Source organism: Teleopsis dalmanni, chromosome X, assembly GCF_002237135.1.
Source record: "Teleopsis dalmanni isolate 2A chromosome X, ASM223713v2, whole genome shotgun sequence".
In the NCBI taxonomy this organism is placed as follows: domain Eukaryota; kingdom Metazoa; phylum Arthropoda; class Insecta; order Diptera; family Diopsidae; genus Teleopsis; species Teleopsis dalmanni.
The window spans coordinates 32,397,109-32,515,215 of record NC_051848.1 but is presented as its reverse complement, the minus strand read 5'-3'; the positions used below and the strand labels follow the sequence as shown (position 1 = coordinate 32,515,215).

At 29.9% G+C, this 118,107-nt stretch overlaps 7 protein-coding genes across 11 annotated transcripts in view; 5 read left to right on the top strand and 2 right to left on the bottom strand.

Moving 5' to 3' along the window:
• Nucleotides 1-1,389: 1,389 nt before the first annotated feature.
• LOC119687152 (protein PET117 homolog, mitochondrial) lies at nucleotides 1,390-2,272 on the top strand. The gene is made up of 2 exons (XM_038101359.1): nucleotides 1,390-1,602; nucleotides 1,656-2,272. Exons 1-2 carry the CDS (start codon nucleotides 1,511-1,513, stop codon nucleotides 1,936-1,938), a joined length of 375 nt encoding a protein of 124 aa, XP_037957287.1. The 5' UTR covers nucleotides 1,390-1,510; the 3' UTR covers nucleotides 1,939-2,272.
• A 50-nt stretch (nucleotides 2,273-2,322) lies between these two features.
• Nucleotides 2,323-11,302, bottom strand: LOC119687151 (splicing factor U2af 38 kDa subunit). Of its 4 annotated transcripts, none has more exons than XM_038101354.1 (4): nucleotides 11,237-11,302; nucleotides 3,364-3,439; nucleotides 2,796-3,305; nucleotides 2,323-2,736 (listed from the first exon to the last, which is right to left on the bottom strand). In XM_038101354.1, exons 1-4 carry the CDS (start codon nucleotides 11,238-11,240, stop codon nucleotides 2,556-2,558), a joined length of 771 nt encoding a protein of 256 aa, XP_037957282.1. In that variant the 5' UTR covers nucleotides 11,241-11,302; the 3' UTR covers nucleotides 2,323-2,555. The 4 variants fall into 4 exon arrangements, with proteins under 4 accessions (XP_037957282.1, XP_037957284.1, XP_037957285.1 ...); XM_038101356.1 differs by lacking the exon at nucleotides 11,237-11,302 and adding an exon at nucleotides 3,721-3,838; XM_038101357.1 differs by lacking the exon at nucleotides 11,237-11,302 and adding an exon at nucleotides 3,739-3,838.
• Nucleotides 11,303-11,379: 77 nt separating this feature from the next.
• Nucleotides 11,380-15,975, top strand: LOC119687149 (stress-induced-phosphoprotein 1). Its single transcript, XM_038101353.1, has 5 exons — nucleotides 11,380-11,686; nucleotides 11,749-12,031; nucleotides 12,324-13,183; nucleotides 15,401-15,633; nucleotides 15,708-15,975. The coding sequence occupies exons 1-5, from the start codon at nucleotides 11,678-11,680 to the stop codon at nucleotides 15,778-15,780; spliced, it is 1,458 nt and encodes a 485-aa protein (XP_037957281.1). The 5' UTR covers nucleotides 11,380-11,677; the 3' UTR covers nucleotides 15,781-15,975.
• A 5,995-nt stretch (nucleotides 15,976-21,970) lies between these two features.
• Nucleotides 21,971-27,034, top strand: LOC119688122 (thioredoxin reductase-like selenoprotein T homolog CG3887). The gene is made up of 3 exons (XM_038102775.1): nucleotides 21,971-22,230; nucleotides 22,292-22,580; nucleotides 26,510-27,034. The coding sequence occupies exons 1-3, from the start codon at nucleotides 22,070-22,072 to the stop codon at nucleotides 26,669-26,671; spliced, it is 612 nt and encodes a 203-aa protein (XP_037958703.1). The 5' UTR covers nucleotides 21,971-22,069; the 3' UTR covers nucleotides 26,672-27,034.
• Nucleotides 27,035-29,014: 1,980 nt separating this feature from the next.
• Nucleotides 29,015-91,327, bottom strand: LOC119662686 (collagen alpha-1(IV) chain). Of its 2 annotated transcripts, XM_038072375.1 has the most exons (10): nucleotides 91,240-91,327; nucleotides 90,675-90,968; nucleotides 36,868-37,062; nucleotides 34,871-34,915; nucleotides 33,053-34,812; nucleotides 32,141-32,991; nucleotides 30,171-32,082; nucleotides 29,988-30,102; nucleotides 29,711-29,934; nucleotides 29,015-29,652 (listed from the first exon to the last, which is right to left on the bottom strand). In XM_038072375.1, exons 2-10 carry the CDS (start codon nucleotides 90,822-90,824, stop codon nucleotides 29,382-29,384), a joined length of 5,523 nt encoding a protein of 1,840 aa, XP_037928303.1. In that variant the 5' UTR covers nucleotides 90,825-90,968; nucleotides 91,240-91,327; the 3' UTR covers nucleotides 29,015-29,381. The 2 variants fall into 2 exon arrangements, with proteins under 2 accessions (XP_037928303.1, XP_037928304.1); XM_038072376.1 differs by lacking the exons at nucleotides 90,675-90,968; nucleotides 91,240-91,327 and adding an exon at nucleotides 37,232-37,607.
• Nucleotides 91,328-105,535: 14,208 nt separating this feature from the next.
• LOC119662753 (collagen alpha-1(IV) chain) lies at nucleotides 105,536-112,352 on the top strand. The gene is made up of 8 exons (XM_038072500.1): nucleotides 105,536-105,628; nucleotides 106,325-106,373; nucleotides 106,453-107,406; nucleotides 107,463-107,959; nucleotides 108,023-109,473; nucleotides 109,537-110,505; nucleotides 110,561-111,705; nucleotides 111,776-112,352. The coding sequence occupies exons 1-8, from the start codon at nucleotides 105,609-105,611 to the stop codon at nucleotides 112,031-112,033; spliced, it is 5,343 nt and encodes a 1,780-aa protein (XP_037928428.1). The 5' UTR covers nucleotides 105,536-105,608; the 3' UTR covers nucleotides 112,034-112,352.
• A 5,088-nt stretch (nucleotides 112,353-117,440) lies between these two features.
• Nucleotides 117,441-118,107, top strand: part of LOC119662341 (putative cyclin-dependent serine/threonine-protein kinase DDB_G0272797/DDB_G0274007) — a 1,082-nt gene continuing 415 nt past the window's right edge. The window contains exon 1 of the mRNA XM_038071941.1: nucleotides 117,441-118,107. This exon is cut by the window's right edge and continues 415 nt beyond it. Coding sequence (XP_037927869.1) covers nucleotides 117,591-118,107 — 517 coding nt within the window. The 5' untranslated portion in view covers nucleotides 117,441-117,590.

Genomic DNA, 118,107 nt, shown 5'->3' with positions numbered 1-118,107 from the left:
GTAAGTCGAACCTTGCCTTTGCAAAATGATATTTCAAATTATAAAAGTTTGACTATATAATTATTTGAAGTGCACATCAAGGGGAAATTGTTAGGAAATATTAAAAAACATTGTTAGTCAAGAAGTAAGAAAATAATGTTACGTTAAAGTTACTACATATCTAGACTGTAAGACAAAAACAACAAACTTGAGAAAAATAGTGAATATTATTGGAAACTTAAAGGAACAAAATGAAAAACACAAAGGAAAGCTAATTATAGAAATGTTATTGAACTGAACACAGATTCAAGATGACGATCGCTACTGAATATATAAAAGAATCAAAAGTTTAAGCTACGTCTTGTGCAGAGATTATAATAAAGATAAGACGTTCAAGATCTTCTTCTTATTTGACACTACAGTCCACCTGTGAACCTTGGCCTTCCTAACGTTCAATTATATAGTTTAATTTGGAACATATAATCTGTAACCAAAATAAAATAAAATATTTGATTGATTTTTGATAAACATTTGCTAAACAATATTGATGCAACTTTTAAATCTTAATTAAACTTGATTAAAAATAAACAAGTTTTAAATTAAAATTGGAACAAATTCTAGAGTATACCAAAATTTGTTATACTACATAGAACGCATATAGCTGTTAAATATAATACCACTCTATATAATGTTGCACACATTTGGATAGGAAAGTAGTGCAGATTTATTGGCTCAATTATCAGGAACTCTCTAGGGCTAAATGTTTGCACCACTGCCTTATAAGTAGAGGTTTTCGCTCTTAAGAAGTACACTCGTCTTTAGACTTCTCTTAATTTTTAATCCGGTTTATAGATAGTCAAACTTATATTATATATTACTCTCAATTATCAGGAACTCTCTAGGGTTAAATATTTGCACCACTGCCTTATAAGTAAATGTTTACGCTCTTAAGAAGTACACTCGTCTTTTGATTTCTCTAAACTTTTAAACAGAGGTTTATCGATAGTCAAACTTATATTGTATATTACTGTATAAGATGGTACAGAACAGATGCAACAGAATCTTTTTGCAGAAATATGATAATTTAAGTAAAATTTGGTAACTGCTAAATACCAAAAAATAATTTCTGCAGATGAAACTCCCATGCAATGAAATTAGTGAATCGTTTAAAGGATTTCGGTCAACTGTTCATGATAGAAATAATTAAATGATTGAAATAATTGTGCTGAATCAATAACTTCCTAAAATGAATATTTTTTTGTTACTTAATTTTTTGAAAGTACAGCAATAATATTAATGAAATTATAATTTATTAGTAAACAATTCAATGCAAAAATGCAATGCATAATACATTGTGTCCAATGACTTTCAAACAGTAAAAACAGCTGATTTTTATTATGAAAGCTATTCTTTATAAAATTGTTTATTGTTGAAGCAGACATATTTGCGGAAAGTAACAAATGAATACGTAACTTCTTAAAGGTTTTTTTAAATATTTGAAATCAATTGATATTACATAAAAACTACAAAAATGTCTTTTGCGTCTAAAATCACCTTGGGAGCAGCTCTTACCACCACAACTGCGATTATAGGTTATGTTCATTACAAGCAAACCACCGACCGGTAGTTTTACACAATTTTTAATAAAGAAAACTTTTTTGAGAATTTTTTTTTAGTGATAAACTGCATGAAGGTGTAATTCGTGATATTGAACGACAGCAACGTCGAAAACTTGAAAACACTTATTTATTACAAAAACAAATTGATCTAACAAAGCAACTAAAAGAGGCACAATCGCCCTTAGATAAAGATACCCACATTCAAAATGAAAACGCAGAAATACTTAAAGAGCCAAACAAAGTCAATGTACATAAAGAGAATGTAGAAGTCTTAAAAGAAGTCCAACCACATCAAAGAAAACGTCAAATTGAAGATGACAAACACTGGGAGAAAGCGTAAGTTCAGAACAATTTGCTGCACGCACCTTGATGACACTAATAATACAGTTGAAAATCGCGCTGGGTGCGAAATCAAATATGTCGTGTGCAAAAAAAATCAGCAAATAAAAAATATTATACAAAGACTTGAAATTAGCCTAACCTCTTCCATCTGCCAACAAAATTATCCCGAAAAAAAAAACAACTTTAAATGTGCTCAAAGCAAATTGATTTAACAAACGGGAATAAACCATGTAGCAAAAAAATACAATTCGCACGATAGTTGCTGTATTCGCAATCTTGTTTAACATAGTTTTGATGAGAAACATACAGTAATATTTTTATTTAAACACATAATTTACATTTTTATTTAAAATAGTGAATTTCTAAACTTTTTAGTACTTTTCTTTGTTGTCTTAATAATTTCTTACGGTTTTGAACTGTCATTATAGCTTAATTTATATTTTTATAAAATGTGTTCGTGAAATATATATGCTGCAATGAAAATAATTTTTTTAATTTATGTTAACAAAGTTGAAGAAGGATCATTTCCAATTTCAACTTCTACTCATCTGACAAAACGCTAGCTTAGTTTCAGTTGCAGGCAGTATTTTCCTACTGCCTTCAAAAAAATTGTACCTAGTAGCGTCCTTTTCGTTCGCTCGATCCATCACGACGTTCACGTGCGCCACGTCCATCCCGACCTTCTCGATTGTCGCGGTCACGGCTACGTGAACGACGGCGCTCACGTGAACGCGAACGTCGACGACGAGGAGATCGCGAACGAGACCGGGAACGGCGGCGCCGTGAGTATAAATATCTGCAAAAATTCGAGATCATGTAAATAATTTTTTAAGCATAAACAAAATTTATACGTACCGACGTAACTCCCGTGAAATTGGTTTCAAATGCATGAAATTACAAAAGCCTGATCGTGTGCATTCCCCCATTTCATATTGGCGGCAACAAGCTTCACGGAAGTCAGTAACTGGCGATAGTTCTGAATAAACAGGACGTCCACCAAACCAACGATTATTTAAATCATTCGCTGCCTTCTCGGCATCCTGCTCATTACGAAATTTTATGTATACATTACCAACAAGATGATCTCCTAAATTGTCGCACACATTCATTTCTTCAATTTCACCATATTTGTCTTCACATTCAACAAAAACATCTTCAAAAAAATTATCATAGTGCTCCTGCATTTCTTCATCGGAAACATTAGCCACCAAATGAGAACCATCTGCTGATTTCGCGGAATTTTGTGGATTGACGTAGAGATTTTGTAACAACACGGTTTGTGAAAATGTTGGTTTATTGTGTATTCGTGAACATCGATCGCCATGCCTGCAAGCGCCGATTTTAAAATAAAACGAACAATTTACTCTGTAAAATATAAGAATATTTATTTATGCAAAAACAAAAATAAACCTTTCGCACTTACTTATCTTTTTCAGTGCCAAAAATCGAAGCTAAATATTCCGCCATACTCAAAAATAGCCAGAACTTATATTTGAGCACTAGAAAATAATATTCTCTTAATAAATATTTACTTATATTAACTTCCTTAATATTTTTACATTCGTTTAAACAAAATCTACATAAAATGCTGTGCCTTTTCAACCAAGCTGCGGCTGCCAAACATGACGGCTGCAGCGTGGTGATGCCACTTAATTGAAACTAACAAACAATACACAACTAAATGGTAACATCAATAGCTGTAATTTTTTCTATCAAAGTATCAAAAAAAAATACTCGCAACTTGCAAAAAAAACATGTGAAGCAACAACATTTCTCTTACAATCTTCAATGTTTTTACGTTTTAAGTTTTAGTGTAGCCAAATTCTAAAATCAGTCTATTGTGAATTTTCACTGGAAATAGGTTTCAAAATTACAGTCATCCGTTAAAATCATATACGTATTTTATTTACTAATAAATTCAAATGTATAAATAAATTAATCAATTTAAATATATAAAATAAAAATGCTTACTATTGTTCTTCTAATATTTATTTTGTTTTTTATTTAAACTAATTTGTTTTTAGCATTTACAATTCTTATATATCATATTATATACAACACAACCAAAAAGAGTCAACAAAAAAGCATTCAACTCATTTTAAAAATGATGCCAACTTGGTTTAACCAGACCTAATATTCTTTTTACTTTGCATATTAATTTTTAGGCGGTACGTGTTTTATTGGAGCATTCATGTCAAAGAAATATACAAATATATATAAATTTTAATATGCATACATATTGTTATATATATTATATTACGTTATCTAGCATTTTCATACTATTATTCATTTAGTCTTATGGTTACAAAATATTAACAATCATGGTTCGTTTTTTTGTTATTCATATATCATGTATATAACAAAGTGAAACTAAAGAATTAATTCATAATTGTGATTGCCAAAACGAATAATAGCAAAGAATTTGTATCCATTTTTCCATTCCCTTAATAAATTCATCAAAAAAATTTATTATGCTTATATATCTTAATTTTATATTTTTTAGCAAATGTGTGGCATCATTTTTTTTTTTTGTGGTTCACTCGTGTTGTTAGTGAGATTTGACAACTGTAAGGGTAAACATCGTAAAAAATGCATACACAGCAAATAGTTACCAGAAATATTTTTATATATTTTAATTATTAATATAATTTGACTTTTTAATTAATTTAATTAAAAAAAAATCAAATGTTTAAAAAATCTTCTAAATATTGTAATTTATAAAAACTTTGACATTGTTTAAATTAAAACGCATATAAATATTTCTCCCAGTGCATTTAAAAAGAATTTTTTGACAGCACTAGCAAATATTTTTCTAGAAATAAAATAAACTGAGAGGAAGTAAGGAAAAATATAAATAAATTGGCAGCACTATCCTATTATCTATGGATATATGCGTTTTCGTTTATACAAAATCTTGCCATCTAGTGTGAAATGGTAGATACACGTTTTTAGGGATAGATATTAATACAACTACTACTCCAAAAATCAATGGCGTATTATACTTCAACTAAATAGCACTTTGACTTTTTTATAATATATCACATTTTTATTCGTTCTCCTTTGTTATTCACTAATTTAATTGGCTTAGTGTAACTATTTAATTTTAAATGCACAGAAATTAAAATGTAAACAAATTATTGCGGTTATCAAACAAAATCACACAAGTTGTAAATGAAATATAAATGAGTAAATCTACAATTAGCCATTAATTTTATTCAATAAATTCTGCAAATTAATAAACAAGTTAAGTTAATATAGTTAATATATAATATACATATGTCAAACAAAAAACCACTGATGGTGCCTACTTGGCAATACATGAAACAGTTTTTTGGTTAACAAAAAGTTCAATTCATTAAAAAATAATATTTTGTCTTAATTCAAATTGCTTCTGATTTCTTCTTTTATATTACTGTGCGATAAATAGAAAAAGTTGATTTATAAGCAGTTAAAACTCTTCCAATACGAAAATCTAAAATATTGTGAGAATAAAATATTATTATATGTAATATGATTATAGAAATCTTATAATATTCATCACGTTTATACGAGTCTTAAACGTTATTTTAAACATTTAAAAAATGTAAACATTTTCACAAAAATTCAATTAAAAATATTTTTAGCATGCTAAAAGCAGTTTAACATAAGTAAGTAAGAAATATTTCTTGAGTAAGAAATATTGCTTTTAAATATTGTGTAAACGCCTTAATAGTATGTTTAAACTCCAGTTTATTCAAAGCGGATAAGCAATTGTTGCTTAAGAAAAGTTAGGTCTTGTATTTACTTTAACTTTTAAACTCATTGTATAGTAAAACAAAACAAAATGCAAAATGGGTTTGTTTTTTGCGAAATCTGATAAAAATTCATTATGTATAACACTCCTCTTAAGGCACCTATGCTGCATGTACACCTTTGCCAGTCCCATACATCAAGCGTCGGTAGTGCTCCCCCAAATTGATCTCAAAGAGATATGATATTTCCCTACACCTTGTTCCATAACTATCACTTTAAACACCTTTTTCACTGGAGTAAGGTAATCCTTTCTCAAGAAATGACTTAGCCAGCACCACTAGATGTTAATTCAGTGAATGATGTCAATGTCGTGGTAAAGCTAGAACAGTTCGCGGTTTATATGACTGTAATAGTCGTCGTCAACTCGTAGAGCACTAAAGATCTTACGAAAAACTTTTTTTCAAGCATTTTCAGTATGGCTTCAGTATTGGATCAGTGACTTATAAACCCTAAGTTTTATTGGTTGAGAAAGAGAGAGAAAGCTTCACACACCAATTTCGTACTGAACACATTGTAGCACCAATTAGCAATGGTAATTCTTCTTCTAATCTCCAGGCTGAGATTATTCTTATTAGATGATCTATAGCAGATGGTAAATTTATCTGGTTAAAGTGTTTTTGAAGTAGTGTGTGCTTCGTTGACAAACATTTTCTTCCTAACTTTACACCAAATTTATTCTATAATTCGATATAATGTTAACAAATATTTAATTATAATTCAATTTCAACAAAAAATAATTTATTCAAAATATTTAACAAAATACATGCCTTCGTTTTCCATTTTATTAAAAAGTTAATATATACCGCCAGAAAAAATTTTAAACTATGCCCGTCAACAAACAAAAGAGTTTACCGTTTTTGTTTACCGAGTTTGTTGACATTACTCTCATTACTCACTCTCATAAACTCAATTTATTTTTATTTCAAAAGTTATTTTTACTTAATAAAAAACGCAATTAAAGTTATAAGATTAGCAACTTTTTCTTGCTTTTAGAAAAGTATATTTTTATATATCATTACAAAATAATTATAAGTTTAAATATTCTATATTAATCTTAAATATTGTTTGTCCCAATTTGTAGATGCATACCAGCCATAAGGAATGGCAGACAGAAACGATCTTTCGAATTTGTCAGCAATTTAAAAAATTAATAAACCCTTAAATAACCAATTAATAAAATAACTTTTATAAAACTACGCGTACCAGAGAAAGCAAACAATTTTAAATATAGTTTAACTTTAAAAATTTTTTTTAAGTTTAATAAACATGTGTTTGTAGATAAAAAAGTTATTGGCTTAAATAAACTGTTTCATTGGAAATATGTTTTCCAGCGTGTCATAAATAAAGGAATCTAAGAAATCAAGAAATAAAATGTATATGTATTGTGAAATATTAAAATAGCACTACGAAAAAAAGTTTTTATTAAAAACCGATTTAGTAAATGTATTGATATACATAGTTATTGTGCTGCATTTAAGTAAATTTTACAATATACATCAAATAATTGACTATGTTTAATAAACGTTCTATTATTATTTATTATAATATTATTATTAAGATAATATTATATTACATAAAATAAAAACAAAGCTAGTAATTAGACAATATAAAACATTGTCATAACATATATATAAATAGCTGTGTATCAGCAAACATCGATATGTGGCTCGTTTATATTACAACACTTTTGATGGAACCTCATTTGAAGTGAATATACAACTGCGGGATATTTTATTTTGATTTTATTCAAGTATATCTCATCTGCCAAATTGCTATCATTTAATATGAAATGAACTTATTCATTGAACTAAAGTTTTAAACATTTTTTTTTCATAATGCATATATATGTTTTTTTTTTAGACTTAAGGTCGTTTATTTTAAAAGTTTCAATAATATTAAAATTAGGAAATTAATCTTGCATATGTGTACATAATAAATAAATAAATAATTCTTATAAATTGAAAAGTAAAATGAATACATAATTAAAAAAAATGGTAAAAATGTTGAACATTTTAAAATAAAACACTGAAATTATTCTTTTTTCTCAATTTTCAAATTTATGAAATTTTTGAAAAAAATTTTAATTTTTGTACACGTATATAAATGGTTTTATTTGTATTTAAAATTAAACTAAGTGTTTTATTATTTCAATATCACGTAAAATTTGTAAAAAAAATCTGATGCCCGGGAAAAAACAAAGTATTAATTAATTCGTAATATTAGCCGTAATTTTTCTTCACAGAGTTGTAAAAAAACCACATTAGCTTAAGTTAAAAAAAGTTGGCATCACTTTTAAAATGTGTTGAATACTTTTTTTTGACATATGTTTTTGATTGTGTTGTTTATAATATGATATATAACATTTATAAACACTAAAAATTAATTAATTTAAATAAAATAAAATAAAATGAATATTAGAATGGCAATGGTAAACATTTTTATCTTATATATTTCTAAATTAATTAATTTATTTATACATTTGAATTTATTAGTAAAAAATACTTATATGATTTTAATAGCTGCTGGAATTTTGAAGTAAAAAATTACGGCTATTAAAAAAAATCTTTAATGTGATGCTTTTTTAATCATGTATTGAAAAAATTAAATCATAAAATCAATATGAACGTATGGTATACTAATGTGGGAACGTGCCAGTAAAACTTGCGTTGATGCAACTCAATTATTTTAAAATAAAGTATTGTGAACTATTCACCATTTTGTATTCGAAATTGTGATCTTCATCGTAATTTTGCTATGTTTGGTAATGTTGTTATAAAATTGGCGTATGAATAGATGCCAATATCCATATATAGCGATCAACAGATTAAAGCTTCCGCTCTTCTAAATTATATATTAATATACTAGTTGTAGAAATTAAACGTTTTTGTCTAGCATTAAGACACATAAAAAAAAAACAATGGTGGTGATTTGTGATTTATGGCCGGCGCCATAGTTATTTTTTTGTAGTGTATGATTCTGTCAATTTTTAAATACATATGTCGATACTGTAAATAATATCGCACGAGATGTACGAGCTTTATCACAATATTGATATAATTCAGAGAATTAACATCCAGAAACTTCGGTCTATGATCAAGTAACGGGTTATTATGACCAAATAAGTATTATTATTATAGAAAGGGGATAACACACTGCAACTTAAAAAATCTATTATGTAATAATAGTCGGATTAGAGTGTTTCTTCAAGTCCGATTTCTTCAATGAAAGACAGTATAGAGCCTAGTTTTGAATTCCTATGTTCCATGAAACACTCTCCTAGGTGTTTTTTCTGCTTGTGCATCAGTGCTGCGAAACCCCCTCGTATATGGTATGCGGTTTCTTTCTCTTTTTTCTCTTCTTCTGCAGTCTGAGTTGGATTGGATTCCTAACTTTGTTAGGTGATTATTCATTCTACAGTGACCGGTTACTAATCCTGTAATAATTGCTAAGTTATTCTTTGTTTGTTCTATGCAATCCTTGAAGCGTTGTATTTTGTAAATCCCTAGAAGCATTTTAGATTGTGATAGTCTTAATGGCTCTTCCCAATAGAGTTATATTTTGTTTTCTTCTAAGCCGTTCGTAAGAAAGGACACAGTTCCTTTGTCTAGACTGCAGAAAGATTTTAGGCCTATCATTATTGAAGCCGCGCCTCTTGTGAGTTTATCTGCCATTTCATTGCCTTGGATTTCAGCATGCCCCGAAATCCATATTAAGTGCACGTGATTGTTCCAACCAACTATGTTCAGCTTGTCAATACACTTCATATCAGTTTGGATATTATAGCTGCCTGTCTGTTAGTCAGTATTACCATTCTACAGTTCTGATAGTTGCGTTCAAGTTGAAACTGGCGCATTTATCAATTGCGTATATTTCCGTTTGATGGATGGTTACATTTTTTCCTAGTGCTTCCGAGTATATTCTGCCAGGTCCAAATAAGTAAGCCAAAATGGAAAGAATCCGCCTGTTTGAGCGAAAACTTCTTCGGGATTGCACCAACTATAACCGCAAGCCTGACGGCAAGCACTTCTTCATCTCTATCCTTTACGATAATGCCAAGATCACTCGCATTGACAAGTACCTTTTGACACTCGCTCATAGGTACCTCACCCGGTTCCATAGAAGATCTTGTTATAGCTTTGCGCTTTAAAACTCGCCAATACCTGTCCCGCTACATCGATGAGTGGGATCGTTACCTCCACTCCATTGCCCTATATAACCTCGGCTTTCGTGACCACAGTAATAAAGTTTACCGCTAACCTTATCCCTGGTCATCTGCTCTGATCCCACCCTCTTCCCTATTACCGTTTCCCTCATGTACGCCCCTAATTTCTGGCTTAGAAATATCTAGCTCGTTAGGCACTTAATCTATTTTTTCTCTCTTTCCCCTGATTACTGAAATGAAGTTTTCACAATACTGTGGAAATCTTCTCCATTCATTCCTAAGAGGTGATTTATGGCATTGTTGGTCGTATAAAGAAAAATTGGTGATATATTCCCTCTTTGATGTTAACTTCGTTTTGAAATGAAATATTATTACTACATTTTTTTAAAGATCCATATGAAAATAAAGTTAAATATGTATAAAATATTTTCAAGAAATTTAAATTTGCAGTATATTATAATTGTAAAATTTATATAAAACATGGAATATCAATTAAAAACTTATTGAATTCTTAAAATATAAGCCAGAGTTATTCATATATTTTTAAATTTGACAAGTTTGTTTTATAAATAAGCAAAAGAACCTAATACTACGTTTACATTGTGAGATTAATAGAACCACATTGAGTTAATCTGCATTTATAATCTCCACCATTTATGTTATACATTGAAGATTAATTTTGACATTTTTCTTTTGGTTTGTTTCGTGTGTTTGATAAATTTCTGTAAGTCAGCATGTAATAAAAATTTTGTACAAAAAAATTTAATATAAATTTAATAAATAGTTTTATAACAAATTTTAGTTATAATTATCTACAAAACTATTATTAAACAAATTTATTAAAAATTTACTCACTTCGGCATTTTCAATGTTTGTTTTGAGATTTTTTCAATTCTTCTAAAATCGTAAAAAGAATCTACGATATTAAGCCATTTGCAGAGTTGCTCAGAAAAACAATTACCATTTCGAAGCAGTTTAAACATTAATGTTGACTAAATGGAGATTAATTTTGTATGGGAAATCTAAGATTTGTACTTTAATCTTGATTATTGCTTTAATCTACTTTTAATCTCACAATGTAAATGCCGTATGGAAGACTTTTACTTGTTTTATATTTAGCATGCTAAACTCTCGTTGATTTTTTAATATGTGAAACGAGTGCTAGTACTTTGTATGGACTGTCAAAATTTGATACTTTAGCAAATTAACATGTCACAGAAAAAAATAAAATTTCTTGCATTTTATATATTCAAATTCGCTTACTTTAATATATTTTGCGTATTTGAATGTAAAATGATGAAATTTAAATAATTTTTGTTATATATTTACCACAAGTACATACTCATTACATGACATGATGAGCAACAAATGCGAAATAATTTGACGTATGAACTAAAAACATTTTTTCAAATAATTTTTTTAATGAAATTTATTTCATTTTTAAATTTTTAGAACAGTAATAAATAAAAAATTTTTGAAAATATTTTTTATTGTATCTCAAATATTATTTTAGAGAATGAATTTGTATTCTGGTTATCCAACATTGTTGCCAACATAACAACATAAAAGAACAATCGAAAAGCAATTTTTGTTTCTGTTTTGCGCCATTCCTCACTTGTTTCTTCTAGAAAAATCTTAACAAAGTTGGCGTGATTTGATTAGGTGGAAAAACGCACGCTACAGTGTTCCATTCAAGTACTGCACAATTTGATTCATAACTCAATTTGTAACATTAAAAAAAGGACTAGATTTATAGAAATATAAAATATATCAACAGATAGCGATGGAAAAGGTAAGCCGATTATTTGCATAAAGCAGGGCGAAAAAAAAAATCGCATTTATTTTTTTGTGTAGGTAAACGAACTAAAGGAAAAAGGAAATCAAGCACTGAATGCCGAAAAATACGATGAAGCTATTAGTGCATATACAGAAGCCATTAATTTAGATGAAAAAAACCATGTTCTATACAGTAACCGCTCTGCTGCGTATGCGAAAGCCGAAAAATTTGCTCAAGCGCTGGAAGACGCTGAAAAGACAATCGCATTGAATCCATCGTGGCCAAAAGGTTACTCTCGTAAGGGTGTTGCTTTGGCAGGATTGAAAGATTACGTTAAAGCCTTTGAAGCCTACAATGAAGGTATTTAAATTCGTTTGTTTTAATTTTTTTTATTTGGTATATATATTTATAATTGTTTATTGATCTTAATTTTTGGATTATGTTATGAATTGCAAAGTGTCATACATAACCTATAAATATATATGTCGACCCGGTGTTTATACATGCAGTTCTAGAAATTTCGTTTTGATTGTTGTGCATTTTTAATTTTAATTTTATGATTGATTATTAGTAGTATGCAAGCATGAGTGTAATAATTTGATTTATATATCAAATTAATAAATTTATTTAAACTTTAATTTTTTTATGACAGGTTTAAAGCATGATCCTACCAATGCAATTCTTCAGCAAGGACGTAAAGAAATAACGTCCGCTGTGATGCAATTTGTGCAAAAACATGGTACTATGCCTATGGACACTGACCCTTCACCACAAACTAATGAAATGCCAAAATATAATGAATCAGCTAATGTACCGAAGGAACCTAATCCAGATGATATGAGTGAAGAGGAACGGAAAGCCTTCTTTGCTAAGAGAGAAAAAGAATTGGGGAATACTGCTTACAAAAAGAAAGATTTCGATACTGCACTTAAACATTACCATGCTGCCTTGGAATTCGTTCCTACTGATATAACCTTTTACAATAATATAGCCGCGGTTCATTTTGAACGTAAAAACTATGAAGATTGTATCAAACAATGTGAAAAGGGTATTGAAATCGGCCGTGAAAATCGTGCAGATTTTAAACTTATTGCTAAAGCGTTTACACGTATTGGTAACTCTTATAAAAAAATGGAAAATTATTGTCAGGCAAAGATTTATTATGAAAAGGCTATGTCCGAACATCGCACACCAGAGGTAAAGACTTTATTAAGTGAGGTTGAAAGTAAAATTAAAGAAGAAGAACGCCGTGCTTATATTGATCCAGCTAAAGCCGAAGAAGAAAAAGAAAGGGGCAATGAATTATTTAAAAAAGGTGATTATAGTGCGGCTGTAAAGTATTATTCCGAAGCAATCAAAAGAAATCCGAGTGATCCTAAGTTGTACAGTAATCGCGCTGCGTGTTATACAAAATTAACAGCTTTTGACTTAGGTCTAAAAGATTGTGAGACTTGCATTCAATTAGATGAAAAATTTATTAAGGGTTATATTCGCAAAGGAAAAATCCTACAGGTAAGTTGGCATGATAATTTTTAAAAATTATTAAACTGAAATAATATCAGTTTAATAATTATCATCTATCTATCAATTGTATATCATTTTCAACATCTTAATTAGAACTTATTCTTCCGCCAAAATAATATAATGTTACAAAAATTTAGTGATATTATATTTATTTTGAATTGATATTCAAATTTAGAAGTTATAATTTAATAACATCCAATTTTAATGAAAATCAAATATATTAATATGTGTGGTACAAATGTATTTAAAAAGGAGTATCGAGTTATTTTTATTATCAAGATGACACATAGCCTAAGGACAATGTAATGTTCAATAACGGCCGGGTCTACGTCCCTGAGCCACTTGTCGAAAACGAACAAGCGCCGTTTAACACCACCCAAACGGATTTCACAAGTAGATCCAAGCGGGTTACAACAATAACCATGTAATGTAGACTGTTTCGGGTATGGCATGCGTAAAATCTTTGTTGCTTTCACTGCAAATTATAAAATTGAGAGTGAAAGAGAAAACAATATGTCGGTTCGAATTCCTACACGAGAGCCGGCGTATATATACCTCGGCACTAAGGCCAAGCAGTGTCGTTTAGTAACAAATTTCAGAATTTGCGACTTTTAGGAGCAAATTAGTCAACGAACTTTACTAAAGTTGATTTAGCGTTTACATTATCATTTCGGGTTTTCATTTTGACAATTGTTACATTTCTTTTTATATATTTATGAGCAATCAGCTGAAAACGTTATTATAGAAACATGAATTGTTATTTATAAATAAACATTAGATCTCTGATGCGTATTTTTCAAATCATACAAAAAAAAAAGTTAACAAATATTGATTTTTTCAAAAAGTTTATTTTTAGAAAAATCTAGAAACATTACCAATTTGCACGCAAATACTCCTAATACAGAATTAATTAAGGCAATAAGAACTCTATGAGTTTTTTCTTGTGGGTTATTTTTGGTGACAAATTGAAAGTGAACATATCTACAATTTGCTTTTAGGAAATGCAGACACAACCAAAAAGTACGAAAACATTGTAAAAACACGAAATTGGCAATACTGATGTAATAGTCTATATAGTCCAATTTTGCCGTGTCACTTGTCTGCATAAACGACCAACTGCCGCTTATATGGCGTTTACACTAATTGCAAATGACTCATTTCAAATCAGTCATTTGAAAGTGTTTACATTCGTTGCTATTCATTTGTTTTCACTTCAAACATTAAAAATTGCTGTATAGTATATTTTAAGTTAATGAAACTAAATTTTAATTCAAAAATAACGACATACACAATATTAAATAAACTGGTCATATTATTGTTAAAAATGATTGTTATTGTTAAAAATAATAAATTCAGTCATTGGTATGAGCAGAAACTCTTAATCAGAATAACTTTTTTTATAATCGCAATTTTTTTTTAATTTTTATTTTGTTTCAAATAAATTAATTGTCATTTAAAACCACAAATAATTTAAATCTCTTAAATGACCAAATAAATGACTATTTATGCACCTAATGATAATTTATGCACTAGTCTGTCAATGATATTAGTCTTTATAGCCTTTAGAATGTGTTAATAAACATTGAAGTGTGATGTTAGAATATATATATATATTATATATATATATATATATATATATATATATATATATATATATATATATATATATATATATATAATCGGTGAATAATTGAGAGAGAATATTGAGAATATTACATATATATGAGTGCATAAGTGGGTGTATATGTAGAGATGTGGAAGTTCTACTTACAGAAATGTTAAATACCTCAGTCTAGGACCTCTTAACTATGACGAAAGTGAGATCACTCTGACAATGTCGATATCGAAAGTTTTAAAGTCAAAATACAGTATCTCGAAATACAGTATACCCCATGTCACATCGTTTTACATTTCGACAACGTATTGTTGTTGTAACCCGCTGGGACCTGCTTGTGAAGTCCTTTTGCGAGGAGTCGAAGGGCACTTTGTCGTTCCTGGCGGCGAGTAGTTCCGAGATATAGACCCGGTCGTTCTTGAAACCATGACAATACATTCGTTTTGTTCACTGTTTCAACACAAGATGTGACATATGTTAATATATGTATTTATTTATTTTAATTTTTTATCTTTTCATTGTTGTGTATATAACACTAAGTAATAAGAATATGAAATATTTTTAATTATTTTTAATATTAATTTTTGTAGGGTATGCAAAAAACGTCGAAAGCATCAGCTGCATATCAAAAAGCTTTAGAAATCGACCCCAATAATGCTGAAGCTTTAGATGGTTACCGCCAATGCTCAATGTCTTTCCAAAGAAATCCTCAAGAAATTTTAAAGAATGCTATGTCTGATCCGGAAATTCAGCAAATTCTTAAAGATCCTGCAATGCGAATCATACTGGAACAAATGCAAAGTGATCCTAAGGCAGTAAATGAGTAAGTGTACTTTTGTTGTTTATTTCTGTTTCTGCTTACACAAAATAAAAATAATTATTATAATTTTTTTCCAGGCATTTACAAAATCCAGCTATAGCCGATAAAATAATGAAACTGTTGGAATCGGGAATTATACAAATTCATTAAATATATTTTACTGATTTAAATTTAAATCCAGTAAACTAACTAACAACTTTAATAGCAAATGCTGCTTTTACTGCGATTTTTATAATTTTCAATTATTTAATTATCTATTTGTAATATAGTTTTGTATTACAAAATTATCCTATGTTTTTAACGGTTCAATTTAGGTGCATAATAAGTAGTTGTTGTAATAATATAATTTTTTTTTAATATATTAAAAAAAGCTGTTGTAAACTACAAAAAATCAAGAGCAGTACCATAGGTTAATTTATTTTAAAAGTTGGTAAGTTTTTTTAAATGGTATTTGTTCATATCTGCTCTATTTCCATAAAGTTTCAATTTATAAAATATTTAAAAAAAGAACTGAGCGATTGCGTAATAGATGAATAATATTTCTGTCTCAAGCTTGCTTTGGCATTAGGTTTAAGATATAAAATGTCATGAATTCCGGTCAACTATAATTTACATCGTTAAACGAATGCAAAAAGAAAAAAACAAGATATACTCATTAAAAATATTAAATTATAAAAGCATATATGAAAATACAACACGGAACGCCTTCTTAATTAAAAATTAACATATACTTATGAATTTGTATGTATAATTTACAAAATAAAAACCGTATTAATTATAAAAGTCAAAAATAAAAATTTTATTTTATTTAAATTATAATTTTCTATAAGAAAATATATATATTTCTATATAAGAAATGTTTTCAAAAATTTATATTGTATTGTGCAATACTAAAATATGGGTTCAAGAACTTTCTTTACCCATTTGTTGAAATTAAATGTTTTTGATAAGATACTGCGTAAAGAACATACAGAGTTTTTTCAACTATGTTAGGAGTACTTTTATATATATGATTTAAAATTTTAACTGTTCTCCCAATCTAATTAAAAAAAGGAGGATAAGAACATCATCAAATTCGGTAACATTAAAACAAGCTTTCCACGTTGTTTATTATAACTCTGTAGGTAACTACTGATATTACTACTACTACTACTACTAAATAAAAAAGTAGGACAAGTATATCATCAAATTCGGTAAGACTAAAACAAAACAATTAGAAATTTGTTTATGTAATTTCTTAGTGCTTGTCGATAAACATAGCTTTCCACGTTGTATATTATTACTCAGTTTACCTATTGGTATTGATAAAAATTTCTTATATACAGGTATGTACAGCCAATATGGCCCAAATGTGGATATATTCTAACCATGAGCCATCTCATAAACTGCTACAACAACCTAACCAACGACACCAGCCTTTTCAACCAGCCTCTTCAGGAATAGTGACTGCAATATAAAAAATCCATACCTAACCAAAGACATATCAAATAAAATTTAGATATATTTCTTAAAATGACTATAAGCACAGAGCGAAGAACTTAGTATTTCAGTAGTTCAATTTCCCTATGTACGCTTTTGCTTTCTGGCTTAGATAAATCTAGCTCGCTAGGTACTAAGTCCATTTTTTCTCCTCTCTCCCCTGATTACTGGAATGAAGTTTTCACAATGCTGTGGAAATCTTCCTCCATTCATTCCTAAGAGGTGGTTTAATGGGTTCAAGTCTCACACGGTGGCTTTCGATGCTTTCACCTACTGTCAAAAAAAAAAAGTAGTTCAGTTCCTTATTCTTAGTTAACTTTAAAATTAATTTTAGTGTTAATTTACAAATAAATAAATAAAATTATATTCATATTTATATCATAAGTGCATCAGAAGAAGGGTAGGGTTGTTATGTTACCATGTGTTGGTTTAAATTTTATATTAAATTAAATCATTTCCATATAGGTCAAAAACTAACTGAATAAAAAGAGCCTTTTATAGTATTTTCTTATTGATCAATAGACACTACTATAGACACAATATTTTGTTTTCAATGCAATATATTCAAATTCTCTATCATTCATCAATTGTTTGTCTCACTTCAAAAATAATATATAAAATTTATTATTTTTGGTTTCAGTAGGTGATTTTCTAATGAATAATTAAATGTAGTGGTTGCTTATACTCAAAAAAGACGATGATATTGGCACTAACCATTTTTAAAACTGCTTTAAAATACTTTAAACTTTACCTCTTACCGCAACAACCCGTTTTTTTTTCGTAGAATTACTTTATATGACGAGTTAATTGCTTTTTTTGCTCCATTTAGTTTTTTACTTCTTTAAATTCAATTCTTGTATTCATTGAAAATTTTTTTCTTTTGAGTATCTGTTGAACCATCTCAGTAGGTCAAGAGCTGACACAATGCACATTTTCTTGTTCCTGTCATATATTAATCGGTTATCTGAAACTATTATTTCGTGGAACTCCAACTTACCATGCACAGTCTTTTGAAAACGTGAAGTGGAGCTTCTTCTTCTCTTCTTCCTTTCTATAATAATTCTTTTGAGTTCTCTGCGATCTAGCTAGGTCTTGCTCTATCTTTCTTTAATAACTTTGACTTCCAACCTTTAGACTGACAAAAGTTGTTGCATCTTATTATTGAAACTATTCTCGGCTATTTGAACTTACTATAAGAAATATCAAGCACCTAAACAACTTCAGGCGATGGATGGATGATCCATTCAGATTTGGTGGTGTTCTTTTCATTTCGAGAGTTATGTATTTAAATGTAAATTAGAAATAACCAACAAAAACAATATAAGAACTGAATATGATGTGCGAATTTTATTACAACCAGAAAACTTTAACCAAGAAGTTTTACTTACCCCTGTTTTTAAGCGTTTTAGGTAAGAAACAAAAAAAAATTCAAATTTAAAAAACGCCACCAAAAATTGTATTATTTATTCTTGTAGTGTTGTCACAAACCAATAAATTTTATAAAATAAGTATAGTATACTTTTAAGCGCTCCTTTCTAGCTTAAATATATCTAGCTCGCTTGGTACTAAGTCTATTTATTTCTCTCTCCCCTGATTACTGGAATGAAGTTTTCACAATACTGTGGAAATGTTCTCCATTCATTCCTAAGAGGTGGTTCAGTGGATTCAAGTCTTAAATGGTAGCTTTCGATACTTAGACCTATTGTCAAAAAAAAAAAAAAAAATTAAGCGCTCCTGTTATAAATGAGTTAGTGGCACGACTCCAAAAGTACTTGTTTCTAATTTATTTTTTTTATCTTTTTTAATAATTATTGCTTAAGCTAAACCTTAGGAGAACAGTTCTTCTCATTTCATATTTTAGAATTGGATTTGCTCGCCATATGACTGATACATACGATATTACAGGTCTAACAAATGTAGCATAGATCCACAAAGTATTTTTAGGGGAAAGTCCATGCTTTGTCGAAAGCATTTAAATATACCCGAAAAGAAATTATAGAAAATCGTTTCAAAAATTACTTTTAAATATATAATTTTAGTGAATAAGACTGACAATTAATTTTCCTTTTTAAGTAAAAAGAACGATACAAAGAAAGTAAGTAGATTAGGCAAGTAATCTAACATCAAACACCAAAGTAAACGAGGCCTTCGATAAAAAAATAGTTTGTATCCGAAAGAATGCGCTACTGTCGCGACACTTCAGGTAGATCTGGTACGTTTTTACGTTCTCAGGATAACAAAGTTGAGATGGTTAGCAGGTTCTCTGAAGGGTCGTCATGGCTTGGCTTGCATTATCATCTTAATAGAATAAACATATATATATACACATGTGTATATATGTATAAATGTAATGTCCGAGTGTCTGTCCTTCGGCTGGGTGAATAAAGTTAACATCATATTTTTAATAGTCGGGAAAGGAATCCAAAAAAGCGTTAACCAATCATTAATCAAGGCGTAAGTGATTGTTGAATGTTCAATTATAAGAAATGACTATTTATCGTCAAGTAAACCGATTGAACAGTACTTGAAACCACTATTGCTGGGTATTTGTGTGTCAGGCTATACAATTGGAATCACTTATGCTTCGTCAAAATAAAGAAATCTTAGACTTTGAGTGCGTAATTGAAGGGTTAAATGTCGTGACTAATGACAGTCAATCGTACGCGTAGTATTTAATTTGATCTGTGCTCAGATTATTTAAGAAAGATAGCCTAAGCCTAAGTTTCACGTCGGAGTAGCTAAAGTAGAATGACACCTATTGCCGTATCAAAATCATCAGTGTTCAAGGCAATAGGGCACCGTAAAGTTGAACAATATAGATTGAACGAAATCTGTCTCACATACAAGGGATGCAATAATGTCTTCACAAGTTCACTTTTATTGTTTTTACGGTTTTACAAGCTGAGTACACGCATATACAGTTATTGCTGTTTATTAACTGCTGTTTATTATCATCTCTAAAAAATGGTATGGCATCTTTACGGATAAAATAAAAAAAAAGTGATTTTACACTCCTGCTACCTTACGTTCGAATGGTTTGAAATCATCAGCACTAATGAAATGTTCTTAAAACATTTCTTACACTTAGTCGAGTTAGCTGTCAAACCAGCTCTTCGCAGACGGTCAAATAGAACATGCAGATGTATTTAGTGTTCCTCTTAATCCCTAGAAGCAATAAGGATGTCGTCGATGTACCCAAACACAAAGTCTAGCCATGCACGGTCGCATACATTAACCATTAACAGTTAATCATTAAAATATCTGTGCTGCATTTCGTTAGCTTGATGTCATAAAGGTAAATTCGAACAAATCAAATGGAATAGTGATTAATGTCTTTGGTATATCGCAGGGTCAATGAGGATTTGGTTAAATGCAATCTAAAAATCCACGTTTAAGTAAACGTTTTTGTATAAAAAATAATTGTCACATTATGCAAGAAAGGAATCGAATATCGGTTCGGGTTTGTTTGCGACTTTTCACTTGGTAATTGCCATATGTTTGCTACGGGCGTTCGCTCTTCATAATCAAGTGCAATAGATTCGTGCAACATCTTTTTAATTGTTAATGAATTGTACTTAAACTCTTTCGTCAGTCAATTAAAACAATTTCTAGTATTATGAAGTTATACCTAAATGACCTTCTGTGACGGGTCACCAGTTTTCTAGTATTTTATTTAATTTATTTTCTGAAAATAATTCATACTCTTATTAAAAAACTGTTTAAATTCTAAGAAATAATAATAGGTGCTTTCAGTGGATCCCAAATGTGTCAAAAAACGGCATGCTGGCCTATAAGCGTTAAGCGAGACATTAGCATCACTGTTGAAATCTGTCAAAGATCATGTTTTGGCAAATAACATAGTATATCTTGCATATATACACATAGTGCAAGCAAACTGTATTTTACATAAAAATAAATAATTAATATAAACTTTAACATTAAAATGAATAATGAATTGAAAGCAAAGACAGCTGACTTTATTAAAACCGGAAAAATATAGTATATACGATATCCCGATGTTTCATATGTTATTTTTAAAATAAGCAGTTGTTCTTTTGTGATATGGTTATAACAATAAATGACTATTGTAGAAAACTTTTTATTATATTCAACTTTATCAATTTGCAGTGCCACGCAAATAAACAATACAAGAATTTAAATTCAAGCCAAAACAGCTGATTCATATATCACCACAAATTTTACTTGAAATAAAATGTATGAGTAAAGTCAGTGTAACATTTTTAAATTTCGACAGGGATGTTACGCTTTCTTAGATAAATCTCATATAATCGAAAATTTGTTGATGGAACGCATTTGTGTATACACAGCGTTACTTAAAGTTACTATGAGTAGTTCGTGGATCAGACCTATTATCATGAAAAATCGGCATATAATAGAGAGGTTCCGTTCTTATACCACTATTCTATGACACAAAATATCTGCATATATGACTTTTGTTTTTGTAGCCACTGTAAATAAATAAATTAATTAATATTAGTTTGAACAAATCACCAGAAGCAAACTTCAACCACCAAATTGATATTAGCAGCGGATTTAGTTATATAAAGCAATGAAAAGTTTTATATTATTTTTAGTAACTTTTCCCTAATAGACTTCTATAGTATTATAAATTTTTATTGATTATTGATATATATTTTCTTATTAATTATTATTATAGAATAAAAATGATAATTTTCTGTTTTCTCAAATACAGTATTGACTGGTTCATCATATATATATATATGATACATATTATTCCGCATTTTATTTTGAAAAGAATGCCACATAGTTGTCAACGTAAACGCAACTCTGTGGTTTGTAAGTACAAGTGGCTTAGTTGCTGTCACTTGCTGTACGTCTTTCAAACTGTCAGTGAAAAAAAAAATTGCTTTGGAGCATTGTTATCCGACTGCAAAAGGGTCGCTTTTTTAATTAATAAAGTTTTGATTAAACATAAAAAATGGCTTTTCTTCAATTTAAACATATATCAATTTGTATATGTATAACTTTCTGCTGTGTTATTTTTGTTAATAATAATCTTGGTGTTGTTGCGGAAAAAGAAATTCCTGACACAAAGTTTGGTCTAAATGTTGGCGGACCTGTGATGACATTTTCATATTGGTAATTATTTATTGAAATAAAATAAAATCACCTTATTTAAATGTATGTACAAATGCATTAGTTATTCATGCGGTTATCGGAAGGCATTCGAGGACTATTTAAATTTGTTATCAGAGAAATACCCGCAAATAACAGTGACCGGTTCACATTATGATCCTCCTGGCGTTAACATGTACATTACCAAAATTATTTTTGTATTAAAAATATTTTTCATCGTTGTGATTGTTTCATCGTACGATATATTTGGTGCCATGGGTCAACAACCACCGGCATGGTGGCGCCATTTGTTGGATAACAAAATGTTCGCTTGCCTTATGATATTTTTTGTTGGCAACATGTTGGAGAGCCAGGTAAGAAATATGCTAATTCAACAAATTAAAAAAAAAGATAAGACTGATCAAATGTTTAATATCTGCTTTAAATACTATTCGTAGAAATCTTATCATACTTAGTATATTTTATATGAACATGTGCATTAAAAAAATAGCAAGTCACAAATTATATATATATGTTTGTAATGCTAAATTAATTTATATGCATATAGATCTTCTCCGCTTAATAGCAACATTATTTCTATGTATTTGTGAAAGTTTTAAACAACTCATTTTATTTCCGTTTAAGAAATCAATTCAAGAATTTACACTGTAAATTCTTAGGAAACACACTGTATATATCTGATATACGATAAATTCGATTCGAAAAAATTCTATGTAATGTTAAATAATTTTAATATGAGATACTTATGTTCCTATATTTTTTTGATGTATTTAACGATAATGTTGTATGATGCCATTCCTTATTTATATATCATTTTAATTATTGCCTTTTCATATTTTAAATCTCTAACATATTAGGCTAACAGAAAATACGAAGTACTTTTTATAAATATGAACAAAAACAAAACTAAATTACTTCATTTAAAATAATCTCTTTCTTACCTAATACATCGTTTTGTACGGTTTAGAACCAGTCGATTGTCAGCTTCATATCGTTCGGCAGAATGTTCTTTAGTTTGTCGATACAAGCATTTTGGATGGCCTTTATATCCTGAAAATGCTTTTTGTTTATTTGTTAATCTATTTCCTAAATCAGATGAATATGGGCTCGTACTGACCCATTTCTTTGCCAATTTCTAATATAAAAAAGTTCATTTTATAATACAGCAGATAAAACTATACAGTTTTAAGCAAATATAATTCTAATATAATTAATATAAATGGTTATCCAATTTTTTTTATTTACAGATGTTTGTTATAGGTCCTTTGTTTTTATACGTAATAAATGCCAAATATTACTTTTCAATTATTTTTATATTAATTTGTTCATACTATACAAAATTTATTTAAAGAATTCCAAATACCAAAAGAATACCAAAATTTCTTAGTAAGAAAAGTCGACTTTCTAAGTTAAAAACTGACTATATATGTATTACTTTAACTGCATAGTAAAGTATAGGCCCGCAGCTTATACTCTTAAATATTTCTATTCGAAGATATTCTTTTAATTTCACTTCAGTCATTTGGTGATATCCGACGTCACCTTTCGATTCTACTTGATTCCAAATTTGAAATTAAAAAGAATGTTTTAATGGATTTGTGCTTTACAAAAGATATAACAGATATTTTGGCAGATCTATGTATTTTTAGGGATTCTCATACATAAATTACTTAGTTTGACACATACAGTAAAACCTTGCACAGACTGCCATAAGTTGATTTTCTATAATCCAATTCTTATTATTAAAATAAATTAATTTATAAAGTTTTTTTAATTTATTTATCGACTTGTTTTTTTATAATGGTTTTTATGTATTTTATAATCTATATCTGGATTAACAAATATATAAATTAATTTATAACATTTGCATAACGGATTAAAATATATATAACTATTGTGTAATAGTATATTACTGAGTTATTGTTATACACCGAGAAGTCCTATATTGCAGAGGACATTAAAGGAATTTAAAAATACTAATACATGTTTTAGAATATGAATTATATAGGGGGTAAGTGAGTCGAGGAAGGGTAATTTGCGATTGGAAATGAATGAAGGTTGGGTGGGATTTACTTGAGACTAGCCTTGGGGGAGAAACCTTACCCCTCGAGGACAAAGATTATGTCAGCAGATATCTGTTTGTTTGACAGTATTCAGTTGTCTAATAACAATGCAATTTTTACCGCAAAAAATTAATTGTGATAATATTAATTTTTTATTTTGAAATTAAATATCTATAAGGTATGTCTTAAATTACTTACCATATATGTGAGAAAAAATACTTTGTAAATGCAGAATTGAAATCAGGTATATATAAATAAAATATTAGTGCAAAACACAATGCAAACACTGCAGTTTAATACAATTGAACGTAGAATCTTATTGCAATATTTAGTATTACAAAGCTTATATGTTGCGTGTTTCTATATAAATATAGAATTTTGATATTAGTTGCAATATTCTCCAAGTCGATAGTATTCTACTATATGTTACTTCAATAACATAGAACCGTCTTTATGTTACTATTGAATACACGAAGTTTTGTTATAGTGGATATATAGCTGCATCTCGGTATACAGTGCTCGTTTGGTATTCGCGTCTAATTAAACACTAAAGCCCTCGCTGATTTTATTCATTTAAATATTTTAAGAAACTTAAAAATTTTAAGTTGCTTTTTTGGATGAACAGTTGAATCACGTAGTTCATATAGTGCTGCTGTTGGCTTATCATTTCCCAAAGCTCGCTCATTTTATGCATATGTTAATCGATGTTATAACCTCGTCTACTTTAATTTTGTTTTCTTTATGACCACTGTCATATGAATTTCTCCCTGCGGTGAAGGGGTTAAAATATTCCCTTGGTAGGCATGCTTGTCGTAAGAGGCGTCTATAATCCTGGCGCTATGCTCACACTTGTACAAGAAGTGTACATGGTAGTAGGTGTTGTCCCAGTCTGCGGCACTTGACCAAAGGTGCAAATCTGATATTATGGGTATCATTAGCCCGCAGCTTCGGTTGTGCTGACCAGTTGAGGTTGGACTTGTAGTGGCTTTGGTTAATACCCTAACTTACGCCGGAAAAATGATCAGGTATTTACAGGCACATATTTCTTCATTGTCACCGGTGGAAATTTCTTTTGAAATTCCAATGGGGCGTTTATCGGCGCAATATACTGATACGTATGTTAATGAGTACCGTGCTGTTAAACCATCATGACAGGTAATCACGTTAAATAATTCTGGATTCTGTTATGTGAATTCTCCGGCTCCATTTCTGATAATTCTATTTGGTCCTCATTACTTTCTACGGGAAATTTCTCTTGAATTCAATTTTTTATGTTTAACTCTGTAAAGTTATGTTTTGGACTAATCTCAGCTATATAAGTGACAATGGTTGAAAGTACCGTTTTCTTCTCGAATTTTAGTTTGTGAAATTATTTAAAGACATATTGTCTTCTTCGCTCCATTCATTATTGAATTTCAGCAAAACATTTCAAAATTTTTTAATATTTCGCGAGGTTATTTTGTCCTAGGACGTAGTTAGAGTCTGAATACCTGTTTTAAAATTGAAAGTATTCAGTTTTAACTGCAAATTTGTTACTTTCTCGTCCAGCAAATAGAGGAGTAGTTGTTTTTTGTAGTGTACTTTGATCAAGTTGAAAAACTTTTAATCTAACGGCTGAATAAGCACAGTGCAATGAATCTGTGTGTTTGGAGATTGTTGATGTAGTTGAAGAGTTGATTTTTGTTTTTGTTTAATAAGTTTTGTAATTACAAATTCTATCTTATAGATATATTATTATTATTCATAAATATTCACATCGAAAATGATGGTGCATTCGTTAATATTTGCTATTATTTTCGGAAATTTTGGTACAGAGTTGTAAATCCTAATGAAGTAGTTGTACGATGGTGGAACTATTTTCATAAATAACAGTATAGAAAATAGCATTTATACAGAGGATCAACTAACTAAGTTACGAAATATGTAAATACAATAAATAAAGAAAAACGAGTGCTCACAAAACACAGAACCACTTAAGAGTTTAGTTAAGTCGAAGTTATCAAATCTTATGCTTCTGGTGCAACATGAATCATAACTAATTTTTTGATTAGAGTCCCTACTCTAATTGATACCAAATAATTATTTTGATAGTTTTTAATTGGAGTACAATATTTTTTTTTTAATTCTATTAAAATTCTTTGTATATAAAATACGTATAACAAAAGATATAATTTGCTTTACTGTATTTAATTAATTATTTTTTTTTTACTCTTTTACAGCTTGTCGCATCTGGTGCCTTTGAAATAACACTTAATAATGTTCCTATTTGGTCAAAGTTGCAAACTGGACGCATTCCAGCACCACAAGAGCTTTTCCAAATAATTGATAATCAATTGTTATTTACAGACACTCCTCAAGATAATCCTGATTTTGTTAAATAATAGACAAGAAAAAAATGTAAAAAAACTCAAATTCTAATTAGTTGAAATCTTTGTAAAATTCTTTAAAGCGATTTTAATAAATAAAAGATATTCTACTTTGAGGGGTTATGGTACTACGATTTCTTGCATATTTGATTAAGTTGTTACCATACAATATGATTTTTAATGTACTTTCTTTTGTGTGTAAATGTTCGAATGTTTTTATAAATGGAACAAATTAGTTAAACAAATTTAATATAATATAAAGACTTAATACAATAGAAAATAATAACAGTAGCCAACATTTATAATGATTTTAAAAAGGGAAATATGAGTAAAAATAACTATGATATACATTAAATAAATTTAAAGTAAAGCCACGATAGATATGATGTCTTTTTTTCTGCCTTTTTTTTGTTGTGTTGACCGTAAGTATATTGATTAATTAATATAAAAATAATTAAAGTCGAGTCAATAAGAAGTTATTTAACAAGCCGACAATTAATCTATACAACAAAAAATTGATTAAAAACGGTACAAATAATGACTGGAGCAGCGCAAGGATCAATCTTGGTGCCTGAACTATGGAATATCACTTATGATGGTATTTTGCAAATAGAGATACTACATGATACTTTTCTAGTAGCTTATGCAGATGACATAGCAGCAATTATAACCGGCCGGTATACGTAATTATTGCAAAGAAAACTTGCACAAGTGATGTTACGAGTACAGCACTGGTTAATCACACATAGCTTATGGATAGCTGCTCACAAAACAGAGATATTGCTATTAACTCAAAGGTATATATATACGCATGTGGAGATGCGAGTAAAAAATGATGTTTTGAGAACCCAAACAACGATCAATTACCTTCAAATAAGACTATTTGGAAAACTTACGTTTTTGCCGTAAATAAATGAAGCATGATAAAGCAGTAAAGTTGACTCCTTCTTTGAGCAAATTAATGGCTAATAAGGGAGGACCTGTTACGGAAAAAATAATAGTTGTGCATGGAAGGGTGACTCTATGTATCACATCAGTGTATCGCACTGTCTCGGCGAAAGCAGTTTTTCTAATAGCAGGTATAATTCCTATTGATCTACAACTAAAAGAACGCCAGAGAGTACACAACAAGAAATAAACAACTATTATTGAGTATAATATAAAGCGCAAAGGGCGAAGATCAGAACAGCTACACTGATAACAAATATAATCACTTGACTCAAACGGATATCGGGAGACACAAATTACTATCTCACTCAGATGCTGACTGGACATGGATATTTTTGTAAATACAAGCACAGGTCTGCATGGAATGGGCGGATCTAGCCGATTACATTTATGGCGACGGAAACAATGACGACGCAGAATATGTCTTCTATTACTGTAATAGGTGGCTCATCATAAGAGAAGAGATAATAACCCAGATTAGACCAATAAATCCAGAAAATATTATGGAAAAGATGACAGCGAGCACAATGCAGAGGCAAACAATGCAGTCATATGTGATTCAAGTTCTTAAAGCGAAATAATTAGATTTAGAGAGGAGAAGCAGAAACTTGGCTAATAAATATTGCAGACGCTAAGAGAATGTGATGAGAAAGTAGATCCAAGATCAAAAGTACATGACTTAAAATGTTCTACTAAATGCGGTAGTATGTCCAAATTGAATTTAGTATTGTTTTATATTTCAATAATTTATTGTTAATCACCCATTTAGACTATCTATGTAGTAACTAATGTAAATGTTCTTATTCAGTTTTCATTGTATACTTTTTATTCCTTATACTATGGTATTTTTGTTTTTAGTACAGCAAGATCAGCCAGAAGAAGAGAGTAACTTTTACTGGCCGATCTGTCTGCGGTATACACTACCCAAATTTGACTAATTTGTCTTATGTCTTTTTTCACTATTCTTATGTCTTTTTTCACTATGTCATTTTAAATGACAATTATAATTGACTGGTATGTCAAATGCATTTTCATTACATGACAAGAATGCGAATATGACATCATATGACTACCCGTATTCCTTATACTGACAATATTTGACATTGAAAATGATATAGTGAACGATGCATTAGGAAGATACTCGTATCATCGCTAATTGAGTTCACGTCCTATTAACGTAATTTTGGTAAGCATCGCAATACTGCCGCCGCCAAGCACTCACCTTTGACTCGAGAAAACGATTTACCTGCAACTACTTTGCTAAACACCTTTTGAGAACTTTATTGGGTCTATTCAATTTTATTTTTTAGACTGCAATATCCGGGACTTCTTATCAACTATTTAAAAATTTAGTTAAACAAGTTCCTTATTAAATAAATTTTCTGTTTATTCTTAAAAATTTGTTTTTTGTATACATTAATTAAAAATTCTTTTTATCTGTATATTAATATTACAAAAAAAAAACAGTTAATGGTACGCTATTCTCCAGCAATTCGGTGTGTAAGAACAATTTGAATTCTTACCGAAAATTGGAGCAAGCCGATTCTCAATGGAGAATTTAGGTGTTCTAATAGTGCGAAGTGTTTGAATTTATCTTGAAGTTTCATATTTAATCACAAACCAACGACATTATTTTTAAATGTTATTCATTAAAGTAACTATAAGGGTATAAATTTAATTAAAGCATAGAAATGGCAGAAATTGTTTAAACTTTGGTTAAATCTTAAATTAATTTTAGTTTTTTTGTGGTGTTTAGTTTTCTTTATCAACAGCTGTTTTATGGTGCATAAGTGTCCTCACGTGGACGTCGAATTCGGTTCACACGGTTTTGTTCTCCATAGTTGTAGGCACCGTTTGGATTTGGACGTCTGTAATTGTTTTGGAAATTGTACTGCCGGTAATTAGGGTACTGATTTGAGCTTGGCACTGCTTCTGGACGGTGCACAGGAATAACTCTTTCAGGAGCTCGTCTTAATTCTTTTGCAACGCTGCCAGCATCCGGAAGGCGTGTAACAAATGAATCATTGCGACGGCGACAGACAGTACACCTAAATGTAAAAGAGATGTATGTAGATATTTTGCAATTTGTAAATATGTGATATTTACCTGCTAATCTTACTGGTGTGGTCTGCTTTTAGTGTTTGTGGTCTTGGTGCGCTCCACATTTCATTTTCATGTATAACAGCTAACCAGAAAGATGCTACAGGATCATAGTAACTGCAGCGGCCATGGCCATGACATTCAATAACAGGGTTGCTACGGAATTCTGTAAGACATGATCCAGGTGACACCAGATTTTGTCCAAAACCGCCAGTGTTGTCGGTTGTAGTCTAAATTATATTTATTTTTAAAAACATTAAAAAACAAAAAATATATAATGTACCATAAGATAACTATAACCAGTCCACATCTCTTCCCATCCATTTGGACAATCTGGTATAGACATACTTTGACTGTGAAGAGATATAACGCGTGTCGTTGTTTCGCACACAACACAACTAAAAGAGAAAGTATAATACATGTTCTTAGATGCAAATATCTTTTATATATATATAAAAATTCTTACCGAGATATATAATTACGCAAATCTTTTGATTGAATTGGCGTCATTTGCATGGGCATTGGTTCATCTGTTGCAAGCCACATACTGTCATCATTGTTCTGTGCGTAATTACATACATTGTTTACATCGCACATCATGTAGGGCATAGTGGTAAACTGCATTAAACATGAACCCGATGATCCCAAGTCTTGTCCAACTGTACGACTACTAGCAATATTTCCAGCCAATGAGTATCCTTCCCATAATTTACCTGTATTAGCTGGACAATCAGGAATTCGTACCGTTTGTGAGTGTCGCACAAATATAAAACCGCGACTTTTTGAACGGGGTGGTGGTGGCGCTGGATCGCCTACGGGGCCCTTAGGTCCTGCTGGTCCTGTTTGTCCAGCTAAACCAGGTTGACCAATCATACCTATGTCTCCCTGTGGTCCATCTCGCCCAGCTATACCCATCTGGCCTTGCTCACCTTGAAAACCTTTCATTCCACGTAGGCCTATTCTGCCAGCTATACCTTGAACACCCATGTCACCTATTTGGCCTTTAAAGCCTTCTAAGCCAGGTTCACCTCGGTCACCTTTACGAGCGTAGTCGAAGGGGAATGTTATACCAGGTTCACCTTTAAGCCCATCTAAGCCAGGAAGACCATCTATTCCACTCCAACCTTGATCTCCAGTGGCACCAAGCTGGCCACGTGGACCCATTAGACCATTTCTACCCGGTATCCCTCTTTCTCCCTGTTGACCTTTAATTCCATCATAACCACGAGCACCTTCGAAACCGTAATCACCAGCATCACCACGTCTACCTAATATTGCAAAACCAGGTTCACCACGTTGGCCCTGAATACCTGTATCACCACGTACACCTTTGGGACCTGCTCTTCCATTTAATCCACTTCTACCAGCTGGACCAGGATATCCAATATCACCAACTCCACCAACTGGACCCTGTAAGCTTGGGCCAGGTAAACCAATTAAGCCGGCATTTCCATTATCACCTTGCTCGCCAGGGGCACCTTTTTGCCCAGGTAATCCTGGTCGACCACCAAGCCCATCATAACCTGAATCACCTACCTCACCATTTTCGATGAAAGCAGCTATTGGACCTGGTAAACCAATCGAACCTTTGTCACCAACTCCGCCTTTAATGCCAATATATCCATCAATGCCAGTAACTCCGTCTAAACCAATTTCACCAATTTCTCCTTTTCTACCATCATAACCAGAATCACCAAGTGAACCTTGGTCACCCATTGGTCCCATCTGTCCCATTAATCCTTGTTCACCTTTGTCGCCTCGCTGAGCATACCCATCTAATGTTATACCTGGTCGTCCTTGTTCACCTATTTCACCACGTTCTCCTTTTGCGCCATCTGCACCAACTAAACCCATATCACCGTAATCACCTTTGATTCCTACGTTGCCAGCGAATCCTGTATCACCTATTTCACCTTGTGCGCCTTGAAGACCTTCTAAACCAATTGGCCCATCGCTGCCTTTTCTACCAGGAGCACCATTTCTACCATTTCTGCCTGGTAAACCAGGGAAACCGTTATCACCAATGTTTCCTGGAGCACCTGTATATCCATAGTCTCCTCTTTCACCCTTAACGCCTTTTAAACCATGTAGACCTATGCGGCCTGGTTCACCGGTTGGTCCCTTAAAGCCAACAAGCCCGTCATAAGCAATAGGTGTATCTCCCTCTGAACCTTTTTGTCCTTTTTGACCTTCAATTCCTGCGTAACCTTGAATACCAGTTGGCCCTGGTGTTCCCATTTGACCTTTAATACCACTTCGGGCAGATATTCCTTTGTTACCTCTTTGACCAATTAAACCTCTATCTCCCATTTGACCTTTTCTGCCGTGCCTACCATACGTACCAGCATGACCAACTGGTCCCGCATCTCCAGTTTGACCTTAAAATAAAAATAGGATTTTAAAAAGCAGAACAATATCAATTATTTAACACTTTACCTTTTGAACCTATGTTACCCATTTGGCCTCTTGAACCCATATCACCATATCTTCCATTTTGACCAATGTCACCTCTGTCGCCTTGGTTACCAGGTATACCACCCCAGCCTACAGGGCCAATCTGACCAGGTTGTCCAGGTAAACCCTGATCTCCAATTGAACCTCTTCGTCCTGGTAATCCGACTTTTCCTTTAACACCTTTAGCACCATTTGCACCTAGCGCGCCAATTTCACCTACATCACCTTTTATACCATGTGGCGCTGTACGACCGTCTCTTCCTGGAGCTCCCTCTAAGCCAGGGTAACCAACTATAACGTCTCCACGTGCGCCTTTGTTACCAGATAACCCTTGTAATCCCATTTGTCCATCATCACCCTTAAGACCTTTAACACCTTTTGTTCCTAGAACACCAGCACGTCCCGGATAACCAGGAAACCCGATGTCGCCAGTTATACCTCTCATACCCATATCACCATCAACGCCAATATCACCAGGCAATATATTGCGACCTGGATCTCCACGTACTCCCTTTATTCCTTTTACGCCTTCTGATCCAGCCAAACCATTCAACCCAGGACTACCTGGAGCACCGTGATTGCCAAAGTCACCAATAACACCCGACCAGCCTTTAAATCCCATAGGTCCCTCAATTGTTGGTCCAGGTAAACCTATATCACCACGAATGCCTGAAATGCCTGGCACTCCCATATCTCCTTGAAAACCTTTAGCACCTATTTGTCCCTCAAAGCCTTTGTCACCAGGTTCACCCTTATTGTCATATATTTGTCCAGGATTTGGTTCGCCTTTATCGCCCTTAGTGCCTTTATCACCAACTTCACCACGTGCACCTCTTCAAGAAAAATTTTACATATATTCATCTCAAACCTGTATATATGTATATATACACTTACCCGCTTCCATTGTAACCAGATTCACCAACTAAGAATTCTTTAGGAACTTGTGCATTTCTTCCAGGTAATCCGTTTCTGCCTCTTGCACCTTTATTACCATTAATACCTGGCCTTCCAGAATCACCATATTCGCCACGTAGGCCTGTTTCACCTTTTTCACCCCTCCATCCGTGTCTACCATCCTGTCCTCTATCGCCTTCCTGTCCTTGTTCACCACGTTCACCAATATCACCTTGGTCGCCTGGAATTTTTTGAGCAAGATTTTTAATAGGTATTACAATACCATGTCGACCAGGAGATCCTATTTGCCCACGGTCACCAGGAATTCCATTTGTACCAGCCTCTCCTTTGTAACCTTTTCGACCAGGTAAGCCAGATGAACCTTTTGGGCCACGTTGACCTGTTAAACCTTGTTGTCCTCTTCTTCCATGATCACCAGGACGACCAGCATCTCCTTGTAACCCTTTAGTGCCTTGAGGACCAGCCGGACATATTCCACAGTCATCACCACGAATACCTTTATCACCAGGATTGCCATCAAATCCTCGGTAACCATCATCTCCAGGTTGGCCACGAGGACCTGGTGGCCCTTCAAAACCAGGAGGTCCGACAACATTTACACCAACTCCAGGTAAACCTTTTTCACCTGGTAAACCAACTTCACCGCGATCACCACGGTATCCAAATGCACCAGGTATTCCATTTTGTCCAGCAAAACCTTTTTTACCTCTAATATTTAAACCAGGATTACCTCTTTGACCAACACGACCTTTAGGGCCAGGTCCACCTGTTGCACCTATTGGTCCAGGAAATCCAATTAAACCGTAGTCACCTTCATCACCTTTAACACTGACTCCACGACGACCTTGCAAACCATCTAGACCCGTATCACCCGGAGGACCGGCCGGACCCACAGGTCCACGACGCCCAGGTCTTCCTGGGATACCAGTTACGCCCGGATCACCTTGTTCTCCAATATCACCTTGAGGACCCTGTGGACCGGGATAAGCCTTATCCAGATAAGGGTCATATATACCAGGTGGGCCTACTGGACCTTGAACTCCTGGAGTTCCATCAAAACCATTTTCACCACGTATTCCAGGCAAACCATCTTCTCCACTATTTCCATTATATCCAGGCGCACCTTTAACTCCTTTTTCGCCGGAAAAACCTGGCTCACCAGGCTTACCTGGCTTTCCACGCTCACCACGTTCACCAATATCACCACGAGCACCTGGTAAGCCTTGTCGACCAAATTCACCAGTTTCGCCCTGTACTCCTGATACCCCATTTATTCCAGGAAAACCTCTTTCACCTTTGTAGCCTTTTATTACATCAGCGTATTTAAGTTCATTCTCTTCAGCATCACCAGGTTCACCTTTTTCACCATGAGCACCTTCAAGCATTAATTGTAGGTTGACTGGCTCCGCCATTTCACCTTTATAGCCCTTTAATCCTTCATCACCTTTCGCGCCTTCTATACCAGGATACCCAGTGGCACCCTTATAACCCTTTACACCAGACAGACCTTGCTGACCAGATAAACCATGCTCACCATGCTCACCACGACTTCCTTTCGTACCCTTTGAGTTTATACCACCTTCGCCAGCATCACCAACTACACCAGCAGAACCGGGTTTTCCAAGAGGACCACGAGAGCCATATCGGCCAGGTAAACCTGGTATTCCTTGCAAGCCTTCCTTACCGTCACAACCATCAATACCACGTGGACCTTGAGAACCGTCATCACCAGGTCGACCCTATTTTATTTTACAATGAATAATTAAAAATGTTATTTTAATATAGCATTCAGCTTACAGTTGGTCCATGCATTCCAGGTAAACCAGTCTCACCAGCGTCACCCTAAAATAAATAAGAGTTCACTTATATTAGTCTCGATTCATATAATTATGCAAGTATAAGCATTGAAATGTGATTATGCAATCTAAGAAGTTAATATTGTTAATAATAATAATATAATGTAATATTGTATTGGACTAAGAGCAAAGCGATTCCAAATGAGTGTGTAGAAACGAACATACTCGTAGATTATATACCACAGACAGACCAAGATCTGTACATTGGTTTTTCAAATGAATGAGACTCGCATGTAAATAAGCTTGAGAATATGGATAAATTATATTGTATTTTAGACGTTTATGACTATTATTCGAGTTCTACCGCGTGCTTTGCTATCTAGGCGGATAAGTTTATAAGATATATATCAAATGGTGCAGAAAAACTTATATTTTGTTAAGTAGGGTATAGAAATGAGCATTATATTCATTATAATCTTCGGATAGCAAGTTTAAAATTATGATTTTATATTGACTTATTTGATAGAACTATTTGTTTGGTTCAACTGATAATTTTGCTTTGCTTTATAACTATTTAATTGAGTATAGTTAAAATAGTTAAAATTTAAAATTATAATTTTATTAATTTAAATTTAATTAAATTTAAAATTATAATTTAAAAAATATTAAAATGAAAACGTAGTGATCGAAACAAAATTAAAATAATAACAGTCCTATGCATAGGCATAACACAATAGAATTATCATTAAACCCATACTTCTGCACCACATCCTCAAGCTTCTACATAATGTTATTATTATAACAATAATATGGAGCAGATAAGCAGAGAGCAGATTTAAAAGTCTAATATTGGCAAAGATAACTCAAAATTAACAACAACTCGCAGGATATGTAAAACCTATAATTTTTTTCCATCGAATCTGTTTCACATTTGGTCATATTAGTATCATATTTGGCGTTCGAAGAGAATACATATCTATTTGCTAACCCAATAATATAGTAAGAAACACTATACAGGTTTTATTAGTTCTTTTCTTAATAGAAAGTTATTCTTACAGCTTAGTTAGTAAGTACCGATTTAAAGCAGATATTTCCAAGCATTAAATAGATTAATAAAATATATCTTTAATTTGTTTATAGGCTCACTCAAAAAGAAACTCGAAATTGGATGTATATCCGCAACTACGCTTACAGAATAGGTATGTCCGTTTGTATTGGTTTACACCTAATATGTGGAACAAAAATTTGGCATGTATGAATCATGGTTGTCTCGTTTGTAAGACATACTCGCTAGTTATATTTTTGGGAAATCACACAAATGTAAAAAAAAACAAACGAACTGGAATTATGTTCATATACGAATTTAAAGGATTTTTGCTGGGATTTTGACTTTAAAAATATGTTTTCTCATGCACGATTAACACATCATGAAGAATAACCAGACTGTCTACAGCTAGTTTCGGTTTGGGATCGGTAACTTAAATTTAACTACTACCAAGTCCCATAACGCTATGTGGAGTGAATAAACATAACATTAACTGGGTTTACTAATTTGGAAAAGTTCTCTAACATTTCAAAAGGTTAGTTGATTCTAGATATGTGTAAAAATACTTAGCAATTTTACTTTAGAGAGGAGACTGTCTACAACTAGCTTCTTTTTGAGGTCGATAACTCTAATTTAACTACTACCGAGTCCCATTACGCCATGTGGAGTGAACAAATATAACAACTGAGTTTACTTATCTGGAAAAGTTCTCTAACATTTCAAAAGGATATTTGATTCTATCTATGTGTAAAAATACTAAGGAATTTTGTTTTAGATGGGAGATATGTTATGTATTTGCAAAATTACAGATATATTCTGATATTTTTACTTTCTTTTAAGCCGTTTTATGTATTGTGCAATGAAGCAAGGGAGATAGATTGTAAAAGAACTGCTAATTGTAATTCAGTGTACATCACTGAAAGTTAAATAATAATTTTATATATTAAACTTACGCGTTGTCCTTTTTCGCCTTGTTCTCCATATTCGCCAGCATCGCCGATTTCACCTGGTCGACCTGGTGGACCTGTTGGGCCCATATCTCCTGGAGAGCCTTCCTGACCAGGAAAACCTTTAGGACCCATAGAACCCTGATGTCCCTTAAGACCTTTACAGTCACAAATCGTTTGATTGCAGCTTTTATTAGTTTCCTGAAAAAAAAAAATCAAACAACAATCAGATTTTGCAATAAGGCAAAGAGTTCAGTTTAATATTCGCATGAAGTTTGAATTGACATATTGTATATACTTATGCTGATATAAATATATATATATTTACAGTGTCTTAAAACTAATGTGTTTCTGTCATAAATTAACTTACCACATTTGCGTACACAATTTTGGAAACTTTTCAATTAAAATTAATTTACAAGTTGAAGAGCTTGCGGCTGTCGTGAGCCAGAAGTAGTAAACTTCATATGTATTTAGATGTGTTTCAAGCAATGATGTGTGTAGTGCATATTCATATATATATAACACTAAAATACTATATAATCAATATAATAAATATCAGTAAGGAAAGATGGTGACGCGACAACAAAACACATTGTGAAGCCAGTTTCATTTAGTTTTGAGTGTGTAAGTGTGTATGGTTCAGTGTGTTTTCTTAATGAAATGGACTATATATACCAAATCCTTATATTTCAGATTATAGAGAGATAAAAATCTCTAGTTTTAATACTTGGCATATTCATAAATTTGATTTGAAATTACTGGTTTTTTGTATAATATGTTGAAACTTAAAACTAATAGTGGTTTTGTTTGGTAAATCTGGATTCAATCTAGATTTACTCTCGATCTGTCAAATTTTGTTGTCCAATCGAACATTTTTTTAGTTGTCTCAGTAAGCACTTATATTTTTCAGAAATTCATATATCGAATTAAATTACAGTTTATATCTGTCAAATTATATAAAACCACTGTTAATTTCAGGCTAATCTTGCTAATCTGGCAAAAAATCTAGAGTGTTATAAATTAATCTCGAGTATTATATATTTTGCCTCAAAATTATTAATCGAAAATGAAAATTGCACTTAAAGTGCATTAAAATAGTGACTCCATTGAAAAAATTTCTCCAGATTTATCAATCAAAAAAGCCATAAGTCAGTTTTAAAATAAACTATATCAATAATTTAAAATTTTTCTACACATCTAAAAATTATAGTAGGTACATGACAGATAAATCAAAACTTTATATACTAAAAATAATAATATGTATAAAGGACAATAGAGAAATTTACATCGCGTAAAAATAAGAATATTAAACACTAATGTTAAAGCCCCGATACTAAACTTGTACCGGTTCAGAATATGGCAACCAGCAATTACTATAAACATGCTTTATAAATATAAGAGGCTTAGTCTTGTTCTACGGACTAACCCTGTAACCAGTAAAAGGCAAGGACATACACGTAACATATTACAAAGACCCGACGATCTCTACCTTATGGGAAGAGACAAAATGCAGTTAAGTGATTGAAGGTAAACAGAGTTCAATGAAAATGATATGTTACGTCTCTATGTTTCCTGTAGAAATTCAAATAATTAATTATTTGCATAATACAATATGTATATTATATTGTAAAAACAAAGTTTGATTTAATCAATTTCTAAAGATATTGTATAAGTATGTCCATTCTTAAATATTTGTTGCGCTTCAGGCTGTTTTAATTGCAGATCAGTCTATATTTCTTAGGTAATGCTGTAGTATAAATGAAAAATTTATATAAGTATCTAAATGATGTATTATATAGTTTCACTAAAAAATAAAATTTAAGAATTCAAATTTCAGTAAAATAAGATCGCAAATTAATTTCTCTCTCAAAAAAATGTATTATATCAACTGTATTAGAAAATGTTTCTAGTACCCAATTAGTGACTTTATAATACACATATCTATTACAATGATAATATGAAGGAATTCTCATCGTGCAGCATTACTTTAAACGCCACAGTACTACTTTTTGAATATAATGAAATAGTTGGAAACAAATTTTTATTACTTGTACTATCCAGTTATCAAGTGTACACTCAATATTGATAATGTAGGCTTAATACTTAATACCTAAGTAATTAATTTCAACAGTATATACAATATATTTACATATATGTGCTATATATTCCATATTCATTTGCCTGTGAAAAAGATACTTTATAATTATTTGAATTCCACATTATGTGTTGTTCAGGTCGATTGATGTAGAGAAATTTTCTAGATATACATACAATGACGAAATATGGATCTATACATATGAACCTGAAATTGAAAAGCAGTCGACTGTTTAGATAGCGTTCGCTGGCATTTCGAAATAAATGGTAGTTTATTTTTTTTTTAAATAATATATTATGTGGTAACAATATCTTTAGAGAAATGTGTAACATAATATTGAAGGGACACTAACATTTGTTTGTCAGAAGTTTTTGGAGAAATTTTCTACATTTCGAATTGCATAAAATGGACAATGTATGGAATCATACATCTACTTAGATAAATTACTTCCGAACATACGGAATGCCCTAATCGAATTGATAAGTCATTAACCGTACAGGTTTATTCGGCATACCAATCATTTCTTGTCTGTGTTTTCGCACATCAAAGACAAGGTGCGTGAATAAATATAATCAAAGTCAGAAGAAGTCGTTGATGTGTTTAAGATCTATGGACAGGATGTTTCTTTAGCGGAATAGAGAAAATGCTATGAGAAATACTTGTAACTCATTCAAGACTGTATAAATCATTTAGATTAATAATTTTAAAAAATCAATAAATGAATTGTCAACCTCATATATAAGCATTTAAATCAAATCCATGTAATAAAAAAAGATATTTTGAGTTATAGTTATATTTTAGCAGCTAATTTCGTTTTTTTTTTTAATTTAAATTGATATTTAACGTTCGTTTTGACGATAGAAAATAAATTCTTAATATAACCATTTTTTTTTAAAAGAGAGATATTTCGAACAGTATTAAATCACAATTATAGAATTTTGTTATTTATTAATTAATTGAATTTTTGGCTGACCAAAATAGCTGTTTCGGGTATTGCCAAATACCCATTATCAGTGGTATTGGAATTATTTTTTAAATTTAATTATTTGTAAATAATTTTTTGAGGGTGCAAGTACTAAGCGTTAGACTCGTGCCCTGCCAAATTTGCAGCTCAGAGTTAGTGTTCATTAGCCAACTGACCCAAAACCATACTTGACTTGTATGTTCGCACTTTTTTCTGGAAATGAAGTGCTCATATGATTTTAACGAATGACTGCATAGAAGCAAATCAGAGATATCTAGGTAAATATCCGTCTTTACAGGGTACTAGACCACAGAACGACATAGAGCTAGACTTGGCCTGCCCTACGGTATCTTTTACATTACAGAAGCTCTCGAAGAAAAGACACCAGAACACCTGATGTGTGTATGTGCAGGTTTGGTCAAAACTAGGATAAGTTTCTGGGGGCCCTCTTCTTCAACACACTCAGTGATATCTCTAGTATAAGCGTTCGCTAGATTCTTGCCTTTATAAATGCCTCTGGCTGGTTCTAGTTTAATCTTCTCTCTACTACCCAATATTATGAGGTTTTGTGGATTTAAAACGGCTTTTTTAGCTAATTGAGGAAGACTCGTTCCTCCTTCTACTAGAACTAACTAACTAAATAGTGGATCACTGGAATTTTGCAACATATTTGCAGTAAACATTCACAATAGACTGATTTTTGAATTTGGCTGCACTAAAACTTAAAACGCTAACATTTCTGCGAGTAAAATTTAACTCTGAAGATTTTAAGAGCATTGCTGTTGCTTCACATATTTTCTTTTGTAAGTTGCGCGTATTTCTTTGCTACTCTGAAAGAAAAAATTACGGCTTATATTAAATTTAATTTTAAGACAAAATAAATGCGGATGTTTAATTAATCTGATAGTAACATTTCAGTGTCTTTAATACAATAATTGATTAAAAAAGCATATACGTGTTTTGCAAACAATTTTTGCACCGATTCAGCCGGTCATTACGAATTTCATCATATCGGCTGTTCTTCTTCAATACTAACCCAGAAAAACAAACATTTGCACCTAAATTTTTTGATGCGTATCGCATAAACAAAATTCCAAAGAATACCAATCTCAGATACAAAGGCGAGATAAGTGCATATTAATGAAGTAATGTAATTTTGGATAGAAATGAACGCATCTGGAAAACATCTTCAAATGTTTATGCAAATTAAATAAAAAATACTAAGTGAGAATTGCAACACAGTCACCGCCAGATAAAAAATGCCAAATTCTTAAAAGAAATGCACTGTGCTGGTTTTCTAAAAATATGTATGTACAATGTACATACTATATAGCCGCAAAACACCAATTTTACACATTATTATTTCGTTTACAATACATTTTTTTTTTTTTTTTTTTTGTTAAATTCGACGCTGGAATATCGCTGAACACCCAGCAGATATTGCATATTATTTTCACTTTCCTCATTTGATTTACTCACAATCCAATCAATGAAGACAAATCTTTGATTTGTATTAATAGAATTGACATAATTTTAATAAGAATTGCAAAGAAGAGTTATGCGTACAAAGGAAAAAAATTAAAAAAAATTAAAAAAAATTAAAAAAAATTTATAAATTTCATTAAATAAAAATCTTTTTGGTCGCGGCAAAAATGAAACAAAAATGAGACAAAAATATTGTATAGTTAAACAAAAGTAAGAGAAACACATCCACATCTGTGGAGCGTATGTTGACCATTTTTTTTTTTGTATCGGTCGATTTTATTCTTTATCATATTTTTTTTTTTTGTATTGTAAACATACACACAATATTCGCTTTGCACGATCTCCAAAATGTTGTATAATTCGCGTGTCTAGGTTAACATATGTATATACGTTTATAATATCGACGAATATTCCCTAGGAAATTATATATAAAACCTACAAGAAAACCAAATCTATCATATTTATTTTAACAGAAAGGACACAACATATTAGGAAAAAAGGACACTTAACTAGAGGGAACTTGAATTATTCATATATTACACCCACATTTTTAATTTACTTCTCCATAATTAAGCTTACCAACTAATAACAATTAACTTAGGTACTGTATATGGCAGCATCTTTTATTATTTTTTTTATTACAAACACAAATCAGAGGTATCTAGGTATCAGAAATATCAGAGGTATCTGTTTTTCAGGGCACTGGACCATAGGACGGCATGGAGCTACACTTGGGCTACCCTGTGGTATCTACTGCAATGAGTGTGTACGAGCTCGAGCTCTCGGAGAAAGGACACCAGAACACCTGATGTGTCTATGTTCAGGTTTGGCCAGAACTAAGCTTATGTTTCTGGGGGTCCCCTTCTTCAACACACTTGGCGATATCTCTAGCATTAGCATTGGCCAGATTCTGGCTGGTTTAAGCTTGACCCTCTCTCTACTATCCACTATTATGAATTTTCGTGGATTCATAACGGCTTTTTTAACTAATTGTGGAGGACTCTTAACTGGTTCCTCCCTCCACCACAATTAACTAACTAAGAAGTACAAATTTCAGGTAATAAAGAATAAATGCTAGAAATAAATACAAGAAATAAATGTTAGAAATAAATGTTAGAAATAAATGCTAGGAATATGTAAATAAATAGTTTTGCTTTGGATGATTTTTTCCATACTCCCTATATCTTTTTTTCAAAAACTGATTCTTCTTAAAATTAAGTTACGGTAAAAATACCGCTTTGAGAAATGTTTGAAAACCCGTTCTTATATCAATGAGAGGAATAATAAAAGACCTCTATTTAAAGAGATACCAACTTCAAGTTTTTTTTAAAGTTGCTGTGAATAAATAGATAAATAGTTTTCCTTTAGTATGTCTATCGGATTTGGAGATGATAAACTTATATTTGCAATGTAATGGCAAATAAACGACGCTATTTGTAATCATTCTAACGATTCTCTCAAGCTCAATCCTATAACTTTCTATTTTCGCTGAAGAACAAAAATTTGAAGAACATAGAATTTACATAAACTATTTGAAACGTTTAAGCTCGAATAAGCATTAAAAGGTTGAAAGCATTAAAAGATCGATAAAAGTCTGACATTCTCGATATTTCTGACAGCAGATAGACATGAACGGTTAATTAATATTTATACTCGGACCACTAATTTTTTTAATTGATTATACAAAATATGTAGTACATTGATTTTTATATCGGAAAGTAGAACAATAACTCCGTAAATTTATGTCAATCTTGGATCGCTTGATTATTGCAATATTTAATACTTAAATTATTCCATAAAATAATTATTGCGCAATACTACGCACCAATTAATCTGTTTGGGAACTGATACAAATATATATTTTCTAATAGTTTTAAAGGAAGCATTATTAGCATGTAAAAATGAGATATATTAATAGTTTTTGGTGACTGTAGTGGCAAAGGAGGCATCCACATCCACTTAATGAAAAAAAATGGAGGCAAGTAGTTTTTTTTAAAGGAAACATCAAATTAACTTATATTAGAAACACTATCTATTTATTCTGGTTGTTTGGTTAGTTGCAATTTTCGCCGTTTTGCTACCACATTTCTCGCAAGAACCTTAGCATAGAAGAATCAAGACTAAATCCATCCCACCGAATTTAGATAATTTAATGGGTCTTTTGTTTTCATCGATGAACGGTCTGATAATCAAAGAAGTATTTTCCTAAGAAACTATATCTTCTAGACGCCAAATCCGGGCATACACAGAAAAAATGTATTATGGTAGTATTTATTCTAAACACTAGATTTCTATACAAGCATATACATGTCGCAACCGCCAGATGGTAATACACACAACAACGTACGTTGACATCGTAGGCAAAAACTGGACGGAAAGCCCTAGAGAGATCGGTATGACAAATTGCGTTGATATATGTGAAATGATAAAAAAATAATAATATAAATAATAGTAACAAAAAGTGTAAAGCAACATATCAGGTATTAATATATTTACAATGATGGAAAAAAATTAGAAACATATACTTAATCAAGAGAATATGGTTTTAGATTAGGTTTTGAATAATCGAATAAATTTGTTGCAAAAAAAAGTTGTTATTTAACAACTTTTATTGATAGACATATTCCAATAAACAAAAAAATACACATATACAAATAAACATAGTTATTATCTATACATTTTCGATAATTTAAAGTCTATTTTATATTAAAAATTTGGTATTACAAGATGGAATTACTAATTGTTTTGTTGGTAAAAGCCCAATCAGAAAGAAAAATTGAGTACAATTGTGTAAAAATGCAATACCACCAGGAAATTTGAAAATTTCATTGCTTTGTACGATACGGTATACCTAAAATAGAAAATTTGGCCTATATTTTTTTTAATTTAGCATTCTTAAAAACTAACATTCTAGCAATTTGAATGAACTGTTTATACTCGAAGAAGTGCATACGTTTTTTATTCCAGCATATTCAGGCACAATAGTACCTTGTATTCTTCATTGAAAATGGTTTTCAAATTTTTGTGTTCTCACAATTTTTAAAAAATTCTATCAATATTTTTTTTGGCCATCTTTCGACTACTTATAGACATCTTCAAGTCTATACCATCTTAACATTTTGACCATCTATTAAATTAACATTAAGATATTTAACAGTTAGTAAGTCTTCATATACGTGTATGTGAAAACCAAAAATTTGTCAGACATTCTATTATGGTTCAAATAACTGGTTAATTTAACTGCTTCTCTTTACCGGACTTTTCATACTTTAAATCAATGATAGAAACCTATAACCGAAATCATTATAAGAATTATAATAAGTATTTTATGAAGACATTGTATTTGTCTTCTTAACTGAGAAGTGTTTTTAATGGGACCAGTAATATTCGTAAAGAGAGAAAGGAAAACCAAGAAGTTCGCACTTTCTTGTATGCCTTGTAGTAATGCTAGGCATTTAGGTGGAAAAAGCACTTTTATGATTATTTAACATAACACAATTTATTGTGATACTAGAACCTCAAAATTACTCTAAGTACACAAATATAACCCCATGGATTTTTAAGTTGCAGTGTTACATTTCTGATAATTATATGTAATAACTTATAACAGTAATAAATTATTCAATTGCTTGCATATTATTCCTAGTGTCCGGACCGTCAGATTGTGAGGGACGGCTTAAGCCGGTGCATTGTATAGCTTTGGAAACTAAATGCTTAGTCCTTACTTAGACTAAAAAAAATTATCTTATATGAAATCAATATTTGCTTTAGAAATCAAATATTTCTTTTATCGTTTTTGCAAAAAAAATAGATGGATGAAAGTAGTAGTTTATTATTACAACATGACATATAAAATTATGGTAATATCTTGTGCCAAAACCTTTATATCTGGTATCTTTGTTTAGAAAATAATTTTATATAAAATATATTAATTTTTAGGAGAAAACTATATATGTAGGGATTAAGAATTTTTAATAAATAAATTTAATGATTTCTAGAGTTAGAAAAATATTATATTTATGTGTATATGAAGAGTACTCATTCCAGAAGAATTTCGATTAAGTCTTTTATATTATCAACCTTTTAGATAGCGTGTAACTCCACAAAATATTTTCCTTTCATCGGTTATTTCAGTTTTTCAGAGAGGTTAAAATTGCTCAGTGCAAAGTCAGAACTATATGGGGACTGATTGATACGATTAACTGCTAATACCGGTTTTTGTACGAATATTTGTTTCTAGAAAGTCTTGTTAACTTTCAACATTTTTGATGATATTGTCAACCAATCCTATCCTATAAATCTTATAGGTACACTGCTATATTTGTTAGATTTCACTGACTTACAATGTGAATTATATTATATTGAAAAATAATCAATATAATATTAGAATGTATAGTAAAATCTTGCGATTGTCTATTTAATATAGCGATGTTATTTAAGGTTTGTAGATTTTTCGCCTTCTTAATTTAAACTTAAACTTACATTTCCCAAATTATCATTGCATTGTTATATTTCCAAAGAAAAGTATTTGAAAAGCTTGAATTTTATTAGAATAAAAAATTATTTTCGCTTTTTTTACCATACCAGAGCTACATATTGGGTCTCAAACCATTATCTTAGCCATGGTGTGAGAACGATAAGAGAGCACTCACACATTTTTAATAGAATCGATCGAGAACATTTTGACTTTATACCGAACATAAATAATTAGATTGCTTTGTATTAATGTATATAACAAAAGAGATGTATATGAATTTATACAGAAATGTAAATATATATGATTAAAAAAAAATAATTTGCATTCGAATTCAAATTCTGAGCAAAATTTAAGAATAATAAAAAAAGATTAAAATTACCAAGAATCAAATAAATTTGTTCAAAATTGTTTGTTGCTTGCCTGATCGGCACAGATGCAGATGCAGATCGGTTGGAGTGATTGCGAGATGGTATGTACACTTGACGTGGGTGGGAATATGCCTCATTAAACAACGCATAATTGACTTTGTAGTTTTATGATGCTTTTTCTTTGTTTTCATGAATCACTTTCCAGAGAAATATAAGATTTCTTTCAACCTCTCCAACATGTATACAAAACATAAAGACTCTATTGATGCATATTACAAAAATTTTATCCATATAAAAAAAGTATATACTCTTTTTATAAAAATTATAGAAGTTTAACACATGCATTATTACATTATTACTTTTTATAAAATTATTTATTTATATTATTATTTATTTATTATTTTATTATTATTATTTTATTATTATAATTTATTATTTTATATTTATTATTTATTTTTATTATTTATTTATATTATTATTTATTTATTATTTTATTATTTATTATTTTATTATTATTATTTAATATTTTATTATTATTATTTATTGTATTATTTATTTATATTATTATTTATTTATATAATTATTTATTTATATTATTATTTATTTATATTATTATTTATTTATATTTTTATTTATTTATATAATTAGTTATTGACATTATTTTTTTATTAATATTATTATTTATTTACTATATTATTTATTTATATTATTATGTGTTTATATTATTATTATATTATTATTATATTATTATAATATTATATATTACATATTATGTTATTATATTATTATTATTTATATTATATATTATTAAATATTTTATTACTGTTATTATTCATATTATTATTTTCTTATATTATTATTCATTTATATTATTATTCATTATATTATTATTCATTTATATTATTATTCATTATATTATTATTCATTAATATTATTATTTATTTATATTGTTATTTATTTACATTATTATTCATTTATATTATTATTTATTTATATTATTATTATTTATATTAACAACAAAAATGCTTATATATATATATTGTGTATTTTTTTTAAACAGGGATATCCATATTGTAGTTTCGAAAGTACTTAGTTAGTTAAGTCTTTCTATATTAATTCAAGTATATATTACACTTATATTAAATTTAAGAACACAATTTTATAAAAAAACGTAAGTCTATATCGAATGCAAACTAATATACTTATTCTTGACATTTCTATTTAATAATAATAAATAAATGAAATAAATAATAATCTAATAAATAAATACTTAAAACACTGTCTCCTATTAATTACAAATTTATTGCAACGACGCGGGATCAACCGGTGAGTTTACCCGAGCAAATAGAGATGAACAAAACGTGTCGTTACAATCTATATATTGTATATCAGTATATATGTTTCACTGCATGTGTATATATACATCAAATCCATGTATATCCATATATGTTTTTTGTTCATATAAAATGATTTTAAATCACTGTATCGACTCGTGTGATATCTATACTATGTAATTTTATTTCAAAAGATAACGTTATAGCCTATGTTAGGCATAGACTAAAACATTTCTACTTTAAGCCAATATTTGGTTTTATCACCATACAAAAAATATTGCAAAAAAACGATTTTTGTTTTAAACCTCTGAAGAAGTATATGAAAATATTTTTGTGTTAAAATTGTTGTACTTTTTGAATCGTCAAAATCTAAGTCCCTCTGACCAAAATGGTTTAACCATGGAACCATAGAGAAAGTAAATTGTATAATATATTAAAAAGAACATACGTTTAAGCATTAAGAATACTGCTCCATAGTATGTACTTATGGGTAGAGATGTACTTATGAGTGTCTTATTAATTATAAATTACTTACTACTAAAAAAAGCACTTACTGCCAGTGCTCGAGTCCTATATTTTAAACCTGTACTTCAATTTAACACATAAATCATATATTACTGTGACTTTGTCTATAAATACTGATGTTTTCTTAGGCAGTGTCTATGTGATTGTCAAAACTTCGTTTATAAAACAGGGAAGTAAAGAAATCCTTCTTCAATATGATACAATGTAATACAATAAGAATCACATTGTAGTTAGGGTTTGTCAAATGTACTTTTCAACAAATTTGAATTATATATCGAAATAATAGTTTAAATATATCTCAAAAAATTCTATTAATTGTAGTAAAAGTATTTTAATTTATCTTATTTCATTTCAATGTAATTTGAACAAGGTTTTCAGTAACGATTTTGGGAATCGTTGAAACAAGAACTCGCAGAAAAAACTCCTTCAATTATAAAATTTATATATTAAAATGACAATATCTTTCGATCTAGTTCTCACATATATATAGTATCTGTAGCCAAAATATATTCATTATAGTACTATTATGAAGCATTTGTTGCTTTGTTTTGGAATTGCAATGGAATTGCTTAGTATCGCATTAAAAAATTATAGAAATATCTTGACACTCACTAGAATACAAATATAAAGTTTGATTAGATATAATTTATTAAAGAAATATACAATGGACTGATTTTGTTTGAGTAGTGAATGGTTAATATAACCACGTAGTTGGTTAATATAATAAAAATTTTACTTAACGTACGGACGATAAGAGAGATGTTTATCAGATATTAACTTCAATAAAGAAATACCACTGTAACATATTTTTTTGTCCTGAATGAGTGCAATGTTGAAAAATGAATATGGAATATGGCAGTTAATTATTTCATTTATATTGACGTTGGAGAGGTAGAATCTTTACTTGTCCACTCTTTTTAGCGCTCGATCCAATTGAAATTTGTTTCCTTCGGGACATATTCTGAAACTTTTTAACATCATTTAAATATCCTTCACGGGATATTCTGCAGCACTACATCCTTTTGAGATAATTTTGATAGCCTGTTGGCACAAGGGTGGCAGCAACTCAAACATAATTTGAGTGATGTTTATTTGGAAATCATTTTCTTTTTTTAGATCATTTTCCTCTATATCTTTGAATTCATGTCAAAGAAAAAACTGGTTAACTTATGATTATAGAGATACAAATGGACGGTATGATCCTTCTACCTATGACCAATTGCTATACCTCACAGTGACTTTGTGATGCAATAGGCGCATTGGTATTTCGATGGATTCATTGGCTTAAACAGTTGAATTCTTGTGTTTGCTAAATTTGAAAATGAAGAAAAATTAAGATGGAAATCTGAATCTGAGTTACGTGATAATATGCCTTATAAAGAGCAACCTAAATTACTATTACTTACATTAACAGTGTGAAATATTTTTAGATAATTGTGTATTTCAATAATGCCTATACCCTAACATATCCATTTTATACTCAATATATTATCAAATATATAATTATTTCAACCATTATCTGCTCGAAAATTGAAAAGTATACTTACTTATAGAATCACTATTTCTGTAGTAAATTTTCATAATTTTAATACGTTCATCAGCTGTTAAACGGTCTGCACTGATTAATCAACAGCCAATCTCCTTTAATATCACGGTATAAAGTTCTCTAATACTAGAGTACAATTAAACTAATTTGATATGTGGTCTATAATTATTTGATAACATCTATTCAAAAAATCTTACAAATAACTTTATCAAAAAGACTAAGTGTATGAAATACTAAGCACTTTAGTATTCAGATTTTACCTATGTTTTATTTAATTTTATCCATAGTTATATGTGACTTCTCAACATTTTTTTTACTCGTCATAATAATAACTATGTGCCCTCGCGACAGAATCTTCTCAAAAATAACAAACCGACCATCCATAATTCAGTAGCAATTCTAATTTAATTTCGAAAACATTTTTTATTATATTCTCCAATTCTTTTTTAGCCCTGAACTGTTTGAGTGAGGTTCGTTGTTTACGTTTTATATATATTAAAGTAAATTTATAATTATTTATAGAGACTTACTTCTAATTATAAGAGATAATTATAGGAGAAGAATCAATAAAAAGAATAAAAGTATTGACTAAAAAATATATGTCAACTTGTAAGATAATGCAATACTAAGCCGTAACAGCATATTTTTAAAATATATACATAAATTAATGAGATCTATAAAAAAAAAATATAAATCTCATATGTAGGGGTATCTATAAAGTATAGATACTATATAAAAGTATAGTATCTATCGAAATTTTAATGTAGAAAGATTTCTAACGTAAGTCCCAATTATAAAATACTCAAAGGAGAATTTGCTCAGTTCGAACTTCATGTTAAAACAACATAAAGTTTCGATCAAACATTAGAATAGTCAATTCAGTCTAAAGGTAATATGACTTAGAACATCGAAACTAAAATCTGCTCGTATATATTCTCAAGCAGTCATATTTGTGTATAGAAATGCTAATGTTGCACATTTTTCATATTGAAGTTTTATTTGCAGATAAAAACATGCTTATTTTTAAGCTAAGCTTTCCGTCTGATTTAATAAAAGTCTTTTCGCTTCAGGAACTTGAAGCCTTATTGGCAACAGTGTGGAATATCACCAACTCTGAAATATTGTGAATACTTCACAGTGCTAAGTACACGTGTTGTAACTCAAACAGACATTCTTTTAAAATTTTTTTATATTTGAGACGTTATCATTACTTTATACTACAATTTGAAAAAATATTTATTTTTGTTATGAGAATATTTATTATAAAAAAATTTGACAGAATTATAATAATAGGACTAAAAGATTTTCTAGAGCTACAACTGGAAATCTCTTCTCTTCCCTCCCTTTTTTTTTATACACAACTTCTTTGTAACATAACATTCCGCAAAACACGAAGCTATGGAGTAAATTCATTTTACAGCATTATAAATAAAAGTTCTGCAACTGTGTATATATAACCAGTGCAGTAGCCAGGGGGATGCGAGAATCTATCATACCTGGACACGCTTACAGAAAGACACCTAATGGTGCCCAAAACAAGTAACATATATTTTAAATATTATAATATAATTCGTATTTTTTTTTTGCAGATTGCGTTAAACTACACCTAAGCTATATCCTGTGCAGCTGCCATGGTTATAACAACAGCATAGAACCGATCATTTACCGAAGCTTTATGATGGTAGCCCAAGAAAATTGATTAGCTTTGCGTCTACCTATATCGAATGGTGTTTTCGATTAGTAAATCTATATCACAAAATATCTAAAGTGTTATAAATTAATCTCAAGTGTTAAGCATTTCGCTCGAGATTTACCAATCGAATATAAAAATTGCACTAAAAGTAAATCTCGATCGTAAAAGTTACCCCAGATTTACCAATCGAAAACGGTATAAATATTTAGTATGTAAGCCGGTTCTGAGCTGAACTTTCAACTATTTATTGTAATTAAGATAAGACGAATCTCGAATCACTGATTCAGATCACAGTTACTTTATGAATAAATCGGTTTTTAAACAGCATCAATGGTACAGAGTATTGAATGATTTAAACGAGACACTGAAAAAATATATGCGGTTCACAGAACTGAAAAATATCATCCCCACAGATTATTCTAGAATTATTCGATTTGATTTTCAGTATAAGAACATAACATTTGTAGGGCCGTTATATATAACTTTAAATAGAAATTCTCATATTTCATTAGCGATATTTAGTATTAGTTCACTTCGATATTAATGATAATATATCAATAAATTAAATCATTTTTCCTATAAGAATATTTGTCTCAATTATGAGTTTATTAATTTATTCTCAAAGAAAAATCTTGGAAAATGAATTTGTGTTGAAACTGATATACAAATGAACTTATCTATATCGATTTATGTCATACAAGTGATCAAGTATATATATATATATATATTTATAATAATTTTTGATATCTTCTTAATTTTCTTCAGAAGAAAACATAAAATGGCCCTAAGAAAATTTGGATAAAGTGTACATCATTCACCTATCATCTATTATTAATAGATGTCGATACGCTATAAATTTTTGCAGAACCAGTCTCAGTCTCAGCAGTCTCATCATGTACAAGCTGTGAAACATTTAATATTTAATTTAGAAATTACAGCTAATGTCTTTAGATCTTAAAACCTACTAAAGACATAAATTTTCAATTACTTCTTTTTAAGTAAGCTAAGATTTCTCGACATTAAATCGGATAGACCGAAGTTAAAGTCAATATTATAATAACACATCCCATACATAACAATAAATGAACAAAAAAGAAATGTTAGTTCTACCGAAAAATTGGAAAACTTTCGTATAATTATTGTATTATTCCAGTATTTTTATTCAATTTTTCTCAAAAGAAAGTTAGCATTAAATAAATTCGGGAATCATCTATTCTTGCTGAACAATACTTTTTAGAACTGGTTACAGATATGCCTATACTTTAACCTATTGAAGTGGACAAGGATGTTGTCTCTTTGATACTCTTTAAGGTGCATCCACAATATGTGCAAGTAATCGTACGTACAAAAGTTCCTTCGTTCGCAAGCATTCCGTTTAGAGTGGATGTACCTTCACATTATGAAATACATATAGCTACGAACACACTTTTAGAGGGGGCAATGTCTCATATGCTTACTCTTCGCTACGCTCATGTTGTTTGGTACTATTATTTATTAATTAGTGGTTTGAAATGGTTGGATTTTTTTTAATATGATAAACATCGGAGGGTCACCGTCAATGGCGCTCACAACGAAAGCATGAATAATGATCTATTTCAATTTTATATGTAAAAACTGTAGATATAAATTGTAATATAACTATATATATATGTTATTTGTTTGAAAGAAATTAAAGCTTTGGTAAATCTAATTGCATCAAAAAAGGTTAAGGAGATTGTTTACGATTATAATTATTATGACACATTTTCAAGAATCTGTTATCTTAAGAAGATCAAACAAACCAGTCACATATATTTTGGTTCAGAAATCATGAGCAAATTAAAGCAGCATAAGAGATGAGCTTCTATTCGTAATGATAATTCGTGTCAATATCATTGTTTTTACAGTTGTTGCAAAAATTCTCATACAGAAATAGACAAAAAAAATCATCAACTGTCGCTTGCGTAGCGTTGATTATCGCGCTTTCTTAATTAGCGAATTGCATTGGCTTACTGTGTCAGTGATCAAAGTCATCACACTAAACTATTTCACGGATGTGTTACTGAGCTGTGCAAATTTGGAATAAACTCATATATGTGCAATAGAAATAAGTGGGTGTGATTGCTCACATGTGATCCAATTTATTCAATATTAGAACTCGAGCTGCATACAACTACCGACTTTACATATCATATGTATGACTATCATAGTTATACGTGCAACATCACCGCTTTTAATATATCTTTTTATACATATCATTAACATCATACATAGATCGTTCAGCTATGAACTCGTGCAAATATGTATGCACATATTTACCATTTTTTAAATATTGTTCCATTTTCTTATATCACTAGTGATATAAATGCACTTAAGTAGGAAAACACTTTGACCTCTAAAGATTAAAACAAATGATTATCTAAAATATTAGAACAATCTTTAGATATTTTATGTTTAATCTGGCAATTTTATTTAGTTTGTAGTAAAAGAGTTGAGTTGCTTTTAGTTAAATATGGTATATATACCACATTTAACATGTATATATTACAAATTTAACAAATATAATTCATTCATTTTTGATCTGTTTACAGCGATAACTGTTCAAATATTACAAATATTATAGCTAGAAGCCAACTTTACAGTATTACTTGCATTATGTTTGACTGAACTAACTTACACTACTGTAATCAGTATTTGTGTATAGAATATATAATAAATATATATTCACTACATATTGTACAACGTTTTTGTATACCTTATATATGTTATCTGCAATATAATATTTCTCAATTCTGAGTTTAGCATCCTTATATTTAGTTCCAGAAAACAATAATAATAGAATACACATTATACTATAGAATATTACAACAATATCGAAAAATGAAATATTATTTAGTTCTAGAAAAAAATAATATTAGAATATACAATATTATATAGAATACTATAGAATATCACTCCAATATTTAAAAATGACTAATGACTAAGTAATTCTCTCTTCATTAGGTGTAAGTATATTCATATATATATATATATATATATATATATATATATATATATATAATGTTATATATCGTACTAAAATTTCAATTTATAAAAAATCTATAAATTCAGAGTTGAAAATAAATTTGGATTAAAAAATTCTCATTACCAAAGAAAACTCGACATGAGGTATTGATTTAAAATATTTCGACGAAATAAACTCATTTGTAAATTATATTGTAAAGACTGTCTAACTAGCATTATCTTTCAAGTAATACTTACAGATAATTACAACTGATTGATTCTGAATGACACATTACATACAACAGAGGAACTATACAAAGTATTATTAACAGAATAAATTAATAAAATTTGCATGTAGGTATCAGGAATATGTTTAAGACTTAGATAACTCAATCTCAGTAATACAAAAGAACGAATCGAAAATAAAGTTATGGAAATAAAAAGAAAAAATTACGCAAAAGTTGAAAATTTATAGAAACACAAAGAAAAGCATAAAATGCAGGATAAAAACGTCTTTTAGACATAAATGATAATTATACAGCCTGAGAAATAAACTTCTAAAATAGGCTACCTAAATAATATTGTATGCTTTTGGATCGGTATATACACAGAAGCGTATGTAGCGATACTACTGGAGTGATCAACAACACCTTTTAGATTTCTAAATTCTAAGTAAATGATTTCTTGGTTGCCTTAAACCTCGACTGTTTTGTGTTCAAACCTACAAAAAATACATAATATATCCTGAGTTATCATGCAAATGATATATAGTAAGAAAATTGGTTTTTGAGGTGTTAAGGTTATTTGAAAGCAGAAAGCTAGAAAAAATTATGAGAACTCGCAGTCAGTTTTATATAGGCAGTTGAAGACTGTTGTAGGAAGGGACACGGATAGATATAAGAAAACGAAAGAGTATCCGATTATATTATATTAGTTCTGAAAGATTTTTACTAGCAATTGGGAGCAAAGAATTTTAAGTTTAAGACAAATGGAAAGATATGGATTCAGTGCGCAAAATGATAATAGTGTTCGAGCAATACACCTTTGAAGAATAAACGTTGAACTACCAATTTGAGTAGAAATATAATATACTATTAATAAGCTCAAGAATAATACTACAATATGCAGTTGTAAGTTGTATATAATTAAGTACAATTAAGTACATACTAAGCAATATTTTAAGATCAGTACTAACATTTATTGGGGGAAGGGAGGTAGAGAAAAAATTCTTCGGAAGATCTATGGTCCCTTACGCGTTGGCGACGAGTATTGAATTAGATGGAACGATGAGCTATATCGCGACATTGACAAAGTTAAGGGCATAAAAATTCAGCAGCTTCGCTGGTTATGTCGTACGAGTGGAACAAAGTACTCCGGGCAGAAAGGTACTTGATTCGGTACCCGTAGGTGTAAAACGCAGCACAGGATGTTCACATCTTCGGTGGAAGGACAAGGTGAACAATGATTTGGGAGCGCTCGGTATTACCAACTGGCGACAGAAAGCAATTAATCGGGCTGGCTGGAGGAGGCTACTCGACGTGGACGACTCACGTCTGTAATGGAAAACTAAGAAGTAGAAGAAGCATTAACATTCAGTATACACTAAAAATTGACATAAAACTCTATAAAAAAAATTTTCTACAATGTCAATATTTTTTGGTACTTTATTTCTATATTGAGTTCAAGTTATGTTATGTCAAGTTTTCGTGTGAATTGGATATCAGTACCAGGCTTTACATGTAAAAACTTATCACGAATTTGAGGCAGTCTGAGTGGCCACCATAAAAGTTGACTCTGATTAAATTTAGGTAAAAAAAGTCTAAAACAATGTATAATAAAGGCAGGAAAAAGGTTTTTGATCTGTGTGGAACATTATAGCTTTGATAGCCAATTATATAAGTTAGGAATATATGGTACATAATGAATATAAAGAAAACTTTCCTTGAAGAATTTTAATGGACTTACTTAAATAAAGCGTGTATATATGAATTTTTATTAGAAATACTCTACTGGCTCGCATTTGAATAAGTATACATTAGGTTTATTCCTTTTCCACATTTACCGATTGCAATATAACTTGAATATTCTTTATGAATGTAATTTTATACATATGTAAGTATGTAAGTACAATATTTCTACATATATATATTTGTTTATAGCTGCTAGCCCGATCCCTTGCTGTGTAAGCAGAAATAAAATGACATAAACGAACCAAGCGGCACTATTTTATGCTCGAATTGAAAAAGTATCGTAGATAGACGTAAGCGTTATTCCATGCTATGCAAAATATGCACATGACCCACAAAAAAAATCAGCACGTATTCTGTTCTGGTTGGACTTCTTTCAAATTAAATTTATTGCCACGATTTTGAAGAGTCAAGTTCAAGGAAATCGCAAAGTATGTTTTACAAACAAAAATTAATTTTTTTTATGAAATAAATATAAATAAATTTTTGAAAGTATTATAAGTGATCACACTTTGAATTATAATTCTATGCCATATGAAATAATTTTGTATATAAACTGTACTTAAATGAAATACATTGACTATACAAACTGATATAATGGACAATAGTACATTAATGACACTATATATTTCTTTAAAATAATAAATACATGATCAGTAGAAAAATACATCTGTATACGTCAAAGATCTTCTCAACATTATTTTTTATAATTGGTGACTTGGTGACACTCTCTAGTGTTATACTTTGTGTGACCACAACTACGAAAAAGTAAAGATCCTTATTGACATCAGTAGGAATATAAATAATTCTTCAAAGTATAATCTTCTATACTTGGTGGGACACTCTTTAGTGCCATACTTTAAGTAACCACAACTACGAAAAAGTAATGATGTTTATTGACATCAGTAGAAAGATACACAATTCTTCACAGTATAATCTTCTGTACTTGATGTGACACTCTTTAGTGCTATACCTAGAGCGACCATAACTACGAAAAAGTAAAGATCCTTATTGACATCAGTAGGAAGATACACAATTCTTCACAGTATAATCTTCTGTACTTGATGTGACACTCTTTAGTGCTATACCTAGAGCGACCATAGCTACGAAAAAGTAAAGATCCTTATTGACACATCAGTAGAAAGATACACAATTCTTCACAGTATAATCTTCTGTACTTGATGTGACACTCTTTAGTGCTATACCTAGAGCGACCATAACTACGAAAAAGTAAAGATCCTTATTGACATCAGTAGGAAGATACACAATTCTTCACAGTATAATCTTCTGTACTTGATGTGACACTCTTTAGTGCTATACCTAGAGCGACCATAGCTACGAAAAAGTAAAGATCCTTATTGACATCAGTAGGAAGATACACAATTCTTCACAGTATAATCTTCTGTACTTGATGTGACACTCTTTAGTGCTATACCTAGAGCGACCATAACTACGAAAAAGTAAAGATCCTTATTAGTACTATACGTTGAGTAACTGCAGTTGAAAAAGCTGCCTGTTGTGTTTTTTTCTCCAATTTCTCCAAAATCAAATCAATTTGGTGGTCTGACAAGAGTCTTTATCTAACCAAGCTTTTTTAGTTATTTCTATGTCTTTTAGGTTCACTCGCCAGCTTAGTCTTTTCAAGTGAGATATCAATATAACAGTAGTGAATTCCAGAGAGCAGCCTACCCGCTATGATATTTTGTATCAAACAAATTATATACGAACTATAAACTAATTAAATTCGATTATTTCCTAAGAAGATGAGTACTTGGCAATACTATGTTAGAAACAGAGTTGTGTGGTCAGCCAAATTTCAATAAATTAACTAAATTTTTGTGTTTGTCCTTTCTTTCTTTTTTTGCTATTCGAAAACCCTCTAAAAAGATAAAGATAATAATATAATAACAGTTTAATTGATTATTTATTTATTTTATTTATTTTAAAAGGAAATGTACGTGAGTATCTTTTTAATATATAATCAATAATGAATAAAACGCATTGTGTTCTACTTATAGTACTATATATATATGATAATATTAATAAAAGCCTGTCATTTTGAGCCAAAAAAATTAATGGTCTGGCTTTATATTTCATTTGATATGATAATATGAAGACGGCAGAATTATTTGATGCAGTTTTAAGACATGTGAAATAAGTGATGGAACATTTAACTCCATTGAAACAAAAAGTAATTTTGAATAAACAAAAAAATATGTTCAACAATAAAAGACCATAAAACACAATAAAAATCAAACAAGGAAGACTTTCTGACTTTCTTCTGTCTACCGCAGCGATAATTGAGTAGAGTTCCCTAGAAGATGGACTCTGCTAAACGAGTGTGTAACGCAAGCGCTTTGTGTGTTGTGTGTTGTGTGCGTTGTGTGAGTTGTGTATTATTTATAATATATATTATACATTGTTTGCTCTGATGATGACAATATTTTTCTTTAGGACAAAGAGCAGCATTAATTTCCTGTCTAATGTCTTCGATACATAAATTGTTTATTTACGGAAGACAGATAACCCATTTATAACCCGTTGCCATCATACAGCATACTCGTACATCACACATTCGTACATTCTCGATTTACATGCACAATTTGCGAAGGAATTTTTAATTTGTCAATTTTAAAAACAAATCAAATATGTGTTTCATATGAGCTTGTGCCAAGCCGTTTCTTTATGTATAGATTTTTCACAATATTTTAAACAGAAACCTCTATGGAATTTTCTTATCAGCTATGTTTTAATTATGTTTCCACTGATTTGGCTACTTTGATGTTGTCGTTGCTGTTGTTGATATAAAATTCTTTTCAGCGTTCTGACTAAATAATTTTTATTTAATTTGCATTTGTACTTGAAGATTGTCGGCATTGAGGTCGTTATGATAATAGCTGCCATTAAAGATGGCTTGCAATTCCTAAGTATTAGTGTTTAGAGCTGTATTTGTTCGTATTTGTACGAGTTGGAATGGAAGTTTTCAAACAATTTTTACATCCGGGACGATCACCACAGTAAATATTCTGCATGAATATATGAATTCAAGTATTTATTTTCGCCACATTAAATTCACTTTTTTTTTTTATTTATCGGTCCAAGCAAATCAATGAATCGAGCAGCAAATTATTAATATAAAACCAATGAGTTGTAAATTCAATTTTTAATTTAATTTTTTATAAAACAACCATATATATATATTATTTATATCATGTATGTTATATTCCGATAAGTGCACAATACACCCAACAGTGAAAAACGCATTTCTATTCTGCCCCTTTAACTTTAACAATTAAATAATTATTAATTATAGAAAGGATGTGCCAGAGTTAACGCTGCGTCTACGCTTAATAGATTTTTACATGATCTTTACATTAATGGCCAATATAATTTTTTTTTATAAAAACACATTTTTATTTACAGACATAATTCGAATATAAAAATCTTGCCAAAGTCTGTCCAGTGAAGGCGCAGACTTAATCCTGAAATTCTTTCTAAACTAAATGGTAATTTCGTATGACAGATGATCAATTTTTGCAATAATGATGTCATAATATAATAAAGACATATAATGCTGACCTACCTTATAGTTAATATGAATTGATATAATGTTTCTTCTACAGTCACGTTAAAAGCCACATTTTATACATACATACTTTTAACATAATATCCTTGAGATAATCTGGAGCAGGGCTGTTCAAAGCACGGTCCACGGGTCTAATGCGGTCGCGGCTTATCTTTGTGCGACGCGTGACATGTTTCTAATCTACCACAATTATAACAAATTTTTTTTGTTATATTTTGATAACTACATTATTTTATTTTTATGTTATCCCAAATAAATGAATTAAAGTGTTTTATAAATAATTTATTACACTTCACGTTAATTTACTTAATTGGCAAAGACTTTGGTATATATATCTTTGTACAAAAACTCGTATACAGTGCCGTAAGACATTACATTAAAAATGAGATATTTTTCGTATGGCAACAACTAATATTAATAGTTCTGATAGTGATCAAATTGTAAAAGATAAATTAATGAAGAATTAATAAGACTATATTCAACATTATCGTCGTAGTTTTACTTTTCTCCGGCAAGATTATGAACTTTTATATCTATTTTTGCGGGCCTCCAATCTATTCAATTACTTGAATTGGCCCACGATTTTAGCTGGTCTGGACAGCCCTGGTCTAGAGGAACAAGTTCAATGTATATTATTTATAATTAATTATCATTTGGATACATACAGGATGCTGAACTATATAACGATATGGAGGCTAGATCTACGGTGTCAAAACTCTTGTACATTGTCTTCATTGGCATAATCTTGATAGTAGAATAGTGTCGTTATTTGCAGTTTTGAAAATGGCATAATAATTATTAGTTTTTAATTTACTTTAAAGTAAAGAGAAGCATCTATAAAATATTAATCCTTTTGTGGATAAAAATCAATGGATGCATAACAAGGTTTATATATCAAATGGATATTCTAAACTTCGTGCCATCTTAGTAGAGCACAATTCGAAAAATGGGTTTCCGGATCTTGCAACTGTGAAGTGGATTTATATATGATATTTCCTCTTGTTTCCAACGGAAGTAATGTACATATTTATCAAAGTAATTTCTGTACTAATAATGCGAAATAATCGTTTGTTTAATACCTCTGATGGTGTTATCTGGTATTATATAAAATATTACTGAGAAATAAAGTAATTGAAACCCACTAATAAGTATTTTAATGTCACGATATTTTAATTTCAATATTAAATATATATTTTATGTGCTATTTTCGCAACATTTGCGATAACTAAAGGAGCATGACGTACTGCTGTTTTGTTCGTACATATGCAATTGATTACTGATAACCCAAATTTGAAAATATATTATATTCTAAAACGAAACAACTTTAAACATATTTTTTAAATGTATTTTCTTTAAAATATTGTAATTAAGTAGCATGTGAGCAATGATGGTTCACTATATACAGGGTAATGCAATTGAACAACCATCAACTTCAAACTTCGAGACGCATCGAACTGGTGGCAATACTGTATTCATATTTCGCTAAATAACGGTTGATATTTACATGAATGTGGAACTATTTTCATCACTTTGTTGAAAAAAATTATGTTCGTAATGGAATTTGAACATTATAAAGTGATTATGCTACATAAGCTATATATATATGATATATGCTAGAGCTCTTGTAGACCTCCATTCAATAAATCTTTGTGTGTTTTAAACTGAAACCCTATTTTAGTGAATCTGGCTGTATATCAAATGGTTATAGTAGAGGTCGGAAAAAAGTGTGTCTACGGCAGAGATGGTTCAGAAAGTTAACGCGTAAAAAGAACAAAGCCCACGAAGCTCTCGATAACATATATTACCTCTGCTAATTATATCAGTAAAAATAATAGAGCACATGCAAAAAGTAGTTGGGCTGGATACCGTAAAAGAATTATTAACTTTGAACAAACTTAGTCAGTTGTCAAATATCGTCATTTCTGATGGGAAGGATTTCCAAACTGGGTAATTTGTAAAGGAACAAAATTATTAAGTTCACTCTATACGACAAATTAGGTTATTTAGATGGACATAAGAAATGAAATACCATCGTATAAATATCAATTCAGAGAGGCGATGCCAATATGACCGTGTTTTTTTATCAGGATTAATGCAAACATCTACCGTAAAAATATTTTGAAACGTACTCTGATGAGAGTACGTAGAGTACTTAGAGTATCGATTCAATCAAATTTTAATATTAATTCTGAAAACTTGTAGTTCAATTAGGAAACCCTGTACATGCATATATAAATTACTTACAAAAACACATAAATAAAAACCTAATATATACGTATAGTTATTATCGGATTTGTACAAAGCATTTTTGAAATATAAATAAAAAATGCAACTTTGATTTCGTTCAAGCTTAAATATTGTATAAATCACACAGTGTTGTAAAGAATATACTTTGTTAGTATAGTAAGTATAGTTACTATAGTTAATTTCAGTATTCAAACATAAATCCATATGTGTGTGTTTATATTCAAATAAATTCAATAGTTTAAATTTCAAGACTACTAGAAATTCTTTCCTCAACTTAAATTTTTTTTCATTTCCTTAAATAACACTTCGTGAACCTGTTCAATATATAAGGTTTAACTTTCATATATTATTTACGCTAGTAAGAAATTGTATCTACGAACTTCTGAGCAAATTTAAAATATGAAAAAAAAAATAAAAAATAAAAGACTCCATTTCATAAAGCAACAGTCTGAAGAACGTGCTAGAGGCAAACGTTGCCAGGGAAAAATCCTGACAGAAGAGTTGATTGAAATTGAAAAAGAATATTCCGGAATGCAGATTATGGCAAATACTTTTATTGCAGATATATAAGAGACTAGTGCTGATGTGTTCATTTTGAAATAGAATTTCTCTCAATAAAATTATTGCTATTTTTATTTTTTTATTTTCTGTAGACGATATTTTATTCGGTATGAGTATAATATTCTTTGATAATATAAAATCCTAAACAGAATCTCTAACTCGAACTGTGAAAATCATAATGTGGATATGCTTATAGTTATATTATTTTTTTAATAAAACACAACATCCATATAACACTTGCATTTTGATCAATGTTATTATCGGGGTTACGTTGAGTTTAAGGGTTGAGTATTAAAAGCTAAATGCCGAAGTGCAGATTCAATTAAAAGTGAATTAATTAGTTGATATAATTAAATGAATATATAATAAATTACATTCCTAGCGAATAACTAGGTTCTTTCTTCGTATACTCTCTCATGTCACATTAAACTCAAAATCGTCAATATGAGCTTCAAGGAAAAAAAACCGTTCTTCAAATTCAAGATTTCGAAGGACATGAAAAATAGTCGCTAAAAGCTCTAAACATTAATCATTGATATTTTCAATATCAATTTCAATCACTTTTCCCTAAGAAACATTACTAACAGCGATTAACTTACTATAACCATATGTCAAATGGCGGAATTCGAGATCTGAAGCAGAACATGGCTACGGATAAGCGATACACTTCGTAGTGATGACTTCAACACAGTAGAAATATCTCTTCGATTAAAATTTTAAATGAAACCCTCAATGTCACCGTTGCATATGATTGCGATCTATTCATTGACAGTTTGACACATGATTGCTGAACGTCGGCAGTTTGGATCATAAAGGGAGATTCTTATCAAGAGCGGTGCACTAATCAAAAAAATAAAAAAATGAAATTTTCGTTAATTGTAAAACTAATTTTACATTTTAAACAAAATAAAATTACGACAAAATTAACAATATTAACATAATTATTTGAAGAATAAGAAATATGAAATACGCTACGAAAATGTTATCAATAACGAAGTATGCCCTTCACTTCGCTGAACTCTCTTATGTACAAATCAAAAAAAAACTAATTTTTAATTTTTTTTTAAATGCTTCCACAAATACATACAATGTATATATTGCTCCGATGATAGAGCAATAAACACTTGCTATAAGCAACACTATATATTATGAAAACAAAACATTAACAATAGTCAAAGTGCCAAAAGTTTAAATATGAAAGGCTGGAAAATAAAAATTAGAAACGACATTAATGGTAATGTCAAAAATTAAAGAAAGCAAAAACAATATAAAATAAGGTTAACAGATCTGATTAACAGATATTTCACTATAACGGTGATTACAGTGGACTAGTCACCAACAATGTAAGGTTGCTAGAACTCTATGATCTAGATTAATTAGCAGGAGGTGAATTTTGGAATCATTTAATTGAAGAGTTTAATTGAATTGAATATATTATTAATGTATAAGAAGAAAATAATTCTTAATAATGAAATTGTAGACCCAATATTTGAAATAATATTTCATATAATCAAGCATCAGGGTAATCTGATTTCGACAAATCTGCAGTTCGATTGTTTACCAGAGTATAACAAATGCAGTGCGCTATTATGGCGTTATGTCTTAACATTAGCGCATTTTAGAAACGTATTATGCGGGATTTGCCATGTTAAAAAAAAAGAGAAAACGGAACTATAGAAAGCGGTTCCATTGTCTAGGAAACCGTTGCTTTACAGAACGGTTAGAGTTAAACAAAATCAAAAATATAATGCATTTTTTGGAATGAAACTGAATATTTATATTTAATTTTTATTGATGTTTTAATAATTGAATTTCATTTAATTTCAATTATAACTTCAAATATTTTGTGATATTTGTATTTGCTTTCCATTTTTTCTTTGTGTAATTCTACGCTAATATAATTGCTATAGTGTAAACGCTTAAATTTAATTATTTATTTATTCTTTATTTTTAAGTTAATTAATGTGTTTTAAATTTTGCCGAGCTTTAGATCGTGTTTTTAAATTTATATTATTATATAACAACTTATATGAAAAACAAACTTAAGGTTATATAAAAATATCACAGTTTTTAACTTATGTAATATATTTTATAAAGAGATATTTCGGACCATCTACAGTATTATTACAATTATACAATTATTAGTTTAATTAATGTTAAATTTTAAAATAAAAATAAAACGTTTATATATTTCTTGTGATTATTTTTAAGAAGCTATACTTTTCTATAAAAAATTATCATAAACAGAGTTGTTTAATCATTCCGCTCTGTTAAAAAAATAAAAAAACTTCGAAATGTTGGCAACTTTATATAGAAAAAAACTATATAAATACAAATAACCACAGAAATGTAATAAATAATTTTTTATTTTTTATATTTTATATTTTTAATTTAAGAATTTACATCAATAGTCTTTAAAGAGGAAATAAATAATTAATTAATTAATTAATTTATTAATTAATTAATTATTAATCAATTTAATTTTAATAAAAATCTTTGACCTACGTTCGATAATTATGATACCTATAAAGTTTAAAATAAGTTTGAAAAATAAAAAATAGAAATGAAGAAAAATGATGAATATCATTTTATTATTAATCAACCCAATATGTAACCTCTAGTCCATCATTATAATATAATCATCATTATAAGAAATTTTCTGCTTTGCAATTCTTTTCGAAACGATGCTGACAGAGCAAATGAATTCAAATGAATTCATTATGCATTATGCATTATCAACACTTATTCTTATCACTTCAAGCACTTATATTGATAAAATATGGCAACTTCTCAATAGCTGTGGATCAAATGGAGCAGTCCTGCTAAGCTCGTGTTGTTGCTGTAAATAAGATTAATTACAAGCAAATAAGCTAATTGTATTTAATAAATGTGTTGAAAAAGATTCACTGAGCAATTAATCGTAATACATGACACAATACCATATATAGTCTCGTTTTAATATGTAATCGTAGAACTTTCAATTCTAATTAATAACAAAAAATATATAATTATGTCCATAGCTGCATATTGGTATATTCAGTATATTCTCGGAATTTGAAGGGATATTATTTAAAATTGAAATTCATATTTTAAAATAAATAAAAATGTTTCAGAAATGCAAAAATTTAATATCGTAACCACACATACACACACAGCCGCTTTGGCTTCGGCTTCGGCAGATATGCATTCAATCTTAACATTAATAAAGTTTGCAGTTTCTTGTGCTTCAAATATGGCTGATTTTATTACCCTTGCATGCTTGATACTTTTTATGTTCCGTTTAAAGATCGTTTTTGTTAAAATGATTTTTGTTTGTTGTTGATGTGCGAGTATTTTTAAGGCCAGTGGGTGTATTTGAAATCAGTGTCAAATTATACATTTTGTACTAAGAAAAAGTACAAAAAAAAAAACATAAAATAATGTTAGCACACCGAATAATAAACAAACAGCAAACACAAGTACATGTGTTTAGCCTGTGGATCGGTTTGTCAGTCTCGTTTGGTACGTACATACACACATATGTTACAGATATTAATTGTACTTTATGTGTGTGTGCATTCACATAAGTTTGAGAGGCTGGTATGATGTCATGTTTTCATACATCAAAATGTAGTCACTTCTAGTCGGCGATGTGCAAATCTCATACATTTTGTTGTTTTTTTATTATAACAACAACGTTGCAAATAAAAAAGATGATCACTCAAAACAACAACAACAATGCATATAAGAATTTGACTAAAATTATTGCATGCTTCCAAACATGTGCAGTTGATACAATATGCGTTTTTTTTTGCACTTGTTCTTATGTCATGTGTCCATTAATTATTCATTTTTAAGGATAATAAACATAAGGCATAAAAAAATAAAAATTTGAAGAAGTTGCTATCTCTCAGAAAATCTTTAAATATATGTCATATGTCATATATATTGCAACAGAATTTCTCTTATAGGTTAATCAGGTCTTGCTTCAAAACGATCTTGTCTCTACGACATCAAAACGCATGTGTGTAGATTTAATTTCTACAAATACTTTGTAATAATTGATTTCAATATATTGAAAAAAAAAATTATTTATATATTGAAATTGTATGAAATGTATTGAAATTATCATTAACATGTTATCTTAAATGATGATTTTAGATAACTCAAACTTCCAAACTTAATTTGTTAAAAATATTACTAGATATTTATGATAGTTGTAATATTAGTGAAATAATAAAAAAAAAAAAAATATATTAAATATTTTCAATAAATATTTTTTGAAATCAAATTAATTATGTCTTCTTTCAATAATTTCAAATGACTGGATAAATGTCATTCATATGTTAAGTTTATTAAAGCTGCATATTCTAAGATTTTGCAATTAGGTTAGGTTAGATTATACCGGCGATTCTAGGGGGATCCACTTTGGCTCTTTGTGCTACCGTATTATTAAAACCCATGGATTAAAACCATCTAGAACATTTGGCAAAGCTTATGATGCTATTTGTAAGGAGTTCCTGAAGATCGCCAAGATGTTTAAAGAAAAAAGCACCTCAAATGTTAAGGCGGCGCAGTGGATGTCCCAGACAGAAGCACAACAGGTGGTAAGCGCTTTCATCATTCTCACCACAACTGCGGCAAATATGATTAAAAGGAAGATTTAAAATCCTAATATTGTTACCTAGAATACAATGATCTGTAAGTAAACTTATTGCAAGACTTATATCTCTACGCGGGATCTTTATGAGAGAGTTCGATTTTCTTTTATTTATATGTTTCCAAATTGCATACTGATGCCTGCATATCGTAGAGTCTTCCCATCTTTTATTAAAAAGTTCAGCACAGGAAGAACTCAATACCAATTTGCATGAAAGATCTTGCAGTTACTCTGTCTACAAATCTTAGAGCCCTAATACTTGTCAGATAAATTCAAGTAAATTGTACATTGCAAAATATACACATTCTTTCTAAATAATTTAATAACATCACTCGTTCTCATCAGAATTTGCAGTCAGACCTCATTAGCAATAAGCAGGGTTATTAACCATTAGACTATTGAGACCACCCAAAGGATGATTATTACTACGTTTATGCGAAAAAGATAATTGAGAATTTCAACATACACGACCCTAGGCTGGAATAATGCTTTTTAAAGTGGAGTGTACGTCTCACAGAGTGTGATTTAATTGTAAAAAAAGTTGATTTTAAATTACACGTAAAGTGATATTGTTGACTTTGGAACAACGGTGACCAGGAAGCTTAGTAAATAGTGCACAAGCAAAGCCACAAGTGTCACGTAAAGTAAAGCCTACTGCTCAGAAAGGACAATTTGTTTGTTAAGAACTAAGTCGTTAATATACGATTGGTTTGTTTACCTTACCGAATACTATTTGTGAATGTTATGTAAGGGCAATGGTGGTAAGTCATTGAAATTTTTGAAGTCTTCAAGTTTTTCTTAAGTTTTAAGAAAATGTTGAGAAACACTACTAAATTAACAACTTAAACTTAAAACTTAATGATGATCATTTAACCCTGCGCCTATACGGACACTCACTTCTTTTCATTAAGGGATACAAATTTTCGTTTATTGAAGAAATTCGAATATAAAACGTGTCTGAATTTGACTATAAAAAATCGTGCCAAGGCTTAGTCAGTGTAAACGCCAAGTTATAAGAACTGGAATTTGAATATAAAAATCATGCCAAAGTCTAGTCAGTGTAAACACTTAATAAGGAAAAGCGTGATTTCATGTGTTTTGGTTTTCCCATCTTTGGAATAATCTTTAATGACTGACTGGAAACAAATTGTGCATACCATAATTTTGTATTTATATCTGGTAACACAAAATAAAATAAAAAAAGAGGGAAAAAGTAATGGATGATTTGTTCAATTCATAAATATATTTCGATCTCATAAACTAGTCGCTATTTTGTAAAAATGTTTGAAAATTGCTAGTTTTTTAATTTCATATTTTGCGCGTTGTATTTATAATAATCATAGAAATTATATATAATAATCCTAGAAATTATATATAATAATCATACTAACTAAAATTTATAAGTGGACATCGTTTATTTGAAGACTTGAAATTTCAGTTAACATAATTTTTAATGAACCAATATATCATCTTCTGAACATATCTGGATCTTTATTAACAGAGGACATATAAGTATTCATTTCATATCTTAATTTAGCATATAGACTTTAGTTATTTGAGGTCTTTTACCCTGACGTCACTTTACTAATAATTCTCGTAAAATAAAGTCTTATGGTCTAAATCTGTTAAATATAAAATTTTGGCACATTAAATTAAAAAACGTGTTGCAAAATTGTATAAACATATTATATTAAAATCAACACATTTGTCAGTATTTGAAACATTTTATTATCATAAAAAATTTGTATTAGATGTTACTATATTGCATAAATCGTATGTTTTTGATGTTTTAGTAGACATTCCAGAAAGAATATCTTGTTATATACTTTGATTTCTTTTGTATTGTTATATTATATAAATAATAAAATCAAACAACGAAAACTAAATTAGATCTAATTATATAATTAACTTCTAAATTCGGGTCTACAAAAACTATTTACATTTTTATTGTCATTTACTATAATAATTACTGGATTATTCAGAAGTTAATTTTCCAACAGAGAACTTAAATGTGGTCTTAAACTCTACACTTAAGCTGAATTGTTATTATATATTTTGACAACTTCTATAAGAAAATCTGTTAATGAAAGTTTGTATAATTTTGTGCAATAAGAGCAGTTTTTGTTTGGTATGATCAGTTTCTAATCATATATGAAATGTTAAGAGCACCAATCACGGCAAGTGTCATCAATGTGTATAGTGAAGACTCATATATATGGCTTTCAGCTCCATAAAACACTTTTTTCTTATCGCGACAGGTGCATTTTTCCGGAAAGGTAAATATTGCACGATACCGAAATTAGTTAACAATTATTATTAGATTTATGTCAAAAATCAAGCATAAGTATTAATTGATGAAATCAATTTGTGATTTTCAGTGACCAAACAAATGTGACCCAAATGTTGGGTCCAAATGATATAAAATTTTATTTTTGAGATGCTCTACTCTGATCCCATAATTGTTTTTTTATAAATATTTTTGAAACAAAATAAAAAAAAAATTATTTCATAAGTTTTAGGGTGGCGCAGAAGAGTTAATTAACTAATCTAATTTAATCTAATATTGTTTAAATTGTAAATAAATTTGTATTACGAGAGACTCTTATTCCCTCTACCGAGATTATATATATGCATTCCATGTACTATGCTAAATATATACTATATATATAATTCCATCTGATCATTTATAAATGTTAATACATGATTACATGATATTACATGATACATGATAATATAATAAAAAAAGCAACAATATTTTTCATTCGACATGTTCCACTTTAATTTTTCACATACAATCTACATTGGGCAGAAATATAAACCAATCCATCTTCTAATTTACCGAGTTATTGTTGTTATAATTTTCTGAGTGCATTCAGATCAATGTACGTTGAAATGTTTTAACTACCTAAAATCACCTCTTAGGGATGAATGGAGAAGATTATCACCGCTGATCCGGAGGACAGTGTGGGAAACTTTATTCCAGTAATTAGAGAAGAGAGTTGAGAGCATTCGTTTTTGGAAGTGTAGGTTTACCTAAGCCAGAAGTCATTTCTTGAAACGCTGCTAATTATAACTTGATTATACGAATAGTTCATGTCCTTTAGCTGGCATGTCCTTTAGATCTAGTCACAGTGACGAATACATGTTCAAAAACCCTCGAAACTAGTCAGCCGAAAAACGTTTATCTCAAATAAGAAAGTCATCGTCATATTATTTCCTGTAGTGTAAAACGACATTGAAGTTGTGTTACTAATATATGGATAGATGACTAAGGTCGTTTCTTGCCAAAAATAAATTGCTTTCGCCCACCTGTTAATTTTTAATATCCGAAACAAATGAATATATGGTCACAATAAAAGAAATCTTTACTTTAAACACGTCTATCCGAATTTAAATTTAGCAAGAATATTTTACTTATATGTATTTATTATATATTCAATTGTAATTAAAAAGCTTCATATATAATGAAGAAGAATTCCAATTGTTGAATAATGTATCCTTTACATTTACATGTGAAATATAAATATCAGTTTGATCAGTGAAAAGCGAAGTGAAAATTTTCAATTATTTTATAATACAGAGCAGATGAGATGAGTGAGGTGAATTCTGAAAGTTTCTCAGAAATTAGTCCAACAAATTCAAATTCCATGTAGCGGTTAAATGTTGAATGTTGTATGTTGATGCATTGTTGTTTTTCTTTGTACTAAATTAAAATGCCACATCTAAAATATACAAAGCACTTTACTTAAACATATTGCAAGCTGCCCATAACATCCGTACAAAAATCATAAAGCAGATATGAACACAAAAAATAAAAAAAAAACAACAAAAAAAAACATGAAGCAAATAGTATAAACAAAAAGATTATTCAAGAAGAAATGAGTAACCAAAACAATCTTGAAATAATAAACACAAGAACTCTAATTATAATTTCAAATGGAGCTAAACGTCAAAAACTCCGCCAAAGACCAGAAAAGCAACAGATGATTGCGTTAACACATGTGCATATGTGCATATCGATGTGAGCTTTGAAGAGTTCCTTAATTGGCCTCACAAAATGATATGGCGAACACCAATAGCTACAATAACAACAACAACAACAACAACAACACAATTAGTTTTATTAATAACAACAAATTAAGATTAAAGTTGCTCGATATGCATTTATTTATTCTAATGCATTTATGCAGTTATGCAGTTACGCAAAGAATGGAGTAGCTGTCATTAACGTTGACTGATCGATAGAAATTTCGCAATAAGCTAAAATCCACAATATACGAGTATGCATGAAGTGAGATTTTATGAATTAGATTTATTCCTCTTCTTAGTCATACCTTGGATCATGTGCAAAGACATATTGAATGGAATATATGCCAAACCATTATTATGGCCCGATCGTAAGAATGTAGAATACTTTTTGAGATTTTAAATAATATTATATGTTTGAGAAATTAGAAATTTTAACTACAATTTCAAAAAAAAAATATTAAGCAAAACATATTTTGATAATAATAAATGATAAATAACTCGTTTTTCGAACGTGAAGTCCTCAAAAAACAGCAGAAAAACATTTAACAATTTTTTTATTTAAAGTATATATGTATATAATATGTAATAATAATATTAATAAAAATAATAATATTAAAAAAAAAAATATTAAAAAAAATAATATTAATAATAAAATAAAATTAATATAATTTTATGATAAAATTATAAACACATTTTATTTTAAATTTAATAAATTGTTATTACGACCAATACTCAATTAGTTTTTTTTATTTGTTATTGGGTTTAGATCGTTAATTTAACACATAAATTTATAAAAATGTTTTTTTTAAATAAAATAAAAAATTCACACTTTTTAAACTGTGTTAAATATATAGTTATATTTTAATTTTTATGCAAAATTATTAATATTACAGACATTTCGGTCTACTTTATAGATCATCTTCAGTATACAATATTAATTAATAAAAAAAATAAAAAAAAAAACATACATGCGTGTTTGTTTTTAATAAACATATATACATATATACAAAACAGAATTTTTTTATTTTATTTAAAAAACCATTTTTATAGATTTATGTGTTTAATAAACGACCAGTAACAAATAAAAAACTAATTTCAAATTTAATTTAAAAGAATAAAAACAAACGTTTCGTTATATACATATATTATATATTACATGATTTAAATGTATTACAGTACATTTAAACTATCGCAATTAACTCGACAAATATACAGCGAAGAATGCAATTAGCCACACAAAATTAATATAAAATCTCTATCCTTACAAAATTATGTTATTGACATCAGTATTACGCTGCGTCTACATTGGCTAGACATTGGCAATATTTTTGCATACACTCTAGCTTTTTCACAAACACACATACTAGCAAAATTTGTTTGAAGTACCAAAATGTGTACTGGCTTATAGATTGGCAATAGTCAGACCACTAAATTTAAAGCAAAATGCTTACATACGTGTATGTGTCCATACCACAAGTTGATTGGTTGGAAAAATAATACAAATAAATGTAAAAAGGATCAAAATATACAGTCAAAAAAAGAAATTGTGGTCCTCTATTATTCACAATTTCTTACTAACTTGTTGCATGTATGTTACTAACACAAATACAAAACATATGCACACACACAATCATAAGTTTATACTCTTAAATTGTACTCTCTTATTAAATTTAAAATGAAAACTTAATTAATACTCTCTTGAAATGATTGTTGTTTAAGAGCAGCAAAATATTCTTACATTAAGTTTGAAATGAATACTTCAAAAAGTAAATATTGTCATAAAAAAATATGATATAATAAGCGCTGTAATTCAAATTAAATTGATTTTAATTTAAAAATACTGCAATAATTAAAGAATTCACTGCAATAAAAATATTGCCAATCACTTACTTAATAGTTGATTTTCAGTTCTTAATTTTTGAAATAGTGAACGATTATTTAATTTGGCAACTATATTCGGTGGAACTCCTTTTTCTGAAACATGTAACTAACATTTTTTTTGATTTTTTTTTAATAGATGGAATAAGAAGAATTCTAAATATACGCACAATAGGCAATAATAACCTGTAGAACTCTTTTCCGTGTAGCTAACGTTATATTTTTTGGATGGTATCCATTTATGAATGATTCTAAATAAATTATTATATTAACTATAAGCTACGGAACTCATTTTAGTGAAGAAATTAACTAATGTTGTTTTTTTTTTGATGGCATCCATTTATGAATAATTCTATATATTATTATAATATATAGTATATTAATTATAAACCTAAGGAACTCCTTTTACTGAAGCAAGTAACTAATATTCTTTTCTTCTTTTTTTTTAGTTAGTATCCAATTATAAATGATTCTAATATATTATTATAATATATAGTATATTAATTATAAACCTATGGAACTCGTTTTAGTGAATGAAACATGTAACAATTGTTGTTATTCTTTTTTTTTTTTTGATGGTATTCTTTTATGATATAATAAATGAAGCTCACACAGAAAAGTATATACATATTTGTATGAACTATATGCAATAATATTGAAAAAAATTCTTAAATTACATTTCATATCATTGTTACTGCATAAATGCTTTTTATTTTGTTAACGCAGCTAATTTTTAGTTCTCCACTTTAAAAATACTAAATTATAATTTTTAAAATTTCTCATATATACATACACATTTTACACATTTTAATTTAGTTAGCCTTTAATCATTTTATTTATTATAGTCACGTGTTTGACATTGTTACCGTATTAAGGTGACGTGAAATCTAGTCAGCACATGCATACATTTTTCTCAATAACTGGGTTTATTATATTTGTTTTGGTTTTATTTTCGTTAACTTTATATATTTATTCATATTCGCATATATATAAATATAAAAATATTACAGTTTCTTTTCAGTTTCACATTATACTGTACCCATATATGTAATCTGATCCTCTTTCGCACTCCGTAACGTGTGTTCCATTCTTCGCTACTTTAGAAATTTCCTTATTTCTTTCCCTTTTATGTTGACATTGCGGTCTAAAGTAAGTTAAACCGCAAGTACTGTTCCAAGAATATCCATAGAGTACCAACCATAGAGTTAAACGCAGTTAAAACATATGTTTGTTCTGCTGTAAGTAACTCTACTTCTTTTTTTAATTAATACTTTGCCATCTCAAATACACCAAAAATAAGTCGAAAGGTGTAAGCACAGTTGCATATCACATCACATTTAACAAATATTCTATCACAAGTACTATAGCGGCTATAAAGAGCACTACCATGGGCGAAGTTGGACAAGAGGGCGAAGACAATTTTTATAAAATTTATATTAAACAATTATAATATTAATTGAATAAAGTAAGCATAAGCTCTACAATGTCTATCATATTTAAACGCATGCATATGAATATATTTTCTAAATTATGATTGATGCATTAAAATCAATTACTGTCTAAGACTTCCTATACATACATATAGCCATACCTTTAATTTAATACGTTAAGCGGGGTATATATTAACTTATTTGCTTTATTTTTTATTTATGTGCTTTATTTTTATTACACATTTATGGGTATTCATATTGAACTACACTCATGGATGTTTTATATTAACTTTACGTTTCAAGAACTAAGTCGGTTGCATAGAGGATCGCTATATGTATGCCTATATATAGGTATAGCCATACTTTCTCATTTAATCTATCACATTTACGGGTAATCAAACTATACTATACACCCATTTATATTAATGGTTACCTAAGCTTAAAGAACACAGAGAGTCAGAGAGATTTTTATAAGTTTTAGTTATATTTTGTGGTAGAATATTTGAAGTAGGCTTTTAACTACTATTGGATATTTACATTCAATTTGTCACTTTATGCAATTGCACAACGATTTCTTAGCCATTTGAGATACAAGAAACAAAGGTGTAACTACAAGCATTTTACTTGGCTTAAGTAAAAATCTTATTAGTTATAATTAATAGTTATAATAATTATACTATTATTAATTAATAGTTATAATTTTTAATTTTGTTCATGTGTATATTATTCTCTGAATTGATCAAATTGAAAAATTAAAAATATTTTTAATATATTATTGTAGGTTGAAATATCACCTTAATAAACTTGGATATTACTCCAATGGAACTTGTAAGTTTTGTAGGGAAGAGAATGAGACCGGTATTAACACATTAAATAGAAAAATATCTATATAGACATCTTAAATTTGATGAATAAATATGATTCAATAAAGTAAGGACAATACTACAATTTTTCGACAAAATCTGACGCGGAGAAATACTCTGAATCTATTCTCCAAGTCCAATTTCATTTATATTACAATTGTTACTATTAAAACTGTTATTATTACTACCCGTACTTATGCTATTACCACTACACGGCTCTATAACTACTATTACCACGACAACTATTATCAATACTATTACTACAACTTTTAACCACTACCAAGACTAAGCGGTATCCGTATGTAACAGAATTCGTTTCGGAAATGCTTATATAAGTAACTAACATCAAAAATTTTAAATAGGTTATATCTCGCTGCTCGACTCGTTGCTTAACTCGCTGCTTAACTTGCTACAAGTGACACGTGCTGTATACTAGTACTAGTAGTAATGGAATCTACTTAATCATAGACAAATTCTTATTCATTTTAACTTTTTTATATACTTATATTTACATTATTTATTATATATTTTTCTAATAATCAATCTGCTGCTATTCCAAAATATTTCACTATAAACATCCTATACATATATATTATGTTATATAGTTTATATAATTATATATTATTATAAATATTACTATATATATATATTATATCTTCATATATTATTTCGATAATAAATCTGCTGTTACTCATATTCTAATATATTTCACACTAAATCTGTTAACTTATAAACTTATATAGATAGGTACTCATATTATGGGAGCTATATATTCGATTTAAGAACTTGAAAAAAATAATGTATAAAATTTTTGCTTACAAAAACAAAAAGGATTCAAATAATTATTTTAATTTCGAAAATTTACTTTCTTATCAATTTCTATAAGCAAAAGAGCATCATCGTAGACAATAATATATCATTAGCAGAAAGTGGCACATGTCACCACAAGTTTAATTTTTAGAAATGTGTTATTATTTTTAATTAAATCAAAAAGATTTTTATTTCATATCAGCTTTAAAATTTATATTAAAAAATTTGCATACAAACACACATATCGCCCATAGAGTTATCAGAAATAATATATTTAAAAAATAAATTCAATGAACATAATTCATACGAATATTGTTGATTGGCGACAATTTGAAGTTCATAAAAAATATTATAAACAATACTCGTATACAATAATTTAATTTTAAATTTTATTAGTTATGATTCTGAAATCTAAATAGGTTTTTTTTTTGCTTTTATGGCTGTGAAAAACATCTACGAATTCAACATTATGAAAAATGATTTTGATAAGCTTGACACAATTATGCGCAAGAAACTAATTATACAATGTTTTGTTGTTTATTTTTTTTAAATTATAGCATATATATTGAAAATAAGTAAATGACAGTGCTAGATATGGTAGTTTAAAAAATTCAAGAAAGAAATTTAACAGAGTATGCAAAAAATCCTATATTTCCTCTGAAATAAATCTTGCGTTGCGGTATCCAACAGGATGAGTAATAAACTAGTTTCCAGTAGAAGTCATCAGTGGTCATTTTGAAGGCCCCAATATTAGGGACCTAATCAGATTCATAGAATTGTCAGGTTGGTTTACGTTGCCTTTTTCGGCGTTGGCCGTATACTGGTCATCTTGTCTATGTACGAACCAACGCTAATCCTGTGGTATTATAACGGGCCATTTATTGAGCTGAAATGAGTTTTCTTGGTACACAATAATTTTATTAGTGAATGAGAGAAAAATAGCCTAACTGAATTTTAAAAAAGTCATTAGAATATGAGGGAAGCAGAAACACTTATCAACTGTGAACCTATTAAGGTAAAAACTATTTTAAATCTTAACGAAAAAGATGAAAAAATCTACACTGAACTAAGTTTCAATTACGATTAACTAAAACACCATCCAAAAAAATGGTTTAGATGTCTTAGTCATCAAGATCAAGCAACAGCAGAACACATATTAACAACTATCATCAATTTCATTAATTTTTTCATTTTAGCTTTTTATATAATAACACTTTTATATTTAATCTTATTATATTATTTTTATATCTTAATTTTTCAGATCTTCATTTTTTATTTATTTATTTATTAAGTGCTATTATTTTTATTAATGCGATTGATATCTGCTTGTTTTTAAATAATTATATTCAAAAATAATATCTATTTTTTCTATATTTTTATTTAAAATTAAATTAATATATTTAATTTCATTATTTTATATTTAATATCTTAATTTTTTAGATCCTCATTCAGTTTTTATTTATTAATTGCGATTATTTTTATTAAAAACGTTGATATTTGTTTATTTTTAAATAATTATATTCAATAATAATATCTATTTTTTCTACATTTTTATTTAAAATAAATTAATATATTAAATATTTTTATTTTTTTTTTGTAATATCTTAATTTTTTAGATCTTTATTTATTAATTGAGATTATTTTTATTAAAAACGTTGATATTTGTTTATTTTTAAATAATCACATTCAATAATAATATCTATTTTTTTTATATTTTTATTTAAAATAAATTAATATATTTAATTTCATTATTTTATTTTTAATATCTTAATTTTGTATATCCTCATTTAGTTTTTATTTATTACGTGCTATTGTTTTTATTAATAACATTGATATTTGTTTATTTTTAAATAAATAACTAAATAACTAGTTTTAATACATACATATTTTTTTTTTTTAAATTATATTTATGATTTATTCTAAATTTGAAAGAAGTTGTGCTGTGTAGAAGAAAAAAAATTTTGCTGGAAAATGTGAATTCCAAAAAAAAAAAACAATAACAATAATAATGAAAAAAAAAATAAAGAAAAATTGAAGATTCTCGAAGAATTTAATTAACTACTAATACAATATAGTAAATTATTGTAAATTAATATAAGCCTCCTAAATATGGTGTCATTAGTCATTGTTGTAAGGTTTTAGGTGTAAACATATGGTATATGAGGATCTTGTAGAATTAATAACCTGGCACTGATGCCTGGAATGAAAAAAATTCTTATATGGACTTTATAAATTCGATGAAGATATAAGACTCGATAAAGTAAATATATTACTACAATCTATTGAGAAAATTGAACAAAGAAATATATTCTGAATCAATGGATGATACACAATAGATCTCTATGTCACCGTGCAAAATCCAAACGCTTTATATTAATAATAACATTAAAATTAGTATTTATCGAAATAAAAAGAAATAATATTACTACTACTACTAAAGTGATTATCATATTTAAAATATAGTTCATAAATCGTTTAATGAATTTTAAACCCTGTTAGAAGTCATGTTAGTGATCATGATGATAGTATTTCTTTATCTTCCTTTGGAACACATGGGCTGCATAAAATACTTCAATTTTGTTCGAGGTTTTGCAAGTAATTTGATATCCTTCCAAGACTTGAAGACTTTGCAGATTCTTTAATTTGTTTCGGTGAACCATGCCTTCATATCAGTTTTGGTTGACTTTCTTTTGTGCGACCATGAGGGTTCCAGTCCAGTGCTTGCTTGCATAATTCTTAAGGGTTCTTGTGCAGTATGTGTCTAACTCATCATTGTATTAACTTTCAATTTTTTTTCAGCGTAATTGCTTTTCATTTTATTTTTATGGTGTATATTAATTAACAATTATATTTATATCGTATATTTGGCATTATTGTAAACATTTTTGTTATTAATTTTAAAAAAATTATTGTCTGTCCGTCCGATATATATTTTTTTATGTTTTTAAATTTTTAACTAGTTTTCTTTAAACATAGTTTGAAACCTAATTTTTAAAATATTTGGCAAATAAAAATCATCAATGATGTCATATCAGCTGAAATATGTAAGTTATAAAATATAATTATTTTCTACAATTTAAAAATTGATATAACTGTGTCATATTTTAGTTTAAGCTTATTTTAAAAATGATAAATTATATTACATAATATTATAAAATCCCTTAAAAATATTTTACTTCTTCATTAAGGATCATCTTTTAAAAAATTATTCACTGGAAAAACTATATACATATATTTAGTAAAGTATGTATAAAAATGGTTACCTAGTGCATACATGTATGTGTTTCCTAGACAGTAAAGAAATATTTGAGATATGATGGCTCAAGACTATAGGGATTGAATAACTGTGACAAATAACATACCAGACAAACAAACATTGATTAAGCAAGCATTGATCACGCACCTCAAAAATCATGTGACGATTCGGTGGTATGCCCGAGTACAGTTAACATGGAGAAGGATAATTTAAAAAGAAACTTACAAATCATTCGATAACTTAAATACGTTACAGATATAATTAAGAAAGTAATGTAAGTTAGTTTTACGAGTATAGATTATATAATAATATAATACAACGTCTTGTTGCCAAAAAAACTTTTGATAATAAAAAAAAAAGTTGACATCGCTACATATATTCTGTATATGGATTTTTTTTTATCTGCATTCAAATGTGTAAAATATATAAAGAAGTACAATACCAAACTTTAAATTAATTAATAGTAATAATATGTTTTATTTATAGTTTAACTTAATAGCGTTTAAAAGGCACAGTATATTTAATAGTTCAATAAAAATATAAGAAGTAGAAATATGGTCACATTTCGTATTTAATTACGAGGTATTACTTATATAAATAGATTTTAAGCCGTCTTGCGTGATCCGTAATTATGGGTTCCTTAAAATAAAGCGTTCCTATTTTTAAGAAAATATACGTGATGTGGACGATTAAAAATAAACAAATGAAAAATGTGCTATAGAATAAGGTCGAACCACACAAGCATTGTTTTTTTTCGTTTCTACAATATTTTGTTGGAAATAAAAAAATAACTAATATCTTAATAATATTAACTAAAAAAAAATATAACACTAAATAACTCTTGTCGCTTTCAAAAAGCTTAATTGTGAGACTATTGTCACATGGAAGTTCAGTGATTAAGCCGCTGATAAAAAGTCTTAAATTGTTAATGACATATAAATAAAAAATGTTTCTGTTACATAAAATAAAGAGCGAATGTACTCTTTAAAAAAATCTTTAATAAATAGTAGCTAGCTCTGTATTAGGAACACAGCTTAAAGCACTACTTAAATTTGCAAAAAAGCTTCCTTTCAAATCTAATTAGAGGCTTAACTCTAGCTGGTTTGGTTAGGGACCCAGTAGCTCTATGCTTGGGTATATATACCCTTCTATAGTTTCAACAGTTAAACAAAAATTTTTTGTTAATTTTTACACTTCGCCTACCGCGTTTTCCTTAGAATGAAGTGTCATATGAACTTATCAAACCATATATTAAAGAATTACTTATGAATTAAAGCTTAGCATAAGAGATCTACTACAATTACATTACTCTGCTCCATTTTGAATTCACTATCTGTTTTACACATAATGTTAATATTTTGTTATAAAATCATATTTTGTTAAAATAATTATAATTTTATAATAATATTTAATATTTAGCCATGTGTATAGCTAATTACGATTATATTTTTCCTATTCTCTCTAGCTATGCCCATGCCTTAATATTAATATTTAATATTTAGCCATGCGTATAGCTAGAGAGGATAAAAAAAATGAGTTGAAACTCACCAACTAAAAGTGTGTTCAAAGTACTGATAACATTTCATAATGAAAATAGTGCTCAGAGGATAATGATCGCTCTCAAAATACAATAGTTGATCACCATTGACGAACGTATAGGAATTTGTACTTTTAAGATAGTCTTATGCACCAATAACATGAATTTTTGTATGAAGCTTTTTAGAGAGGTTTCGAAAAGTAGTAAACTACAACAACAAAAATTCTTTTTATATTATTTTTATTAATTGAATTTTAGGCTGAACATACAACTCTTTCGAGTACTACCAAATATCCATAATCAGAGGTCCGTTTGGAAATATTTCTTATATATATTTATTCGTAAATAATTTTTTAAAACTGCAAGTACCAGGAATTAAACTCGTGATCAACCTAATTTGAAGATTTTTATTAAATTTTCTACTAAAATTGAAATCGTGACTGAATTTATTTAAAAAAAAAAAAAAGATCTGATATGAGTAGTACATTTTTAACTGTTTGTTGATTTATTCCTATTGCTGAATTGTACTTGATAGATATTAAGTAATACGTATGCGAGTTTACTGAACCAGTGTTCAGCTCCCATAGTGAATGATTGCATATTATATATTGAGACAAATTGAGTTAATTATTTTAGTGGAATGATTTTTTTTTATATTATTTAAGTTCTTTCAATGAATTAACAGAGCTTAATGTCATAAATTTATGTTTTTTATTATTGTTTATTTTGTATTTATTATTGTTGTCAACAAACTTTAAACTTTAAATACTTATATATGATATTATTTAAAAGATATATAAAATTATATAGAATACTACCTTTCAACTACTGATAATTGAGAATCTATTTAAAGCTTAAATCTATTTCTTTAGCTGAAAGTAACTTTATCAACCGAATCAAACGGAGGTCACTAAAATTCAGGCGAATCGCTGATAAAACCAACAAACTTAAATGAATTAAAAAAATTTAGCACATTTTAATTGAATTAAATATTTGTGGACATCAGCTATGGTTATATTTTTCTAAGAATTTACCCGGAAATAAAATAAAAAAAATATATATTAAATACTTCCTTCAATGTTTACAGGTTATCAATTGAGTTTTAACCTTTTATGTCCTGATAATTGCTAGGCAAAACTTTCTATACAAATACGCACACACATATCTATTATATGTCGTACATCTTCGTACATCGTACATATGTATGTATGCATGTAGGTATATGAGTTCTGCTTTAATATTGGTTAGTTTAAAATTTAAAATTTAAAACTTTTCATTATGAATCGCGCTTCTAAACAATTAATGAAACAATAAAATATTAATGTTGTATACTTGTATACATATATGTATATAAATATGTATATTGTTTGTTATTTACTTTTCTAGAATTTACTAGAGTGCATAAATTTGTATTATATTTGTATTATAAAAATTTATAATATTCATATATATGTATGTGTGTATGCCATATTATAAATGATAATGATGATGATGATGATGTCGCCTTGGTAGAATTTAATAAAATGTTCCTTTTTTTTTCTTTTATAAAATGCACATGTTATTTAATTAAAATATTTGACTTAATCTTTATTATTTTTTATCTAAAAGGAAGGCTGAATATATATGTATGTAGTATAAAACACAATGCAAAAGCCAAAAGTATTCCGGAAATATAATGTATGCGCCAGAATCAGAATGTCCAATACAAATGTTATATGCTATTGCAATCTTCGGTGTAATTAAATGCATTATGTGTGTTTTGTGCATGAGTGTGTGTACTGACACACGACACACATAACACAAAGTGTGTTGTTAGTGTATTCGCAGTTTATGTTGGAAAAAGTCTAATAAAGGAAAATATATATTGTAAATAAAACAAATAGTAAACTAAGAAACATAAAGCGAACTAACTGTAAATACAAAATCAAAAAGTAATAGCAAAACATAGTGCAGCTAGTCGTACTCGTAGTCGTAGTCTTGTAAGTGACCCAGTTTTTAAATTTTTCTTTACTCTCGTCACTGTTTTACTAATTTTTTTACATTATTTTATTTTTTTTTTTTTTTTTTTTTTTTTTTGTCTATACGACTGCAACAATGTTTTCTACGTAAGATAACAATTGGAGCACGATTAATTCTTTTAATCGCACTTAAACATATATTACTTTGTTCTTAAAAACACTAGTAGCAGCAGAGATATTTTTTTTATGAATGAATGTAATGCAATACAATTAAATATACATACATTTGTATGTATGTACGAATATGAATATTATATTTATTTGTTATTGTAAAAATAAAAAATCTTTCATTGATATATGAGCACAAGTAGAATGACTAACTGGGCAACGTTTTTATTGTTTTGTAATAGTTTGTTTGCCAGGAGAATATTCGTACTTATCTGAAACGTATCTGAAGTCATATATTGCATAAAATGGCTTTTAAGCTAAATACACCCACTTACACCTACCAGTACTCACATATGAGTTCGCATCCTGAGTGCTTAATAAAAAGCACTAGACCCCGTTTTTATTGTTTTCGAATAGTTTTCTAGTCAGGAGAATATTCGTATATATATGTGAAACGTATCTGAAGTCATATATTGCATAAAATGGCTTTTAAGCTAAATACACCCACTTATACCTACCAGTACTCACATATGAGTCCGCATCCTGAGCGCTTAATAAAAAGCACTAGACCCCGTTTTTATTGTTTTCGAATAGTTTTCTAGTCAGGAGAATATTCGTATATATATGTGAAACGTATCTGAAGTCATATATTGCATAAAATGGCTTTTAAGCTAAATACACCCACTTACACCTACCAGTACTCACATATGAGTCCGCATCCTGAGTGCTTAATAAAAAGCACTAGACCCCGTTTTTATTATTTTCGAATAGTTTTCTAGCCAAGAGAATATTCGTTCATATCTGAAACGTATCTGAAGTCATATATTGCATAAAATGGCTTCTAAGCTAAATACACCCACTTGCACCTACCAATACTCACATATGAGTCCGCGTCCTCAGTGCTTAATAAAACGGACTTAGATCATTTATTTGAGTTCAAAAGAAAAGTTCTATGCAAAATTATTGGCGACATATGTGAAGAAGGGCGATTCCGGAAACGCTATTACCATGAACTATATGCAATTAATTGCAATGCAGACACAATAACTAAAATGAAACTTATTGGAGTTTAGCGAACTCGGCTTGTAGCTCGTATAAGTTAAGACAAGTATGTACTGAAAGTCTTTTGTGTCAGTTTTATAATCTGCGACACAACCCTTTCAAAGTTGGAAGCATCATGTTTATCAAGACGCTCTTAACATAGAGATGCCAAATGGAATGACAACAGAACGCAATCAGGATTGATAAGAGACTTGGTCCAGACATTAGTTGTAGTGTCGAAGTCACAAAGTCTCAGAATAAAAAGTTACAAATCCAGAAGAGGATAAATATATGTTATTTTAATATCTAGGTATATGTCATAGTATTGTATAATTGATTTCTATATATATATATATATGTATATAATTCCTTATTCGATGTTAATGTATTTTGTAATCGTTTCTTTATGATATGTACTAAAATATTGTTACATTGTTTTAAAATTTTATAGTACCCTGATTATGACTATAGTTTATATTCGAAATATTAATTAAATTAAAATCTTTTAAAAACAAATTAAAAATTTTTTAAATAGCTTATTATTTAACTAATGACCAATTAATCCGTAAAAAACAAAATTATTATTAAAAATTTTTTTGTCGTTAAAACAATAAATTAATAAAAAGTTACGAAAAAATATAGTAATAAGTAGTACTACTCAAACTCCAATGAAGTAATGAAGTAACCAGAAGTTTTGGGAATTCTTTTAGAATTAAATTAATATAAATTATTTTTTAAGGTTGATATTAAAGATTAGTTATGTTTAAAATCTTATAAAATGAAACTAGAAGGAGAGAGAGAAAGTATAAAGTAATACTAAAAAAACCCCAGCGATCGTAGTAGTAATAATAGAGTAACTATATAAAGAATGAAGTAAAAGTGTTGGGTGTTACTAACTCCATAAACGAATTTACACACAACATTTATACAAAAAACATGGTTACAGTAGACGTGGACATATTAGAACCAGTTTGTTTTTGTTAAATAAAATAAATTTCTGAAATCTTGTAATTTTTAAAAGTTTTTCTGTCTCACGAAAAGTAAAAAATATACAAAATTAATTTAAAAATCTTATTTGTTATTTAAAGCTTTTTTATACAATAACAAATAATCATCGCTTTTTGTATAATAATCTGTATTACGTATTTATAGCTTTGAATAAGTTTTTTGTATTAATTTATTAATTACAGATAAAGAAATATTGAACACGGTGATTCCCCGTTTTCAGTTTTATTTACATAGTTTTGAGAAATGTATAGCAACAACTGCTTCAAAGTATATTTAACATTAGACATTAATAATAAAGTCTTGTATATACAAACTTTGTTTGCAAGAATGATGTATCAAGATGGATATATCGTATGAAGAGACTCAGTAAATGTGTATGTAATTCGATGCCTGTATGATATATAAATTGTAGTTTATTATAAACTAATAAAAATGAAAACTCTCGATAATTCGAATTACTAAAATATCCAGATACTGTAAACATAAGAATGTATATATACATATATATATTTATATAAGAATCGATACAATTGATAAACTTACTGCTGCAAAAATAGTCTTAATTTGAAATGAAACTTTACAGTTTGTTTTAAGTACCTCGTTAATTAAACCTTATTTTCGTCTATCTCACTCAATACTAAAAGAAGTTGATATATTTTATAAAAGTGAAAATTTATGGAATTACATCTAAAAGATATACCATAAAGTGAAAAGGTACGTTTTATCTGGAGACTGTACATGTAATTGATAACAATGTGAGAACTCTGCATTAAATGTCTTGGTATTTTGAAAATCTTATTTTAAAAATAATATAAAAGAATATTTATTAATACATAAAAAGAATATTTATTAATACAATAAATATAAATACAATTAACATTTTAAAAAATTATACAAAATAAAACTAAATAATTATACTAAAATATGTAGTTTTTTAAATTAACCAAATAATTGGATGAAATATTATGTTAAATAAAATATGTATGAAAGATCTTTTCTCCATCTTTAAATTATAATGAATTTAATTTATCTAATGATCTCGGAATAAAGGAATCACTAAAACAAGTATATGGTGACTATTTTATCTGCAAACGTTGTGCTGTGGCTTTCTAGATTGTATGGAATATATTTGTGGTATTTAGAATCATTGGTATATGCGAATAAGCTGATAACGATTTCAACGTCAGAAGTTGCAGAAAATTGCAGCTCTGTGATGGAGTCTTTAGAGTTTTATTTAAGCATGAATAAACCGAGAATTGTTTTAATCATTCAGGCCACAGAATTATATATCAAATAAAAAACATTTTCTTCATTTACATAAATTATGTTGATTTTCTTTCAATTTTTAATCTTACCCTTCTTAAATAAACTTCCTTTGTTTCAAATTTCTAAATTGATATTCTAATAACCTAATCAACTTTAGTCCCTCAGCGCCACTGTGTTGTTTGACCTATTTGTCAACAGAATACTCTTCATACTTAGCACTTAAGATCAAATGTTGTTAAATGCATTAACTGCTCTTGGTCTTATCAGAATAGTTGAATTTTCTAACTCTCTCACAGTTTTTTCACTAAGATATTAAATTAGTATTTATAGTTCCAGAACCTATTTCTTTTAAGCGACATGTAACTAAATAAAAAGACCCCATAAAACACGTCAGATGAATTTAATGCATGATAAGTATAGATAATATATTAATTGAAAAGGAAGATAAAAAGTTAAGAGAATAAATGTAACAAAATCATTGCAATTTTTGGTTACAATAATTATTACAAATTGTAATAATATTTATTGTTACGATGAATCTATAAATGTGCCTATAGATCTCTGCAAAATTTGGCAAATAACACCCTCACTGAAAAATGGTTACAAATACACGCAATAATTCCTGTTCTTCTAGACCCTGTCCATATGTGAGTTTTCTCGTTCTTTTGTATAAATAAATTATATAAAATATATGAATTATATACATATTCAGATAATTAAACCAATGAAATTTTTCTTTAATACAATAGAGCACTAAACACTCAAAAAGTGACAATATTAATACATTATTAAAATTATATATTTAGGTCTTTTTCTTTTAAATGTATTATTTTGATTTTAAATTTAAATATATACGTATTTAAAATATTTTTAACACGTATATATAGATTTTTCTTAGTTAAAGCAGAAGATTTGAAACATATTGTCACAAATTTTTACAAGAGTGTGCGTACGCCGGTGCCGTCAGTGTGGCTTTTTCTAACTTAAGCAATTTAATAGGTTTTATGGTAAATAAAAATAAGCATAATATACACATATATTCTATAAACACACAAATTTCCTAAATGATAAACGAAAATCACGCTCTATAAATCTCTTATTATGTCCATCCTACTTTATACTGCAGAAACTTGGACAGTAACCAAGAATAGACCAAGTTCAACCAACTAAGTACATATTTTTTTGTTTAAGTATTCAAAACATTATGTATGTAATATACATACTTCCATAATATAAAAATTAATAGAATAAATGGGATACTGGAGTACTGGAATACTACGACCACAGCTTATATTTTGTGCTACTAACCTGAACCTATCCTATCAGAAGCTATCCCACTTTTTAATAAAGACGGAAATGTCAATTGTTCAATATATCCTTATATCAGATAAAGATAGATCAAAGTCGTGCAAAAAATGTAAATAGAAGTTTTGTCTGCTATCAAGTCTGGGATAAGACCCTCCAGTTCTGTGATCATCAAACCAAGCAAAGGCGCCATTCTGTATGCAATTGACTAACTTTGTTCGTTAAATAAGACAACAGGAAAAAATAACTAATTTAAGTGAATTTAGTACAGAATGATTTTATTATATTTAGTAAAAATAATTTATTAATTATCCATAAACCTTACTGAAGAAGTAGTAGCGACTAGTATATCAATAGTTCAGTTATTATCTTTGAAATTCTTTGGTATTCTTTGGTAAATTTGTTTATATACATAGCAAAACTCTTAAAAGTCTTAACACTATATTCTTGTTTAGAAAATTTATTTTCTACTTTACTTTATTTTATATAAGAATCATGAATCACTTATTTGTTTCGATATATTAAACAGGAACTCTCTAAATATTGTCCATGTATAGTTTTGCCAACTTTTGATACAAAGTCTCTTTTGATGAGGGATTGTTTAAAAACTATTTCTAAGTTTATATGAGTATATTTAGTTGAAAAAATAAATTAAATTTAATAGCTGAATTATATTAGCGGTGGGCTTGAACCACAAATCCTCTCTATCCTCTATATAATCCTATGTACAAATAAAAAATGTCTAGCACGTGCTAAAACATTCGATAACTATACTAATCATTAATAAACAATCAAAATTGTTTCTTAGTCAATAATTATAATAATAATATGTAAGAACAAAGTGTATTAAATGAGCAGATTGAATCCGAAGTTTGTGAGAATCTACATGCACAGAAAACAGACTTCTTCTATTGTAATGTTCTAGTCAGTACCCGCATATATACAAACAAAAAAAAAGTCTTTTAAGAGTATAAATTATTCTTTCTATTTTGGAGCAAAACACACGTTAGGAGACTGGTAAAGATATATGTAAGGTTATTATTTACAAAGAAATAGTTATGCAGTTAGAAATGGCCTATAAAATTCCTGCACAGATAAACTTAAGGGATCTTCCAGAAGTGTTTTAAACATTACTTCCGAGTTGGAAGGAAGTAGCATAATTTATTTCAACTATTTATTATTATTGTTTTATTAGTTTATTATTACTAATTTATTATTTTTATTATTAAAACGAGCTAATTAGTGAAAAATTATACTTCATTCTCAACAATATTTCAATTATAGTTGTAATGTTGGTAAAAATAATATATAATTTTTAAAAATAATTCAAAAAGTTGTGTATTATTTGAACAATTCAGTAATTAGCTAGTTGAAAAGATAAATGTAATATATGTTTTATTAAATAATTATAAACAATTTTTCATTGTTCTGACAATCATTGTATTTTAATTGGTTTTCACACACTTTTTCGAATAGAGTTATTTAATAAATGGGATTTAAGAATGAATTGTCTTATCACATAGTTTTTTTACACACATACACACACACACACACACACACACACAGGCAATGTAAAACAGTTCATTCAGTTCTCATGTGATCTCAAGCAAGAGTAAAGATTGATTTAATTATTATATGTGAATTAATCTAGTATGTCCAGGTACACACTATACTAATTGATGAGGATTAATCTAGTTATTTTTGCGTAAGGATACATAAACGTACGAATAAAGAATTTTTGCTTGCATTGATTTAGTCATCTTTTCAATGGCTACAAAAGTAGTTAAATGTTTAATTCTAAAAATTGTAGTGTCAGGAAGGATTAAATCTAGTGTGTCCAGGCATAATGTGAAAAAAAAATTCTTGTAAGAATAAAAGAAATTTATTTGATGAGTAAATTATGAAATCTGTCAATTTGTGAAAATAACAGTTATTAATTTAACTTATAATTGGCATAATAGTGACTATATTTAACATATTTTTTTGGTTTACTTCCGCAACACAATAATTAGTAGTAATAGGCTTCACTATTTTATTTTTAGATATTTTGTATTAAAAAGCAACTTAATTATATATATAAAAGTATAATTATATATATAAAGCTTAGAGCTATGACAATTTAGTCACTTGCCGCAATACTAAGTATTATAATATATACCTTTTTTTTTCATTTTAATTATGTCCATCATTATTTGTAAAAATGGTTGATCTCATCTTAAGGACATTGCAAAAAAAATTTTTCAGTTTTTATTAGGACATTCGGTTTTTTTTTTATCAATATTGATAATAATTGTTAAGTACATTCAATTATGTAATAAATACATTAAGTGTAATTTACTTACATTTAGATTTCTGGTTGCATGCAGTTTGGCTTATATGGCCAAACGCTTAGTACAGACAGACGTCACTAATCAGTGGAGGTTATGTCATATGCCATATGATTTTCAATGCTAATACCTACCATATCAGCTCCACATTATTCGTCGTATAAAGGAGATAATCGTGTTATTTTTTATTTACCTTAATAAATTACACATTTACATCATTAGGCACTCGAAAGTATATATGTGACCAATCAGTAATTCCTTCTGATTAAAGGCTATTCGGTTGAATTAAGGACATATGCCTTTTGAGCGCTAAGATGCAAAAGTGTAACTATATTAAAGATGTACTTAAAATCAATTAAAGGATATTTTATATAAATATAATAATAAATATTATTTTATATGGAAATATAAAATACAATATCGTTTTGTAAGGTTGAGTTTAAGTTTAAAATATTTATTGCTTACCCTTGCTTCTACAAATGTTCCATGATTTTGTGTTATTGTAATTAAATATACGGCAAATATTATAGCCCACAAGTAAGTTAGAGTGACTCGTCTATGGGAACTTACTCCCGAGAGACCACTGTGGCCTCCGGGTGCACGCATTACAAACATGCGTCAATCAACCGCACAGCACAAATATAACGTCTTTAATTTTGCTTAAAAGCTTCGTTTCAACAAATGATTTTTAATTATTTTTCCTATTTGCAATTATCTTCAGCTAAATACATTTGTATAAAAGATTTAACGTTTCTTTAACTGTAAAATATGAGAAACAAAACAAAAAAATTGTAAATAAATTGAATAATTTTAGAACTAAAACGCACGTTTAGAAATGCACTTATTAGAAATCTATTTGCATATTAATATAAAAATTTTTAACTCTTTAATAAAATATAAAGAAATATTATAAATAATTATTCTGAAAAAATATTAAAGGAAAAAAATTTTATTTAATATTAAAAAATGTTGAAAAATTTTGAAAAATTTTGAAAAATTTAAAACATCTTATTTGTTATTTAAAACTAACGCGTCTCGACAACGTAGACGATCACAACAAAATGCTTTTTTCGGTGATCGATCGTCCTACACTCTCCCTACATGGAGATCGACAAACGTTCGAAGTATTACTAAAGACGAGGCAACTAAAAGATGTTCGTGCTACTCAGATTTGTTGGCTGCACAACAAATTGCTAATGCCATCAAACCAACCCATACATCGTCAGATACACAACACACAATGGAACTTAAGCACATCGAAAACCAAAACCAAAACCGAAACCGAAACCAACAACCAGAAAATGCTTAAATGCTTCAAACGACAATATTAGTCCAGCATAAAACATTTAAGCTAAATTGCAAGAGTGTTCGAACAGGCCTGAGATTGTATTTTTTTAACGTTCTGATGTGTTAGTAGAAGAGAGAGATTCAGTTGCGAGACCTAACTAGCTGCTTAAAAGATGATCGTTTGAATGTGTGAAGTTACCATAAAAAATAAAAAAAAATTCACCTAGTATTATCATCTAGTGAGAAATCGAATAATGGGGATATTGGATCGAGCGGAACTCGAGCTCGAGTTCCGTAATTTTGCCTTGAATGCAAAGATGATTTAAGTTCGTTAGTTTGAGATTTCATAATCAATTAGTTTACAAGACCAAAATTAATATGCCTAGCATTTTGAGATGCTGAAATCATCCATAAAACAGATAAACTATATAGTATCTACGCCACCCTTCTAATGCCCTTGCCACATGAGTAAATTGCTAGTACTTTTTACAGTTACAAAAGCAATAATATATTACATATATGTATACATATATATTTTAACATATGTATAAATATATATATATATATTATGCACAACATATATATATACATATATATATATATATATAAATATATAAACATCTATACATAAGTAAAAGATTAGCAGAAGGTTTGTTTCAGTTTATAAATTTTATTTATTATTAAAAATTCTGATTTCTTTACTTAAGAACTGATAAGGCGGATATTGCCTGCCGTTTCCGTTATTAAAAACAGAAAAAATGTTTATGTAATAAAAAATCTGAGCTCAAGTTTCTGTGGAATTGAGCCTTTAATTATTTCAGTCTAAAAGAATAAATTTTTTTTTGTTGTTCTTCATAATATTATATGTTCTAATTATACCATTTGAGGTCACTTTTTTCTTATGTAGTTTTTTGAAAGCTAGAAGATTTAAAGATTTCTATTTCAAAACATAATTTAACCCACTAAAAAGTTATCAGGTTAAATAATTCTATAATTCTACTAAAACAAGTTCCACATTTTTGTATATGAAATGTCATAGAAATATTTAATTCCGCGCTTTTTTTATAGTAGAAAATTTATGAGAACAAAGGCATGCCAAGGAAATCATGCACTCATAATAATAACTTTAAAAATTTTTTAAATATTGGTTTATCTTGCTGTTTTTTATAATTTACTCACCTAGATTCGAAATCGAATACATATATATATATATATATATATATATATATATATATATATATATATATATATATATATATATATACATCCGCGTATTTAAAATATAAATAAAAATTCCTTGACATTATCAAATAGGGATGAATATTTTAAATATGTCTGGAATATGTACGTAAAATGGTTGTCACTACGGTACTTTTAGACCACTATGATGCCACCGTATCTTAATTAAGAAAACTCTCAACGCGCCCTATATCTGGAAGTAGTGGTGGCTACAATACTCTGAGACGGCTTTTATAACAGTGAATATCAATGAAGGAACTTCTCAACACACTTCATATCTGATAGCACTCAATCTTAATGAAGAAATATCTTAACGCTCCCCATAATACCAACCACAAAGCCAATTTACTTTATTTTAAATCTTAAAATAATTACCCCCAGATAATTTAAGAACGGTTTGTCTAGCATACTCATATTAATTATGCTTAATAGAGGATAACTATAGCTATAGAGGACAAATTCAATCATCATCTTCTTCTCGTCGTCATAGGAGCTGCTTCAAAAATCATTTTACCAAACACAAAGCCTTGTATAGCATCAAAATTATATATTTTGTTTTTTAATCCTTTAACTTCTAGGACCGCTCTTCAAAATAATAACCTCTAGATAATTCAGGATCGGTTTTAGTACTATACTCATACGAGTTATGCTTAATACTGGATAATAACAGAAGCAAAGTCAAAAATTTCCTACTCCTCGTCATCATAGCAGCTTCAGCAAAAATCATTATGCCAACCAAAAAGCCTTGTAAAGTCTCAAAGAAATATCCTTTAGAAATTTGAGGATCGCTTTCAATAGTTTACTCATAAAAGTTATGCTTAATTCTGGATAGTACCAGAGGACACGCTTAATCATCTGCTTCTCCTCGTTATCATGGCAGCTCCTACAAAAATCATTATAGGAAAATCATAGTATCGCAAAATACCTGTCTATCAGAAAATGATATATTATCAACGCTATGACGATGGCAAGATTACGTCAATTAAGCTGACATAGATATTTTATTTTATCCGTCCATTTCTGACTGCATTATAAGTTATTTTTGTGAGTTCAGATATTCCTCCACTTGGCGTACGTGACCTATGTCGATATATTTTTTAGTTTTTAAAGGTAGGAAACCTTACTTGTAGTTTACAACTTCATAAATCAATCTATCCTCTTCATTCGTTGTATGTCTTTAACGAGAATACAGACACAAATACTTTTGAAAATAACTGTTTTAGGAAGACTACTTACAAATTCGCATTTTGCATTCAGTTCAGAATATAATTGGGGAACGTATGAAGAAGTATCCAAAGTATGACTCGAAGATGCTGTCAGACCACGTACTCCACCGAACTGTAAACATTTGGGACTGATTACTAACAAATTACAATTGAAAATTCCTGATAGTATACGTCTTGAACGTCTTTAATTTTTGAATCAAGTTCTTCTTGTAAGGACCTAAGTTAAGAAATTTGACTAAATTAAATTGAAGAAAATTTAATCGATCAATTGAAGTCTTCTGATGTTGATCTCAATAAAGGAAATAGTTTCATTTATACTTTTGATGGTGACTAAATTTTCAAAATAGTAAGCGTACTGGAAAATTGTTAAACGTTTTCCGAATACCCAAAGCAATTATACATAGGGCCCTAGGTAAAATAAGTACTTGAGCCACTAAGTATTAACCCAAAAAATACTGAACTAATGCTATTCATAACTTATATCAAAATACCTTCTATTAAAGTACCTTTATTAGATTGGTAACGGAATAAAATATCAGAAATAACTCTCTCATAAGAGAGGTGTGTTACTTAATTGCGATTTATTTCAAGGACAAATGATTAATGTTGCACTTTTTGTGTGCAACCAAATGGTAATCACAATCCCTTAATTCTCAATTATAAAATTAAAGCTAATTAAATCGTGCAGAGGCGATATTGAGAATTAGTCGATTAGCTGATATCACTCCTACCTGGATTCAGACGGTTTAAGCAGCCGTCTTGCTTCCCTGTATGTACCGCTAGATGTACCAATCTATATTTCTCTGGCACTTAAATCATATTAAACTAAAACATGCGTAACTTACAGAGATACCGGAGTGCCGGGCAACGTCACCTTCATTGTTACATGAACTTTGATCTTGGGAACTTATTAAAAGGAATCACGTGAATACTGTGGGGCCTATTGCATTTCTTTGTAGGTAATTCTGTATAGTGATCAGTGAAAGAATCTGCGCATATATTTTAATAGTCATTGTAGGTGTTGTGAAAACATAAGAAAATGCGACAATCAAGATTTTTACCTGTGAGATAAGCAGAGCTTTGGTTTCTAGGCAGACATGGTTTTTAGGGAAGTACTTGGTAACTACAAAAGATTTGTTAAATAGACTTAATCGATACTGATGGATCTAGTTTTTATCATTTTAGGTTTCTTTCGAGAAATGTTATAGTTAAACAGTGAATAATTGCTAATTATAGGTAGTCGAAGGATATCTGCCAAACTGTCACTAGAACCAAACCATCAACTGATTTTATAATATTTTCACAATATTAGATTTTCATTAAATAAAATATTATGGATAGAAAAAGCATAATTTTATTAAATCGAAGGATGTTATATACAGGGTGTACTAAAAGTTTCTCATTACTAACAAAAAATCTCAATATGTAATAGTTAAACTATTGTCGGCCTTAGGTGGAGGTCAAAAATAAATATTTTTAATTACAGTCATACTCAAGCTCTAAACTCATGAGTTTTTTTTTATGTTTATACTATTTAAATGTATATTATATGCAACTGTGTGCAAAATGCAGTAGTGAGATCATTTAATGTATTTAACATCCGTTCAAACTGAGTAAGAATCACTAAGTTTGTAACAAAACCATACAATATGATACTGAGAAAATATCATTATTATGTATCAAATATTAACATCGTTATATGTTTTCCAAAATTTTGATCCATCTTAAAATATTTTGTTGAACCTGTTACAGTACACGTTCTAAAACTTAGTCTATTAAGCCAAAAATGTTTATCAAATATCAGAACCTTCCTAACTTTCTAGAGTATAAAATATGAGAAATAAAGTGTTCACGTAATCCAGGGTTTACTTCAGCCAGGATTTAAGTTTTGGGACGTCCACATTACTTACTTTTTAATATAAAATTTTAAGTTCTTCTTTAGCAATATTTACTATATGTAATGTAATGTTCTTGCGAAATTAAGATTCTCCTAACACTTGACACAAAAATAATGTTTATGAACATCTTGAATGAAGAAACTCAGAGAGAAGCTGGCCAAAAGTCCACACAAGTACTAAAAAATATATAAAGAGGTATATATCTATATATATATAGAGGTATATATATACGTATTGCTTCGTTAAATGCAATATTAAAGAAATCAATGGACTCCGTTTATTGGATTCTCTAGGTATATCGAGACTTTTTTACTTGAAACCTAAAAAAAGACTAATTGATAGCCGAAAAAAGACTATCATTTATAATATATGCGATTATGTTAGGTAATGTTAGAATAGTAGTTGTACACCAAAAGCCACTTGACCTCAATTAATGGCCCGATATTATATCACTGTATATATGGAATTATTCCAATTCATTCTTAAAGTATTTTAAAATCCGCTGCATCAATTACTGAAAATAAAGGATTTTACCATTGCAACCAAATTTTCATTATTTTTTTTTAACAAACATAGATATCCGAGTTGCAACTGAAAACTTAAAACATTATGTGGAAAGAATAATACTAAGCCCACGTATATCTAATTCATTCTAAAAGTTAGAATTTTTTGAACCGTCTTTTAAAAACGATATCAACAATAAAAATTAACTTTTAATTGACTTGTACATTTATAAATTATATGGACTCAGAAATTACTTTAATCTAAACTTTATTATATTAAGACGCAATGTTATACGTACTACCACGAGAGTGCTATTATTCAGTACTACTCTTATGTAGGTACTTAAGAGTAGTCATATGTTTCCAGATATCAACTTTTTAATCATTTATCTATTTTTTAAGATAATGTACTTTTATATATAAAGTATTTCTTTATACATCAAATATTTCTACATGATGAAGGTGTTAACATACCCTTGTTTTCTACCCGATGTATTAATCTATTTGCAAACTCTAAAATGAGATTTCTACCTTGGTTGGTATAAAAAAAATATTAGAAAACAGATGTAATTTTTGAAGAGGTCGATAAATCCTTATATATGGTTATGCTGAAGTTGAATAAAAATATATTGATGACTATACCAGAGCGTTGCATACGAGATATAGTGAAAAATGAATTAATTTTAAAAATTGTATAAATTCTTAATATATATCATTTTTTTAAAATCATCAATCAATTTGAAAATTCCAACAATTTATATGTAGTTAAAATATTATATATATGTTAAATTTCTATATACGTTAAAATAAGTATTGGTGGAGAGTGCAAAATAAAATTATTATACATTCACTTTTACAAATCCTGATATCTTTATTGAACGACAGCATAAATCAATTGAGATCAAATGATTATACGTAGAATGACAATTAAACAAATAGGCAACGATATGCTTTGTAAAACTATAATTAAAGCACATATTAAGTATTTAAATGTCTATGATCTACAAGTAATATTTTTAGAGACTGAGATGAATTGCGAGTAGAACAAATCTATTAGTTACGAAAGTAGGACTTTATCATAGTTCGGGTTTTATTTTATCAAAGTTTATATGTAAGTATAATAATGTCACTTAAAAGTGAAGTCTTTGTCATCCTCAAGATGGGCATTCACAAAGAATATGATCTGATCTTTGTTCATTTCACAAATAGAATATAAAGTTTTCCTTTGTAACAGAATCATTAAACCAATTTGGACATATGGCTTCAGCTATACTGTATTGCAAGTACTGTAAACATTGATATTTTTCAAAGAGATCCGTTAAATATGTTAAACGAGATCACTAAAATACCATGGTATATTTATTGAGAAATGAGAACGTTCGCAAAGATCTTCGAGTATCTTTGGTTAAATCACAATTCGAAAAATTAGTTAATAAACGTTTAGAAACTATATGCACACAACTTTTCACCCAGAAAACTTATTTTTATATATTGTTAATAATTACTTGTTATATTATTTTTTATTTTATATACTTTATTATACGTCTAGGCACTTCCGCCTAAAAATATCAGATCGTCTTGCCTTAAGTCAAACCTATACTACTCTATTATTTATTATTATTACCATTACTATTCTTCGTCTTCGTCTTTTTCTTTTACTCTTGCCCCTACTTCCAGCAAGAACTTTTAATCCTTTTACAACTTTTTCATAAAACATGTGCTTCTCTATTGCTCCCAGCCCAATTAAAAACGGAAAGTAGAGACCCGTAAAATGAAAATTACTTATAATAGGAAATATTTTTTTTTTTTTTTTGTGGTAGTAAAGCATCGAAAACTACAGTGTAAGACTTAAACCCATTAAAACCATATTTTAGAAATGAATGGACAGATATCCAAAGCAATGTGGAAACTTCATTTCAGTGAACAAGGGAGACAGATGAGAGCAGGAGCTTAATACCTAGAAAGCTAGGTTTATCTTAGCCAGAAAGTATGGGCATGAAGAAGGTAGACATCCGGCTTGAGGTTGTAATTGGTGCAATTACGAAGAAATTAATGCTCGAAGAGACAAATTCTTTCCACCTGGGCGGAAGAGATATAATAATTAACTTGTAATGGTCTTCATATAACATAATTTTGTAATATTTGTATATCCGTATTTGTGTAATCTAAAGGTGTTTGACACATTTTATGACAAAAATTTGAAATCATTATTTATGACCCCTTACCTCAGCGAAAAAGTTAGCCAAAATATTTTGATTGGCTCTTCGGTCGGCGAAAGTATTTTATTTATTAAACTCTGAGATGAAAAATTATTTTATTTGACATTGGTCTACAGTATTATGCCAGGCTTTTCCTTTCATTTTTTTTTCTTTATCAGTCCACAGAGTCCATAAATAAGTTATCTGATGAATTTGATTAAAGAAAGCTTAAGTTTATATAAAACTTTACTACTACAAAATATTTTGACAAACAAATTTTTGTAAAGAATTGTCAATAACTGTAATATTATATATTATTTGTTTTACTATAATATATATTTCATCAACATCATTTAAATGCTCTTAAGATAATTGGTCTATCTCTACTTTGGTCGTACTTTTGGTCGTGAATTTTGACAATAATTTTTATACTTCCTTATACGAGTAGTAGAATTATAATGGTCTTCATCGTCAACCAAGAAGTTCATAACACAACCAGCACAGTTGGTTGTTAGTTGGTTCTTAGTATATTGAATATAAAATCCTAAATTAAACTTTATAATGGTAAAGAACCTAATTCTGGGTTTATTGATCATAATTTTTGTATTAATATTTATTCATCAAAAATAATAAATTCATTAAAATGTGTTTATCAAATTATTTCTGATTAATTTTCCAAAATTAATAAGTATCTCAAGCCTCACCAATGAACAGACATGCGATAAAAATGTTATAAACAATAGATCAAAAGCATGTATAACTCGAAGAGATAGTTTAGCTATTTTTGGTGAAATCTTTTAGTTTTGTATGAATATACGGTGAAAATTTGCTGTGCACATCCCAAAGATTCATGCAAATACAATACGTTTTTTTTTTAGGATAGAAGCTTTATAGAGGTTCTACACCTGTACGAATTACTTCTGCACCATAGTTTGCCAATATGTTCGATTAAGTCCAATAATGATGTCATTAACATGGAGCATGCAAATTAATATATATGTATGTATATATATATGAATATTGTGGAGAATGTGAGAAAGAGTAAAAGCTATATTTAAATGTTTTTTTTTCTACATTTGCTGTAAAGATTATTTTCCAAAATCCCATGAAAGAAACTTTTAATAAATGAACATAAACATTTTTATAACACTAAGTAGACGATTTCTTATCATGGATGGCTGGTTCGCTTTACCATTTTGCATTCACTCGAGTTTTATTATTAAATCGTTTCGTATAAAAATATTAATGAATGGAATCTAAGTAATGAAGAATATTAAAAAGTTTTCTAAACTACAAAATATATTAGCAGTTTCTAGTTTCTAGTTTGTAATTTGAAATACCAAACAAAAAAAAACCAAACAAAAAAAAAAGACATAAAAGTATACAGTAAAAATACGAGAAAAATTTAAATAATTAAAATAATAATAAATGCATATGAATCTCTTATATGCCATGTGTTAACTTACTAAAAAATATACAGAAATTCTCTGTAAATTTCAATTAAAATAAAAACATTGTGTATTTCCTAGCTAAGCAATAAATTCGTTAAACATAATAATTACTGTTAATTTTAATTGTATATCTCGTAAAAAAATGCAAAAAATGAAAATATTTCCATGCTTAGTTCATAATATAATTTGCGGTGATGTTTTTAATCTTTATACATTATCTCCCAACGTGCTTGAAGCATTACTTATATCTATGAAGACAATGGACAAATTAGTTCGGTAATAAAAATGATATTTCGGATTCTTGTTATCTTGTTATATGATGTCCTTAGATGTAAGTGTTTTACGACTAAATTCAATCATTACTATATTTAGTGTATCAAAATAAGAAATCATTCTTTGAAATGTTAATGAATGTTAATAAACAAGAATATAGTTATACCATTTCGTAGTATAGGAGGAAGGCTTCTATTACAAAGCAATATATTTACGCCCACAAAATGCCATTTATCATTCGCAAATACATATTTTCAAAGCTATAAAAGTCGTTCAAGACCACATCAAGTAAGTATGGACAGTCATGATATTCTTTACACATGAAATTGCCAACGGATGTCACTACAAATTTCTAACGTTACACAAAACACAACTCAAAACTTTTTAAGTTATGTTACATTAAACTTAAAGAAGTATTTATTTTCTTTACACAACAAAATTTCTTATGTATTGTTGCAATTATTATACCGAAATATTAGAATAGTTGTAGGTACGGAAATCTATCAAAAAAGCAACAAACAACAACACTTACAACACTAACAACAAAGCCAAAACCATATCCTCACATTTAATTTCTGTAGCAACAAAACTAAATTTGAGCAAAGAGTGTTTACGTAACTTTATAGTGCTTGTCGATAAGCATTGGTTTGCACCTTGAATATTATAAATCTGCTACACACAAAATTTAGTTGGCCGTTACAGATGTAAGTCGTTATTTGGCGCATTCAGTAGCCTTTTCCAGCCAGCCCAACCAGTATTTCACTATTGCAAGTTGGCAGTACCTTGTTTCTTTATATCGTTGTTCACATAGTCCTTTCACGAAAGATGCGCCCGTTCTCTAACCTAAGCATATTAATAAGAATTTTTCATATGCACACTCTTATCAAGTTTAACAATATACTTATCAGATCAGGACATCATGCGATATTACGAAAATATATATGGAAAAATTTTCATACACCACATATCACTGTTTTAGGTTTGTTTGGATTTATTGTTATTGTTGTTATTTCGGTTGCTTATAAATTGTTTTGTTTTTAATCTTCAAATGGATCGAATAATTGACTAGGCTAAGTGAGCATTCATTCACTGCACATGGTTGTCATATGCGCGGAGCATAATTTAGCGTTTACGCCGACTGGATTTTGACAAAATTTTTATATTCAAATGCAACCACAGATTATTTTTAAATTTTATCCGAAAACAAAAATTTATGTCTGTTAGCAGAAAAGTGAGAATGTATGTTAAAATCCTACCAATCCTACCTAATAAAGATAAAAATTAAAGATTCCACTACTTTTGTGGCGATTTATTCATTCGTTTTTTTTTTTTGTTTAGTCGGTGGTTTAATACATACACGCTGTCAATCACAGTTTATATAACCCAATTTTCAATTTTCGAATACATTCATCAAATGTATTCTCCGTAAAAATCAAATCATTAAAAATTACGGGTACTTTGAAGATACATCCAAAATACCCGTAAGCAAGTACCTAAGGATTTTCTCCAAGTGCAAGAGCTCTAACTTTAAGCACTAATCGCTTCTGGCGGATCAGGAAATGTTATGAGTTTTGAACAGTACACTAGCGACTCATCTGCCTTTTCAACGCATGTAATTAATAAGAGATGTCCTCAATTTATCTTATATAATGTAGAGTAACCTACACAACAACGACATAGTAACCTACATGAATAGGTACCGACTATCACAGTTATAAAAAACAAGTTAATATATTTTATAATGTATATAATATTTGTCACATTATAAATCATTATTAGTATGACTTGTAATAATGTCTTTTATTTCAAAACTTTAAATTGGTTTTATTTTTTACTTAGTTATATCTTTGCAACAACTCCCGGTAGTTGTTATAAGAGAGCCTAAATAATTTCATTTGTAAAGAACTTGGTACTCTACAATGTTGACACATTTGATTGTTTATAATTATGACTATAGTTTTGGACTTGTCGATTTCTAAAGTATAATTTTAACTGATGCACATTAACTGATGATATTTGATTATATTACTAACCAAATTTTTTTTCTATATCTTTGAACGGTCTGAATAGTCAGTTGTTTAAATAATACACCATTTTTTAAACTATTTTGAAAAAATATAATTTATTGTCACCAATATTTTGATTATAGTCTATAGTCTATAGAATATGACTATGGACTATTTAGGTTTGTATGATTTTACCATTTTCTAATGAGAGACCTCCTGATCACCAGGTGTCTCTAGATGAAAAATCGACATCAAAATTCCTGTTAAAATTGAGAATAGGAGAAATGTGATCAATATTTAAAGCAAAACTGAATAGATTAAGAATAGATCCTCTTCTAGTAAGGGACCTCCCAACAGCCAGATATCTCTAGATAGGAAATAAACATCAAATTTATTCAACAACCCTGAGCATGGAAAAGATGTAGTTAATATTTTTAGAGTAATACTCAGTGTAGGAATGCAGACGCAACTGAGTCATTAGCTTTCCACTGTGAAGTAGTTTTAAGTCTAAGAGCAGATGATGCTGGTATTTATTTACTTATTAGATCAAGATAAAAAGAAAAGTCATGAGAGAAATTTTACAAAAAATAGTTGTATGGAATGCCCGTCTAATCATTAATATTGCTGTGTTCAATTTATATAATAAATTTATCATGTCTTTACGAAACTAAATTTATTTAATAATTTAGTTTTTAAATGTAAATATTTTTCCTGTCTAAAATTTATAAATTCTCATTTCATTACATCTTTAATTTTTAATGTATTATGATGCTCCTGTTATTAGCCTCGTAAATAAATTTAATTTAATAAATTAAATTGATTACACCATAAACCATTTTTTTTATTTTTTTAAGACCCACCTTACGGGTCACAGTTAATTAGGGAATCATGTTGCAAGATTAAATCTGATTGAATCTCCCGTTTAGTCATTCATGTCGCAGTTGTAGAGAGAGAGTGTCTCATGCCTGCTTTGTTACTGATCATACGTTGAGCCATATTTACTATTTAAGGGGCCTCCTGTTTTGAAGATCTTAGACCTTGTTCTAAAGAATATTTTACTTTAACAACTTTAACAAAAGCAGTTTTAAACCGCTGAGTTGGGATCGCCTTGGGATCGCCTCATAACCAAACCAAAGTATGATTAGGTTTTAATTTTTGATTAGATTAATTTAAAAAGCGGTTGAATATTTTCCGGTATAGAAACCTTTTGTTTATAATAAAAGATCCATACTTCTGTAATTATATCAATAAGATTATTTTTTAATTTTTTTTTTTTTGTTGTGAACAATGGGCTAATCTTTAATCTTCGATTTCTAATTTTGTGGGTTGAAGAAAATGGAGAAAACCTACAGAGTCCGGGATTTTGGATACTTTTATATAAAAAAAACTTTAGTGAATAAGTCATATGAAATATGTTTAAATCAGTATTTAAAATAAGTCATACGAAATATGGATACATATCATTTTTAAATATTTATTTAAAAGGTATTTATTTATAATGTGAATATTTAATTCTATAAGTATTTTATTTCAAAAAGTATTTTATTTCAAAAATAAAATACTTAGTATTTTATAAAATACTTATAAAAAAATTTCTTTTTTTGGTCCAAATATGAAAAAATATTTTGTTCAAAATATTGATAATTTTAATAATTTATTTTAATTATTTCAACCAAAATTAAATCTTATCAATGCAATTAATCCAATTTTAGCACATAATGATTTGAACATCCCGTACACATATAAGCAAATAAATTTGTTCTTCATACAGAAAATAATAAGAAGAATTGAAATACGACAAGAAAGAAAAAAATTTTACAATGGCTTGCCTTGACTTCTCACACATATAAAGTAAATTTGTGAGGACTATCAGTTTTATTGGTAGTTGTTTGGTTTCTAAAATAATGATAAAACGTCTAAGATGCTGAAAGGGGGTTTCCAATGCTTGTATAAGTTAGGAAAAGAATTATGTAAATTGTAGAGGATGTATTGTTAACTGGGTAAAATGTTTTCTGTTGAAATCGCTATTGCCTAATGCCAACCAACAAACACACATGTACACATACACATATCTATATATATATATACTTATATATATATAAATATATATGTATGTCTATACATATAAGTTTATTATTGTTTGTGTGTGCGCCTTTACGTGCGCATATTATTACTACCAGTTTTTATGCTAATTTTGCATGTATTGGCCTGATTTCATACATTGCTTGGTAAGCAATATGTTTCATGTAAACTAGAATAGTTCTTACTTGCTCTTAATTATGTGAATGTGTATGTGTACATGTTGAGATCGCACTCAGTCAGCATTTTTGTATGATGGCGCAAATATTGTAATAACGAACATACCAACCAATAAATGAAATTATTTTGTTTTCTATGCAACACAAAGTCCGATAAAAGCTCTCGCTTATAGTCAAGTTCGTACATAGAGCTATAGAGCTATACAGCTCAAACACTTAGCAAATTCCGTTTGCGTATAACAAATAACAAATGAGTGTGTATGAGTGTGTATGCGTGTATACATTATTCAATTTGTGTGACTCTTATGTTGTAAGTTATGTTCTTGTCTGCGAGCAACGAACATCCGTCCAGTATATGAAATGTATGAAGAATTCTAATCGAATCGATGCTTAATGTAGTCGACTGAAACTTATGCATTCATTAGTCGACTTGTGCCTTCTAGAGTAAGTGGAAGTTGTCTTTGGGTATTTGTGGTTGGTTGACTGCGAGTCAAGCAATTAGTACGATCCAGTCGATCAATAGTGTTGGATCGTTTTAAACAAAATCCATTGCTCCCTCAAAGTTAGGGTGGATCGGGTTTTAAAAAAAAACTAAAAACTTTATATGTTTTTTTTTTGTATAAAGTTTTTTATTTTGTCGTAAATGTTTTATTTAATTTATTTTTTTTAAATAAAACACAAAGTAAATTATTAATAAATACACATATATAATATTTAAAAAGTGTAAGCAATGAAATAAAACTATAATTATTCATAGTTAAATTAAAGCACAATAAAATTTTTAACTTTGGTATGTAGACGGACGGTTCAGTGTTATTGTTTGTGTTTAACCGTTATATTTGGGTGAAAATAAATATTTTGAAAATTAATTAATATGATTACTATTTGCTACCAAATTTTGAAAATTTATTTAAAAATAATATGTGATACAAAACAACTTTATCAATACAAACCATTTTAAATATCAGTTTATTTTTTTTATTGAAGGAAGTTATATGCAAATTTGAAATATCTGGCCAAAGAAGCTTAAAGGAATACACGCAACTAGCGTTTGGGGATAATGGAGCCCCTGTGGAAGCGGTAAGTGAATTTAATTAGATTTGAAAATTTCTTTCATAAATTAAATTTCATTAAGTTTCAACATAATTCTTTAACATAACACTTTCATATTAATTTAACAATATTCTATATAGTCTATAATTTATTGTTAAATAACAGGTTAAAGCTATTTTATAAAAATCAAGTACTTAAAAACCATTAGGACATTAAAGATATATAATTCGCAAAATCAAAATACGAAAATGATTGTCCAAAATATTTCTTTAAATTCGTTGAAGCACTCGCAAAAGCAAGGAGCACTACTCTTTGCTAAGCTTCGCAATTGTGTGAGCATTCGATCACTTTATTTTCTCTTAAATGCTTGCGCATGTTGCTCTCAATAATTTTCACTCAAATACATGCAGTACCACCAATACTCTTAAGATCAACATCTCATACGCGTGTAAATACGTATACATGCCAATTGAATAATGTATCTACAAATACAATTTTGTAGATTTTTTAACCTAGTTTATATCCTTCTTAAGCCAAATAAAAACAATTTTCACTTTGAGGAAATTATATGCGAGTGCGTAATCATATATGACTTCCTCTCATACATGCATTTCTCTCAACGTGCATTTATGCCATGCATTAAATTGTTAAACTGCAAATTATTATTATATTATTTATTTGTATATTTACAAGTTTATGAAAAAACAACATTTTATATTTTAGGTTACTTTTTGCCGCAATAATTGCTGGAGTGTTCAGCGTATCAAATGCTGTAAATATATTTGTTATATAAAATAACCAACGTGTATAAATTTTAAAATATTTTTATTTGAATTTAACTTAATTCTTAGGAATTTTGGAATAATATGGATGTGAATAATATATACAGTTCTGGAGTACATTACAAAGAAGAAGCAATTGCTCCTCCTAGAGCCCCAATAGATGAAAGTTATGATATAATAGATACAGCAACTCAGGTGCGTACTGGACAATTACCAAGAAACTGCACATCTGGTACTGTGGGTTGTATACCAAAATGTTTTGCTGAAAAAGGAAATCGCGGTTTTTCTGGTGACATAGGTTCACCAGGCCCAAAAGGTTTGCCAGGTTATCCTGGTACTGAAGGTCCACCTGGTGATAAGGGGCAAAAAGGTGATCCCGGTCCACTGGGTCCACGCGGCTATAAGGGTGAACGCGGCATAAATGGTATTCCTGGTATGGCAGGTGTTCCAGGTATACAAGGAGTAAGTGGCAATCCAGGTACTCCTGGTATACCTGGCAAAGATGGTTGTGATGGTCAAGATGGTTTGCCTGGCTTAGCTGGTATTGCTGGCTTAGCTGGTCCACGTGGTTATCCTGGTCATCCCGGAATTAAAGGTGAGAAAGGTGAACCCGCTAAAGAAAATGGGGATTACGCAAAAGGCGAGAAAGGTGAGCCTGGTTTTACTGGTCGCTCAGGAATTCCTGGTCCTGACGGTCCTACAGGCGCAAAAGGTGATCGCGGTGATACTGGACCCTATGGTGCACCTGGACCTCGCGGTGATCGTGGTATAAAAGGAGAAAAGGGTGCTCCATGCTTTGCTCCACCCCAACCAGGTAAAAAAGGTGAAAAGGGTGAAAAAGGCGAACCTGCTGGTCGTGAAAAGTTGACGGGTACAAAACAAATTGCTGGAGAAAAAGGTGACCGCGGTGAAAAGGGTAATGCTGGTCAAGCTGGCGAAAAAGGTGCTGTAGGTTATTCCGGAGAGCCTGGTCGTGATGGTATGAAGGGTGAAAAAGGCTTACCTGGTGGTGCTGGTGACAGAGTAGGCTAACATAATTATATTCAGATATAAATTAATAATAATCAATTATTTTAAAGGGAAGACAAGGTAATTTTGGACCCCCTGGACCATCTGGGCAAAAAGGTGATCGCGGCGAAACTGGTTTAAACGGTTTATCTGGTAAACCAGGTCAAAAAGGTGAACCAGGTCGTCCCGGAAATGCAGGTGCGCGAGGTTTACTTGGTCCCCCAGGACCGCCAGGTGGCGGTACAGGATCACCTGGAGCACCAGGTCCAAAGGGTCCACGAGGTTATACTGGTTCTCCAGGACCTAAGGGTCTGGATGGAACTGATGGCGCACCTGGACAGCCAGGTCTACCTGGTCCAAAAGGTGGACCAGGTCTAGCTGGCCGTAATGGTCTTGAAGGTCCCCAAGGTGAAAAAGGCGAGAAAGGTAATGACGGACGTACTGGTTCTATGGGTCCTATTGGACCAATTGGTCATACTGGTCCCCCAGGTCCTGAGGGGCAAAAAGGTGAGCCAGGCTACCCTGGTATTGGTGATGTTGGAGAGAAAGGTGATCACGGTATTCCTGGGTATGGAACAATAAATAATGTTTGTATAGAATTATAGTAATATTTTATGGATTTATTTTCTAGAACTGATGGATTAAAAGGACAAAAGGGTGAACGTGGTTTTAAAGGTAATGCTGGTTTACCAGGTGATTCTAAATTGGGTAGACAGGGTGTAGCAGGTCGAATGGGTAGTCCCGGTGCTAAAGGTGATAAAGGTCGAGATGGTATTCCGGGTCAAAAGGGTGATATGGGTATTAAAGGTGACGTTGGCGGTAGATGTTCTAGTTGTCCACCAGGCCTTAAAGGTGATAAAGGTGATGCCGGGTTAAATGGTCCACAGGGAATTCCAGGTATTCGTGGTTCACCAGGTGAACCTGGTCTACGTGGTGATCGTGGTGATGATGGAATTGCTGGTCCAAATGGTGCTCCTGGTAGCAAAGGTTTGGATGGCCTTCCCGGTCCACCAGGACCTGAAGGTCGAGCTGGTAAAGATGCAATTTTGGATTATAGTCTGATAGTGCCAGAAAAAGGCGATAAGGGTGAACGCGGTTTTATTGGACCTGCAGGGCTTAAAGGAGATCGTGGTGCAGCTGGATTGTCAGGTTTGCAAGGGCAAAAAGGTGAAATCGGCGCCAGGGGTGAAAAAGGGTATGCGGGACAACCTGGAACTGATGGTTCGCCTGGCAATCCCGGAATTAATGGCTTAGATGGACTACCAGGTATAAGTGTTAAGGGTGAACCAGGTCCTGCTGGTCAAAATGGGTTAAAAGGTGATAAAGGAACTGCTGGGTATACAGGTCAAAAAGGTGAACCTGGTTCATGTGACGCCGGAATGTTGACAGTTCCTGCAAAGGGTAATAAGGGCGATCGCGGACAACCAGGAATGCCTGGCCCTATTGGTCCAATTGGAGAAAAAGGTAACATGGGTTGGGAAGGTCAAAAGGGTGACCAAGGTCCACAAGGTCCCGTTGGTCAGGTTGGACCTAGAGGTATAACTGGCCCTCGTGGTGATAAAGGAAATCAAGGACCATCAGGTGCACCTGGTAATCCTGGTAAAGATGGTTTGTATGGTCCACCCGGAAGAACTGGTGACCGAGGTCAAAAAGGTGAACAAGGCATATCCATTACTGGCCCACCAGGACCTAAAGGAAACCAAGGTTTTATTGGCGAGAAAGGTGATCGAGGTCCAACTGGTGCAGTTGGTCCAATAGGAGTTGAAGGTGCTCCTGGCTATCCTGGTGAAAAAGGTGACGCTGGTTTACCTGGTGCTACTGGTATGACAGGTCTTGTTGGTTCTAAGGGTGACCCTGGTCCTATAGGTCCTCAGGGTGCGCCTGGTCCTCCCGGTAAACCTGGTGTTGATGGCGTACAAGGACGTGATGGCGCAAAAGGTGAGCCAGGTAATCCTGGTATAGTTGGCATGCCTGGCTTAAAAGGTGATATCGGTGCTCCTGGTATTGATGGACCAAAGGGTTATCATGGAATAAATGGCCTTCCAGGCAAGCGTGGTGCTCTCGGTCCTACTGGTTTACCAGGTAAACAAAAGTAAAAATAAGTTTTTGTGTTTGAAACAACTCAATTCTATGATGTATTTTTAGGTCAGAAAGGCGATAAAGGTGACAGGGGTATAACTGGAGCTGATGGAGTTACGGGACCACGTGGACCGCCAGGTCCACCAGGCTTTACAGGTGCTAAAGGTGATATGGGTCCAATGGGAGCAACAGGAGCTGATGGTATACCTGGTAGGGATGGTGCAAAAGGTGACCAAGGCGTGCAAGGACTTGATGGGCCACCTGGTCTTCCAGGAGATGCTTCCGAAAAAGGACAGAAAGGAGAGCCGGGTGCACCTGGTTTAAGAGGTCAAACAGGCATTCCTGGCTTAAATGGCTTACCTGGTGACAAAGGTGCCGATGGAATTGCAGTACGTGGGCAAGATGGTCCTCCTGGACAAAAAGGTGATCAGGGACGAAACGGTATTGACGGTAATGATGGTTTACCTGGGCAAAAAGGTGATCAAGGATATTCGGGCTCACCAGGAATTAAGGGTGATAAGGGTGCAACTGGATTGTCTGGTGCTCCGGGATCACCTGGATTAGACGGACTTCCTGGTGCTATCGGTGCCCCAGGACCTCAAGGTTATGTCGGCATGAAAGGAGCTAAAGGTGAACGCGGTTTATCTGGAATTAACGGTATTAAAGGCGACAAAGGTGCAACTGGTTTTGTCGGCTTTGCTGGAGCTCCGGGTTTAAAAGGAGACCAAGGCTTCCCTGGTGCTCCTGGACTCAATGCACAGGCAATAACTATTAAAGGTGACAAAGGTGAAATGGGTGCATTCGGACTTATAGGTCAACCCGGTATTAAGGGTATCAAAGGTAATCAAGGCGCTCCCGGATTCGAAGGTCAAAAAGGTGACCGTGGTTTAACTGGCCCTCAAGGTATGGCTGGATTAAACGGAGCCCCTGGCATGAAAGGGGACAGAGGTTTGACCGGAGATACTGGGGCACCAGGTATTGCTGTTAAAGGAGAAAAAGGTCTGCCTGGTAGACCTGGTAAACAAGGTCGTGATGGTTAGTATTATGTAACATAATTTAGAGCACTTTATTGAATATTTAATGTCATTAGGAATATATGGACGAGTGGGTGAAAAAGGAGAAAAAGGTCTGCCTGGTTTGAATGGTATGCCAGGTTTAGTTGGCTTACCTGGTCCAATCGGTCCTGTTGGTCCAAGAGGAGAACCAGGTCCAATGGGCCAACCCGGTCGTAACGGTAATGATGGTCTTCCCGGTGCTGTTGGACTTAAAGGTGACATGGGATTCCCTGGTCCTAAAGGTGAACGAGGTGAGTCAGGATTTGAAGGACAAAAGGGCGAAAAGGGTGAAACAGGAATTTCTGGCATCCGTGGTGCTCCTGGTTTTCCTGGCGAAAAAGGCGATCCTGGTATACCTGGTGCAGATGGGCTTAACGGTCCTATGGGTCCACAAGGAGAAAAAGGCTTCATGGGTCCAAAAGGTCGAGATGGAATCAATGGTAAAGCTGGTGATAGAGGTCAAAAGGGTGAACCTGGTTTAGTACCGCCTCCGGGTCCAAAGGGTGAACCTGGTCATCCAGGATATGAGGGTCAAAAAGGTGAACGTGGTCCTCCTGGGTTACAAGGATTAACTGGTTTAAAGGGTGACCAAGGTGAAAGGGGTGAGATCGGCTTAATTGGACTTGCAGGACAAATGGGTCGTCCTGGTCCAAAAGGAGAACAAGGCTTGCCAGGTTTAATAGGCCGTGATGGTTTCCAGGGACCACCTGGTCCAAAAGGCGATCAAGGCTTAGCATGTTCCGCTGCACAAGATTATTTAACTGGTATACTGTTAGTAAAACACAGTCAATCTGAAGAAATACCACGTTGTGAAAGTGGACATATAGAATTATGGACTGGCTATTCCTTACTTTATGTTGATGGTAATGATTTTGCACATAATCAAGACTTAGGTTCACCAGGCTCATGTGTTCGTCGCTTTTCTACACTGCCTATGCTTACATGCGGACAAAATAATGTCTGTAATTATGCTTCAAGAAATGATAAAACTTTCTGGCTTTCAACGTCCGCTTCACTGCCAATGATGCCAGTGGAAAATTATGAAATCAGCAAATATATTTCACGTTGTGTGGTGTGCGAAGCACCCGCTAACGTTATTGCTGTACACAGTCAATCTTTAAGTATACCAAATTGTCCAAATGGTTGGGAAGGACTTTGGATCGGTTACAGTTTCCTAATGGTAAGTTTAACAGCTTTCTACCGTCTTTTATTAAATTTTTACTGATTATAATAAAACTATCACTTAACAGCACACTGCAGTTGGAAATGGAGGTGGTGGTCAAGCATTATCTTCACCTGGTTCATGTCTAGAAGACTTCCGTGCAACGCCATTCATTGAGTGCAATGGCGGAAAAGGACACTGCCATTTCTATGAAACAATGACCAGCTTCTGGCTTGTCACTGTTGAAGGTGAACCATTCTCACGTCCTCAACAGGACACACTCAAAGCCGGTAGTCTGCTGCAGCGAGTATCTAGATGCCAAGTCTGTATAAAGAACTCGACATAAGCTGCACTACTAATTTTAAAAATTTAAATAATTTTAAAGTTTATTACGAAAGAACTAAAAGAATTTAAAAAGCCCTTTCCTTAATTTCCTTAAAATAACAAATACCAAATATTAATGCTAATGTACTTGTTTAAAGTGTTAAATAGTTAAAAATACGATATCTGCCATTTAACGAATTTAAAATTCTCTTTAAATTTTATTTAATTTTTTTATTGTAATATTAGATCATTAATGTAAGTAAAAAACAAACTACAAGAAACATAATAATACAGTAACAACTCGATAAACTCGATAACACGAACCAATTATAAATATTATTAATATTTGTAGTAACATTTATAATAATTGTAATTCTGTAATTATGTAAATGGAATAATTTTAATAAAAAGATATATAAATACCAAAATTTTTGATTAGTTATTGTATGTACATATAATGTTTAACGAAGATATGTACGAGTAGAGTAGAGTGAAAAAAAATAATATAAAAGTGAATAATATATAACCAAAAAAATAATTTAAATAGGCTCTATAAAAAAAGTACATTATGTGTATTTTTTTCAAACTGTCGTTATTCGGACTTTATTTGTATCAGTACATCATATTGTGTCTTTGCAATAGAATTCTCTATTTACAATTCTTAATATACATATTTGGCTATGCTTAGTCGCGTTCAGAGGTTAGAAAATAAAATTATTTTTAGGTGGCACTGCTATCCATTGATTTGGAGAGCAGTGCCTTAAACTAGGTTTCTGTTATTCGGGAAGAGAGTTGGGATAAAGAGGCTTAGTAATTAGGAATTTAAGTTTATTTAAGCTAGAAAGCATGAGCATAATGTAAAGAAAAGAAAGGTAGGTGGAAGGAAGGTGGTGGGGGTGGGCTATTAAGCAAGCGAGGGAGTAAGTTAATTGTAAAGTCTGTGACCTAGATAAACAAAAAGTCAGATCCTTGTTACTGAGACAATTGTCGGGGAGCCGTGGGGGGAAAATTATAATATTTTTAATGAAGGTATTAAAGAGCCTATGAACGTCGGGTAATAGTCGATGTGAGGTCCTGATCGTCAACGTCAAATGTGAAGCGATAATAAATCGCGAACACCTCGGCAAAGAATCTTTATTATCTCGTTTGACACGAATGAAATGTTTAGTCAAGAAGGTTTTTATATATTATAATTATCAGAAATATGTTAGATATAAAGTTCCTTTACTTATTCAGATGTTTCTGTCACATTTGATAAAAACCTGTAAAATGTCGAAAAAGACTAGAATAAATTTTGTTATCTTGTAACATTTTTCTATTAGGTTAGTGATACTGTGCACTTCTTCAGTGCTGGCGAGATAAATTTGAAAACCAAATTGTTGTGACGGATTAATATTTAATTTAACTTATTTACTCTCTTATTGATTAGTTTTGCTTGTTCAAAAATTATCCTGTCATATAGTTCTAAATAATACTAAAATTGTTGTTTATAAAAAACTACATACTGACGATTCCCTGGATTTAGAATCAATACATTTTTTCAGCAGGTAAAGGCAGATTTATGTTAAAAAAACGAGCTGATTATATTGTAACTCTTGAGATAGTCTGATAGTTTCATTTTTTCTATTGTTACAGCTAATGTAACAAGTTTCAAATCGGGTGTTTTTTTGTTCTTTAGTTGAGTAATGCAGATATAGATTACTTTATCCGAAACTGAGGGACGACCATTATTATCTATTACTGTACTTAAAGGTGTTTGTGTGTGCCAAACTTTGAATTAAAATGTATGTATATAAACTTTTTTGTCAATACTGAAGTTCTGTCCGTCTGTCCGTCCGATTTTTAAAATATATAACAATTTTTGCAACTGTTTCAAAACTGATTAAAATGTTTTAGTGGGATAATTAAAAGTGAAGCTTGATCTATAGTTGTAAACAAACTTTTAGAGCTCAAAGAATTAAATACGAATGGAAACTAATACTTGCTATCACATTCTTTTTTTTAAATATGATCATAGGAATATATAGGGATTTGGAAGCAATATGTCAATAATCGAAAAAGTTGATATCACTATTAAAATATATTTTCTATAATATATTTCAGTGCATTTTCTAATTATTGTATAATTTTAATTATCCTAATTATTTTCGTTTTGATCGTTTTATACTGCTATCATCTCATCTTTATTAAAAAAGCCTTTTCCAAAACATCTTATACTTAATATTTTTAATATTGGACGCCTTTTAAAGAAGTAAAAAATCTTTATCGTTGCATCCAAAGCGCATAAACTGCAGATGAACTACAGATCTGCAAATCTATGTTGTCCATAGTTGTTACTATTCAATCCTATAAAATCAACGCGAGATTTCATTACTCACCATATTATCCATGTACTAAAAACTTCTTGCGCTAACTGTACGATCCTAATACTCATAAATACATGTAGGAATCTTGAGTTTTTTTTGGGATTTGAACTTGATTACCAACTTTTTAACAAACTTCAATTTGTACTATTCCAAACAATTTGAAAAATTAATTCAAAAAGGATATTTTCTTCCAATTCTATATTAACATGATATTTGGCAGATGTCCACTATAAAGAAAAAGTCTTTTGTAAATTAATTGCATTGTAAAACAGAATTTCAAGTCAAGATCTGATGTGTTATAGTGACCGTCTCCAAGGATTGCTAACGTATCTCAAGTGAAGATCTGATGTACAATTATGGACGACTTCAAAGATTGGTTCTAGAACAATAGTGTATTATGAAGGGAGTTATAGGAACCTTTGAAAAATTTTAAATGTTTTGTATTGCAGAAATATTTCTGAAATTTATCCACTTTGTCAGCTAATCGTATCAATTAATCTCTCTACATATTGGTTGATTTAATTTAGTTTGTATTTAGTGTTTAACCGCATAATTGTTTTTTGTTAAAAACTTGATCCATATGATATTAGTGCAAACTTCGGCTTTTGGTTTTTTAGATGTTTAAAAGTGAGCTTGAATGTAAGTATTAGTCTGATTGCTTTAATAGCCATTTATCTGAGTTGATCCGAGACCTCTGAGAAGTTTGAGTCACATTCTTGAACGCAAATGATATGATAGAGTGCTTACCATTAACTTGCAAATACCTTGAGGAACTATCTGTATATTCTAATGGACCCCGTTGATATTGATCTTGAAGCTAATTGAGACTGTTTCAAGATTTCGCCCAGAATTGGAATTGTGTCTGTTAACGTCACTGTATGCTCTCCAACCGTTCATTTTCTTTTTTTACTAAGTAAAGAGGACCGATCATACACTGTTAATTAGCCAAATTATTTATTGATGTAGTAATGCACTAAAACTGTTGTGTAGTCATGTTACCTATGTCATGTTTTGCCTTATTGTAGCATCATGAATAAACAATCGGTTTTTATCCGTGATTCATCTGAGCGCACTGCTCTGTGATTTTTCATACTATAGCCGTAGTTTACACTGTGACTACATTTTTTGAATTGTAATTTTGCCATCGCCCTACCTAAGCTGCATATGTAAGCTGCTATATACTAGTCATTAACTAGCAGGGTTCGTATTTGCTCACTCATGAGCAGCTCAGGCTAATGAGCAAGAGCCAATTCTTATGTGAGCCCAAAATTTGCTCATGAGCTTGAGCCCAAAATTGGCTCATATTGAAGAGCTGCTCACCAGCGTGAGCCTTCAAGTTGCTCATATTGAAGAGCTGCTCATGAGGTCTCATGAGCCGAGAGCTCTCGAGCTCAACTGTTTAATAAAAAGTGATTTATTAGTTTATTTGCTTTCTTTATTTTTATGAACGTTATATGTGAAAATATATAATTTGAAATTAATTTAGCTTATTATTATTTATATTAAAACAATATAATGAAATAATAATTTGAATTTGAAAAACAAATTTATAAAATATTATTATTTCCACAAATAAACAATACAAATATAGTTATTGTTTATTTTAAGAACTTTGATTATTTCCATATTATAGTTAGTTCAAGATTATTAATATTTTAAATCTTTTTTAATGACATGTTTTCACAAAAAAAAATAATAATAAAATCTTAAATTGGGCGCATGAGATCTCATGAGCCGCAGCTCATACTCTTGCTCACGAGCGTGAGCCCATTTATAACTTAATGGCGGCTCTTGCTCGTGAGCGTGACCTCTGTAGTTGGGCTCGCTCGTGAGCGTGAGCCATCGTATGAAAAGAGTTTTTTGCCGGCTCATGAGCCGTGAGCCGAATGAGCCAAAATGAGCCGCTCATGGGTACGCAAATACGAACTCTGTTAACTAGTACGACTTTTCTGCTGTGTACAGTGACAGTCAGCTGTTATACATAATTTTCAATGGTGTTGCAAATTTAACTTATAAAACTTATTCACTGTTTAATTCTGGTACACTGTTCAATTGTACCACAATTACACAATAACATATGTCTGTCTTGATATTACCATCTAATCGGGAATATGGCTTATAAGTTAAATATGTCAGCTTATATACGCATGTACGTAACTGAATGATAAATAATTAAAAAATTTTAATTTCCTGTCAAACATCGCTTTTAGCATCGCTTTTCATATGTACACCTACATACATTTTTTACAAACACTTGCAAATTAATTCTTCGCTGAGATCCCACACGAGTTCACCAAATAATTCATACAAAACAAAACAGGGTTGTTGTTTTCAATGTAGCGCTATTTTTCACTCCGGACTGGAAATTTCCATTTAATCTCTTTTACAAACAGTATGGTAATCTTGGAAATATTTTCAGTATGAAACACTTTTGTTGTGAGTTGGCGCACTTGTGACTTGATTGAAGTGGTAAGAGCAAAGAAAATTTCAACATTTTTTGTGTATGCGAAGGGGGTAGTTCTCTATATTTTTAACTCTACATCAACTGATACCGGCGACAATAACCCGGTAAAATTCAATAACGAATGTACAAATGGGCAAATGGGCAATGGATTTGTAAATACAGAAATTATGTTGGGGGTGGAATATAACAGTAAAAAGAATTTCACACTGGAAACGAAATTTGCAAGGGTAGTTATCTACCCCCTTGGAAAAGAAAATACAGTTATCGAAATCAGACAGAAATTAAAATAGAGTGAAGCAGATGCATACTAAACATATTTTTTGTTATTTCGAGTATTTTGTATAAAAAATGTAATAAAACTGATTTAAAAATATTATTATCCAAAGAAACAAATTTAAACTAGTTCTAATTTACTTGTGTAAAAAAAGTCAAGAAGCAAGTGGCACAAACACAAATCAATATTGAAAGTTAATAAAAACAATATTTCATGATTCAGACTTCAACATAATATTTTAAAAAACAATAAAACAATTGAATAAATCTTCTATGGATAATTCAACATTTAAATAAAATGTGTTTAGTCAAATGAAAATATAATTTTCAGTGAAATGAACTGGTACATATTGTATATATCGGTTACCTCGAAATGCTACCAACAACAATGTACGAATACAGGTCTTCTGTTTACATATTAAATTCAAATTAGATTTACCTGAGCGGTAACAAGTTCCAACAAGAAACGTTTCTATATGATTATCGTGTTGTTGTTATTTTTTCGATCAATCTGTTTATACTGTCAACGCCTTATTTTGCAAATACACGACCGATGGATTAATCCAAAAAACACACGCCTACTTAAAGAAGCTGCTGAAACAACAAAAACAGCTAACCAACGTAAATTACTACAACAAAATAGTGAAAGGTCAAGACATAAACGTCCAAAAAAGCGTTACACAACAATACCCAGCGATAGTGGCTCAGCAAGTACATCATACTTGGCCGATGAAACCTGCAGATTCTGTTTAAATTCTGTCCAAGGTTATTGCAGACATCACTTCCATTTGCAGGAGCTTCAGTTGCAACGACAACGACAACAACACCAACAACAACAAAATATACAACACCGCTTTTGGAATCCATTGAGTAATGTATTAGCAGATAAAACACAGGAATATCGTCAATTACGCAAAATAAATCGTGAATTAAAAAGAAACTTAAAAAATCGATTAAATACTCAAAATCACAGGCAACAACAAAAACAACAGC

Coding starts and splice junctions, on each gene's coding strand:
- LOC119687151 (XM_038101354.1), bottom strand. Junction 3,306..3,363: donor TTTGGCACTGAAAAAGATAA/GTAAGTGCGAAA, acceptor TATATTTTACAG/AGTAAATTGTTCGTTTTATT. Junction 2,737..2,795: donor ATTTCACGGGAGTTACGTCG/GTACGTATAAAT, acceptor GAATTTTTGCAG/ATATTTATACTCACGGCGCC.
- LOC119687149 (XM_038101353.1), top strand. Junction 12,032..12,323: donor CTTTGAAGCCTACAATGAAG/GTATTTAAATTC, acceptor TTTTTATGACAG/GTTTAAAGCATGATCCTACC. Junction 13,184..15,400: donor GCAAAGGAAAAATCCTACAG/GTAAGTTGGCAT, acceptor TAATTTTTGTAG/GGTATGCAAAAAACGTCGAA.
- LOC119662753 (XM_038072500.1), top strand. CDS start 105,609: ATGGAGCCCCTGTGGAAGCG. Junction 107,407..107,462: donor CTGGTGGTGCTGGTGACAGA/GTAGGCTAACAT, acceptor ATTATTTTAAAG/GGAAGACAAGGTAATTTTGG. Junction 109,474..109,536: donor CGGTCCTACTGGTTTACCAG/GTAAACAAAAGT, acceptor ATGTATTTTTAG/GTCAGAAAGGCGATAAAGGT.
- LOC119688122 (XM_038102775.1), top strand. CDS start 22,070: ATGGCTTTTCTTCAATTTAAACATATATCAATTTGTATATGTATAACT. Junction 22,231..22,291: donor GTGATGACATTTTCATATTG/GTAATTATTTAT, acceptor CAAATGCATTAG/TTATTCATGCGGTTATCGGA. Junction 22,581..26,509: donor GCAACATGTTGGAGAGCCAG/GTAAGAAATATG, acceptor ACTCTTTTACAG/CTTGTCGCATCTGGTGCCTT.
- LOC119687152 (XM_038101359.1), top strand. CDS start 1,511: ATGTCTTTTGCGTCTAAAATCACCTTGGGAGCAGCTCTTACCACCACA. Junction 1,603..1,655: donor TACAAGCAAACCACCGACCG/GTAGTTTTACAC, acceptor ATTTTTTTTTAG/TGATAAACTGCATGAAGGTG.
- LOC119662686 (XM_038072375.1), bottom strand. CDS start 90,824: ATGTTTGTAATGCGTGCACCCGGAGGCCACAGTGGTCTCTCGGGAGTA. Junction 37,063..90,674: donor GAACATTTGTAGAAGCAAGG/GTAAGCAATAAA, acceptor TTTTTTTTTCAG/GAAACTAATAAAAGCTGCAA. Junction 34,916..36,867: donor AAGGCGAAAAAGGACAACGC/GTAAGTTTAATA, acceptor TATTTATTTTAG/GGTGACGCTGGTGAGACTGG.